At 44.5% G+C, this 144,179-nt stretch overlaps 7 protein-coding genes, 1 long non-coding RNA gene and 3 pseudogenes across 12 annotated transcripts; 2 read left to right on the top strand and 9 right to left on the bottom strand.

Moving 5' to 3' along the window:
* Window positions 1-2,730, bottom strand: part of LOC136455798 (transcription termination factor MTEF1, chloroplastic-like) — a 25,146-nt pseudogene extending 22,416 nt beyond the window's left edge.
* Window positions 2,731-6,192: 3,462 nt separating this feature from the next.
* Window positions 6,193-8,715, top strand: LOC136504343 (polyubiquitin-like). Its single transcript, XM_066499277.1, has 2 exons — window positions 6,193-6,246; window positions 7,350-8,715. The coding sequence occupies exon 2, from the start codon at window positions 7,350-7,352 to the stop codon at window positions 8,490-8,492; it is 1,143 nt and encodes a 380-aa protein (XP_066355374.1). The 5' UTR covers window positions 6,193-6,246; the 3' UTR covers window positions 8,493-8,715.
* A 2,853-nt stretch (window positions 8,716-11,568) lies between these two features.
* LOC136455782 (uncharacterized) lies at window positions 11,569-12,567 on the bottom strand. Its single transcript, XM_066455574.1, has one exon. It carries the CDS (start codon window positions 12,565-12,567, stop codon window positions 11,569-11,571), a length of 999 nt encoding a protein of 332 aa, XP_066311671.1.
* Window positions 12,568-12,838: 271 nt separating this feature from the next.
* On the bottom strand, window positions 12,839-20,184 carry LOC136504189 (nicotinate phosphoribosyltransferase 1-like). The gene is made up of 15 exons (XM_066499071.1): window positions 19,951-20,184; window positions 19,282-19,426; window positions 18,995-19,114; window positions 18,735-18,869; window positions 18,593-18,654; window positions 18,167-18,242; window positions 17,337-17,438; window positions 17,019-17,135; window positions 16,386-16,444; window positions 14,966-15,140; window positions 14,379-14,513; window positions 14,190-14,288; window positions 13,891-13,999; window positions 13,373-13,485; window positions 12,839-13,273 (listed from the first exon to the last, which is right to left on the bottom strand). Exons 1-15 carry the CDS (start codon window positions 20,097-20,099, stop codon window positions 13,196-13,198), a joined length of 1,674 nt encoding a protein of 557 aa, XP_066355168.1. The 5' UTR covers window positions 20,100-20,184; the 3' UTR covers window positions 12,839-13,195.
* A 1,191-nt stretch (window positions 20,185-21,375) lies between these two features.
* LOC136455766 (uncharacterized) lies at window positions 21,376-24,984 on the bottom strand (annotated as a pseudogene).
* Window positions 24,985-29,212: 4,228 nt separating this feature from the next.
* Window positions 29,213-30,733, bottom strand: LOC136481741 (uncharacterized). 2 transcript variants are annotated; one of them, XR_010764835.1, is made up of 3 exons: window positions 30,673-30,733; window positions 29,789-29,902; window positions 29,213-29,473 (listed from the first exon to the last, which is right to left on the bottom strand). It is a non-coding gene; the product is annotated as an uncharacterized lncRNA (long non-coding RNA). The 2 variants fall into 2 exon arrangements; XR_010764834.1 differs by having other exon boundaries at window positions 29,789-29,942; window positions 30,673-30,731.
* Window positions 30,734-41,570: 10,837 nt separating this feature from the next.
* On the bottom strand, window positions 41,571-46,011 carry LOC136504038 (elongation factor 2). Of its 2 annotated transcripts, none has more exons than XM_066498944.1 (3): window positions 45,876-46,011; window positions 44,933-45,071; window positions 41,571-44,251 (listed from the first exon to the last, which is right to left on the bottom strand). In XM_066498944.1, the coding sequence occupies exons 2-3, from the start codon at window positions 45,021-45,023 to the stop codon at window positions 41,811-41,813; spliced, it is 2,532 nt and encodes an 843-aa protein (XP_066355041.1). In that variant the 5' UTR covers window positions 45,024-45,071; window positions 45,876-46,011; the 3' UTR covers window positions 41,571-41,810. The 2 variants fall into 2 exon arrangements, with proteins under 2 accessions (XP_066355041.1, XP_066355091.1); XM_066498994.1 differs by having other exon boundaries at window positions 44,933-45,068.
* An 8,041-nt stretch (window positions 46,012-54,052) lies between these two features.
* Window positions 54,053-58,514, bottom strand: LOC136503903 (elongation factor 2). 2 transcript variants are annotated; one of them, XM_066498851.1, is made up of 3 exons: window positions 58,376-58,514; window positions 57,434-57,572; window positions 54,053-56,751 (listed from the first exon to the last, which is right to left on the bottom strand). In XM_066498851.1, exons 2-3 carry the CDS (start codon window positions 57,522-57,524, stop codon window positions 54,311-54,313), a joined length of 2,532 nt encoding a protein of 843 aa, XP_066354948.1. In that variant the 5' UTR covers window positions 57,525-57,572; window positions 58,376-58,514; the 3' UTR covers window positions 54,053-54,310. The 2 variants fall into 2 exon arrangements, with proteins under 2 accessions (XP_066354948.1, XP_066354986.1); XM_066498889.1 differs by having other exon boundaries at window positions 57,434-57,569.
* Window positions 58,515-72,986: 14,472 nt separating this feature from the next.
* On the bottom strand, window positions 72,987-77,234 carry LOC136503747 (elongation factor 2). Of its 2 annotated transcripts, none has more exons than XM_066498751.1 (3): window positions 77,085-77,234; window positions 76,220-76,358; window positions 72,987-75,639 (listed from the first exon to the last, which is right to left on the bottom strand). In XM_066498751.1, exons 2-3 carry the CDS (start codon window positions 76,308-76,310, stop codon window positions 73,199-73,201), a joined length of 2,532 nt encoding a protein of 843 aa, XP_066354848.1. In that variant the 5' UTR covers window positions 76,311-76,358; window positions 77,085-77,234; the 3' UTR covers window positions 72,987-73,198. The 2 variants fall into 2 exon arrangements, with proteins under 2 accessions (XP_066354848.1, XP_066354891.1); XM_066498794.1 differs by having other exon boundaries at window positions 76,220-76,355.
* A 3,277-nt stretch (window positions 77,235-80,511) lies between these two features.
* Window positions 80,512-101,570, top strand: LOC136455750 (NADPH-dependent diflavin oxidoreductase 1-like; annotated as a pseudogene).
* An 11,525-nt stretch (window positions 101,571-113,095) lies between these two features.
* Window positions 113,096-119,288, bottom strand: LOC136503651 (probable cellulose synthase A catalytic subunit 5 [UDP-forming]). Its single transcript, XM_066498679.1, has 14 exons — window positions 118,574-119,288; window positions 118,276-118,471; window positions 117,964-118,172; window positions 117,738-117,840; window positions 117,468-117,633; window positions 116,783-117,049; window positions 116,346-116,691; window positions 116,111-116,248; window positions 115,881-116,006; window positions 115,577-115,789; window positions 115,188-115,482; window positions 114,906-115,102; window positions 114,468-114,818; window positions 113,096-114,372 (listed from the first exon to the last, which is right to left on the bottom strand). Exons 1-14 carry the CDS (start codon window positions 119,237-119,239, stop codon window positions 113,788-113,790), a joined length of 3,858 nt encoding a protein of 1,285 aa, XP_066354776.1. The 5' UTR covers window positions 119,240-119,288; the 3' UTR covers window positions 113,096-113,787.
* Between the last annotated feature and the right edge of the window lie 24,891 nt (window positions 119,289-144,179).

Below are 144,179 nucleotides of genomic sequence, written 5' to 3'. Positions count from 1 at the left end.
AAGCAGTGTTTAGCAGTGCAGTCGATCAGACGCTGGCAGCATCCGGTCCGGTGTGACCAGACGCGTCCGGTCGTCCGTGGGTGCTTACTATACTCGATCGGACGCTGAGGCTCAGCGTCCGGTCAGTTTCTAACAGTCATGTCCGGTCGGCCCTAGATGCTTACTAGACTCGACCGGACGTAGCGGCTGAGCGTCCGGTCGTTTCGTGCTGAGCATCCGGTCGTCTTGTTAGAGAGCCGTTGAAGGCAACGGTAGGACACGTGGCGGTCAGGCAGCTACCGGACACGTCCGGTATAGCGACCGAACATGTCCGGTATTCACGATCGGTGCGTCCGGTGCAGCGTCCGGTGCTGCGTTCGGTCAACCCGAAAAACGCCCAGTGAAGGGGTAACGGCTCTATTTGTTCGTGGGGTTATAAATAGAAGCCATGGTCGGCCTTGGGCCGGTAAGGAGAGCACACTAGAGCCTTGGTGGCTTGTGTAGTAGTGCTTGGGAGCCCTCCATCTCACACATACTTGATAGTGATCATCCGATTGTGTGAGTGAGCGATTCTAGTGCGATTGCATCGTGAGGTTGCATCGAGTGGTACTAGGTGATCGAGTTGTAAGCCGGTGGTGCTTGTTACTCTTGGAGGTTGCCACCTCCTAGATGGCTTGGTGGTGGTCTCCGTCGAAGCCCACAAGAAGTTTGTGCGGCGCTCCAGAGAAGAGCTTGTGAGGGGCATTGTGCTCGCCCCGTGGGAGTCGCGAAGAGCAACTTTAGTAAAGCGTGTCATTGAGCTACCCTCACCTTCGGGGTAGGTTCTTGTGGCGCCCGACGTACGGGCTTGGCAGGTGATGCCAATTAGCCGCCGAACCACCAAGTGAGCGGCCGACACAATAGGGACTAGCATGTTGGCAAACACGTGAACCTCGGAAGAAAAATCATCGTGTCAACCTTGTTCTTCCCGTTGGTTTGCATCCCCGTTACATAAGCTTGCGATTACTTTCATATACATTGAGCTTGTGTTGTTGCTTTTGTAATTAGTTAGCTTGTGTAGCTTGCTAGTTACCTTCTTGCTTGTGTAGCATAGAAGTAGCTCCCTTGCGTGACTAATTTGGTTTGTGTAACCTTGTTAGTCACATTGCTTAGTTTGTGTAGCTAAGTAATTACGCTCTCTAATTTGGCATTGGTTGCCTTGTTATTGAGCATTGCTAGTGAGCTTAGTTGGCTTTGTGCTTTTGCTTACTAGCATGTGTAAAATCTCCCTTATTGCTTAAAGTACTAGTGGCATAGGTTTGTGTGACCTTACTCCTAGAATTGGTTAGGAGAGCTCTAGCTAGCCCGGCACCTTTGTTGCTTAATTAGTATATTTGGAAGGTGCTAGAGAATATAGATAGAGAGGTGTAGTCTTGGCTAGACCGATAGTTCTTAATTCCGCACTTGTTTCAGTTAGCCGACGTAATTAATTTTAAAAATGACTATTCACCCTCCTCTAGTCGGCATCTCGACCCTTTCACCAGCCCATCCAGCCCTACTTCAAATACCAGAAGCAAGAAGAAGCTCCAGCTACAGTGAAAGGTGCCTGCTCAATGTTCTTTTAGTGATGTGGTTATGGAAAAACACCTGCTATGTGATGGCACGACTGTTCTTTTGCTCTATGATGAATGTTCTATGATGGCATGACAGTACTTAGCCGTAGATGAAAACCAGTAACTTAGCTACTATGTGATGAATGTTGGTGACATGTTGGTGCCATGAAACCTTTGTGATGAAAAACAGTATGGTAGCTGCTGTTATGTGATGAATGTTTGTTTACTGTTGCGGTACTCTAATTGTTGTTATATTGTTCTCATATGTTGTTGCATTCTAGACAAATGAACAATCTTCATATTCATCATTCAACATTGATTCATTCATTCATTCATCCATCCATACATCCATTCATCCATGACTACTCACACACACAGATAGGGCTGAGGACCTATATATAGGAGGAGAAGCCGAGGAGCTCAGTTGGCGCCAACAACCCTGGCTTTGGCCTAGAAGCAAACCAACTAGTTCATAGAGCCTCTCAAGCCTAAGGGCATCTAAATCATTTGGTTGCACCGTTACCCACCGTTAGGAGCAAAACTGGACGGAATGGCATGTTGGACAAAAGAGTTTAGCGTCATGGCACCAGGGTCCATGTAAACTTTTTGGTGGCATGTAGGAATGGAGCATCTTTTATAATGGCACACGGGGAAAGGCCCTACAACAATCAGATATACTTGTTTTTTGTGCATGAACATTCAACTCTACTTCTAGGACAGAGCTATTGTTATTATGCCATCTGATTCATCACAGTTGGCACGAAGCATTGAATTAGTGTTAGGGCAGTCCCAATAGAACATTGATGGTAGTTTCTATCTCTCTTAATTAAAGTGATAACTTAGTAATTTGCTGATGTGACAAAGAAGTTATTGTAGAGAGGATATGGAAGAAACGACATCCTTACATGAATCAACGCAGGAAGAAACGATAGAAAATGCATTAGGGAGAAACTACTGGTTTCCATGGCGTTCCACCTGATCTGGTGCGCTCCCGTCACGCCAAGTTCACGCGTCGCAAATCCCTGACCTTCACGCGCGCAGCCGTGCAAGCTCAACACCGACTCATCGGTCTGCCTCGATGCACCTGCCTTACTGCTCCGGTCCTCCCCATGCACCGCTGCTCGATGCCCGTGTCGTAGATGCCACCTCCCCACGCCATTGGACGCTAGCATCGTAGATACCGACCGCTCAACGCCCATGTCGTAGATGAGGCCTCCCCGCGCTGCTCAACACTCGTGAAAGCTCTAGTTTAGTTTTGGTGAATTGATGAAACCCTAAGTGCTAACCTAGTTTATCAAAGTGATCATGAGATAGGTAGCATATTCCAAGTGGTGAAGCAAATGAAGATCATGACATAATGATGGTGATGCCATGGTGATGATCAAGTGCTTAGACTTGAAAAGAAGAAAGAGAAAATAAAAGACTCAAGGCAAAGGTATAAGTGGTAGGTGCCATTTTGTTTTGGTGATCAAAACACTTAGCGAGTGTGATCACATTTAGGTTCGATAGCCGTACTATTAAGAGGGGTAAAACTCGTATCGAAATATGGTTATCAAAGTGCCACTAGATACTCTAACTCATTGCATATACATTTAGGATATAGTGGAGTGCTAACATACTTGAAAATGTTTGTGAAAAATATGCTAACACACATGCACAAAGGTGACACACATTGTGTTTAGCACTTGGGAGCAAGGGTTCGAAACTTCACTGGTGGAGTGCCCGCCCGTAGAGTGCGGACAGTCTGACAGTGCCATCGGCGCCCTATACAGAAAAAGGCAGGGTTTCACAGAGTGCACCGGACGCTGTCCTCGTGGGATCGGACATGTCCGATGGCTAAACCTAGGCGTTGGTCTATCAGTAGAGACTGACCGGACTCTGAGAAGAAAAGTGACCGGACTCTGGCTAAACACTGTTCAGCGTCTAGTCCCGTTGATGTGGCAGCACAGAGAAGAGGAGAAAGAACCGGACGCTGATGCTGCGTCTGATCGTGACCGATCGAACGTGTCCGGTCGCGAATTTCCACCTCTGGAACCTTACTAGAAGTGACCAGATGTTGGGGTCCTGCGTCCGGTCGTGATCAAACCGACGTGTCCGGTCGTGAATGGAACCTCTCTAGAAATGACCGGACTCGGCAAAGGTGCATCCGGTCTTGGCACTGTGCTGCGTCCGGTCATCACTTGACCGTTGAGATCGGACGATCAGTATTTGAAGTCGGGGACATGTGGCAAAAATCTGAGGACCAGACGCTGGGGTCCTGCGTCCGGTCAAACCGACCAGTGGATCCGGTCGCCCTGATTTTTCAAAGGACAGAGGAGCCAATGGCTCTATTCGTGGGGGCTCTCTATTTAAGCCCCATGGTCGGCTCAAGCTCACACTCTTGGCCATTTGCATTGACATAGCAACCTTATGAGCTTAGCCAAAGCTCTCCCACTCATCTCCATCATTGATTCATCATCTTTGTGAGATTGGGAGTGAATCCAAGTACATTGCTTGAGTGTTTGCATCTAGAGACACTTGGTGTTCGTGTTTCGCTGTAGGATTCGCTTGTTACTCTTGGTGGTTGCCGTCACCTAGATGGCTTAGAGCAGTGAGGATCATTGAGCGGAGGTTGGTGATTGTCTCCGGCTCTGATCATGGTGATTGTGAGGGGTTCTTGACCTTTACCCGGTGGAGAGCTAAAAGGTACTCTAGTAAATTGCTCGTGGCTTATGTGATACTCATCTTGTGTTGGTTGTGCGGCACCATATTGAGGGTTTGGCGTGTGATACCAATTAGCGCGTGAACCTTCAAGTGAGTGAATCGCCACAACAAGGACTAGCTTGTTGGCAAGCAAGTAAACCTCGGTAAAATATCATTGTGTCATCATTTGATTCTGAGATGATTGGTATTCATTAGTATTTATCCTTATGATTGATTGGTTCATTCCTCGACTCGACGGTATATCCATCTTGCTCTATCTCTTTACATTATCGCAAACTAGTTGTCAAACTCCTTAGTGTAGCTAGTCGCGAGAGCTTGTTAGTTTAGTTAGTGTGGCTCTTTAGTTAGCTTTTGAGAGCACACTAACTTAGTGTAGTAACATAGCCATTGTGTGGATAGAGACTATACAAAATAGAATTGGGTAGGTGGCTTGCAACCCCAAGTATAGTGCTAGCGCAAAATTTGTTTCGCCATCTTATTGACTAATCATTTGTCTTAGTGTTGTTGTAGAAATTTTTAATAGGCTATTCACCCCCTCTAGCCATTAGGACCTTTCAACTCGTGAGGCAGATGCCGGCCGCTCGACGCCAGCCTCTATCTTCGTCTTCCCCGCGGTCGACCACCGAGCGGGCGTGCTGTGTCTTCGTCTAACTTCGTCGTGGTCACCGGTCACCGAGGCGCGGGGGTGGAGCCCTTCGTCGCGGCCACCGAGCGGGTGCGCGTGGAGCCCTTCATCGTGGCCACCGAGCGGGTGCGCGTGGAGCCCTTCGTCGCGGCCACCGACGGACGTGGGAGTCCCCTCCTGCTCGAGGATGGGGATGTGCCGAGTGCGAGAAGCCCTGCTGGCGGCCGATGCAGCCAACCGGCCAAGCTCCTTCTGGATCCGTGGCGAGGATGTAGGCATAGGCTCGTCCATAGGGCCACGGGTGCAGAGGATCCAGATACGGACCCAATGAATCATTGGTCAGATTTGTATTTGTACTCTAGATGGAAAAGCTGCGTTGTGGGAACTAGTTTCTTAGTACATAGTACTATACTATGGAAATTGCTTATGGTTTCTCCATTGGGATTACCCTTAGCACAAAGTTTGGTTCATACTCCCTCCAATAAGTACGGAGTAATAATTAATTCAATGCTAATTCAAATTAGTACTTCGTACTCAGTCCAATAATACAAATAAGTAATAATTAATAAATATTAAATGCAAGCCACTATCACAAAAGTTTGGTTGCAAACTACACTCTCTGCATTGTGCACCGACTTTGGATGTTTTAAAAGGGATCTACTTACTACATGAGAATCGAATTTCAATCCTAACTTCATGGTTGAATGACGAATGAAAAGGAAAAAAATATCTTCCAGGTGGCGGGCCCCACCTGTCAGTGAACATGGAGAGGAGGAGCGCGTGCCAGCAGTCCCTTTTTCTTAACCCCCAATGAAAAAAACTGTTATTTTAAAGATCTTGTAGCTCCAGCAGTCCCTTAAATTATAGCCTCCTACCCCTCAAATAAAGAGAAGAGCTCTCCTCCCCCAATTCACTATTTTTCTCATTGAAGATTAAATTTTCTCGTTTTACTAGAGAGAAGACCTTTAAAACTCTAAAACACGTTTTGTATGTCTCCAGTTTTAGGGTTGGAGTCTTCTCCTCGTACTGGAGATGCTAAGGCTGCAAATGGGGCGTCCAGCCGTCCAACCACCAGCAGCCAAGCGCAGCAGACGGTCGAGACGTAGCCACGTAGTAGGCGGATTCCAGAAATTGCGCAGCGGTTGCGGGGACGACTGGACGCACGCAACGGAACGGGATGGTGACCGTCACGGGTCCCCCAGGCCCCAGCCATAAATAGCTACCCCTCCTCATCCTCAGGCTCAATCCCCTCTTTTTTTTTATCCTGGCTCAATCCCCTCTCGGAGTCTCGTTTCGTGTTGCTCGGAGCACGCACAGCAAAAACCGATCCGCCCCAAGTTACGCACGGTGATCCTCTCTCTCCTTTGCTGATTTGTAGATCGATTCTCCTCCCTAGGCGCGATCTATGGTTAAGACCTAGGCGTACGCGGTGCCGTGGTGGGGATCCTCATCGCTTCTGTTCGTGGATGGCTCATGGCTAGGGTTAGAACTTTTGTGTCGATTTGATAGGTTCCACTGACTTTTATCACTTTTGTGCGAATTATATTGGGGTGGGGGGTTATTTGCTTGATGACTTGATGATCAAGGAACTACGGCCATCTTCTAGGCGACTACAGTACTAGATATGAACCGTATCTCGTGATAATTATTTATTTGGCTTATTGCTGCGTTAGAAGTTTTTTAATTCCCGGTGCAGATACGATCTAGTCAATCCTGTTTTTGTTCAGCCTTATGATCCTGTCCTTATGGTTATGGAATTAGATGGGTGCGCCTGATTTCGTTCACAAACCTCTGGTAGGTCGATAGGTTTGTGTGCCTGGCTGATTCGTCTAGTAAAAATAAGTTTTGTTGCTTTGCCCCTCTAGAATCTTTTCAGTTGAATAATCACCTAAACTGGGCTTATTGAATTTGGATCTGTATGTCTGGGGTCAGTTTTGTTGCTTTTGGTCTCTTTGCTTTGCCCCCTCTAGATCAGTCGAATAATCACCTGAACTGCTCATGGGCTTATTGAATTTGGATCTGCATGCATGTTCACATTTATTGATGGATGGATGGATATGTGCTTTGATAGTCGAAGATGTATGTTGTAGCTGTTACCTGAGAAAGTTTTCATTGTTGTCAATCTGCATGCTTAGGAGATACATGAAGGCTTATATGGAGTTGACGCTATAGCTTTTGCCTGTGAACACGCATCCACCTGCTAACATGCATCCACCTGTTTTGTTTGATATGCATGCTTAGATAAATGAAGGTATACATGGATACTTTTTGATAATTCTTTTTCATCAATCTGTTCAACATGCATGCCCGTAGTTATATCTTTATGTACTTGGACGGAGACATGATGTTACAGTGTTACTGTTTGTTGATTCCATGGCACCTTTGTGGTTTTCACTTCCTCCTTGCTCTACTGCTATGCACTTACCCTGTTGTTTGATTATACTTTGCAGATGCAGATCTTCGTGAAGACCCTCACCGGCAAGACCATTACCCTCGAGGTGGAGTCCTCGGACACCATCGACAATGTCAAGGCCAAGATCCAGGACAAGGAGGGCATCCCCCCGGACCAGCAGCGCCTCATCTTTGCCGGCAAGCAGCTGGAGGATGGCCGCACCCTTGCTGACTACAACATCCAGAAGGAGAGCACTCTGCACCTGGTGCTCCGCCTGAGGGGTGGGATGCAGATCTTCGTGAAGACCCTCACCGGCAAGACCATTACCCTCGAGGTGGAGTCCTCGGACACCATCGACAATGTCAAGGCCAAGATCCAGGACAAGGAGGGCATCCCCCCGGACCAGCAGCGCCTCATCTTTGCCGGCAAGCAGCTGGAGGATGGCCGCACCCTTGCTGACTACAACATCCAGAAGGAGAGCACTCTGCACCTGGTGCTCTGCCTGAGGGGTGGGATGCAGATCTTCGTGAAGACCCTCACTGGCAAGACCATCACACTGGAGGTTGAGAGCTCGGACACCATCGACAACGTCAAGGCCAAGATCCAGGACAAGGAGGGCATCCCCCCGGACCAGCAGCGCCTCATCTTCGCCGGCAAGCAGCTGGAGGATGGCCGCACCCTTGCGGACTACAACATCCAGAAGGAGAGCACTCTGCACCTGGTGCTCCGCCTGAGGGGTGGGATGCAGATCTTCGTGAAGACCCTCACTGGCAAGACCATCACACTGGAGGTTGAGAGCTCGGACACCATCGACAACGTCAATGCCAAGATCCAGGACAAGGAGGGCATCCCCCCGGACCAGCAGCGCCTCATCTTCGCCGGCAAGCAGCTGGAGGATGGCCGCACCCTTGCAGACTACAACATCCAGAAGGAGAGCACCCTCCATCTGGTGCTCCGCCTGAGGGGTGGTATGCAGATATTTGTCAAGACCCTCACTGGCAAGACCATCACCCTGGAGGTGGAGTCCTCAGACACCATCGACAACGTCAAGGCCAAGATCCAGGACAAGGAGGGCATTCCCCCAGACCAGCAGCGTCTGATCTTCGCCGGCAAGCAGCTGGAGGATGGCCGTACCCTTGCTGACTACAACATCCAGGAGTCCACCCTCCACCTGGTGCTGCGTCTCCGTGGTGGCCAGTAAGCCATCATTTGTCGAAGCTACTCATGTGCCCTTGTCCTCTGGTGCATCTTGTCTTGGCTGTGTACTTTGAAGTACATCTTTGTGGTTTGCGTCGTGGCTTTGCTTCGGTTTCATGGACCGGTTGTGTCCCTGTGTGTTCTACCTAAAACTGTCTTTGTGCACCGGTATGGTGTATTCATGAATAAGTTGTGATCTTTGAACTTAAATCTGTGTTCGATATGGTTGTTTTTGGTTATGAGAGTCTGATATTAAATTGGTTGGCAAGAGTTTCATTTTGGGCACCTCCTGATTCTGGTTGTCTCCTGTTTCTACTGAATGTTAACTTCAGGTTCTGGCAACCTCAGTTTTTGACACTGGGTCTTGTAGATTAACATGTTTGGTGCTCTGGTTTTTTGTTAATCAATATGTTGTTTATTTATTACTACATTCGGGTTGCTAGTTGTATATTACCAGATTCCGATTACTAGTTATTGTTTATTACTACAGTCGGGCTGCTGTATATTACTAGATTCAGATTACTAGTTATTGCGCTTCAAGGAGATGGATCAAGAAGCATGCAAAGCTATGTCTCCAGGAGCAGGCTTCCGAATCGTTAGACCAAGTTCACTCTGAAGTGAAGAAGCAGGATTCAGCAAGTTCACTTGGAAGAAGCAGATCATTCTGAATGCCCTTGGCAGCAATGGCTTCGTGTTGTGTAGGACCAACGAAACGTGGTCAAGTCTGTAAGATTGTTACAACAAGCAGAGCACGTAGGATCATTATCTAAACTGACTCATAGCAAACTACAGGTTCTAGAATTTAATAGGTAGTGCCGCCCACATTCTCTCACCGCTTACGGCCTTACGTTATCCTCTCTGGGCTCATTTACACCCTCTTTGGCTCATATTTCCCACATTTGTTTTTTTTTTGACGTACCCAGTGTAGAGAGCTCTCGCTCTGTGCGGGGTCTGAGGAAGGGTGTCAGTGGCAAGTTTTATCCTCGCCTATGCAATGCGAGGAGACCGCGATTCGAACCCAGGACCTTCCGATCACAGGCGGTAAGACTCTACCGCTTGCACCAGGCCCGCCCTTCATTTATAGTATAATAAATTTGTAGAACCAGTGAGATCTTTTTAGTTCATAATTTTTCTGTTTCTGACTATCTCGGTGTCAAAATAATCGATAAAATCTCCATATCTAATTCTTCGTAGTTTTAAGTATGATAGCTGAGTACATCGAATTAATGTCTGGATATTTTTATTTTTGTAAGAATTTTTAGTCCTTGCCGGCTTGCAGATCCGGTCGAGGAGCATACCAAGGAACGTAGTGAAAATTCTGGAATAGTAGCATTTAGCAACTCAAATATGGCGACAATTATTATTTTATATTCTCTAAGGCGCACTGAAAAATACCTACTTGTGCTGTCCTAGCTTGCAAGCTAGCTGTACTTGGACCTCATTCATGCGTCGTTAGATTGTTAATAGGAACTCATTGGCAACATCATATCCTCAATGAGCAGTTGAAATCTTTTTCATTTTACTGAATAATGTTCTATAGAAGCTGGGCCAAAACTGGTTCTAAAGAAAGCTGGATCGTTCCCTATAAGCTTTTAAGTGTCAAACGTCAAATTATTTCCACCTCCTTTCTGATTCCCCGTACAAACAAAACTATCACCAACGGCTCGATTATGCAAAGTCAAGGTTCCAGGCCTCAAATCTGTGTGTAATCTCGCATGTTCCTCATGGTCCTTGCACTTTCAACCAACATTGCAGACTACAGTTTCTTTGCTCGTAGCAGCAAAACACACAGCACAGCCTACACGTAAGCTTTGATGGAATTTCATCACGGCATAGCATGAACATTATTCTTTTGTTACTAATATAGATGTGCATAAAGCTTACATGTATCATGGCAGAGAACTTTACATCATGGTTCATGAATGAACACTTTCCATGCATGCTATCCCTTTGCTTAATTTATATGTCATGAAATTTTCCAAGCTGATAGCTGCAACATCAGCAGTCAATCCCTAGCGGTGGCTTCACAGATGATTCCATCAACCTCAGACGAAAATTTTGGGAGAGCCTCCAATTCCTTGTCTTTTGGGGACCAATTTTTTGGTAGGGCTGTTTTCAGATATATGGATGTTTATGGAACTTAGACCAAGTCTATAATCTAAAAAACTTGAATGGTCCTAACTCCTAAATAATGACAACATCACTATGCAAGCAAAATGAGCCTTTTTTATCTTGTAAAAAATGGTTAAGTTGATGAGATGTCCTAAATTTGTAGGGCCCTATAACATATAATCATCAACATCAGTTCCTGTTTTTTCTTCCTCCGAAAATATTATAAATTAATACTCCTAGTTTTTTTACATGTCTGGAACTACTTTTGCTCGATATCATAGCAATATATACTCTTGTTTCAGAACGTCCGCTCTAAACGTTTAGTTTTTTTTTTTTAACTTCTGGGTGCTAACCTTGCCTGTTCTGGTACTTGTTTCAGGGGAGTGTGCTTCCAGCAGCAGCTGGAGCATACAGAGTTTCAGAGCTTCTCGTTGTGGGGTTTGCAGCTTCTCCATTGACAGATGACCTGTTTCAGTACCAACGACATTCCATCATCTCTTTGGGAGATCGAGGAAACATGAATAGAAAAAATAACTCACAACTGTCATAGAAACCAAGTATCCTGCTCAAACAATTTCTCCAGGATCAACATTGACGAGTAATGTGAGTCATACATCGAGACTCGAGACTAGTAAGCAGCAGGTCACATTAACGACTTACAATCTCAACCATGGCACTTCACGATTTGCACATCCTTCCTTGAATTTTTAAGAACAAACGAATAAATCAGTGGCATGCATGAATTGTAGCTGGCTAGTCGCAAACAATATAAATGGATCGTTGCAAATTCGCAAACCCACAAAGTCTTCGTCCAAGAAAAGCTTTGTTTCATGCAGTTGCAAAAGGACGATGATGGAGTCGAGGTCGTTCGTCTAGCCGGCGGCGCCACACCTGCAAGAGACACACACATGCACAGTCCCGTATTCTTTGCAATGCAACAAGATGACGAAGGAGGAGGAGAAGAAGCTTCAGAAAGCGATGGCCCGGTGGCGGTCGTACACGTAGACGAAGGCGTCGTAGGAGCAGGCCTGGCACCTGAGCTTGCACATCCCACGGGACACCAGCGACGAGAAGGGCGTTTTGCACCGGGAGCACTCGGTGGGGCATGTGAACTTCTCCCGCTCGTCATCGTCACGTTGCCGCCGCGGCGGAGGATCACGTGGCGGTGGCTCGGCGGCGCTGCCTGCCGGGGGCGGGGCTGAGGCACCCTCCGCCTGGCTCTGCTGCGCCGGCGGCGGATTGAAGGGAGTGCCGCACGAGTGGCACCTGCCGCCGGGCGTGCCGCGGTGGCCGCCTCCCGCGGCGGACTCGGACTCCGAGCCGCAGTGCCCGCAGTAGGCGGTGCCCTTTTTGCGCGCGTACCTCGACGAGAAGGGCGGCGGCGGCGGCGTGTAGCCGTACGATGACCAGGTGCGCTCGGGCGGCGGCTTGTAGCGGAAGTACGACGACCACCAGTCGCGGACGGGCGCTCCGGCCGGCGGCGAGTTGCGGAAGAACGAGGACCACCAGTCGGGGTCGGGCGCTCCGGCCGGCGGCGGCCTGGGCTTGGCGCCGGTGCCGGGTCCGAGTCCGGAGCCGGGATCAGAGCCAGTTCCCGGAGGGTGGCGGGCGGAGAGCACCTCCCACGCCCGCTGGAGCAGCTTGAACGCACCGTCGGCGGCCGCCGAGCGGTTCTTGTCCGGGTGCAGCACGAGGCAGAGGCGCCTGTACCGCTTCTTGATGGCGTCGTGGTCGTGCGTGACCGGCTCCGGCTGGCCGACGCCGAGCACCGCGTACCAGCAGTTCCTCCCGCCGCGGGCGGCGGCGTGGACCTCGTACGCCGCGAGGGCGCTCTCCAGGGCAGGGAGCGACGCCAAGTGCCTCTTGGCGTTCCGGACCACCCGCAGCGCGCCGTCGAGGTCGTCGACGAGGAAGCGCTCCTCCGCCGATCTGAAGGCTTTCTCCGCCTCCTCCGTGTCGGTCGCCATGAGAGAGTCAGAGCCGGCGATCGAAGGGACTCGGCGTCGACGAGACGAGATATATATCCGGCAAAAGGCGCGGACAGTCCGACTCGAACTTTGCGTGATGGCAATCTACGCGGAGGCACTCGAGGCAGCCCAAGTCGGCAGATGAGTTACCGCCTCGGACTGGCGCAATCTCTCTCCGTATTCGTTACATAATACAATAAACTATTTTAATAAATATAAATAAAAACCACTCTCCCTGTTCTTTTAATAAACAATCTTTGACTTCAGTAAAAAGCATAAAATTCAACAATTGATAATCATGGCAAAGTAAATTTGTCTCAAATTCAGTGATTGCTCCTCATCGCATTTAAAGAGTCATACAACACAGTATGGGTATCCTCTTGATTCCCAGTACGTAACACTTCGGCTAAGGTCTGTTTTCACAGATGCACCACCAACACATCCTCACATTTTACTGAAGCACAGCGATGGTAAAACATCCGCAGAAATAGCTCCGACGGCAACTGTTTATTAGGATCAGAAATTTGTCCGACGGCAACAGTTTATTAGGATCTCCCATATGAGAGGTGCAGGTTATTAGAGTTAGGTTTGGGCTCTGAGCCTCTGAACCTATCGCCACCTCATTTCTTCATTGCAGTTCTCCAACAGGCGCTTCGTTGAGCCACAAGAAATGGATGAAGTCATACAGCTTAGTACTCACGCTTACCTGTTCAGGTACAACGATGCATGATAAAATATGAGCTCGATCAAATTGTCTTAGCTTGTGACATTAATAGCATCCAGATCAAGAGTAAGATTATAATACCTTGTAAGGTGTTGGGTTCAGCCGCCTCATATGGTCTGGCCTCATTCGGTCCAGATGGTGAATACACCGAGTCCTAATCTCATGGATGGATGGAAGCACCTCCCGTGGATTCGCTTCACCAATTGACGACACAACACATTTTGACATCAATGGCTCCCAGCTTAAATAACAATTTTATTATCTGTCTAACAATTTAAACTAAACGAGGACACATACTTAACTGATGTAAGTGATAATCCTACAGCTCTTGCGGTACGGTTGTTATGATAGCAGTGCACTATCCCTAGTGGCAGAAACCCTATTCTATATTTGGCTGTGATGATTAGCATCATACATGCAGTAACAATAAGTTATTTTTGGCCAATACTAGCAGCACATCATAGTCTACTAGTACACATCAGTTTATTGTAAATATGCTTCATGAAAGACAACTAGCACGGTCATTGGAGCATGCATGCACAAGGGGCAAATAAGGTAACAAAACACTATGCAGAAGTAACTCAGGTGGGAGTTCATACATGAAGTTCCAGGCCAGTAGCACCTCAATAATTCCTCAACATGCTGCGGAACAACATACGCTCTCTTTGATTCATTGAAAGGGTGACGACACAGGAGCCTTTCACCAATCTATAAACAAATGGTAAATCATAAAACCCACCAGCTGTTTCAGATTTCGTAAAATAGTAACTATGGCATACAAAATCACAACTGAAAGAAGAACATGTAGGTGCCATGTAGCCTAGAATTTTGAAGTGAAATATTTTTTTATGCAAGCTCACCGTTTGTATTTTTAAGCATTAACATGGATATTGTTTACCTTTGGACCTGGCTCATCTTCTCCAGTCATTATATCAACCAACGGATATCCTTCTTTGCCATACAATCTGTAGCATTTTTTCTTACATGGTATCGATACCTGGAGCAGACAACTAAGTTCTCGGTCTGTTTGGATGCATAGAAGACAGCTAAACTTGTTTCTGCTATGAAGTAATAACGGCATACATACCTTTGTGACATCTTCAGAAAGCTTAATGCGAGGCTGTTTGTTAATCTCGACTAATTTGAATACACAACCAAGTGCAGCTTGTGCATAGCATGTAACTAGGTTGGTGCCAATACCAAATGCATCTACCTCATGGCCCTACACAAAAAAAATGACAATAATCAAGTATAGATTGCAGTGACGCAATAAATGTAATTAATGCGAGCACACATGTATTTATCACGGCCTTGTACATTTTAACCTGCTTGCACAGCCATGTGTTGTGTTGAATTCATCATAACAAAGAATTAAGCAGAGGTTTCCACTAGCCGGTTAAGTGCTACCAGGTATTTAGCACAAATAATTCATTTGTTCCTGTTAGTACAGGGACCATGCTGTTCCAGTCTGTATTAGATATGTGCTAGTCAGTAGCCATAACTACTAAGCACATAGTTCAGTTAATGATATCTGACCATTGGATCACACATATCATTAGCACAAACTTACACATGCCAGAAATTACAAAATACATATTTTCTAAACCTGCTCTACAAGAGACAAATCTACATGCTACAACGTCAACCATTTTGAATGGATACTATGCGGATTACCTGCTTGTTCAGGGCATCTATAGTTTCTTCATTAAGATCATTGCTTGCTGTGATACTTGTTTTCCCAAAGCCAACAACTCCAAATTCTTTTTCAATTGCATGGAAGAACTTGCGGGTCTCAATGGATAGGTATGCTAAATCACCGGAGTCCAACCTAATTCCAACCGCCTTGTACCTGAAATGAAAACTTCTGTAAGTGCCAATGGCAAATGCTTATCACTGATGTTTTCTTTGGAACACTTAACAATCACTAATAGATCAATGAAGTATCTGTGACGTCACATGCTTCTGCTCAAATTGCATATTTGACACTACTAACTCGAATTTGCCGTTTATAAAAGCATGAATTGCAAATATGAAACTGACATGTCAGCTCCATCATGCTGTGGCATGACAAAGTTGCCCCTATCCGCATGTCTGTCCTCTGCTTGCTGTCTGCTCCATCTGACAAGATCAATAGTCAGCAGCCCAGCCCCCTAAGCTCCCAGAGGAGCTTGACCGCCCATGGCTTGTAGAGGACAGCGATGATGTGTTAGCAGCCATGCATGGTGGGATGAGAGGGGCAGAGGTTGGGGGTACTTGGGTCATTTGAACAGCGTCAAGTGAATTGGGCAATCCAGTGGCAGTTCACGCCTTGTCGATAGACCAGGACTTCCAATCATAAATTGGGTACTTGGGTCACTTGCCGATAGACCGGGACTTCCGATCGTAAATTTATAATTTGAGTTTTTATAGTGGCAGATCGAATTTTTAGTCAGACTTATCAAGTGCAATAAAGAATTTTTAGAATCATTTGTTGCTGAAATATATAAAAAAAAACTAGACCAACCTAGGAGGAACTAGGTGGCATTTTATTAAGAAGGAAATCGGCACCCAAAATAGCCTTGGCGAGGACTTGAACCTGGGTGGTCTGGGTATACATCCACACCCTCGACAACTGAGCTAGCTCAACTTCCTTGTTGCTGAAGCATCAAAGCAACTAATACTCACATGCAAACCTGGAGTCTCCTAAATCTCAGCAATACACATGAGATGCATTTGTAGAGTAACTAAAAAGTAATGCACTTAGGGCAGCCGATTCGTAAAGCAAAGAGCCAAGAGGGCAAGTGCTGGTGTTGGTTCTTATGCCCAAAATGCTTGTTAGGGAGAAAGTTTCTTGCTAATTAGTGTTACATATCACAACAAAAGTCCCTGATTATTCCTAAATATTCATGCCATCACTTCTAGGTAAGTTAGGCAACAATCAACAATGAACCTCAAAACTGGAGCTTGAGTACAATGGAAGGGCTAATAAAAAGACAAGTTTACTTATGTTGAAAGTGCAATTAAACTTTATAAAGGAGGCAACCGCAAAGTTTTACTTGTGCTCGTTGAGAAAAGGAAAACCAAGTATTAAGGAGACAAGCTCAGACAAAATTACCCCATATCATTGAGGGCCAAAGCAACAGCACAGAAGTTTGGCACTCCACTTCTCATGACCTAGCAGTGGCATGGATTAAAATATCAGCTATGCTCAGATAGAAGTTGATGTGCTAATCCTATCAAGGTCATCCCTAAACATTCACTATCTCATGAGTAATCCACTATCTCTAGTAATCCTATGCTGGATATAAATAATCATAACTAGCAGGTCAGAATATATGCACTATGCAGGTTAGATGCCCATAATATATCCATTGGAGACTAAGAAAGCAAATGAAAATGCCTTGATTTTGGTTGCAGGATATCGGGAACTGAGCCTAGCTTAGTTGTTGTATACCCCCAATAGCCAGGTTCAAGTTCTCTTCAACTTGAATTTGGGTGCCTATTTTTTTTTTATTAACAATTCCACAGTTCCTCCTAGGTTGGTCGAGCTTTCTTTTTTGGTTCTTTTCTCTCTTTAGATTTTTTTTTTTCTCGAACTAAGCAGGAGAGCTGCATGTCATTTCAAGAAATCATTATGGTGTCTGCAATGTTTATCCAGCCCAGGAAAAAAGCATTAAACAGAAGAATCATGATTTTGCACATGCCACAGAAAACATAAAAACACAATTGCTGACAAAGATCAACTTACATCATATGTGTCAACCAAGGCCAGGAAGGAATTTGGAAATGCCAGTGCATATGACGTGAATGCGGCCAACTCACTTTGGCTTGTTTCTCCAAAGGTACCATGCAATGAACTAGATTCCTGAGAATAACAAATTATAGATCTTGACTAGAAAAGTTGAAAACAAATTACTATGTACCAGGAGGTTTGTAACTTCAAAATTCAGGGGAAACTCTATTGTAACTTGCAAGAAGAAAAGGAATAAGTGCACATGAAATATCTAATTCAGCATCCATTTCCAAAGCTGAGTAGGTAATGATTAATCTGTAACATGAGCAGCACCTGAATCCTGATCAGCCAATTCTGCACGAGAGAGACAAAATCTTCACATTTCTTTGAACCATCAGAACTAGTAAGTGCTTTGTTGGTAATTTCATCAATACCCTGCAAAACGATACTAAGTTAGAGCAGAAGTCCACTGGGAATTATTAGAATAGCTTTGCTTTCTCATACAGAACAAAATAATGAATCATATAGTTGCAAAGTTCATAGAGTAATATCTCATTGCCCACTGCGAAGCATTTGATCCCTGACTGCACCTTCAGACCTTCTACATTTACATCATGGAGATATGGACAAATTTCAAAATAGCTAATCCTGAAACGTCTTGGTTGGGTGAATACTATGCATGCTAGACTTAACAGGGAAAACCACAAAATGTACAAGATAAGATCCCTATCTTCATTATATACTTCACCCATCACCGCACATTATTATATGTTTGAATATTAGGGGGTAGCAGTGGCACCTGACAAACCATCTGGGTTATCAAATGCAATCCAACTAGAAATTGTTTTGCTAAATATGCAAACTAACAGATTCATCATTTCTCAAGCTATGAAATAGTAGGTTAATCCTATAGTTGTGCAAACGAGAAACAGAGGAACTATGGAATAAAGCATGCTTGCACTATCTGAACCTGATAAATAAGTCTGTACATTACTAAAGAAGCATTGAATCTAACTACAAAGAAAAGAACAGTTGGAACACGGCTAATGTTCAATGTTTCTAGTATAGATAGTGGCATAACGACACACAAAGAACTCCCAAAAATGACAGTAAATTTAATCATTCACGAAGCAAGATTGGAATACCAAGAAGTCACCACTAACCATGAAGGAGCTCACAAATGCATGTGAATGAGTCCCACGTATTGGTATCCCAAACAATCTTCCTGCTGCAACATTGCTGTTCAGGTAGATATCATATATTATGATGGTGAAAACTGCCTTTCCTTCCAAGTAAATTTATAAAATAACCTTCTAGCATTGCAAGATCAAGTATATCTACTCATTTGGAAAAATATATCAACTCGATACTCTGCATGTTACTATTCTAGACGGTTCATTTAGATTGCATCAGTAGCATAAACAGTCAAAGCTAGGCAGACAAATACCCAGAAGAGCACAGAAAATAGCCAATTTAAGCTATGAACGAGTCCAAAAAAAGAAAAACACAAAAGGCTAGATAGAGTCAGAGGCAGAGCACATAGTATTCTATAACTACAGCACTGTGTTCCTTGAGTGAGCAAAGCAGACCTTGTTGCATCAAAGCCTCCCATATAACAATATCTTGATGCACTGATTCCTCCATCAGGCCCCTGATAGATGAGTATTTATAGGTCTAACATACAAAGGTTAATGGATGAGCAAGCAAAACAGAATGAAAAGTAAGACCCACTTGAGCCCGTCGAAGTCCAAATTCAAGTAAATTCTTTGACTTTCCAGCAACAAGTCGGTGCCGTGCCGCATTTGTGGTAACCAGAGAAGCATAGTTGACCAGACTTAGAAATGGAGTTTCAAGAAGCTGGACAACCTGGGACAAAAATCACAATCTCAATGTATGGAAAAACTGGAATATCAATGCAAGTTAAAAATGGGTCGACCTACAGCAGCTACTGTTGTGAAGCTTTTACATGCTAACTTACTCCTGGTACTTACAGCAACAGGTCCTTCAATTCTCATCAGTGGAACTTTAGGGAACACAACATAACCCTCGGGTATGGCATAAACCTCCACATCTGAGCAGTCAATCGAACGTAGGTAGTCAAAGAAGCCATCCTACAAAAGGAGCGGCGACTCAGTGTAGAAGACATGGAAAGAACCATTATAATATGAAATGGGCATAGTTGAGCTGCTAATGAAAACTAAAAATGTTTTTTCAACTGTACATCATGCAGAATTCCCATAACATGATCCAGTTTTTTCAACAAGACTAGCAAACCCACCTCACATGTAGGCATGACAGATCGCAGAAATTTGATTTCCTCCTCGGTGAACTTGAAGTTAGCAATGAACCTTATACATTCCTCAAGGCCACCGAAGATGGTGAACTCACCGCCAAATGGACTTTTCCGGAAGTAGAGATCAAAGCTGAAACAATTTAAGTTCGCAATAAGTACAGGTGCAAGAGAGTAAAACATAACTAGAAGACCGATACAAACAGAAGAACTGTGACGCTGATTTACACACTTGCTAAACTACACTGCACTGTACCAAGTACCACCTAGATAAAGCGATTGGCCTAGTTCAAACGGTTTTCCATTGCAAACCTAATAATCTTATAACATACTGAAACGAAACTACCGAGCAGAGCCCAAATCTGTTCAGAGTTTAGCAGACCACAATTATCACAGCTAGGCCAGCCTGACACACGATTTCACAAAAACCAGGTAGAAAAATAATTCCAAAACACTACCCAGTGACGCCATACCTATCACCCCCCTCCTCACCGGCGGCGGCATACCTATCGCCCCCTCCTCACCGGCCTAACAAATCGGCACTACTCCGCCGGAGGTAAGTGTAAACTGACACCACAAATCGAGGGACAGGACAGAGGAGACAAAGGGAGCGTGGGAGAGTTAGGGGTGGGGAGGAACAGGGGGCTCAGGGCTAACACTGCGCGGTCGAGGTGCTTGCCGGCCTTCCAGTAGGCGTAGGCCATGGTGAACTGGTAGAGGTCGGTGAGCAGCGGCGTCACCATGGGGTTCGTCGGGCGCGGAACCCCGCCGCCGCCGCGGCTGGTGTCCCCGTTCGCCGCCGCCATGTTTTTTCCCCCCCTTCCTGTGGCGCGCGTCCCGTGCTCCTGTGATGGAGGAACCGAGAGTAAAGCAGGGGAAGAGGAGTGGCGGTGGCGGCTCCTGGAAACCTTTTGAGCCCGAAACCGAAAGCGAAAAGGCCGAGATCGCGACGACGCGGACACGTGGCGCCCCACTTTGGGACGGACGGGCCTGGTTGGCGTATGGAGAACGCGAATCACGACCGGGGGCTGTTTGATTCCTGGAACGGATCCCCACCCGATTTCATTTCACCGCGGCTCCTTCGTACCCAAATGTTCGCCCGGTTCGCTGGCCAACCAACAATATTTTTCTCTCACCAAATTAGCGTCATGGCTTATCAGCCGAGCGAACAGGACGGATAGACTAGAACGCACAAAGCCACGTAGCTTGAAAACATAATTGGTAGAACTAAATCATTTCAGATATCGCCTATGACATTGAGTTGGTGAGCACCAGGCAACCATTTGCTCGCTATGTGTCTGTCATCAGGCTTTAGCTTAGCTGCCCAAAAGAAGGCTTCATTCTTGCACGCTGATAGCGCGACGTTCAGGTTCATTTGCTCGTTTCTGATGGAGATGGAGTTCCGCCACTTCCAAATGTGCCAAGAGCAAAGCGGCAGAAAAAGTTCCAAAGTGGCGCTGGGGATATGGTCCGTCCGGGCACTGAATTTCCATCAGCTTTTCAATTGCCCAATCTCCGTCATTGCTAATGCCAACGGCCTGCCAGAACTGACGCGCTGAGGTGCAGCCAAAGATGATGCGTGATGTTGTCTCAGCCGCCGAGTTGCAGACATCACATGATTCAGAGTCAACAATCCATGTCGCCGAGGCACTACCTGAAACTAGTAGTTCAGATTCTTCAGTGTGACAGAGACACCATGTCTTCTAAATCCAACATACATAACCTGATGCAACACCACCAGAGCAACCACAGCAGCCAGGCTAGCAGGTCAGTCTGATTTCACAATCCATCACACAATTATCAACGAAGTAGTCCTCCAGAGATCTGGAGTTTAAGACGCAGCTCGAAGCAAAAGGAGCTGTCGGTATCTCGTTCCCAGCTTACACGCCAGACAGACAACCATCTTTTGCACATGGGCAGAGGTCCATGGCACCCAAAACGCTTTTAAAAAATGTTTCATAGACAGTTTCTTCTCAGTAACACTTTAGGCCACTATTTGAAACTACTAGTTCAGCATCAGCAAAGTACAATTTAAGCATCAGTAGAAACCAAAAAAATCAGCTTGTGAGATCTATGCAAAACATCAGCTGGAATAGAACATGATGATAAAAATGGTTATAACCTAATACTGGCAATAATAAAGACTTATCCATGGAAGAAAAAGTAAGTTCAGGATAATCTTCAGCCATGTATACTAGGCAGATGAAGAAACTAACAAACACGCGCATTGAGCATCCAGAATAAGTGAAACACAGCTCCTTCGTAAATCAGGGATCCCTAGTGGTTGTATTGCAGAAATCAGAAACAGTCGCTAATGAGCATGACTGCATGAGTTGCAGTTCCACCATGCACCTTCGTGGAGCTCCTCCTGGAGGTTGGCGACCTGCTGCTCGAGTGTGTCTCCATGCAGTCCGGTAGTTCATGTGCCTGGTCACCGTCTCAGGGAACTTGCTGTCCAGCCATTGGGTGAATCCACAGTCTTTGCAGGGATCGGGACCTGAGAGGTAAAAAACAATAGGGAGGAACGAGATATCATTGCCAATGAGGAACAAGATGTCATTGCCGATGGACCAGACCGCATTTTGCAGCTCTCGCATTGCAGTTGTAACTCATGCAACTTTTCAAGTCAACATAACATTGAAATTTAGAACCAACATAATAAGCAGAGGCAACTAATTAGCAGTACAGATGACATGGTTAAGATTGTTCAGATGGGCAACACATCCAAATCAACTACAGCAGCCAGGCCAGCAGGTCTAATTTGGCAATCAATCACACAAGTTCTCCAGAGATCTGGAGTTTCAGCGGCAGCTCAAAACAGAGGGCATCCGTGGTTACATCAGAAATCAGATCATGATCTGGCTTAGTAAACTCCTCCAGATGGCGTAAACCTGTCATATGGGCTGCAAGACCTTATAAATACTATTATGCCTGCTACTATCAAGCACAGGCATAAAAGTAGAAAAATTCTGTGAGAAGCTCCTACTTAAAATAATAAAACTTAACAAAATGGCAGTAATAAAAAAGTTTGAGACTTAGATTCTGTTGGTATCTCATTCCCTTACAGATACTGTTCTACATCAAAGACTTATCCACAGAAGAAAGCGAAGTTAAGGATAATCTTTAGTCATGTGCTAGGCAGAAATGAAACCAGCAAAATGTGCATTAAGGCCAATCTCAGTGGGGATTTCATGGCCCAGTTTCCAACACACTCATATTTTGGAAACAAGAGTTTCAGCCCTATGAAACTCTTCTACTCCCATGAAACTTTCATCATCTCTCTCCTCATCAATACAGTGCCATGTCAACATATTTAATGCCCATGAAACTCCCATTGAGATTGGCCTAAGTATCCAGAATAAGCCAAACACAGCTCCTTCCTTAATAGTTGTAACTTAACCTTGGACTATGGTCAATCAGTGATCACTAGTGGTTATATTGCAGAAATCAGAATTGAGAAAACCTGCACAGCGGACAACCGCTAATTAGCATAAGTTGCAGTTCCATCATCCACCTAAACCACAGAATGAGATGTTTAAATTACACTCTAGAGGGCACAATACTAGCACTAGCTGCAGCATAGGCATCGACAAGGCCAGGAACAGAGTCCTTGGACAGTCGATGAACTTTGATTTGAAAGCCTCTTCTGTATAATGCACTAATTGGAAAATGTTTATATCGCTATTCAGCAATCCCTTTTCCTGCAACACTTTCATGACATGATGCCGGGGCACTAGCCGCTTCTCCAAGCTGAATGCGAGCAGGATAGGCCTTTGCACAATATACTGTGGCTCCATCGCAGCCTCATTGACCAGGAACTCAATCTTGCGAAGAAGAGTCACGTCAGATAATCCTAGTATTTGTGGCATCTTGGACACTGCAATGGAAACCTCAAACTCAGAACAACCAAGAGTCCTCTTCAAGAACTCAAGCTTGGCAGCAACCTTCTCTTTGGAAAGTTTGGTGATAACAGCCACTGCATGCCTAAACATCCGGGAAGTAGGAGGCACCCCAAGTTCTTCTGCCCGCAGCAAAAACTCCTTCACGCGTTCCAAGTTGAAGGTAAGCACCCACGGATTGCTTGAACATAGCTGAGCAATGTCTTATACTCCCCACTGACGAAACAAAGCTATGTTGGGTTTGATGATCCTCTTAAGGCTCACCGTGAAGAGGCTCCGGTTCCTCTTTGCGGCCATCAGGACCCGATCGAACTAGCCGAAGAAGGAGATGAAGAACTCGAGCCTGGGAGTGACGTCGCACGTGCGGAGAGCGCGTGAGGCGACCAGGAGGAAGCGAGTGATCTGGGGAGTAGACAGGCCGACGCGGTCGCGGAGAGCAAGAAGGCGGGGAGCGAGGTTGATCTGGGGAGTAGACAGGCCGACGCGGTCGCGGAGAGCAAGAAGGCGGGGAGCGAGGTTGTTCGCGGAAGCGCGGAGGAGGAGCGGTTCCGCGGAGACGACGGCGGCGATGTCGGCGTGGGAGAGGCCAGCGCTGTAGAGCAGGGCGAGGATGGCATCGGGGTTGGAGGCGGAGCTGAGGCGGAGGCTGGAGACCTCCTCCTTTCTGTTTCTGTATGCTACGGATAACTGGCGGAAAGCCTTCTTGGACACCTCGCGTGCTTGGGTTGGGGCGAAGCCGCAGGTGGCGACGAGGTAGTCCTCGAGGGAGAAGGGCGCGGGTAAGGTGGTGGAGGTGGAAGTGGAGAGGAGGAGGTGGCACGCGCGGGGGTGGATGGGGGAGGGTAGCGAGGAGGCGGCGTGGAGCAGAGGGAGGATGCGATTCCGGAGGCGCAATATGGCGGCGGCGAGGGGGAGGGGATTAGGCGGTCGGCCGCGGAAGAAAGCAGGAGGGCTCGCCGTGCGCCGTGGGCCTGCGGGATGAGCCGATAAGGTGGCCAGGGCCCAGAGGCGGGGAACCACGGGAAAGGCTCCTGCCGCCTTGACGCCGCAGCCCGGGGCCTGGCGTGTAGCGCATGCACGGCCGCTGCCGCGCTCCCGCCTGCACTGCGGCCGGCGCGGTTGCAGGGGTCGTCTGCGCTGCCGCTCGCCTCGATTCGTAGGAGAGGGAGGGGAGGAGGTCTAGAGCTGGTGCTGGGCTCCTGGGAGAAGAAGTCTGTGTCGTCGATCGTGGGTTTGGGCCGCCAAACGGGCACATGACTTGGGCCGTATGGACCGGGCCATCACAATCTGAGAGTTGAGGAGCGCACTGACCACGACTTGCGTGTGTAGTTGTGTACGTTGCGAATCCATCTTCAGTTCCCATGTCTTGAAGCACATGCAGTCTCAACAGTTTCCCATTGCTGTCTCCCTCTCGGTGGCTAGCTATAACAAATCGCCCTGCTGTGCTTTCTCGCGCGAGAATTTCGATCTGTTATTCTCTCGCGAGAATGATATTGGGGTGACCCAATTGCAGCTTAAGGTACAGCCGGATCTGAATACTCAAGCAGTCGATCAGTATACTTTTGAGTAGCAGGACATTGCCAAGCAAGTCCAATTGTCCAAGTAATTGGCCAAGTAGTGGCGAACCTCACACTGAAGCAGTTTGAGGATGAGGATAACAAGTCTATGTCTACTGATCACCACTCCACCTACACGGATGATGATAATCAGGAATTCACCAAGCCGTCCAAGCAATCTCAGAAATCCTGACCAGCATTGTAGATTGCCTCATGCTGCACTTCCCAAAATGCATTTTCCCCTATTCTGATGGCTCCAACCCAAAAATCTGGTTGGATAAGTGTTTTGACTACTTCAAAATTAAACCTTCAACATTCAACCAGGAATGTGGGTGACAGCAACTACAATGCACTTTGAAGGCAATGCTGCCAAATGGCTGTAGGTTTACAAACAATCTCATAAGCTGGACACTTGTCTCCTTTGCTTTAGCAGTGGAAGTGTGGAACACAAGTTTGGCAGATGGCAGTGATGACAATCGCCTTGCTCTCACTGAGTTAATAGCATTGAGGCAAATTGGCACAGTGGAAGATTATGCCACACTCCCTGCCCTTTTCGAAGGTTCTTAAAAAAAAGAGAGATTATGCCACAGCTTTTGAGGCCTTGCTGTTTCAAGTGAGCATGCATAACATATATATGATGACCTTTTCTTTATATCCCATCTCACTGAATGATGAATGGAATCAAGGATGATACTAGGGCTATAGTGAAAGCACAAGTACAACTAACAGTGGATAAAGCATTTATCATTGCCAAAATTCAGCAGATCCTGTTGGAGAGAACCAAAAGTACAGGTTCTCAGAAATCTGCACCTTTTAACAGAACAGCCCAATAAGCACCCAAGCACGACCAGAAGCCCAATCCACACCTACTGGCAATCTCTGGAAAGAAAGGCAACTCATGCTGTAATAGACTAATAGTTAATGATTTGGATCAGCCACTATCTGATGATATCTTGAACCAATTGGCTATCGAAGATGCACTTGCTGAAGATTTTTACCAGCTCTCATTACATGCCATGACTGCAGCTGACAACAGGGTGCATCAAATCAAATTACGATCATTCATCGGCAACAAAAGCCATGCTTGTGTTACTGGACAGTGGTACTATGGTAGTTCTCATTCATTTGTCGGTACTACTTTTGTTGCCAAAGCTAGGTTACCAACTGTGTAGGTTTTTGATGAAGCAACCAACTGTATAGGTGCCACCAAAGCGAGTTAAGTTACCTAATGGTTACCAAAGAGAGTTAAGTTACATAATGGTGCCCAAATTAGAATGGAGGTGCCGAGGCTATACTTTAGCAACTGACATGATAGTGTTGGATCTCGAGGTCTATGATCACATAGTCCCATGACATGACATGTAATTGGGAGGACACAACACTATGGGATTTCCTGCTCTAGGCCAACAGATCCATATAAAACGGCTGAATTCTGGTCCGAAATTCGTGACATTTTGCCAAAGGGCGCCTAGCTCAAACGGTTAGGTGACCCAGCGGCACTCTTCAGGTCCTGGGTTCGACTCCCCATGGGAGCGAATTTCAGACTGAGGTTAAAAAAATCCCCTCGTCCGTCCCCATAACCAAAGTACTGGGGGACACCGGCCCAATTCTCACTTGGGCGACGGAAAGCCACCGTGTAAAGGTGGGGGCGGGGGTTCGGGGGTTTTTTCGGCCGGGTGAGAAGGTCCTTCTTCTTATTTGTAATGCTGCGGGGGCAGTCTTAACACCCCACACACCCCCCCCCCCCCCCCCCCGGTCGAGTTTTTTTTTAAATTCGTGACATTTTCCTATTTCGGCTCGTTTTGAATCCCAGAAGACGCGCTTCCCTGCTCGGGACTGCATGTAGCAAGTGATCTTTGCGTGTTCATCATTGATCTTTAGATTAGCGCTTCCATCACCTACAACTAAAAAGAACAAAAGTAAGACTATTTTTCCGTGCGACTTTTTTTGGGATCGTCTTTGCTCCGCCTCCTCTGCGATACCCACCTCCCGTCCGCGCGCAGGTCGCTAAAACGCCGCAATCACCACCCCCACCCAACCCATCCCCATCTTCACGCTCGCGCACGCCGATGCCTCCTCTCTCTCTCCTTGCCCTCGCGCCGCCGCTCCATCACCGTGCTCGCCCACGCCGACGCCTCCTCTCCCTCCCTGCCCTACACCGGAGACCACTCCGCGCCTGCACTAGCACCTCGTCAAGTTGGAAGCCGCCTGGAGACCCCGACGCGCCACGACTGCCCCCGCCCTCGATCGCCGAACCGCTGCCGCAGGAGCTGTGGCAAACGTCGACGCTGCGAATGCAACCTAGCCGTCCCCTCTGTCGACATCTCCTCCCGCGACGCTCACCTAGCCTCCTCTCCGGCACCCGCCACGACCTTGGGCGCATCCCCGACACCAGTGCCCAGGGCACAACCTCCGGCGACTCCGCTGCCGCCTCCTCCTCCTCTTCCGGCCAGTGGCACCTCCCCCGACCTCCTCTTTGGCGCCCTCCCCGACACAGAAGGCCACCTCGGGGCCCAAGGCCACAGCATCCGCCCGACAGCGAGGATCTTCTCAACGTGAGGTGTGTTGCTTGTGCTCCTAACCTGATCACCAAAATGTTTCCTCCAGCAACACTTAGGATACATTTCAAATCTAGCAGGAGTCAAACTCTGAAAACTTCATGTGTTTCAGATAGGGCCTGACCTTTGTAAGGTAGGCAGCTATGATTACCAATACACTTCTAAAAAGAGACCTGTGAAAAAGTCATGAGACATTATTCTTGAAAACATAGAAGATTATGTACCAATCGTTAAATCGCTCTTGAACAAGATATTACTTTTACTGACATAGGCTCACATAGTAGTATTGAAAAATCTAACGAAGGTACCTTGTAACTTCAAAGCTTAACTGCAATGAAGCTTTTACCACGAGAAGACATGTCACAAAAATCAAAATGAAAGGCCTACAAAACAGTCTATAGTGTCGTCATTTATCAGGTCAGTATAAGTTGGATCAGCTATAAGTGAACACGTACAGATGTTTTGTGCCTGTGGGAATCCACAACTCATGAACAAACACTGCTTTTTCTTGAACGTCCTAGACTGATCAATGATGCCATTGGTGCAACTGAGCCTATTTTTAGATTCGATTTGTTGCTACTAAATAACGCAAAAAACAAAAAAAAAAAACAGTTTCAGGTAAATTTCCCCAATGTTAGCAATTGGCAATAGTACTATTTAGCAAGGGAAACTGACCGTGCATCTAACTTCAGTCTTTTTATGCACTATGTATCTTTTTATGCAACTTGCCTGGAATGCTCTTCAGCTCTTCGTGCAACCCCTTCGAACAGGAAGATCAGGTTGTTAAGCAAGCTTTTTTTATAGCCAAAGAAAGTTCTCCAAAGTTCTGACTCATAATCATAACAAAATAATCAATTTCAGTATATACCCTCTGCTTCTTTGCTGGTGGTCTCTTAGTACCTGAGGACTCTGCACCATTGTTGCCTGAATGTATTGCGTCAGCACCAATTTGTTCACTTGCCTAGATATGCAGCAGCACTGATGAGTACTTTTTTTCGTCTAAGCTGTCTGTCCTCCATCTACAATGTTCAAAAGAATACAAACCAAGAGAATTCATTGTTTCTATCATTAATATCTATATATATGACTACATCTACCTCAGCTTGATTTCCGGTCAGATAAATATTTTTGAACTCTATTTTATTGCTTGTTTTGTTGTTTATGCTAGGGAAGAAGGCCAGGGCTGAGGTGAGGATAGGGCATCCAGGTGGCCATTTAATTTTTTCTTTGTCTTGAGACTTTGTATTAAACCAAAAATGTCACATGCAGTCATATGCTTATTGATGCCAATTTTTTTATAGGCCAATTCAGGAGGTGAGCAGCCATTAGTATAAGCTACCTATTTCCCAGGTTTGTTCATATACTCCACATATCAATTTTCTTTCCCTATAGTTACTTTGGGTGTAAGACATCAGATATATATATATGCATAGCTATCTTGTTCCACCTGTGACGGTTGTGCTAACTTTTAGATGTACAGTATAGGGTATGAATCTTATGAGAATTTTTTTTTCTAATCCCCTGATGTGGAGTTGTACCATTGTTTTTAATATACTGAAAGTAGTAGTCTCGGTGTGAAGTTTGGACTTGGGATGACAGCTCTGATCTTTGAAACGGCTATTGCGAACAGGGTTGCGTTATCATGTTGATTTCATGTACAATACCCATTTTACTTTTACGTGTACCTGTTGACGTGCTACTTCGAACAAGGTTGTTAGCAAGGGCCTGTTTGGTTCCTTGCCCGGCCTAGCCTGGCTCGCACGAGCCAGCCAAGCCACCGTTGGCCAGGCCCTGTGCATGAAAGATGGTGTTGTTCGGTTACTTGGCTTAGTTCAGCCAGGACACAAGGAGCAGATGTTTGGTTATATGGACCTGCATCAGATTCAAAACGGCAATGTGCACGAAACTTGTTTCGTTGCCTGCATATAGGTTGGAGTTACCACTTGCTTGCACTGGTAAGATTACCACCAGCTAGTCCAAGAGGGTTACAACAGCAAGATTGCAGTCAATTACATCAAGTTTGAAAGCAAAACTACAATCACTAAAGCTTGGACTAATATTATTGCACCCTCCACTAAAATTACAATATCTTTCCATGTCGCACCACCCCTCATTAGATTAGCTACTGCAGGCTCCGCTAAAATCGGATCATGTGCTCCAGGCTCCACTAAAACACAAAAGTTAACACACTAGTATATTACAATCTAAAACATACAGCCAACAGAATGTATATATACCACAATACCTAGAGAAAACCAATACTAGTAGATGAAAAAACAATAAGCCTATTTCATAGGTGGGATAAATGTCTGCTAATACAGGCCCATAGTAAATAATGCAGCATGAATAGAAGCATTAGCAGTCAGGCACAGTACAAAGCTTAAATATTGAAACAAAATAAGTCTTTACATCAAAAAGGCTTGAAAACATTAAGGAATGCATGTATATATATGCTATCTAACAGAGCAGTGTTCTGACATACCATGGTCCACATGAGCAATAACAGGCATGTTGCAAATTTTGTTCCCTTTGTCCACGACGGCACGGAGCTCTTCAACCGTGAACTTCACCATCTTGACTTCTTATGAAGATCACACTACCAATACCATGTTGAAGGTTCGGGTATCAGTAAGAATCTAATAAAAAAACATGAGAAAATAACTAAACTGTAAACTTTGACACTGACAACAGTAGCAAAGAAGTAATAACCACTATAGTTGTCAGGAACCAAAGAGACATGGAAATAATTAACCATTTCAGAAAGTTAATAAAAATGTTTTAACATGCATTATTTGTCAGGATACATTATTCCTTCGTTTACACCACACTAACACTTCACAGGATTGTAAGCACAAAAATCTAAGAAAAAAGTAAACTGAAAACCATGTATGATGTATCTTAGTTGAACACAGGGTGCAACCTCGTCAATCTAAGATCGACAATCAGGACAGAGCACAACTTATTCTTTAGACCATCAAAGTAACAGACACGAAACAATCAAATAATAGCAACTCGGGCTCGAGGCGCTTCCATATGTATGCACGGATATGTACACAGTATCAGGAGGGTGCAGATACGGAGATACCATTTTTTTTTTCAGAAAACATGATACGGGCACATAGCATGAAATTAAAATGGTCCTATATCCTAAAAGCAGTTGCAACGTAGCAGTAACATAAAAATTGCCCTATATTCCGGTTGGCCTGTTGTAGCTGCTGAATCCCGTCCCCAATCTTACGAGTGACCAGACAGACAATTCAACTAATGAATAAGGACAGGATCCCGTCCACGATCTTACAATACAAAGGTACAGTAAGGGCGTAAGGGAGACGGGGCAGAGAAGAAGCTGGCTCATAGTCGATTTACCGTGGGCTGCGTGCGTCGGTGGCGGCTGCTGCTCGTCGCAGGTGCTAGAGCTCGCTGCCGGCGCCGGATCTCGTCGCTGGTGCGGAGGCGGGCGGGCTATATATAGGAGATATAATGGGCCAAACGATGACCAGCCTGCATACTTAAATGGGCCAAGACGTATTGCCGTATTGGCCCAAATATCGATTTTTTTTTAATTTTGTTTTATACTAGTAAACCTACCCATACGTTATTGCAGAAACACACATTGTTGCATGGTCATCTGAATAACTTGCGGGTTGAAGATTTATCACACACCATACGCACTACTTCGCCATAGATCAGACTCTGTATTATATTTTTATATTGCATCATGCCTTCTAATTTGCGTTGAAATCCGATTCTACACTCGATTTTTTTTCCGAAACAAATGAGCTACTGATTACATTAAAAAGCAAATAAAGCCCAGAAAATGATACAACGATTGGGCCATCTCACCGAACTCAAACTCAAGAGAGAAAAACAACTCTGGTTGGTCGGAATGGGACATCGATACAAGAAAACTCAGTAGAGAACGCAAGCTCGACCACCTCTGAACCACCACAAGCAGGTCGCCACACTGCACCGCCAACAAACGGACGACAAAGTAGTCACGACAAAACACCGTCATCACCTTTTGCGCCGTTGTTGCCGATGCTATCTCACACCGAGGTAGCCCGCTATCGAGCAGGGCTAACAGCAGTAGACACAGCTCGAATGTATACGAATATAGGAATAGGAGTAAATGGTCATGGAAACACTCCATACATTAATACTAAGTATATGGATAGAGTACATACGAACATTTTCAATTTTAGCAAAATAGTTCCTAGAGATTAGATAATAAGAATATACTGCCTACGTCCTCGAATATAAGGGCATGCACATATTTTAAAATTCAAACATTGTTATCTTGGACTAACAATTAGCCTAATTATATCAAAAGTTGGTATTAAAAAAATAATTACATTAGATTTATATGAATACTTTGTAATGATCAAACTTTTGCTCCTATAAATTATATATTATGAAAAAAAATAGATCAAAATATGTTTTTGAAGACCACACGAAGTCAAATCGTGCCTTATATTCAAGGACGGATGGAGTATATGATATCATAAGGCCAGTCTCAATGGAACGTTTCATGTCCCAATTTACAAGACGTGACACTGAGAATAAAATATGATCTATCAATGTGCAGTTTCATTTCCCTGTTTAGCATTTAATTATCCACTGTGTTATGATCAAATATGGCACGTGAACTACTATGTAGCCAAACTACCAAGGTGCAGTTGGATCCTAAGCACCAAATCAAATACAGGAATACAGAACCTACTCATTTTCTTCGGTAGAATTGGCAGAAGCTGTACTCTTTCCTATTAGAAAGATTGGTACCACACGTTCACATTCAGAGAGCCATTTTCACACTGCATGATTGACATTTACATAGTTGTTATCCAATGGCAAAATGCAGATAGCATTCACACTCAGATAGCGTTCAAGCAAAAATGATATGCCTTTATATAGCATGCTGGTAACATTCAGATAGCATCTAAGATAACATTCACGCTGCGTTGCGAGCAATACACTTGTCTAAAATCACAAACACGATGCTTTTGTCGGATGATGTCACTTATGCTAGCAATGTATTTGGAACATATATTAATGTAATCTTTTGAAAGTTATGTTGTTTTCACACTAATCGGTTTTGAAACCCAAACTTGTAATATTATTTCCGCTGCAACCCTGCGTATGTGATGTGTATTTGCTTAATCACGCGATCTTGGTTGTGATGTTGATTTACCGAGGTCTTTCGGGACACTCGGCGGACTACCGGGTTTATATGAGTGAAAGTATGTGTGTGTCACCATGTTAGCGGGGACAGCCGTACTTGATCTTGTATAAATTGGGCGGTTCTGTTACAAGCTGGGCGGCCAAGTCTGCTCGTAGCCGGGCCTCCTCGGAAAGGCGATCCCTCTCCGCCTTCTGTTCGCGGAGGAATTGGGATTTATCCCGGCTACGAGCAACAAGAATCTGAGGAGGAAGAAGATTGATATCAGGAATACGAAAACACAAAAACACATGAAAAAAGAAGAAAGTCCAGAAAATACCTGAGTGGTAGGGATAACGATCTCACGGAGGGCTCCTCTGGCCTGGTCCAGGGCGTTCAGCATGGTCGAGATCCCGATGTCAAGACCCTCCCGCTCCATGCTCTCGGAATGATCATCGAGCGAGAAAAGAGCCGACGTCGGGTCCTGAGCGGCCATCCACTGGAGCGGCGGCTCCCCCCGCGCAGGGGAGCGGCTTCCTCCCGACAAAGGGGTCGGTGGCGGCTCCCTCCTGACCCTGTGCGGCACCACCGCCGCACTCGAGGACCCTCCGGCTGGACCCTCCTCCGTCTGGACCGCTTCGAGCGCCACGGGCGGATCCACATGGGCGCCTGGCGACGCGGATTGCACCACGCCCTCGGGTGCCACCACGACCGCGTCCGGCTGATCCTGGCTTGGCGCAGTCACGACCACCTTCACCGGCGGTATGCGGTCCTCGGCCGGCTGTTCCACGTCCGCCACCGAAGAGACCGCTCGCTCAGTAACCTCCGCGGGCGTGGGAGCCACCATGGACGCCGTCGGCTCGGCCAACGCGGCCCCGACATCGGCACCACTCCTGCCTGAAATAGGGGTGACTCCAGGCGACGCCGTCTGTCCCGCTTGAAGGGCGAGACTCTTCTTGGGCGCCAGCCCCAGGGGGTGACCCGTTCGCAAGAACCTGCGCAAAGGTAATAACCATTAAGTCAAAATAAAAATGGAAAAAGGATAAAAACAGAGGAATCAACAGCTTACGTTGACGTCCTCGGCCGGCGGAAGCGTTTTGGGGATGGATCCCCAGACCCCTGCCCTGACTCATCTGGGCGGGACCGTTTCATGCCTGCCCCCTGCTCTGGGGCAGGGGGGTTCATCTCGTCGGGCGCGGCACCGGAGTCGCTCCTCTCCATCGTCTCGTCGGGCGCGGCACCGGAGCCGTCCCCCTCCATCGTCTCACGGGGTGCAGCACCGGAGCTGCTCCCCTCCATCGTCGCCTCGGGGATGGCGGCGACAGGCCCGCCCTCTCCCATCCACCGGTCCTCGGCCGGCACGCCATGCGAAGCAGCGGACTCGCCGGCCTCCACTGACCTCATCGATCCACTTCCCTCCGCGTGGAAAGGGAAGGGCCCCTGCACGGATGGGTGGCCACTCGTCAGCGTGTCCTCGTCCTCCAGGACGCCCCAATCCACGTCGACGGCTACCTCGTCGTCGTCATCATCATCATCGTCATCCTCACTACTCACGTCCTCTCCCCGATCCCGTGCCTCCTGCTTCAGTCGTTTCGCCTTCTTCATCTCCTCCTTTGCCTTCTTGTCCCGCTCGGCCGCGAGTCGATTCGCCGCCGCCACAACCTTGTCCTTCGGCAGCGGGGCTGGGCTATCCTTGAAGACTAGCCCCCTCGGCTAGCCCCAACATTACAGAAGCAAGTGTTAAAAGAGGGAGATTCAGGAGAAAGAAAAGAATGCGGGAGAAGAGGGCTTACGAATTCGAAGAACCCAGGCTCCGGCCGCATTGGAGGATGCCCGGGCACCGGATACACGATGTCGAGGACCCTGCCGGCGGAATCCTTCGTCGGCTCCGTCGCCTCCTTGATACGCTGCGCCACTTCCGAATAAGGGAGCGCCTCGTCAACGAGCACCGTCCCCTCGAACGATATCCCAGGCATCATCCGATGCAGGGGAAGCACACGCGCCATCAGTGGTGCCACCCTCCTCGCGTGGTAGGCGCCGATAATTCCCGACCCCTTTACACCCCGACCCTTCAGGGCATGGAGGGCGGAGAGAAGGTCGGAGATATGTTTCTTGTCTTTAGTCAGGACGCCCCAGCCCCACGACTCCGGAGCATCCACAATAAGACGTCCGGTGTACTTCGGTAGGGTGGCACTCACATCATCCTTAACATAAAACCACTGCGAATGCCATCCCTTGTTGGATGTGGCCAGACGCATGTACGGGTAACCCTGCGACCGGGTATGGCGCAGGTGAATGCTGGCACACCCCATCGGCGCATTCACTTCTTTCCCCCCAATCTTCCTCTTCGACAGACTAATGCTAAAGAAATACCGCCACAGATCAAAATGGGGATCGATCCCCAGGAAACCCTCGCACAGGGCAACGAACGCCGCCATATGCTGAATCCCATTGGGAGTGAGATGCTGCAGCTCTACCTCATAGTAATCTAATAGCCCCCGAAGAAATCTATGCGCGGGTACCCCGAATCCCCGCTCATGGAAGATGGCAAAGGAGACGACATACCCTTCAGGCGGCACCGGCTCACCCTCGTCGCCGGGGAGTAACCACTCCTGGACGGCGGATAGTGGGCGGAGAAGGCCACGGCGGACGAGGCCCTCCAGACGCCGGGAAGTGATGCTTGATCTGCCCCACAACTCCATTGAAGCAGGAGGGGGGAATGGCAGGCGCGAGCTTAACGGCGGCTGGAACACAAACGCAGGCCGGTCGACGGTGGCGATGCGGGCGCAAGAGGCTGGGAAGATTGGCGGCGGATGTTTCAGAACGCAAAGGAAGGGGAGTGAAACACGGGACCCTGGGGGCGAACCCCGCGGTTTTATAGGGGGCGACGGACGCGAGAAGGGCAACCGTCTGCCTCGATCTCCGGGTCTGCCACGCACGCCACCGCGTCACGTCGCGGGACACGCGCCCGCAGTCCCTATCCTCTCATCCCAAAAAATCTCGGCGGACGGTTCGCCTTCCCCAAGCGAATCCGGACTCTCCACCCACCGGGGAAGCACAAGCCACAAAGGCCCGTTTCTTTTCTCTTTGGCCCACCTAGGGCCCAGCAACTCGCCGGCCGGCCCAACTAAGAAGGAATCCACGAACAATCCGCCACCAAGGGCAGAAGCACCAGTGAGGACGGCCCCGAATCAGTCCCCAGTAAACGGGACGCCACGACCCACTCGGAAAAACACCCAGTTGATGAAAAACTAAGTCCTTCAGCCTTACCCGCGAAGGGGCCGGTACAACCCCCCGGGCGACTCTACTCGAGTCACCCGGGGGCTCGGGGGCTACACCCATCGGGTGCGCTCGCGCGCACCCTCCGGCAAATTAGCTTCAACGAAATCAAAAACACCCTCCAGGCGGATTCTACCCGAATCACCTGGAGTCTCGGGGGCTACTGTCGGGGACCTAATACCAGGGTACCCCAGAAGGTGGAACCGATGACCACCGAACGTGAAAAACTTCTAGATGCATAAGGGCTCCATGTCATCCCTTGTTCGAGTGACAGGAGTTCGGTTCCGCCTCGCCCGACACCTTCGGGACGGGCTCGGTCTCGCCCGAGGGCCGAGGGATAAACTCCGCCTCGCCCGACGCCTTGAGGGCGGGCTCGGTCTCGCCCGAGGGCTGAGGGATGAATTCCGTCTCGCCCGACCCCGGAGGGGCAGGGTCAGCCTCACCCGACGCCTTTGTAGGATAACCCTGCCTCGCCCCAAAAGCTCAAGGCTAATCTCCGTCTCGCCCGACGCCTATAGGGCGGGCTCGGTCTCGCCCGAGGGCCGAGGGATAAACTCCGCCTCGCCCGACGCCTTGAGGGCGGGCTCGATCTCGCCCGAGGGCTGAGGGACGAATTCCGTCTCGCCCGACCCCGGAGGGGCGGGGTCAGCCTCACCCGACGGCCCAGAACGAGCCTCGCCCTGATCGATATCTATCCCTCATAATGATGGGTACAGGACGAGACAAGACGTTCGGGTCAACCATGGCTCCAACGACCATACCCTGCGCCCTGGCAGGAAAAGGACTGCCAGGGAACGACAGGACTGATGCTTTAGACCCTTCCGGGCGCCGCAGAGCCCAAAAGGTATTACAGGTGCGTGCACCTCACCCTGTAGAGTTGTAGGCGCCGCCTTCAGCTCTGGGACACGGAACCCGACGAAGATATACGACAACCGCTACGCTCCAGGAAAGGATTTGCTATCTCCACGAACGATGGGTATTCCGTCACCACACGGTGGACCCGAGGGAGCGGCGCCCGCTTCCCGACCCCTCAGGTCCTCCCAGTCAGAAGGCCTTGACCACGGCGTTACACCGGACCCCGACCTCGCATTCTCCCGACGAGGACTCATGAGAACCAGAAGGCGTGCGGAGCAAGGCTGGGGGAGGCTCATAAGTCAAAACCACTGTACTGCAGCCCATACCCTGCGCAGGGCAGCATTCTGTGACTAACCTGACATCCTACAGAGACATCGACAACATTGTAAACACTTATCTTCCTTCGCACTCATCAGAGTGGAGGACCTGACCAGGTAGACGTGAGCCACAAGACTAAGTAGAGTACGCGTCCTGGAGTCCCTTACCCTTGTAAAGCCGGCCCCTTCATCTATAAAAGGGGATGCGCTTCTTCCATCAAGGGGGACCGAAGAAAAAAGAACACCGAACAAGAGAACGCACTCATACGCACAGTCAAGCGGCTACGAAGCTCTTGACCACCTTTCAACCCTTCCATCAGAGACTTGGGACCAGTCCCTCTCTCGATAGTTTGTACCCCTTACTACAGATCGTTCACGGTGCTAATAACACAAGCAGCAGCAAACTGGACGTAGGGACGTTCCGCCCGAACCAGTATAAATCTTGTGTCCTTTAGCGCACCATCCGAGCCTAACGCGCATTACTATAAATTTACTTGCCGGTGCTTGTACGAAACACCGACAGCTTGGGTCCGCGGCTCCTTAATTCGCGTCGACGGGATAGGCGACATCCGGCTATGGCTTGGGTCCGCGACTCCTTAATTCGCGTCGACGGGATAGGCGACATCCGGCTACGGCTTGGGACCGCGACTCCTTAACTCGCGTAACGGCTTCAGACGGCTTCACTAACTAAAACTAACTCTTTCGATCCACGGCGAGCACCGACGCCTGGGTCTACTCGCGACTCCACCTTACCCGATCCCACGGCGCGCACCGACGCCAAAGATCGAACTCTATTGCATCCGAAACTAAGTTATTTCCGTTTACGGCACGCACCGACGCCAGGGCTTGTTTCAAAAACTAAAAACTTCCTCGTCCGATCCCTTGCGCGCACCGACGCCGGGATCATTAAGTTATGTCTCAATCCAATCCCCGCACTTAAAAACACCTTGGCTGCACAACGACGCAATGGTTAAATAAAATTCCGTCTCGAACTAAAAACATGCATACACGCCTGCTGAGACAACACCCCCAACCGGTTCAGCTCGAACCACCTAGGGCTCAGGGGCTACACCCGCAGGTGCGCTCGCGCGCACCCGCCGGCAAGACAAAAATCTCCCGGACGATTATGCCCGAATCGCCCGAGGGCTCGGGGGCTCCTATCGGGTTCATGAACCCGGGGGTCCCTCGGGGACCGGCTTCCACGCCAGGGCTCGGCCCAGTAAAACGGCCTTTCTTTCTTTTGGACCGACCCGAAAGTCTAAAACCAACAGACCGGAGCACTCGCTTCAGGCCCAGGCCGCCTTCGGCCCATCTCTCTGACCGGAGCACTAGCTCAGGCTTAGGCCAGCTCCGAACGGCCTCTCCGATCGGAGCGCTAGCATCGGGCCCTGGCTGCCTCCGCACGGCCTCCACTCGGAAAACCTGACCCGAGGACCGCCTCCGACTCCGACCCCGTGTCTCCGACCGGGATTCATAGAAAAACACTGCCATCACTATTCTCCGACTGGCGCACCAGAATCGACTGGGGACCATCCGACCAGGGACACCCGCTCGGAAAGAACCAGAAGGCGTGCGGAGAAAAGTAAGGCATGGCTCACAAGTCAACACCACTGTACCAGGGACCATACCCTGCACGAAGCAGTGCTCTGTAGCCACCCTGACATAAAGTATTGTAGGGACCCGCTAGAAACTCCCATATGGTAAGCCCCCTCCGCGTGTCTCTAGACACCGATTGCGGTATGGGCTCCAGGATTTGCCATACCGGGTGAACATAGCGCAGCTCCTCACATGCCACTAGGCATCCAGAAGTATTTTGCAGGTACCGACGTCATCCTTTCTGAAGAAGATAGCTCGACCTTCCGTGCACGTCTGACATCCTACAGCGACACCGACAGTATTGGGGGGCGTCAACCATTATCCAGTTTACATCACCGTAGGCAGCAAGGCTTAGAAATATCTGTACTCTCTCTCCCTCACCTGTAGAGCCATCCCCATCATCTATAAAAAGGGATGCGCTCCCTCCAAGGGGGATCGAGTTTCTTCAAGCTCAGATTCACTAGATCGACATCAACACTCCCAACCGCAGGACCACCCAGTTCCGACCGCGACCCTTCCGGTCGGAGCCAACCGAACCTCTTGTATCCCACATTCTTCCTCCTTCTCGTTTGTACCCCCACTACAGACTTCGAGCACCTGGGCTCAGAAATAAAGTCGCCGACCGACCCCGACTGGACGTAGGGCACGTTGCCTGAACTAGTATAAATCCTGTGTCATTGAGTGCTAGGTCACCTCCGATCACAACGTACAGCAAAACTACAAATATTTACTAGTTGATCATTTTCTACACTGACAGTAACAGACACGAAACAATCAAATAATAGCAACTCGGGCTCGAGGCGCTTCCATATGTATGCACGGATATGTACACAGTATTAGGAGGGTGCAGCTATGGAGATACCATATTTTTTTTTCAGAAAACATGATACGGGCACATAGCAGGAAATTAAAATGGTCCTATATCCTAAAAGCAGTTGCAACGTAGCAGTAACATAAAAATTGCCCTATATTCCGGTTGACCTGTTGTAGCTGCTGAATCCCGTCCCCAATCTTACAAGTGACCAGACAGACAATTCAACTATAATGAATAAGGACAGGATCCCGTCCACGATCTTACAATACAAAGGTACAGTAAGGGCGTAAGGGAGACGGGGCAGAGAAGAAGCTGGCTCATAGTCGATTTACCGTGGGCTGCGTGCGTCGGTGGCAGCTGCTGCTCGTCGCAGGTGCTAGAGCTCGCTGCCGGCGCCGGATCTCGTCGCTGGTGCGGAGGCGGGCGGGCTATATATAGGAGATATAATGGGCCAAACGATGACCAGCCTGCATACTTAAATGGGCCAAGACGTATTGCCGTATTGGCCCAAATATCGATTTTTTTAATTTTGTTTTATACTAGTAAACCTACCCATACGTTATTGCAGAAACACACATTGTTGCATGGTCATCTGAATAACTTGCGGGTTGAAGATTTATCACACACCATACACACTACTTCGCCATAGATCAGACTCTGTATTATATTTTTATATTGCATCATGCCTTCTAATTTGCGTTGAAATCCGATTCTACACTGGATTTTTTTTCCGAAACAAATGAGCTACTGATTACATTAAAAAGCAAATAAAGCCCAGAAAATGATACAACGATTGGGCCATCTCACCGAACTCAAACTCAAGAGAGAAAAACAACTCTGGTGGGTCGGAATGGGATATCGACACAAGAAAACTCAGTAGAGAACGCAAGCTCGACCACCTCTGAACCACCACAAGCAGGTCGCCACACTGCACCGCCAACAAACGGACGACAAAGTAGTCATGACAAAACACCGTCATCACCGTTTACGCCGTTGTTGCCGATGCTATCTCACACCGAGGTAGCCCGCTATCGAGCAGGGCTAACAGCAGTAGACACATCTCGAATGTATACGAATATAGGAATAGGAGTAAATGGTCATGGAAACACTCCATACATTAATACTAAGTATATGGATAGAGTACATACGAACATTTTCAATTTTAGCAAAATAGTTCCTAGAGATTAGATAATAAGAATATACTGCCTACGTCCTCCAATATAAGGGCATGCACATATTTCAAAATTCAAACATTGTTATCTTGGACTAACAATTAGCCTAATTATATCAAAAGTTGGTATTAAAAAAATAATTACATTAGATTTATATGAATACTTTGTAATGATCAAACTTTTGCTCCTATAAATTATATATTATGAAAAAAAAATAGATCAAAATATGTTTTTGAAGACCACACGAAGTCAAATCGTGCCTTATATTCAAGGACGGATGGAGTATATGATATCATAAGGCCAGTCTCAAGTGGACGTTTCATGTCCCAATTTACAAGACGTGACACTGAGAATAAAATATGATCTATCAATGTGCAGTTTCATTTCCCTGTTTAGCATTTAATTATCCACTGTGTTATGATCAAATATGGCACGTGAACTACTATGTAGCCAAACTACCAAGGTGCAGTTGGATCCTAAGCACCAAATCAAATACAGGCATACAGAACCTACTCATTTTCTTCGGTAGAATTGGCAGAAGCTGTACTCTTTCCTATTAGAAAGATTGGTACCACACGTTCACATTCAGAGAGCCATTTTCACACTGCATGATTGACATTTACATAGTTGTTATCCAATGGCAAAATGCAGATAGCATTCACACTCAGATAGCGTTCAAGCAAAAATGATATGCCTTTATATAGCATGCTGGTAACATTCAGATAGCATCTAAGATAACATTCACGCTGCGTTGCGAGCAATACACTTGTCTAAAATCACAAACACGCTACTGATGATACAATAAACATTTCATTTCATTAACCTACTTGCTGGCTTATTGCAACGGTATACCGTATACAAGAGTGAAGAGTCGCTTGAAGCAATACCACGATACAAATACCTGATGGTTCCATTAGGCAAGGAAGCAAAAGACCCGGCTTATCGTTACAAAAATCAAAAGAGCTGCAAAAACGACTATACACTTCGCAAGGAAAAAGACAAGAAAGCAACCAACAAAAGGGTGAAATGCTCTGCCAGATCAGGCAGAGCGTTAGAAATGAGCAACACACTGGAAATAGTATACAATCACTTACTAAACCACAGATACCAACTTTGTTTCATCTGCTACATAACGGATATATAAAAATAGAGTGTCAGGCTCTCAGCACACTACATGATGACCAATATAGTTCAGATTTCAGAGACAGGTGCATTTGACAACTAAAACGAAACAAAATGTTGAAGTAGTTCCCATTACAGTAGACCAATTGACGATTAAACCAGCAGGTGTAACAGTAGCACAAGCAACCAAGAATTTAGAGCTTGTCCTCAAACTCAGAAAGAGGGGTCATCTGTTCCTTGAGACCCTTCCTCTTGCGGATATCCAGCACCAGCTGAGCAGCCTGGGAGCCAGCCTCCAAAGGATCAGAGCCCATCATGTCCCAGTGGTCAAAGACACACTGGGGGAACGCCTGACCAGAGGTTGCAGCCCTCAGTTGGCTGGAGAACCCAAAGGACTCGATGACAGGGAGGTAAGCCTTGATGTTGTAGAGCGGGGTACCCGGCCTCTGCATCTCCTCGAAGACATGGCCTCTCTTCTGGTTCAGAACACCGTAGATACCACCAAGTGCATTTTCTGGGGCCTGAATCTCCACCAGGTACACTGGCTCCAGCAGCCTTGGCTTGGCCGTGAGCTGAGAAGCATAGATGACCCTCCTGGCAGTTGGAATGACCTGGCCACCACCCCTGTGGATAGCATCAGCATGAAGAACGACATCACAGACCTCAAAGCAAATTCCGCGCATGTTCTCCTCAGCCAGTGCACCCTCCTTTGATGCCCACTGGAAACCAGCCACGACAGAATCCTTGATTTCATTGAGATACTGCACTCCCTTACACATATCAACAACCATGTTTGGGCCGGTGGTCTCAGGTCCAAAGCACCAAATCTTCTTGGCGAGATCCTTGTCCCACCCAAACTCCTGAGAGAGGATCTGGGAGCGCACCTTAGGATCATCACGTGGGCCAATGCGGCCCTCATCGATGGCCTCAGCAAGACCCTCCTCCAAGGGGCGCGCCTCCATGTACAGACGGTTGTGCTTGTTGGGAGACTTGCTCATGACAGTACGGCAGGACTTCTCAAGAACGGTTTCACGGAAGGACACAACAGGAGGGGAAACAATAATTTCAGCACCACCCATGAAGTCCTCCTGCAGATCCTTCAGGCAAATCTCAAGATGAAGCTCACCAGCTCCAGCAATGATATGCTCACCAGACTCTTCCATTGTACAGAGAACCATAGGATCGGACTTCGCCAGACGCTTCAAACCTTCGACTAGCTTGGGAAGGTCAGAGGCAACCTTGCACTGAACAGCAACACGCACAACAGGAGAGACAGAGAACTTCATTGCTCTGATTGGGCATGCATCAACCTCCTTCTCATTAGTGAGTGTAGCATTCTTCGTGATGAACTGATCCAGACCAACCATAGCAACAGTGTTACCACAAGGAACATCCTCAACCGACTCTTGTTTCTTTCCCATCCAGATAACGGTACGCTGGACACTCTTGACATACAGATCCTTCTTCTGGCCAGGGACATAGTTGGGACCCATGATCCGAACCTTCATACCAGTAGCAACCTTCCCTGAGAAGACACGACCGAAGGCAAAGAACCTGCCCTTGTCAGATGCTGGGATCATCTTCGAAACGTACAGCATAAGAGGACCCTCCGGATCACAGTTTCTGATAGCAGTTGCATAGACATCATCAAGGGGTCCCTCATACAAGTTCTCCACACGATACCTCTGAGCCTTTGATGGGGAAGGAAGGTGGAATATCATCATCTCGAGCAGTGCAGTGCTAGCTGGTAGCCACGTTTGCATAACACGCTTCATCAAAGCTTTGCCAATCAATTCCTTCTCATCAGCCTTCATGGTAACATTGAGCTTTTGCAGCATGGGCCACAATTTCTCCTTCTGGTCGTTCATGCAGGTTTTGATGATTTGCTTGATTGGCTCATAGCAGAACTGAACAAATCCTCTCTTGCAGGTAGGAGAGCCTGTGTTCTTGGTGGTCCACTTCTTGGTGGCAGGGTCAAAGAAGTTCTCACCCCAAAGCCTCTCCATCATCTTAGCTTCATCAACTCCAAACTTAGATGCATACATCTTGGCAAAGTTAGTGAGGGTAAAGGCCCATCCGTGCAGGCCAGCAGAAAAAGCAACAGTCCCCTTCTCTGGGTAGACTTGGACATCACCAAGGAGCGTATCTTCATATGTTGCCATGATGACATTGGCATTCTCAATGACACGGGAAAAAGTCTGATAAGCTTCCTCGCCCTCAACCTGAAGCTCAAGGAAGCACCTGTCCATCTTGTTCACGGTAAGAACTGGCCTAATCCTCTCACCAAGGGCTTGGCGAAGCACAGTTTCAGTTTGCACACAGACACCTTCAATACAGTCAACCACCACCAGAGCACCATCGGTGATGCGAAGAGCAGCTGTCACTTCCGAAGAAAAATCAACGTGCCCAGGCGAGTCAATAAGGTTGATCAGGTATTGGTTACCATCTCTCTCACCCTTGTAGCTCTTCAGTGACTCATCAGTCATCTCATAGTAAAGAGAGATACCAGTAGATTTGATTGTAATACCACGCTCTGCTTCGTCTGCACGCGTATCAGTCATGCGAACATCGCCAGCAACTTCCTGGGCAATAATCCCAGCAGCTGCCACAAGGGAATCTGTAAGCGTAGACTTGCCTGCAAAGAATTAATAATAGCATATAAGAACGGCATGGAACTTCAACATGTGCATCGTAGAGTAGTACAATATTAGGGACAGACAACCAAATCAAAAGTTAACAAACACACTAGTACATTACAATCTAGAGTACATAATTATCAACAGATACTATACAAACCACAATATCTAAAACATACAGCCCATTTCCTACATGTGATAAATATCTGAACATAAGTAGTTAACTATGCCTAAAATTAGTGCAGCGAGAAAATAAACATTAGCTGTAAAGCACAATAATATCTGAACATAAGTAGTTAACTATGCCTAAAATTAGTGCAGCGAGAAAATAAACATTAGCTGTAAAGCACAATACAGAGCTTAAATATTGAAAACACAAAAGTTAACAACTCAGTAGTAGTATATTACAATCTAATACATACAGCCAACAGATAGTATACATACCACAATATCTAGAGAAAGCAAAACATTAACTACAAGATGAAAAAAACAATTAGCCTATTTCATAGGTGGGATAAATGTCCATGAATATAGGCCTACAGTAGATAATGCAGCATGAATAGAAACATTAGCAGTCAGGCACAGTATAGAGCTTAAATATTGAAATAAAATAGTCTTGACATCAAAAAGCCTTGAAAACATTAAGGAATGCATGTATATATATGCTATCTAGAACATACCATGGTCCACATGAGCAATAACAGACATGTTACGAATGTTGTTCTTTTTGTCCATAATGGCACGGAGCTCTTCAGCCGTGAACTTCACCATCTTGACTTCTTATGAGGATCACGCTACCAATACCAATATTTATTCCTGCTGTTGAAAGTTCAGGTATTAGTAAGAATACAATAAAAAACATGAGAAAAGAACTAAACTGAAAACTTTGACACTGACATCAGTAAAAACCACTATAGTTGTCAGGAACCAAAGAGAGAGGGGAATTATTAACCATTTCAGAAAGTTAATAAAAATGTTTTAACATGCAGTATTTGTCAGGATACATTATTCCATTGTTTACACCACACACACTTCACAGGATTGTATAAGCACAAAAGCTAAGAAAAAAGTAAGCTGAAAACCATGTATGATGTATCTTAGTTGAACACAGGGTGCAACCTCGTTAATCTAAGATCTACAATCAGGACACCACAGCTTATTCTTCAAAAAAAAGACATCAAAGTAACAGACACGAAACAATGAAATAATAGCAAATCGGCCTCGAAGCGCTTGCATAGCATGCCATATGCATGCGATCATATGGACACAGTATCAGGAGGAAGCGGATATGGAGATTCGGTTTTTTTTCTTCCAGAAAACATCATACGGGCTCATAGCAGGAAATTAAAACTGAATCGGATATGGAGATACGATTTTTTCCCCAGAAAACATGATACGGGCTCATAGCAGGCAATTAAAATGGTCCTATATCCTAAAAGCAGTTGCAACGTAGCAGGAGTAACATAAAAATTGCTCTATATTCTGGTTGACCTATCGTAGCTGCTGATCCCGTCCACGATCTTACAAGTGACCAGACAGACAGACAATTAGACTAAGGGATAAGGGACAGTAAGGGCGTAAGGGAGAGGGGAAAGAGAAGAAACTGGCTTGTAGTCGATTTACCGTGGGCTGCGTGCGTCGGTGGCAAATGCTGCTCGTCGCGGGAGGCTCGCTACCGGCGCCGGATCTCGAAGCAGGCGCGCAGGCGGGCGGCCGGCGGCTGCGGTGTGGGAGAGATGGGTGACTGGGGGAGGTGCGCAGAGCTAGGGTTTTCTGTGCTCTTTGTACAGCATATATATAGGCGATAATGGGCCAAACGGTGAATGGCCCACGAATTTAAATGGGCCAAGACGTATTGGCCCAAATATGCGATTTTTTAAAATTTGTTAAAAAACGGATTTCCCCGTATACAGCGGGTATGGATCATGTATATTCTGTACTATACGAATACAAGAGATATGCAGTGAGCAATTAGAAGTTAACCTAATCTAACTTCAATACAAAACTGCAAAATACATCAAATAAGGATAGAAAATGGTAGAGTTGATTAAAATAAGTATAAACAAACACTCCTATATTAGCTATTTCACCGCTTGATTACATGGGCAATTGGGTTCCTCAATCTTCAATGTATTAAATGGATTGGATTAATATAGATCTGGTTGGTTACATGTATTAGTCTATATTCATACATGTTCAGTAAAATTTATCTATGTTCAATTGTCTGTATAAGCTTTTATGCTCAAACCCAATGCAACGATAGTCAGTACGCTAGGTTTAGTCATATAGGACAATGCAGATTTGCACAAGCCAATAAAAAACACTAAAATGAAAATATTCTCACATCTATCTAATAGAAATAAGAGACCTCTATTATAACATGAAAATGACTATATGTAACAAAATATAAATAATCAAACACAATTGTACCAAATGACTAAGATATGATTTATTAAGAGAAAAATCCTTATTTGACACACAAAAAAAGTTTTTGTTACTAATTTAGCCAAACTTCAAATTTTCCTTATCTAGCCTCGCTTGAAGTTTCTGTTCCCAAAATGACACTACCGTGAGATTGGGTATCGCCGGCCCCGGACGCAACGTCTATGCACTGGGGAATTTTTTATTTTTAACATATTTTTTAAACTAATTTTAAAACTAACATTGTTTAATTTTTTTTCAAATCTAACACTTTTGGCCGCGCCTATTCGTGCGGCGCGGCGAATTAACGTTGTCGCGCCATACATGGGGGCGTGGCAAGGCTGCGTACGTGGCAGCGACCAGGGCCCCTGACCGGTGACGTGGCCAGCTCTGCCGCTCCACCGATCAGGGCCCCTGACCGGTGACGCGCCACGCATCATGGCGCGGCACTGACGCGCCACTCGCTAGGTCACGGCAGAGCCTAATATAGGCCCGCGGACCAGTCCCGCCCCTCCCTCTCTGTTTCAGTGAGCGCCATGCAGCAGCCGCCTCCTGTGCCGCCCTGCCCCTACCGCCGCGCCTCCCAGCCCGCACCGCCGCGCCATTGCCTACCGGCTCCCCCACGGCCGGCCGCCGAATTTCTCTCCCTTGTCGTTCCCTTCCCTACCTTCCTCCGAAGCTCCTTCTCGGCCTTGTCAAGGTAATGAAGCTCCTCCTCGGCCTCCACGGCGGATCGAATGATTTGAATGAGTAATTAGGTATGGAGGAAAATATGAGTTCGTTAGAACGTTGGATTGTAGGATTATGATTAGGATTAGGATTGCCAATGTTAAAGTTAATTGATTAGTTAGAATTATGATTACCATGTATGTTGCTTGTTTGAGTTTGCATCTCAACTTTTATATGTGAATAAATATATAGACACACTGATGATGTACCTAATTTTATTTTTTACTGATCAAAGTATAGTTTTTATATAGTTTTCATATTTGCATCTAAGATAGAGTTTGCACCAAAGTGTAGGTTATATTTTATTTGTTGTAATGCAAATGGTTCTCATTGACATTAATTTGTGATGTTTTGATTTTTGTTTGTTAAATTACAACTGTTTTGTTAGATGCAAGAAATGTATCGGGAGGAGTTTTGGCAAAAACAGGGTCGTCCTCGAGAATTATACCCCAACTGCATCTAGCAAAGATGCTCCCGTCCCTCCTTACCTCTCTGTCCCTAACTGTGACTGTGGTTTCTCGGGCGACGTGCTTCAATCGAGACATCCAGACACAGCGGTGCGTTGCTTCTACACATGAAGTCGTTTTAATGTAAGTAGTTGTTTCCACTATCTTTTTTCTTTATTTGTATAAGTATGCTTAATATTTTGTTGGAATCTTGTTGTGTAGGATCATGAGAGGTGCCTTTTCTTTCAGTGGATCGACGGTGCAGACAAGTTGGACCCTAGGTACCTCCTTTTCGACGATTGGTGTAGAGGAAGACATCCACGTGAGCATTTCAAGCGGTGGGTTCCACCCCTCCTAACCCCCCACCAATGACGGCTAAGGAGAAGCACCTAGCCGCAGTTAGACGACTCGAGGAACCTCCTCTGTGCGAATGCGGAGATCGAGCTATGATAAACCCTGAAAATACGTTGGAGTTTGTGTGTCCGAATAAACACGAAGTAAATGGAAAGTGTATCTATTTAAATGTTTAGCTCTATATGTGTGCGTGTACTAATGTATTATCTTGTAATGTTATGGATTTGCAAAGTGTCGTTTCAATGAGTGGATCTACGGTCCTAAGCATCAATGGTCGGAGCCACCAAAGGCAAAGGAAAAGAAGAAAGAAAGGTTAATTTACAAAGCACCTCCTGTCAAGTGCGAATGTGGTGTTAAATCCAACTACGGTCTAGTCCTTTCGGAGCTTGGAATATGCCATTATTGCAGCCATATAGTTGACTATGATGAGGTTGGTTATTTTTGTGGTAAACATGAAATCGTATTTTGTTTCTTTTGCTAAGACATATATGATATAATTTTTCATTTGAACAGAGCACTAGGAAATGCAGGTGGGAATGTTATGATGGTCAAGCTAAGTTCTTGGATGAACTGAAGGGGAGGCAAGTAATTGCACGGAAGATGGGATATGGACTTGATTACATCAACCTATTCGTTAAACATCACAAAAACAAGATGCGTGAGTTTGCTAGACAGCGCGGTATTCATAACCCGATCGATGTTGGGCTTGACAAATGGGGATTGGAGAGACGGAGGGTGTTGGAGGAGTAGAGGGCAAGGAAGGAGTCAAGGGAGGAGGAAAGAGTACATATGTAGGTCTTGAACGACCAGTTGTTGCATTGTGTGCCAGTGAGTCATTGAAAGCCTTGTTATTTTCATTGCCTGCTTTTAAATATAATATAATCACGTTGCTAACTTGTTGCATTTCATACATGAAGGGATTGGATGTAGCATGACCATGCCGTAGAGGTGGCCCATGCAAGATTTGAGGAAAAGAAGTTACATGAGCATAGAACGCGAGCTGGTCGCACCATTCAATCTTCGATTGTGTTGTCTGATGAGGAGGCGAGGATGAGGACGACACTGCCAGGTTGAGCGATCTCATCGCTCTTGCTGAGGCAGACTTACAGAGGACGCTGAGGATGACACTAGCAGACTGAGCGAGCTCATCGCTCTAGAAGAGGCGAGCTTGTAGGCGGAGAAGGCTGAGGACGACACTGGCAGACTGAGCGAGCTCATCGCTCTAGCAGAGGCAGGCTTGCAGGTGAAGGAGGATGATGACGCGTTCTTCACTCAGGCCGTAGAGGCTTCAGATGAAGCGAAGGCCGCTTACTACAGGCGACAGACAGATCAAGACAATGCAGGTGAGCCTAGCCACATAAGCCAGAGGGAGGAGGATGCGTTCTTGACTCAGGCCACAGAGGCCACAGGTGAAGCGGAGGCAGCTTACTACAGGCGACAGGCAGATCAAGGCAATACCGGTGAGCCTAGCCACAGCAACGAGGTTGTGTTAGAGAACTGGTACTCGGATGACGAGTTGCTTACTCAGTATGTTTCAGACTGATGATTGGTACAGGTGTGCTAGTTCAATATTTTAGATTTGGTATTTATCGTAGTAGAACTTTCTTGGTGCTGCATTGTGTTTTATTTGAACTATTTATGTATTGTACCCATGTAACAAACATTGTTTCATTTTTGTAATAGGACATTGTGTTATCTCATTAAACTTTCGCCACGAAAAATGGTATTACAATGCTGCTGCTGAGCAATGGCGCGGTTGTCAAAGCGGCAGCAAAAGGAACAAGGTTCTTCTATTTGTCGTGTCGATTTAACAAATAGGTCAATAAGAAGGATAAGTGCACGAGACAATCAATACACAAGTTAGCAATACTAACTTGTATGCGTCCTAAGTTCATCACAAGTTCGATAATACCACTGTTCGACATAAGTTCAGTAAGTCATAACTACGACACAAGTTCGACATTACTCAACATACTACATATTCCATCAGTATATGGGTGTCCGAGTACAAGTACATCTAAAGAACTCTACTGACCCTAGGAGTATATGGTGACCGCGGACGTCGCTGCCTCTTTAGACGTGAAGGCAGCACGTTAGGGGTGAACCCAATGTCGGTACGGTCTCGCTGCAGGTACACCCAAGCGGTATTGCTGAGTGTAACTAGGACCCTACAATTATAGTATAGGCATCGTTACTTATAATATTTAAGTAATTATGATGTATATGGTGAAGGGTTGTTTCAAGTACCTATGCGTCGAACTATGTAGGAAATGGTGCATCACCAAGCTAAGACATCCCAATCTTATTGTAGTCCTCCTCCTCGTCCTTGTCCTCATCATCCTCTTCCTCCTCAATGTCGTTCTCCATAGGACCCTTGCCGTGATTGCCGGGAGTACGAACATAAGAGGTCCCACCAGCCGTCGTGTCGGAGGAACCTGCTCATGTTGGCATAGTGCTCGAGTGTAAGGAACTAGATAGGTCTAGGTCATAGGGCATCTCCCATGGAGTATCCATGCAGCTAAGCTTCTATGCTAGCTTCTTGCAGCTCCTCCTTACTTTCTACAAAATAAAGAAAACACGAATGAATGAATCATGGGAACCATTTAACCACTGTCATGTCTCTAAGAATAGAATGTACATCGACGAAGACATGTAGAATGCCGTGCGGCTCTCCTATGGTCTCGTGAAGCTACATGGCTACTTTGTTGGACAAACTTGTCAACTGTGATGCCTGCATACACAAGCGAGCTAAGTTCATATCACTACAATTCATAGGAACGCCAATGTGCAGTTGTATTGAAATTCAAATTTTTACCACTATCTCTGTAGCGGGGCTCTCTGAAGCTGTGTCTCCATCCTTGTCGCCTCATCGTATGCATCAGCTATGTCATCCTTGTCTCCATCCTCATCAATTGGCTTGTTAGTGTACGGGGCCTGCATATGTGTGCGGGTACTCCTATGCAACCATTGGAGATAGCGGTCGAAGTTACATTGGTCGTGCGGTGGTATCTCAGCGATCAGGACCCTTTGCCGACTGTCCCATTCGTGGATGAACAAGGCGTGCATCACGACCCAATTCTTCTCCTTGTACCTGTTCCTTCGATCGTACGTACCTACAAGTTTAACATAAGTTAGTGGTTATATGTATGAACATGACTGCTAAATTATTATGTTTTAGTTGTCGCACCCGTGCAACTTTCTATTGGTCATGTACAGCGGCAATGGGCATGGCTTGCAATCTTTTGAACTGCTTATACACCCTTATAGGGTAGTGCATCTCGACCACGTGGAAGAAAATTAGTGGCCCGTTAAAAAGCCACTCGTTCGACTTTCCTCAAGTGCGAGGACTCAAGTACCCCCTCTAGCTCGAATCTAGACCACGGACACCAATTCACCTACAAGTAGGTAACTATAGTTAGATTTTGGAATAACAAAAAAAACACTGACTAGCAGTATCAAAGTGATCCGTTACCTGGTGCTGTGTCAGGACATCTAGCGTGTTTGAGTACTGCCTGTACCGACGCTTCGGGGTTCCCTCTTACTACCATTCACTTCTTGCCAGATGTACAGAGCAGTCGGTCCTATGTCCACGTGATTCCATGCCTGCATTGAATAGATAGTCAGTCACAAGTGCGGCATCAAGATTGAGGAAAAATAAAAATCGATGCACTTACAGGTAAACCATGAACACGGGCCTCTCGACTGGCCATCGCTCCCAACACCAAACCTGTAGTAGGTGGGAACAACCTCCTAGGTTGGCACCTCTTGTACTACTCGGCAAGCAACGCAGAGCTGACGATAGATCCATGCTTGGACCGCACTGCCCTAGTTGTATGCTCCTATATTCTCCCATGGCTGGCTCAGTATGTTGAGGAAGGCTCAGCTGATGGTGTTACCCCAACGCGTCGAGGAACAGGAAGGCGCCTAAGAAGTGCCATAGCCACACCCTAGCATACCTCTCGATCATCCTGTCTCTAGAGCATCTGGGTGGCAGCGGCACCCTAAAGTTTTTTGTTATCCAGAACCGAACTAACACCGGATGTTTTCCTGCAATTTTGAAGAACAATTACATGAGAGCTGAGGGAACAAAACAAACATTAAATTAGGCAAAGACAATATGCGTCATAAAAGTTATGTACTAAACCCTCCATTTAAATAGCAAAATAATTTGTAGATATGTAAATCAACGATAGACTTAGACCATAACATATATTTGTGATATAAGAGACCAACCAAAGACTTGCATGTGCTGGTGTCAAAATGGTAAATGTTTGGAACATAGAAAGTCTTACTTTGCTCTCTTAGCGTCCTCGTCCTCGGGTGGTTTCCACAAAACTGCTCCACCAAGTCATCCAGTGATACTTATCAAGGATCCCAATCACTGGAAGACCCTCCAACCGCAAACACAGAATCATTCATGTCCTGCATCGTGATAGATCCGCCAGTCATCGCCACAAGGAAGGTGGAAGGTGGGGTCTCTGCCTCCACCTGTGGGTTTTTTAATTCAATACAAGGAGTTTTTTTAATTCAAACAATGAGACAAATCAATGATTTGTACTGTCACAAACGTGTATCAAATCATACCTATCGACAACAGCAGTGAGAGTGCAGGTCAAGGATCAGTGCCCTTGAAGACGTGAACGATCTCAAGGAAGGGCACTTTGTATGTACGGTCGGTATCGCTCGTCCCAGCGGTGCGGCTGGTGCGTGCGTAGTCTAAGAGGTACCAAGTCTCCTAAAGCTCCGACAGGCACTTGGCTCGGTGGGCCTTGTCGTAGTGCAACCTCAATAATAGGGTACTATGGATGAGATCCCCCATCCTGGTTAAAAATTCAAATGTATATGTTAGAACAAAACATTAAGAGTACTATAATTTGATGGACATTAGTGCATAAAAACAAAGTAAATGTAAAAGGAATAAACTATTATGCAAAATTATGAATAAACATATATCATAATAGACATAGCTCCAAAGTTCCAATGTACTAACATAGTAGTTTTAAATAGCATAGCAAACAATTAACATTAATATAATAAAATGTATGCTATATGCACCTGCTGCCCTGTCTTCTATGCCTGCTAGCCTGTGACCAGGTTCTTTGCAAACGGAGCAAAGATTCCTGCCACGGGTCTCGTTGAAGTCTCCCCCTCCGTACATGTCTTCGCCGTACCCTCTCAAAGTGTCCATGCCCCCCTTGAGTCGCTTCTTCTTCCTCCTACCCTTGCCTACCTTCATTAGATCTGGATGCGGCAAGTAGTCATAACCATGATAAGGTGGCCACTGTGTCGGGTCAAGGTATGGCTCGAAGCTCCTCTCCAAAATACTAACGGTGTTCGAACGGAGATACAATGGTGACATATATGGCAGATCCTCATAGTTATACCCACGAACCCTATAGGCCATGATCATATGAGAGCAAGGGGCATGCATGATCTGAGGGACATTGCAACTGCACTCTACTTTTTTCAAGATCAACTTGGTAGTTTCATTCACCATACGTTCGCCGCCCAAGCTTGTGCACACCCTTGCCCCGTACACTAAAGATATGCGGCGGGGTCCATATGGCTCGACGGTGTGCTGCTGGCCAAATCCTCGACCTTCTTCAAATGTTCTGCTACTTGCTGGCTTATTGCAACGGTATACCGTATACAAGAGTGAAGAGTCGCTTGAAGCAATACCACGATACAAATACCTGATGGTTCCATTAGGCAAGGAAGCAAAAGACCCGGCTTATCGTTACAAAAATCAAAAGAGCTGCAAAAACGACTATACACTTCGCAAGGAAAAAGACAAGAAAGCAACCAACAAAAGGGTGAAATGCTCTGCCAGATCAGGCAGAGCGTTAGAAATGAGCAACACACTGGAAATAGTATACAATCACTTACTAAACCACAGATACCAACTTTGTTTCATCTGCTACATAACGGATATATCAAAATAGAGTGTCAGGCTCTCAGCACACTACATGATGACCAATATAGTTCAGATTTCAGAGACAGGTGCATTTGACAACTAAAACGAAACAAAATGTTGAAGTAGTTCCCATTACAGTAGACCAATTGACGATTAAACCAGCAGGTGTAACAGTAGCACAAGCAACCAAGAATTTAGAGCTTGTCCTCAAACTCAGAAAGAGGGGTCATCTGTTCCTTGAGACCCTTCCTCTTGCGGATATCCAGCACCAGCTGAGCAGCCTGGGAGCCAGCCTCCAAAGGATCAGAGCCCATCATGTCCCAGTGGTCAAAGACACACTGGGGGAACGCCTGACCAGAGGTTGCAGCCCTCAGTTGGCTGGAGAACCCAAAGGACTCGATGACAGGGAGGTAAGCCTTGATGTTGTAGAGCGGGGTACCCGGCCTCTGCATCTCCTCGAAGACATGGCCTCTCTTCTGGTTCAGAACACCGTAGATACCACCAAGTGCATTTTCTGGGGCCTGAATCTCCACCAGGTACACTGGCTCCAGCAGCCTTGGCTTGGCCGTGAGCTGAGAAGCATAGATGACCCTCCTGGCAGTTGGAATGACCTGGCCACCACCCCTGTGGATAGCATCAGCATGAAGAACGACATCACAGACCTCAAAGCAAATTCCGCGCATGTTCTCCTCAGCCAGTGCACCCTCCTTTGATGCCCACTGGAAACCAGCCACGACAGAATCCTTGATTTCATTGAGATACTGCACTCCCTTACACATATCAACAACCATGTTTGGGCCGGTGGTCTCAGGTCCAAAGCACCAAATCTTCTTGGCGAGATCCTTGTCCCACCCAAACTCCTGAGAGAGGATCTGGGAGCGCACCTTAGGATCATCACGTGGGCCAATGCGGCCCTCATCGATGGCCTCAGCAAGACCCTCCTCCAAGGGGCGCGCCTCCATGTACAGACGGTTGTGCTTGTTGGGAGACTTGCTCATGACAGTACGGCAGGACTTCTCAAGAACGGTTTCACGGAAGGACACAACAGGAGGGGAAACAATAATTTCAGCACCACCCATGAAGTCCTCCTGCAGATCCTTCAGGCAAATCTCAAGATGAAGCTCACCAGCTCCAGCAATGATATGCTCACCAGACTCTTCCATTGTACAGAGAACCATAGGATCGGACTTCGCCAGACGCTTCAAACCTTCGACTAGCTTGGGAAGGTCAGAGGCAACCTTGCACTGAACAGCAACACGCACAACAGGAGAGACAGAGAACTTCATTGCTCTGATTGGGCATGCATCAACCTCCTTCTCATTAGTGAGTGTAGCATTCTTCGTGATGAACTGATCCAGACCAACCATAGCAACAGTGTTACCACAAGGAACATCCTCAACCGACTCTTGTTTCTTTCCCATCCAGATAACGGTACGCTGGACACTCTTGACATACAGATCCTTCTTCTGGCCAGGGACATAGTTGGGACCCATGATCCGAACCTTCATACCAGTAGCAACCTTCCCTGAGAAGACACGACCGAAGGCAAAGAACCTGCCCTTGTCAGATGCTGGGATCATCTTCGAAACGTACAGCATAAGAGGACCCTCCGGATCACAGTTTCTGATAGCAGTTGCATAGACATCATCAAGGGGTCCCTCATACAAGTTCTCCACACGATACCTCTGAGCCTTTGATGGGGAAGGAAGGTGGAATATCATCATCTCGAGCAGTGCAGTGCTAGCTGGTAGCCACGTTTGCATAACACGCTTCATCAAAGCTTTGCCAATCAATTCCTTCTCATCAGCCTTCATGGTAACATTGAGCTTTTGCAGCATGGGCCACAATTTCTCCTTCTGGTCGTTCATGCAGGTTTTGATGATTTGCTTGATTGGCTCATAGCAGAACTGAACAAATCCTCTCTTGCAGGTAGGAGAGCCTGTGTTCTTGGTGGTCCACTTCTTGGTGGCAGGGTCAAAGAAGTTCTCACCCCAAAGCCTCTCCATCATCTTAGCTTCATCAACTCCAAACTTAGATGCATACATCTTGGCAAAGTTAGTGAGGGTAAAGGCCCATCCGTGCAGGCCAGCAGAAAAAGCAACAGTCCCCTTCTCTGGGTAGACTTGGACATCACCAAGGAGCGTATCTTCATATGTTGCCATGATGACATTGGCATTCTCAATGACACGGGAAAAAGTCTGATAAGCTTCCTCGCCCTCAACCTGAAGCTCAAGGAAGCACCTGTCCATCTTGTTCACGGTAAGAACTGGCCTAATCCTCTCACCAAGGGCTTGGCGAAGCACAGTTTCAGTTTGCACACAGACACCTTCAATACAGTCAACCACCACCAGAGCACCATCGGTGATGCGAAGAGCAGCTGTCACTTCCGAAGAAAAATCAACGTGCCCAGGCGAGTCAATAAGGTTGATCAGGTATTGGTTACCATCTCTCTCACCCTTGTAGCTCTTCAGTGACTCATCAGTCATCTCATAGTAAAGAGAGATACCAGTAGATTTGATTGTAATACCACGCTCTGCTTCGTCTGCACGCGTATCAGTCATGCGAACATCGCCAGCAACTTCCTGGGCAATAATCCCAGCAGCTGCCACAAGGGAATCTGTAAGCGTAGACTTGCCTGCAAAGAATTAATAATAGCATATAAGAACGGCATGGAACTTCAACATGTGCATCGTAGAGTAGTACAATATTAGGGACAGACAACCAAATCAAAAGTTAACAAACACACTAGTACATTACAATCTAGAGTACATAATTATCAACAGATACTATACAAACCACAATATCTAAAACATACAGCCCATTTCCTACATGTGATAAATATCTGAACATAAGTAGTTAACTATGCCTAAAATTAGTGCAGCGAGAAAATAAACATTAGCTGTAAAGCACAATAATATCTGAACATAAGTAGTTAACTATGCCTAAAATTAGTGCAGCGAGAAAATAAACATTAGCTGTAAAGCACAATACAGAGCTTAAATATTGAAAACACAAAAGTTAACAACTCAGTAGTAGTATATTACAATCTAATACATACAGCCAACAGATAGTATACATACCACAATATCTAGAGAAAGCAAAACATTAACTACAAGATGAAAAAAACAATTAGCCTATTTCATAGGTGGGATAAATGTCCATGAATATAGGCCTACAGTAGATAATGCAGCATGAATAGAAACATTAGCAGTCAGGCACAGTATAGAGCTTAAATATTGAAATAAAATATGTCTTGACATCAAAAAGCCTTGAAAACATTAAGGAATGCATGTATATATATGCTATCTAGAACATACCATGGTCCACATGAGCAATAACAGACATGTTACGAATGTTGTTCTTTTTGTCCATAATGGCACGGAGCTCTTCAGCCGTGAACTTCACCATCTTGACTTCTTATGAGGATCACGCTACCAATACCAATATTTATTCCTGCTGTTGAAAGTTCAGGTATTAGTAAGAATACAATAAAAAACATGAGAAAAGAACTAAACTGAAAACTTTGACACTGACATCAGTAAAAACCACTATAGTTGTCAGGAACCAAAGAGAGGGGAATTATTAACCATTTCAGAAAGTTAATAAAAATGTTTTAACATGCAGTATTTGTCAGGATACATTATTCCATTGTTTACACCACACACACTTCACAGGATTGTATAAGCACAAAAGCTAAGAAAAAAGTAAGCTGAAAACCATGTATGATGTATCTTAGTTGAACACAGGGTGCAACCTCGTTAATCTAAGATCTACAATCAGGACACCACAGCTTATTCTTCAAAAAAAAAGACATCAAAGTAACAGACACGAAACAATGAAATAATAGCAAATCGGCCTCGAAGCGCTTGCATAGCATGCCATATGCATGCAATCATATGGACACAGTATCAGGAGGAAGCGGATATGGAGATTCGGTTTTTTTTCTTCCAGAAAACATCATACGGGCTCATAGCAGGAAATTAAAACTGAATCGGATATGGAGATACGATTTTTTCCCCAGAAAACATGATACGGGCTCATAGCAGGCAATTAAAATGGTCCTATATCCTAAAAGCAGTTGCAACGTAGCAGGAGTAACATAAAAATTGCTCTATATTCTGGTTGACCTATCGTAGCTGCTGATCCCGTCCACGATCTTACAAGTGACCAGACAGACAGACAATTAGACTAAGGGATAAGGGACAGTAAGGGCGTAAGGGAGAGGGGAAAGAGAAGAAACTGGCTTGTAGTCGATTTACCGTGGGCTGCGTGCGTCGGTGGCAAATGCTGCTCGTCGCGGGAGGCTCGCTACCGGCGCTGGATCTCGACGCAGGCGCGCAGGCGGGCGGCCGGCGGCTGCGGTGTGGGAGAGATGGGTGACTGGGGGAGGTGCGCAGAGCTAGGGTTTTCTGTGCTCTTTGTACAGCATATATATAGGCGATAATGGGCCAAACGGTGAATGGCCCACGAATTTAAATGGGCCAAGACGTATTGGCCCAAATATGCGATTTTTTAAAATTTGTTAAAAAACGGATTTCCCCGTATACAAGAGATATGCAGTGAGCAATTAGAAGTTAACCTAATCTAACTTCAATACAAAACTGCAAAATACATCAAATAAGGATAGAAAATGGTAGAGTTGATTAAAATAAGTATAAACAAACACTCCTATATTAGCTATTTCACCGCTTGATTACATGGGCAATTGGGTTCCTCAATCTTCAATGTATTAAATGGATTGGATTAATATAGATCTGGTTGGTTACATGTATTAGTCTATATTCATACATGTTCAGTAAAATTTATCTATGTTCAATTGTCTGTATAAGCTTTTATGCTCAAACCCAATGCAACGATAGTCAGTACGCTAGGTTTAGTCATATAGGACAATGCAGATTTGCACAAGCCAATAAAAAACACTAAAATGAAAATATTCTCACATCTATCTAATAGAAATAAGAGACCTCTATTATAACATGAAAATGACTATATGTAACAAAATATAAATAATCAAACACAATTGTACCAAATGACTAAGATATGATTTATTAAGAGAAAAATCCTTATTTGACACACAAAAAAAAGTTTTTGTTACTAATTTAGCCAAACTTCAAATTTTCCTTATCTAGCCTCGCTTGAAGTTTCTGTTCCCAAAATGACACTACCGTGAGATTGGGTATCGCCGGCCCCGGACGCAACGTCTATGCACTGGGGAATTTTTTATTTTTAACACATTTTTTAAACTAATTTTAAAACTAACATTGTTTAATTTTTTTTCAAATCTAACACTTTTGGCCGCGCCTATTCGTGCGGCGCGGCGAATTAACGTTGTCGCGCCATACATGGGGGCGTGGCAAGGCTGCGTACGTGGCAGCGACCAGGGCCCCTGACCGGTGACGTGGCCAGCTCTGCCGCTCCACCGATCAGGGCCCCTGACCGGTGACGCGCCACGCATCATGGCGCGGCACTGACGCGCCACTCGCTAGGTCACGGCAGAGCCTAATATAGGCCCGCGGACCAGTCCCGCCCCTCCCTCTCTGTTTCAGTGAGCGCCATGCAGCAGCCGCCTCCGTGCCGCCCTGCCCCTACCGCCGCGCCTCCCAGCCCGCACCGCCGCGCCATTGCCTACCGGCTCCCCCACGGCCGGCCGCCGAATTTCTCTCCCTTGTCGTTCCCTTCCCTACCTTCCTCCGAAGCTCCTTCTCGGCCTTGTCAAGGTAATGAAGCTCCTCCTCGGCCTCCACGGCGAATCGAATGATTTGAATGAGTAATTAAGGTATGGAGGAAAATATGAGTTCGTTAGAACATTGGATTGTAGGATTATGATTAGGATTAGGATTGCCAATGTTAAAGTTAATTGATTAGTTAGAATTATGATTAACATGTATGTTGCTTGTTTGAGTGTGCATCTCAACTTTTATATGTGAATAAATATATAGACACACTGATGATGTACCTAATTTTATTTTTTACTGATCAAAGTATAGTTTTTATATAGTTTTCATATTTGCATCTAAGATAGAGTTTGCACCAAAGTGTAGGTTATATTTTATTTGTTGTAATGCAAATGGTTCTCATTGACATTAATTTGTGATGTTTTGATTTTTGTTTGTTAAATTACAACTGTTTTGTTAGATGCAAGAAATGTATCGGGAGGAGTTTTGGTCAAAAACAGGGTCGTCCTCGAGAATTATACCCCAACGCATCTAGCAAAGATGCTCCCGTCCCTCCTTACCTCTCTGTCCCTAACTGTGACTGTGGTTTCTCGGGCGACGTGCTTCAATCGAGACATCCAGACACAGCGGTGCGTTGCTTCTACACATGAAGTCGTTTTAATGTAAGTAGTTGTTTCCACTATCTTTTTTCTTTATTTGTATAAGTATGTTAATATTTTGTTGGAATCTTGTTGTGTAGGATCATGAGAGGTGCCTTTTCTTTCAGTGGATCGACGGTGCAGACAAGTTGGACCCTAGGTACCTCCTTTTCGACGATTGGTGTAGAGGGAAGACATCCACGTGAGCATTTCAAGCGGTGGGTTCCACCCCTCCTAACCCCCCACCAATGACGGCTAAGGAGAAGCACCTAGCCGCAGTTAGACGACTCGAGGAACCTCCTCTGTGCGAATGCGGAGATCGAGCTATGATAAACCCTGAGAATACGTTGGAAGTTTGTGTGTCCGAATAAACACGAAGTAAATGGAAAGTGTATCTATTTAAATGTTTAGCTCTATATGTGTGCGTGTACTAATGTATTATCTTGTAATGTTATGGATTTGCAAAGTGTCGTTTCAATGAGTGGATCTACGGTCCTAAGCATCAATGGTCGGAGCCACCAAAGGCAAAGGAAAAGAAGAAAGAAAGGTTAATTTACAAAGCACCTCCTGTCAAGTGCGAATGTGGTGTTAAATCCAACTACGGTCTAGTCCTTTCGGAGCTTGGAATATGCCATTATTGCAGCCATATAGATTGACTATGATGAGGTTGGTTATTTTTGTGGTAAACATGAAATCGTATTTTGTTTCTTTTGCTAAGACATATATGATATAATTTTTCATTTGAACAGAGCACTAGGAATGTAGGTGGGAATGTTATGATGGTCAAGCTAAGTTCTTGGATGAACTGAAGGGGAGGCAAGTAATTGCACGGAAGATGGGATATGGACTTGATTACATTAACCTATTCGTTAAACATCACAAAAACAAGATGCGTGAGTTTGCTAGACAGCGCGGTATTCATAACCCGATCGATGTTGGGCTTGATAAATGGGGATTGGAGAGACGGAGGGTGTTGGAGGAGTAGAGGGCAAGGAAGGAGTCAAGGGAGGAGGAAAGAGTACATATGTAGGTCTTGAACGACCAGTTGTTGCATTGTGTGCCAGTGAGTCATTGAAAGCCTTGTTATTTTCATTGCCTGCTTTTAAATATAATATAATCACGTTGCTAACTTGTTGCATTTCATACATGAAGGGATTGGATGTAGCATGACCATGCCGTAGAGGTGGCCCATGCAAGATTTGAGGAAAAGAAGTTACATGAGCATAGAACGCGAGCTGGTCGCACCATTCAATCTTCGATTGTGTTGTCTGATGAGGAGGACGAGGATGAGGACGACACTGCCAGGTTGAGCGATCTCATCGCTCTTGCTGAGGCAGACTTACAGAGGACGCTGAGGATGACACTAGCAGACTGAGCGAGCTCATCGCTCTAGAAGAGGCGAGCTTGTAGGCGGAGAAGGCTGAGGACGACACTAGCAGACTGAGCGAGCTCATCGCTCTAGCAGAGGCAGGGCTTGCAGGTGAAGGAGGATGACGACGCGTTCTTCACTCAGGCTGTAGAGGCTGCAGATGAAGTGGAAGGCCGCTTACTACAGGCGACAGACAGATCAAGACAATGCAGGTGAGCCTAGCCACATAAGCCAGAGGGAGGAGGATGCGTTCTTGACTCAGGCTACAGAGGCCGCAGTTGAAGCGGAGGCAGCTTACTACAGGCGACAGGCAGATCAAGGCAATACCGGTGAGCCTAGCCACAGCAACGATGTTGTGTTAGAGAACTGGTACTCAGATGACGAGTTGCTTACTCAGTATGTTTCAGACTGATGATTGGTACAGGTGTGCTAGTTCAATATTTTAGATTTGGTATTGTATCGTAGTAGAACTTTCTTGGTGCTGCATTGTGTTTTATTTGAACTATTTATGTATTGTACCCATATAACAAACATTGTTTCATTTTTGTAACGGACATTGTGTTATCTCATTAAACTTTCGCCACGAAAAATGGTATTACAATGCTGCTGCTGAGCATGGCGCGGTTGTCAAAGCGGTAGCAAAAGGAACAAGGTTCTTCTAGTTCGTCGTGTCGATTTAACAAATAGGTCAATAAGAAGGATAAGTGCACGAGACAATCAATACACAAGTTCAGCAATACTAACTTGTATGCGTCCTAAGTTCATCACAAGTTCGATAATACCACTGTTCGACATAAGTTCAGTAAGTCATAACTACGACACAAGTTCGACATTACTCAACATACTACATGTTCCATCAGTATATGGGTGTCCGAGTACAAGTACATCCTAAAGAACTCCTACGACCCAGGAGTATATGGTGACCGCGGACGTCGCTGCCTCTTTAGACGTGAAGGCAGCACGTTAGGGGTGAACCCAATGTCGGTACGGTCTCGCTGACGGTACACCCAACGGTATTGCTGAGTGTAACTAGGACCCTACAATTATAGTATAGGCATCGTTACTTATAATATTTAAGTAATTATGATGTATATGGTGAAGGGTTGTTTCAAGTACCTATGCGTCGAACTATGTAGGAAATGGTGCATCACCAAGCTAAGACATCCCAATCTTATTGTAGTCCCTCCTCCTCGTCCTTGTCCTCATCATCCTCTTCCTCCTCAATGTCGTGCTCCATAGGACCCTTGCCGTGATTGCCGGGAGTACGAACATAAGAGGTCCCACCAGCCGTCGTGTCGGAGGAACCTAGCTCATGTTGGCATAGTGCTCGAGTGTAAGGAACTAGATAGGTCTAGGTCATAGGGCATCTCCCATGGAGTATCCATGCAGCTAAGCTTCTATGCTAGCTTCTTGCAGCTCCTTCCTTACTTTCTACAAAATAAAGAAAACACGAATGAATGAGTCATGGGAACCATTTAACCACTGTCATGTCTCTAAGAATAGAATGTACATCGACGAAGACATGTAGAATGCCGTGCGGCTCTCCTATGGTCTCGTGAAGCCTACATGGCTACTTTGTTGGACAAACTTGTCAACTATGATGCCTGCATACACAAGCGAGCTAAGTTCATATCACTACAATTCATAGGAACGCCGAATGTGCAGTTGTATTGAAATTCAAAATTCTTACCACGTATCTCTGTAGCGGGGCTCTCTGAAGCTGTGTCTCCATCCTTGTCGCCTCATCGTATGCATCAGCTATGTCATCCTTGTCTCCATCCTCATCAATTGGCTTGTTAGTGTACGGGGCCTGCATATGTGTGCGGGTACTCCTATGCAACCATTGGAGATAGCGGTCGAAGTTACATTGGTCGTGCGGTGGTATCTCAGCGATCAGGACCCTTTGCCGACTGTCCCATTCGTGGATGAACAAGGCGTGCATCACGACCCAATTCTTCTCCTTGTACCTGTTCCTTCGATCGTACGTACCTACAAGTTTAACATAAGTTAGTGGTTATATGTATGAACATGACTGCTAAATTATTATGTTTTAGTTGTCGCACCCGTGCAACTTTCTATTGGTCATGTACAGCGGCAATGGGCATGGCTGCAATCTTTTGAACTGCTTATACACCCTTATAGGGTAGTGCATCTCGACCACGTGGAAGAAAATTAGTGGCCCGTTAAAAAGCCACTCGTTCGACTTTTCCTCAGTGCGAGGACTCAAGTACCCCTCTAGCTCGAATCTAGACCACGGACACCAATTCACCTGAAAGTTAGGTAACTATAGTTAGATTTTTGGAATAACAAAAAAAACACTGACTAGCAGTATCAAAGTGATCGTTACCTGGTGCTGTGTTAGGACATCTAGCGTGTTTGAGTACTGCCTGTACCGACGCTTCGGGTTCCCTCTTACTACCTCCACTTCTTGCCAGATGTACAGAGCAGTCGGTCCTATGTCCACGTGATTCCATGCCTGCATTGAATAGGATAGTCAGTCACAAGTGCGGCATCAAGATTGAGGAAAATAAAAAATCGATGCACTTACAGGTAAACCATGAACAACGGGCCTCTCGACTGGCCATCGCTCCCAACACCAAACCTGTAGTAGGTGGGAACAACCTCCTAGGTTGGCACCTCTTGTACTACATCGGCAAGCAACGCAGAGCTGACGATAGATCCATGCTTGGACCGCACTGCCCTAGTTGTATGCTCCTATATTCTCCCATGGCTGGCTCAGTATGTTGAGGAAGGCTCAGCTGATGGTGTTACCCAACGCGTCGAGGAACAGGAAGGCGCCTAAGAAGTGCCATAGCCACACCCTAGCATACCTCTCGATCTCCTAGCTCTAGAGCATCTGGGTGCAGCGGCACCCTAAAGTTTTCTGTTATCCAGACCGAACTAACACCGGATGTTTTCCTGCAATTTTTGAAGAACAATTACATGAGAGCTGAGGGAACAAAAACAAACATTAAATTAGGTAAAGACAATATGCGTCATAAAAGTTATGTACTAAACCCTCCATTTAAATAGCAAAATAATTTGTAGAATATGTAAATCAACGATAGACTTAGACCATAACATATATTTGTGATATAAGAGACCAACCAAAGACTTGCATGTGCTGGTGTCAAAATGGTAAATGTTTGGAACATAGAAAGTCTTACTTTGCTCCCTTAGCGTCCTCGTCCTCGGGTGGTCTTCTGCCACAAAACTACTCCACCAAGTCTATCCAGTGATACTTATCAAGGATCCCAATCACTGGGAGACCCTCCAACCGCAAACACAGAATCATCTTCATGTCCTGCATCGTGATAGTCATCTCGCCACAAGGAAGGTGGAAGGTGTGGGTCTCTGGCCTCCACCTGTGGGTTTTTAATTCAATACAAGGAGTTTTTTTAATTCAAACAATGAGACAAATCAATGATTTGTACTGTCACAAACGTGTATCAAATCATACCTATCGACAACAGCAGTGAGAAGTGCAGGGTCAAGGATCAATAGCCCAGTGTTGAAGACGTGAACGATCTCAAGGAAGCTGGCACGTTGTATGTATGGTCGGTATCGCTCGTCCCAGCGGTGCGGCTGGTGCGTGCGTAGTCTAAGAGGTACCAAGTCCTCCTAAAGCTCCGACAGGCACTTGGCTCGGTGGTCCTTGTCGTAGTGCACCTCAAGAATAGGGTACTACTGGATGATGATCCCCCATCCTGGTTAAAATTTCAAATGTATATGTTAGAACAAACATTAAGAGTACTATAATTTGATGGAACATTAGTGCATAAAAACAAAGTAAATGTAAAATGAATAAACTATTATGCAAAATTACAGAATAAACATATATCATAATAGACATAGCTCCAAAGTTCCAATGTACTAACATAGTAGTTTTAAATAGCATAGCAAACAATTAACATTAATATAATAAAATGTATGCTATATGCACCTGCTGCCCTTGTCTTCTATGCCTGCTAGCCTTGTGACCAGGTTCTTTGCAAATGGAGCAAAGATTCCTGCCACGGGTCTCGTTGAAGTCTCCCCCTCGTACATGTCTTCGCCGTACCCTCTCAAAGTGTCCATGCCCCCCTTGAGTCGCTTCTTCTTCCTCCTACCCTTGTCTACCTTCATTAGATCTAGGATGCGGCAAGTAGTCATAACCATGATAAGGTGGCCACTGTGTCGGGTCAAGGTATGGCTCGAAGCTCCTCTCCAAAATACTAACGGTGTTCGAACGGAGATACAATGGTGACATATATGGCAGATCCTCATAGTTATACCCACGAACCCTATAGGCCATGATCATATGAGAGCAAGGGGCATGCATGATCTGAGGGACATTGCAACTGCACTCTACTTTTTCAAGATCAACTTGGTAGTTTCATTCACCATAACGTTCGCCGCCCAAGCTTGTGCCACCCTTGCCCCGTACACTAAAGATATGGCGGCGGGGTCCATATGGCTCGACGGTGTGCTGCTTGGCCAAATCCTCGACCTTCTTCAAATGTTCTGCTCTGGCCTTTCCAAAACGCCCCTGCTCAGCTATATTCCTCTGTGCAAGTTCCCACCTCTTGACAAAATATTCGTTGCACTTATGAAAGGAGAACTCAATAATTCCAGACACAGGCAACGATCGAACTTCCAGTGAATACACGGTTGAAAGACTCTGAGGAGTTAGTGGTCATGATGCCATACCTAAAACCCCCCTCGTCATATGCTAACGCCCACTGAGCCTTCTATTCCATCTGCGCCTCTAACCAGGTCTTTTCGCTTCATTTAGCATCTTATCTAGTTCTCTCTTTGTCTCTTTGAACTGGTGCTATATATGTACACAACATAGAGTCTTTACCTTGTCATATACCTCCTTCTTCCTCTAACATCGCCAGAAATTAGCGGCAAAGTGTCTCATGCACCATCTATGCACTAGAGACAGGAACCCATCTATATGCTCAGTTGAAGCATTAAGAAGTCTTGGGTGACGGTCCAAGATCAAACATATAGTACGAGATGGGCCAAGCATTTATACACATAGAAGCCGCATGAACCATGATCATGATTCATTGTTCTCTCCCTCTGCCAAAGCAAAAGCCATGGGTACTATCTGGTCCTCAGGATCAACAGCAACAACCATCATCAAGGTGCCCCTATACTTTCCTATTAGAAAAGTGCCATCAACAAGTACGACTGACCGACAAAACTAGAATGCATGTTCTATTTGCTGCGAACGACCAGAACACACGATAGAGGACATGCCTCAACTGGATCCCAAAAATACATTCCTCCGGTGTCCACAAACCATTTCAAGCCAGGGTTGTAGTAATGCATTGCACATAAGATGCGGGGCACCCTGTTGTACGCTTCCTCCCAACTACCCTAATGAATTGCCAGGGCAATTTTCTTAGCACGCCAAGCCTTTCCGTACTTCACATCATACTTAACAAATCCAGATATGGACTGTTGTAAAGAAGACACTAAAATATCGTTATTGTCATCAACGAGCCCCAATATACGACTGGGCAAGGTAACATGCAGTGAGCTGATGATGATTTCCTTCTCCCTATTTGTTAGGCAAGTGTGGGGTTCGACAACTTTACTTATCCTCCACTTGCCATCACTCTGTCTCTTTTGTGCATTTAACCTCCACATACAACTTGTTTTTGCATATCATGTGATACCTCAACTCCTGGTCTGAATGAGTGACGTTGTACAGCCTATGGTGATACACAGCATAGTCCTGAAGGAAGAGCTATATCTCTAACATTGTATTGAATATCATCCCCTTCCTCAGGATTTCTTTCTCATGGTCATATAATGATTTCCTACACGTATAGAGACCGGTGTCACAAACTGCCATATCCGTTATGCTGACATCCCTATAGTTCAGGAATGCCCCTGAAAGGTACGTTCATCGACCTTAGTTGCTCAAGCTCAGTCGTTGTGTAAGGTGGTGGTGGAACATACTACTGCGCTACGCTAATTCTGCCCCATGAATCATAGGGGGTATCATCTACTGGCAAATCTGTGACTAGTCTACCCTGAGCCTGGATAGCATACAAAACCTCAGTTGGTACTGGTAATGGCATATCATGAACAGGTACTTCGATGGCATCAACCGGTGTGGGCATAGCATGTCTATCTCCCTGATCATCATCTGAATCGTCCAAATCACTGCTAACTACATCACCGATCATGTCCTCCTCCTCCTGGTCCTCCTCTTCTAGTTTGAACTCGTTCACATCAAAGTCATTACTTATACAGCCTAATTGTCTTGAATGAAACTGCTCCTGCATCAACTGACTGTCCAAATCCATGTTACCCTGAGTTGCTTCTCCTTTGGCCCCCAATTCTTGCTCATTGCCTCCAACACCGTCAATGGACGGCCCGTTCAAGACACCCTGCATCATGTACCTATTCTCCCCCACCACCTCAGCCATGGGCACATTGGAACCTTGGAGCACCCTAGTGTAGCGGGACCAGTGAGCAGGGTCACGCAAGGGCATCAGGACATAGTGTGCCCTAGTCTTCCCAGTATCAAACCTCCCCTTCAGTGTGAAATCACCGCCAAACTTTGCATTCAAACGGACACAAAGGTCATTGAAATTAGGAGGTTCATCAAACCATTCCAATTCTTCTTCCATATCCTCAAACATACCATCTTCTCTTCTAACACTTCCTCCATAAAAAAACTCTAACACAACAATCCATCTACAAAAGCATTTCAAGAAACTTCATCAAGTTGTCGAAATCGTCATACGTACTGTCTATAGTAATATTAATATATATTCTAACTATAACTATACTAACTAATCTAATATTAACATCTATACAAGACTAACTACAACAACTAATTATACAAAATACAATGTATAACTAGACTCACTAACTGTACTAACTAAACTAACTAACTTTACTAACTATAATAACTTACTATATTGCCTATACTAACTAAACTAACTAACTTTACTAACTATATTAACTATACTTTACTAACTATACTAACTTTACTTATTGTACTAACTTACTATACTAACAATGTCGATTCAATCAACAAATACACTAGGGGAGTACCTCGCGGCAGCGGCGATCGTCCTCGCGGTAGCAGCGTGCGCTCGACCTCATGGCGGCGGCGTGCTAGACTGGGCCGGGAGGCGCGGGCGCTGGCCTCGGTGGCTGCGGCGGGTGGACACGAGATAGAGAGAGGAGTGTGCGACAGTTGGGAGGGGTGTACAGTGCGGCAGCGAGGGCGACGACGACAGTCATGGGCACGGCGGGCGTCCGTGGCGCGGCGGGCCAGCGGTCGTGGCGCGCCGGCGTGCGTGGGCGGGGGCGCAGTGGGCGGCCGGCGGCTGTGGCGGGCGTGACGAGCAGGTGCAGCAGGCGGCAGGCGTGGGCGGCCGCGGCGGCCGCGGGCAGGCAGGCGGGTGGGCGCGTGTGCGGGCGTGACGGGCAGGGCGGTGGCGTGGCGCGGCGGGACTGGGCCGCGGACCTATATTAGGCTCTGCCGTGCCCTGATCGATGGCTTGGCAGAGCTGGCCACATCACCGGTCAGGGGCCCTGGTCGCTGCCACGTACGCAGCATCGCCGCGCCCCCATGCATGGCGCGGCAGCAGTTAATTCGCCACGCCGTGCGAATATGCGCGGCCAAAAGTGTTATATTTAAAAAAAACAGTGTTAGTTTTAAAATTAGTTTAAAAATGTGTTAGAAAATCGCACGGGGAGTCGGTCCCGGGTTCGCCACGGTGCCCGCCCTGGGCGCGCATGCCTCGTGCTGGGCCACCCCATCCTCCAAGCTATCGTTGGCGAACATCTAGGGTTAGGCGCGTGCCACCGCTTCTCCATGAGTTGGAATGGAAACACCTGATCCCCTCCTCTCCTTGCCCCTATAATGAGCCAGGGGCATATTAGTCTTTTTACCAGTGGCCCCCACGTGACAGTTCAAGGTACTCAGTACAGTATGCTCAATGTCACGATAGTGTCATTTTGGGAACGGAAATTTTAAGCAAGGCCAAATAAGAAAGATTTGAAGTTTCGGTGCTAAATGGGGAAGTGCCAATTTTTCATGTCAAATAAGGAATTTTTCTCATTTTTAAAACTGAGTTATGATTTTTAAACAAATTCATGCATGCATTACACCTGAGATGAACCAAAGGAGCACATAGAAAACTAGACAGAAAAAAAAAACTTTTAGAATAGCTAGACAAAAACATGACCCGATAAAAAATAGGAATAATTCCTAACTCAAGTTCTTAAGAAGTAATTACCCTACATCCAAAACTAGACAAGGAAAAAATACGACCACCAAGAAGTTGCTTAACTGAAGCCCTAGTTGATAGCTACACCCTCCAACCAAAAAATGAATGTAATTTTTTGTTGCTCATTGTTAAGCCAACGTCCGTGCCTAAACTTTACACTCCAACGGGCCTAGTGTAATAGAAACCTATCATGAATCACACATGTGCAATATATTTAGCATACATTTGAGTGTTTTTAAATTTATTTGAAAATAAATCCTAGTTTTGAACATGCTTCATTAAGGAACTTTGAATTTCACTTAAACATGTATGCTAAGAAATTACATGACAAACTACTATTTTTCGAACCATAACTAGGTAATCCTTCTAGATTTTTGGAAACAGTTTTAGGGCTAAATAGCTTAACCAAACTTAAGTATATAACATTCTGCAAAACTACAAAAACTATGATGCTAGATAAAAGTAAAATGGGCCATGCATGATTTTTAGCATCTATCTAAAAAGTTATAAGAATTTTTGAGATTTCTATATCCTTCTTTTGATCGGCAGAAGAATCCGTCTAGTCTTTTTAATACAAAGATTACCTCCAACTGTAAACTAGAAATCATCCCGGAACAAAAAGTTGTTTACAAGGTAGACGACTACCCAATTTCGTCCACCCAAAAAGCAAAAAGTTCATAAGAAAAATGACTTAATTCAATGTCGTTCTACAAAAGAACAACTTCTAAAAAATCATACAGAAAACGATTTGACTCGATTTTGTTCTAACAAAAACGACTTCTCCTATTTTTGTCCACGGTAGAATGACTTCTGGAAGTCGTCATACAGGCGAACAGCAATGTATTATTTACTCATATATAAATCAAGGAGGATGGCCACAGCCTTGCGGATTACATACAAAATTGGGTTATGTCAGCTTTGGGCCCATTCGCTGGTCTGAAACTTGGCTGAAACTGGCTGAAAAATACTGTTCCGGCTGAATTGTTGTGAGAGAAAAACACTGTTCTGGCTGAAAAAAGAAGTCGAACAAGCCATTTTTAAGACAAGCGAACGGGGCCAATATTGCCTGAAATTAATTTGGTTGGCAAGAGTAGTTTTGTTGCACCTCCAGGTTGCGGCTGTATCCCATTTCTCACATAATGTTTACTTCAGGTTCTGGCTTACTGTAGCGTCAACATGGATTTCATTGTCTGGTCATTTGCTACTCGGTATGTTGTACATTACTAGATTGAGATTGCTAGCCGGGAGCTGGTGTCCCCAGCACTCTCCTGTACCAACCTTTGCTTTCTAAAAAGCAGAGGCAATCTCTTTCAAGAAAAAGTCTTCATATGCTTTCCATAGATGTTATAGCATATTTGGAAGTCATTTGCATAAAAAAACACTTATATATATTTTCACTCTCAAACCAGTTTTTCTGTCTTATGCGCACTCTAGAGAGCTATTCTCGCTTTTTTTTAAGCTAGCGAGAAATTCAGAATAGAAGATGTTTATATTTAGATAACCATTTAATGAAGCTATTGGAGGGTAGCTTTTCACCAAAATCTCTATTCCTAGCAATTAGGAAGGATATAGAGTCTCGGAGTTGCTATACATTACATTTCATTCATCTAATTGTTGCAACGGTATACCAGAGTGAAGAGTCGCTTAAAGCATATCAGAGTAGAGAGTCGCTTGATGCAATACCGCGATATAAAGACCTGGTTGTTCCTTAAAAAAAGAACAACGCATAGTAAAACTTAATCCTTAAACAATACATTGCAAATACTCCTACAAACAAAGATGAACAGAGAAATTTTCAAACCAAATCAAAGTAGCAGTAATAATAAACAAGTGGAGTGAATAGAAAGCAGCCTATTCTATTGGATGATCTCATGCATCAAAGTATATATCCATTGGTAATTTTGGGGAGATAACTCAAACATAGTATTAGCTATTTAAATGTACCTCAATTCTATTCAACACTATCAACTGTGTCATACATATACGGAACTCATCATCGATAAATCGATAAAAAAAAATCAAAAGTGCTGCAAAAATGACTACACACTTCACATGGAAAAGGCAAGGAGACAACCAACAAAAGGGTGAAATTCCCTGACAGATCATCAGGCAGAGCATTAATAAGACAACAGAATATAAGTATATAACCACTTACTACCACAGATACCAAATATATGTCATCTGCTACATCACAACAGATATCAAAATAGAGTCTCAGGCTCTTCTTATGGACTCACTCAGAATGATTATTCTCTATCTATAGTTCATGGCCTATTAGAAGTAGAAGGTGCTCTGGTGCAATCCTCACCGACAGAAAAAGATTGCAGTCGGGTTGATAATAATCGAGTGCCATTACTTCGTCGGTCCGAACCAAGGAATCCGTTAGAAATGTTTTGAAATGGATATTGTTCTCTCTTTGATTAGGGATGCTATATGAAAAGAAGTGGAGTTTGAAAAAGGGAACGGAATGGTCAAACCGGAATTGCTAGAGGAACGAACCAAATGAATGGATATTAAATGATAGGAAGTGCTAGGAAGTGAAATAGAATGAAATAGAGCCACTTTGGACTTCCCTATGAAATGAGGCATAGAACGGAGCCACTACGAAGAAATTCCGGGAGTTACGATAGAAGCTTCGGACTCATATTGTTCACGGGTTGAAAGCAGGAGTTGAACTCTACGAGGTATTATATAAGGAAGAAACCAGGGTTCTAGCCCATTCCCATTCATAAATCACTAATTCGTAGTGCTGCTTTTGCCTTTCTTGCGTACTCCTGGTGAACCGGTTGCTAGCCATATGTTTATGTTTAGGAGGTTTTTCTCCAGATACTAGTACTAAGCCGCTTTGCCATCTCTTCATCTTCATCTGCAAAGAATTCTCGACGTGAAAACACATAGACAAAGGCCTGGTCTTTGAATAGGAAAAAGAATGGATCCGAAGGTCCCAAATCAATTGGCTTATTCAAAAAAACCCTTCTTTGAAAGATATATCTCGTGTCAGCACAGCAGCACACACTACATGATGACCAATACAGTTTAGAGACAAGTGCATTTGACAACTAAACAAAACCAAAATATTGTAGTAGTTCCCATTACAGTAGACCAATTGACGATTAAACCAGCAGGTGTAACAGTAGCACAAGCAACCAAGAATTTAGAGCTTGTCCTCAAACTCAGAAAGAGGGGTCATCTGTTCCTTGAGACCCTTCCTCTTGCGGATATCCAGCACCAGCTGAGCAGCCTGGGAGCCAGCCTCCAAAGGATCAGAGCCCATCATGTCCCAGTGGTCAAAGACACACTGGGGGAACGCCTGACCAGAGGTTGCAGCCCTCAGTTGGCTGGAGAACCCAAAGGACTCGATGACAGGGAGGTAAGCCTTGATGTTGTAGAGCGGGGTACCCGGCCTCTGCATCTCCTCGAAGACATGGCCTCTCTTCTGGTTCAGAACACCGTAGATGCCACCAAGTGCATTTTCTGGGGCCTGAATCTCCACCAGGTACACTGGCTCCAGCAGCCTTGGCTTGGCCGTGAGCTGAGAAGCATAGATGACCCTCCTGGCAGTTGGAATGACCTGGCCACCACCCCTGTGGATAGCATCAGCATGAAGAACGACATCACAGACCTCAAAGCAAATTCCGCGCATGTTCTCCTCAGCCAGTGCACCCTCCTTTGATGCCCACTGGAAACCAGCCACGACAGAATCCTTGATTTCATTGAGATACTGCACTCCCTTACACATATCAACAACCATGTTTGGGCCGGTGGTCTCAGGTCCAAAGCACCAAATCTTCTTGGCGAGATCCTTGTCCCACCCAAACTCCTGAGAGAGGATCTGGGAGCGCACCTTAGGATCATCACGTGGGCCAATGCGGCCCTCATCGATGGCCTCAGCAAGACCCTCCTCCAAGGGGCGCGCCTCCATGTACAGACGGTTGTGCTTGTTGGGAGACTTGCTCATGACAGTACGGCAGGACTTCTCAAGAACGGTTTCACGGAAGGACACAACAGGAGGGGAAACAATAATTTCAGCACCACCCATGAAGTCCTCCTGCAGATCCTTCAGGCAAATCTCAAGATGAAGCTCACCAGCTCCAGCAATGATATGCTCACCAGACTCTTCCATTGTACAGAGAACCATAGGATCGGACTTCGCCAGACGCTTCAAACCTTCGACTAGCTTGGGAAGGTCAGAGGCAACCTTGCACTGAACAGCAACACGCACAACAGGAGAGACAGAGAACTTCATTGCTCTGATTGGGCATGCATCAACCTCCTTCTCATTAGTGAGTGTAGCATTCTTCGTGATGAACTGATCCAGACCAACCATAGCAACAGTGTTACCACAAGGAACATCCTCAACCGACTCTTGTTTCTTTCCCATCCAGATAACGGTACGCTGGACACTCTTGACATACAGATCCTTCTTCTGGCCAGGGACATAGTTGGGACCCATGATCCGAACCTTCATGCCAGTAGCAACCTTCCCTGAGAAGACACGACCGAAGGCAAAGAACCTGCCCTTGTCAGATGCTGGGATCATCTTCGAAACGTACAGCATAAGAGGACCCTCCGGATCACAGTTTCTGATAGCAGTTGCATAGACATCATCAAGGGGTCCCTCATACAAGTTCTCCACACGATACCTCTGAGCCTTTGATGGGGAAGGAAGGTGGAATATCATCATCTCGAGCAGTGCAGTGCTAGCTGGTAGCCACGTTTGCATAACACGCTTCATCAAAGCTTTGCCAATCAATTCCTTCTCATCAGCCTTCATGGTAACATTGAGCTTTTGCAGCATGGGCCACAATTTCTCCTTCTGGTCGTTCATGCAGGTTTTGATGATTTGCTTGATTGGCTCATAGCAGAACTGAACAAATCCTCTCTTGCAGGTAGGAGAGCCTGTGTTCTTGGTGGTCCACTTCTTGGTGGCAGGGTCAAAGAAGTTCTCACCCCAAAGCCTCTCCATCATCTTAGCTTCATCAACTCCAAACTTAGATGCATACATCTTGGCAAAGTTAGTGAGGGTAAAGGCCCATCCGTGCAGGCCAGCAGAAAAAGCAACAGTCCCCTTCTCTGGGTAGACTTGGACATCACCAAGGAGCGTATCTTCATATGTTGCCATGATGACATTGGCATTCTCAATGACACGGGAAAAAGTCTGATAAGCTTCCTCGCCCTCAACCTGAAGCTCAAGGAAGCACCTGTCCATCTTGTTCACGGTAAGAACTGGCCTAATCCTCTCACCAAGGGCTTGGCGAAGCACAGTTTCAGTTTGCACACAGACACCTTCAATACAGTCAACCACCACCAGAGCACCATCGGTGATGCGAAGAGCAGCTGTCACTTCCGAAGAAAAATCAACGTGCCCAGGCGAGTCAATAAGGTTGATCAGGTATTGGTTACCATCTCTCTCACCCTTGTAGCTCTTCAGTGACTCATCAGTCATCTCATAGTAAAGAGAGATACCAGTAGATTTGATTGTAATACCACGCTCTGCTTCGTCTGCACGCGTATCAGTCATGCGAACATCGCCAGCAACTTCCTGGGCAATAATCCCAGCAGCTGCCACAAGGGAATCTGTAAGCGTAGACTTGCCTGCAAAGAATTAATAATAGCATATAAGAACGGCATGGAACTTCAACATGTGCATCGTAGAGTAGTACAATATTAGGGACAGACAACCAAATCAAAAGTTAACAAACACACTAGTACATTACAATCTAGAGTATATAGGTAATAGATATAGTATATAAAGCACAATACCTAGAGAACCAGTAGATTAATTACAAGATGACAAAATGATAAGCCCATTTCCTACATTGGGTAAATATCTGAATATAGGTAGTTAACTTGGCTAGGCCTAAATAGATAGTGCAGCAAGAAAAGAAACATCAGCTGTAAAGCACAACACAGAGCTTATATAAATATTGAAAACACAAAAGTTCATAACACACTGGTATATTACAATCTAAAACATACAGCCAGTAGTAGATAATTATCTGTGAATATAGGCCTATTTCATACATGGGATAAATATCGGTTAATATAGGCCTATAGTATAGTAGATAATGCAGCACGAATAGAAGCAACAGCAGTCAAGCACAGTACAGAGCTTAAATATTGAAACAGAACAAATCTTGACATCAAAAAGGCTTGAGCAGTGTACTGAACATACCATGGTCGACATGAGCAATAACAGACATGTTACGAATGTTGTTCTTTTTGTCCATGATGGCACGGAGCTCTTCGGCCGTGAACTTCACCATCTTGACTTCTTATGAAGATCACACTACCAATGCCAATATTTATTCCTGCTGTGAAGGTATGGGAGTACTAGTAAGAATTTACTCAAAAACATGAGTACAAAACTAAACTGAAAGCTTTGACACTGACGTCAGTAGCAAAGTAATTAACCACTATGGTTGTCAGGAACCAAAGATACACGGAAATTATTAACCACACTTTACAGGATTGTAAGCACAAAAGCTAATAAAAAGTAAACTGAAACCATGCATCTTAGTAATTGTACACAGGGTACAAACCCGGTAAACTAAGATCTACAATCAGGACACCACAACTTATTATATTCTGTAAAAAAAAACATCAAAGTAACAGACACGAAATAATCAAATAAATAGCAATTCGGGTTCAAGGCCATTACATAGCATACTATTATATATACTATATGTATGCACGGATATGGACACAATATCAGGAGGATGCGGATATGGAGATAAGATATTTTTTTTCAGAAAACATGATACGGGGACATAGCAGGAAGATCAAAATTGTCCTATAATCTAAAAGCAGTTGCAACGTAGCAGGAACATAAAAATCGCCCTATATTGCAGCAATCGTGCCGTTTTGCACTTCTTCCAGATCTGCAAACCAGACAAAGGTTGACCTGTTGTAGCTGTTGGATCCCCGTCCATAATCTTACCAAGTGACCAGACAAACAATTCGAGTACGGTATAAGCGACAGTAAAGGCGTACGGGAGGGGATAGAGAAGAAACTAGCCGCCGACATGCAGTTGATTTACCTGGGCTGCGCGCGTCGCTGGCAGCTGCTGCTCGTCGTGGGTGCTAGAGCTCGCTGCCGGCGCCGGATCTCGTCGCAGGCGCGGTGGCCGGGCAGGCGGCGGCTGCGGTGCGGGAGAGATGGGTGACTGGGGGAGGTGGCCAGAGATAGGGTTTGCTGTGCTCTTTTGAATAATATATATATCTAGGAGCTAATGGGCCAAACGGTGACTGGCCCATATACTTAAGTGGGCCAAGACGTATTGTCCCAGATATCCGATTTTTTTAAAATCATTTTATAAAATCATTTTATAAAATCATTTTATAAAATCGGATTTCCCCGAATACAGCGGGTATGGATCATGTATATGTATATTCTGTAAATTGTATATGTATACTACGAATACAAGAGATATTCAGTGAGCAACTAGAATTTGTTTTCTCCGTTCCAAATTATATGATATTTTGATTTTTTCAGATACATTATTTTACTATATATTTAGACATGTGCATATCTAAGTGTATAATAAAAAATTATACATCTAGAAAAGTCAAAATGTATTACAATTTAGAATAGAGGAAGTATAAAGTAATTCAACTCCAATACAATTAAAATGCATCAAATAAGGAGAGACAATAGTAGACTTGATTTAAATGAGTATATATAAACAAACACTACTAGATTAATTATTTCACCACGCTTGATTATAAGAGCAATTGTGTTCCATTCGTTTAGCACAATTTGTCTATGTTCATAATTGTTCAATGTAGTTTTGTCTTTTGACTGCCTGCAGAAGTTTTTATGCTCAGATCCAATGCAGCATTAGCTAGTACGCTTAGTTATATAAGGCAATGCGTATTTGCATAAACCAATAGGCACACTAGATATGACATACTATCATGTCCTTTAGCTCTAATAGAAATAAGAGACCTCTATTATAGCATGGAAATGACAGTATGTAACAAAATGTAAACAATCAAACATAATCCTACCAAATGTCGTTCACTCTTCATACGTTTATGCTGATTTGAGTGGTGATGTGTAAGATTCAATACATGCTAAGGCTAATACAAAGTTACAACACAGCCAATTAAACCAAGTGAATCATGTGTTGCAGTGAACCGGTGGCAGGAGCATAATGGGTTCTAAGTGTGGCGCCTAGTTGCGGATGGAGGAGAGAAGCACATACTATGTATACCTATTTATATAAGTTGTAGAAAAGATAAATACGTATAATAATAAAAAAGGAAAAAGGAAATTGAAAAATAAACGTGTGAAAAAGGAATGGCCCATCAGAAGTCCGCGCTTCACCTAGGCCGAACAAACTCGGGTTGGTTTACCGTCGTCTGCCGCATTGCCCGCATCCATCTCCGTCCACGCCTTCCTGTTCCCGATCGCCCCGCGTGCGCGCGCTCTCTCTGTCTCTTCGTGTGTCAGCTAGGTGTGGGTGGGCTACTGGCCTACCACCGCCGCCACCCTACACTAGGTGCCCAGGCCTGCATCGGTCTCTTCGCCGGCGATGAGCACCCACCAAGTATTCCCACCCCTTCTCCCATTCCCGCTGTGCGAAACCAAGCACCCAAACCCTATCTTAAAGCTATTTTGCTATTTGATTGATACCTACTGGCTTTGTACCCTCTGCAAAAATCATCAGCCGTATACCACCTATCGCCTATAATCCCTCACTGATAGAGAGAAAAAAAGAATGGCAAACATTAGGTTATTTTCCACAACAATGATCGTCACTTTGTATAAACAAACTTCGCAATAGATTGTGAGAAGAGCCTCGTTTCCTCTTATGCACATTGCTTAGGATAAGGCGCTTGTTCACAAACACAAATATTGGTTTAGTTGAGGAACAAGTTGACATGTTCCTCAGAGTGGTTGGCTGTTAGGTTGATGGAGGTTAATTTTAGAAGGTGTTTGGAAACAATTAGTCGTTACTTCCACGAAGTCTTGCATGCGGGAACGGCCTTGCTGACCAAGTGGTCAGTGTAGGAGTTCGAGTCCCATGGGACTCATTATTTATTTGTGGCTTCGGCCGCAGTGACCAAGAGGGGAAAACTTCCTCGTCTGCCCCACATCCAAAGCACAGGTTTGTGATCAGCTCATCTCATGGAGCTATGGTGCTGCTATGTATGGGTGGGGCAGGGGTTCGGGGATTTTCTCGAATGATTCAATCCACATCCCATGAGGTCCACCCAAAAATTGCAAACAACCACAGCTTCAACACATTGCATTGTACGCAATCCCAAGGCCTAAGTACTTTATCACCACATGGTCTCACTCTGGAGAAAACGACGGTGTTTCACTCTCTCAGTCAGATAGCATTGTAGCACGTTGGCAGACTAACATCAACCGATAGCAAAAACAAACAATCAGTTTGGTAGGAATCGTACTTGTGAAAGCCTTATTAATCTGCAGTGCGAAGGGGGAGAAGATGCTCATATCCAGATGCGGGATGTCGATGGGTAGGGGCCACCACGTTAATATTGGGCAAATGAATTCAGCAATGGTGTTGGAGCATCGATTTGGCTGGAGGTAGGTAGAAGAATGTGGGGAGGGACAAACCCTAGAACTGTGGTTGGTGGATTTTTCTGTTGCCGGCACACCTAATGATGTAGTTAGGCAAGAGATAGCTGGAAATATTGGAATTGGCTATTGAGGCTATGTAGTTTAGGTACTTCACTGATCCCAAGTTATATACCCAACTAATCTTCATGACAAACATAAAGCAGGTAGAAAGAAAAAAAAACTAGGACACAATGACCCAATACATTGCATAATAAAATAGCTAGTGATCTGTAGCATGCTCTGTTTTCCTGATGAGGTACCTAAACGATATAACATGGGATCTTGCTGCCTCTGCTCTTTAAGTTTGTAGTTTTAGCTCTTCAAAAGGATTCTTCTTTCTTCTTTATGCTTGTCTCATTTAATGCATGATTCAGTTTTCTATATTTAACTCATTTGTCCATTGGTCACCATGGGTGGCTGGGAAGATGAACTAATTTAAATGATGTCGGAAAGAACAAAACTTCAACAGAGTGATAGGCTTTTTCTTAATTCTTATGCCTAAAAGCTGAAATGACAAACATAAAAGAACTGGGAGTATACATCTTTATGTCTATAGATGTTTCTTTTGCTTTAATTTGTTATTATCACATTAATCATGTTAGTACAAGATTCTACTAGATGCATTTGTATTATATTGGAGTGGCTGCGCAACACATCCTTTTTGAGATCATGCTTTTGAATGCATTCCTAATGCTGATAGATTTGGAGTGTGTATCCTTGATTCCTTGTCAAGCGATCGCTGCAGAAATATACTGAAAGACGGCTTAATAAGCTCACATCTATGTCAAAGAGGATTATATATTCTATGCTACATTAACTTAACATGGAACATGCATACTAAACTCCATTTGTCCCTCTCAAGGTCCCATCTCTTCATGGCACCACCCCCATTATCTCCACCGGTGGCAAATGACCACCTCGTCATATTATATGCATCACAAACTGGTAATGCCATGGACGTCGCCCAACATGTAGGCCGACAAGCTAAGTGTGGTGGCTGTCTGGATGTTGACTCTCCATGGATAGTTTCAATCCTGTAAGATCAGAACCCTCAAAACCCACCCTCATGATCCCTTCTGTTGGACTTCATGTCACATCACTTGCTGCTTCTACTTGATTGTGTAGAGTTGCTTGCCAGATAAAAGGTTTGTGGTCTTCATCGTGTCCACCATGGGATAGGGTGATCCCCCAGATTCGATGAAGGTAGGGACATTGGAATGCCTTTTTTATATATCATCAGTTTTTAGATTACCCATTTGCTACTTACGATTTTGGTTTGGGTTTTACACATGGCAGGGTTGTTCGAAATACCTTCTCCAAAAGCATCTGGGTGCTCAGTGGCTGCAAGGATTACATTATGCGGTGTTTGGGCTTGGTGATTCAGGCTACCGGAAGTACAATGTGAGCCTTCTAACAAGGATTTGATAAGTTGTGTGCTATGTGTTGCTTTTAATACAATGATGCACAGTGATTTGTTGAAATGATTTGTGGTTCACTAATTTTGTGAATTAATTGTGCATATGACATTCTAAAGTTAGCGACACATAATGTGTGTGCATGTTTTTTTTGAAAACATGGCAGGAGCTTTGCCTCTCAATTAAGATAGAAATACTCAATTAAGATAGAAATAGAAGTTTATGTATAGAATGGCCAATGGCCTGAGGGCCTCAAAGGGCGCACACTGAACACACTGTCTTCGCTAGGGAAGCATCGGCTTAGGTGGGGACTAATTGAAATTGTTATTGAACACCCTCCCATGTAGTTCGATGTCTTCTTTGGCTCTGGAGGCCACCTGTCTTGCATCCATGAAGCTGTTCTAGAAGATCCTCCTATTCCTTTCTTTCCAAATGTTCCAGAACGTGTAGATTACCACCCCGTTGAAGTGTCATCGCCTTTACCTTGGGATTTTAGCAGCTGCTTGTTCCCACCAAGCACCGATATCAACTGGTTGGGTCTGAGGGCGTATGAGGTCGACATCATAATGCTCCCAGGTTAAGATGAGGCCCCAGATTTCTTGAGCGAGGGGACACAGAAAGCACAAGTGGAGGCCAGACTCTAAAGGACCATCACACATGACACAATGCTCCTGGTGTGGCCAATTCCTTAGCTGCAAGTTGTCTGCTATCAGGATTTTATTCTGTATGAGAATCCAAGTAAATAGCTTGCATTTGTTCTCTGAGTGTGCTTTCCAAATTAGCTCTGGCTGGAATTGTCTGAAACTCCCTTGGAATTGGATGCGTTATGCCGACCGGGTGGAGTATACACCATTGGGGGTCCACTTCCAAGCGATTGAATCCTGCATGTCTGGCTGTAAATGGATATTTTGAATTCTGAGCTAGAGGGATACAAACTCCTCTAGAAGGGTAGGACTGGTGCAGTGGTGAGAGCTATCTCACTGAGTCACCAGGTCATGGGTTCGAAGCAGCCTCTCCGTAGATTTTGCGGAGGGAGGGCTTGCCTCGGGTTTTCCCTTCTTAGACCCCACTTATGTGGGAGCCTCTAGAACTAGGTCTGTGTTAGGTTGAGATGGCAGACTAGAGGGGGGTGAATAGTCCTTTCTAAAATTAATCACGTCGGCTAACCGAAACAAGTGTGAAATTAAAACTATTGGTCTAGCTAAGACTACACCCCTCTATTTATGTTCTCTAGCACCTTCCAAAGATACTAATTAAGCAACAAAGGTGCCGGGCTAACTAGAGCTCACCTAACTAATTCTAGGAGCAAGGTCACACAAACTTATGTCACTAGTATTTTAAGCAATGAGGGAGCTCCTACACATGCTAGTAAGCAAAAGCATAAAGGCAACTAAGCTCACTAGCAATGCTCAATAACAAGGCAACCAATGCCAAATTAGAGAGCATAAATACTTAGCTACACAAACTAAGCAAAGTGACCAACAAGGTTACACAAACTAAATTAGCCACGTAAGGGAGCTACTTCTATGCTACACAAGTAAGAAGGTAACTAGTGAGCTACACAAGCTAACTAATTACAAGAGCAACTACACAAGCACAATGTATATAAAAGTAATCACAAGCTTGTGTAAGGGGATTGCAAACCAACAGAAAGAACAAGGTTGACACGGTGATTTTCTCCTGAGGTTCACGTGCTTGCCAACACGCTACGTCCCCGTTGTGTCGACCGCTCACTTGGTGGTTTGGCGGCTAATTGGCATCACCCGCCAAGCCTGCACATCGGGCACCGCAAGAACCTACCCCGAAAGTGAGGGTAGCTCAATGACACGCTCAACTAGAGTTGCTCTTCGCGGCTCCCGCGGGGCGAGCACAATGCCCCTCACAAAGCTCTTCTCCGGAGCACCGCACAAGCTTCTTGCGGGCTTCGACGGAGACCACCACCAAGCCGTCTAGGAGGTGGCAACCTCCAAGAGTAACAAGCACCACCGGTTTGTAACTCGATCACCTAGTGCCACTCGATGCAATCTCACAATGCAACGCACTAGAATCACACTCACTCGCAATCGATTCGCACTCTTGCAAGCACAAGTGAGTTAGAGGGCATCCAAGCACTCCTACACAAGCCACATAGGCGTGAGGGTGCTCAGCAAATAGCCCAAGGCCAGCCACCACTTCTATTTATAGCCCCATGCGCTAAACTAGCCGTTACCCCTTCACTGGGCAAGATTCGAGACGACCGAACGCGCAGGTCATAATGACCGAACGCTGAAACCTGACGTCCGGTCACTAACAGAGAGGTTCCAGCGACGTTTTTCAGCGACCGAACGCGTCCGGTCATCACTGACCGGACTCTCCCAGCGTCCGGTCGCTTCTGGACACGCTAAAAGCACTAACCAGACGCTAGGACCGGACGCTGGAATCTAGCGTCCGGTCATTTTTCGCGCAGCGTCCGGTCACAGACCTTTCGGCGCTAAAACGGCTATAACTCTTAGCTCCGAACTCCGATTTCGATGATCTTAGACATTTTGGAAAGCTTACTCAGAGGGCTACACATTCCACATGCATACTTGATCCAAATCACAATGGATCAAAGCAGTATTCCAATCTAAGGACCATCCTATAGTTCGGAGTACACCAAAAAACCTTTTTCTCTTCTCTAAGTTGATTCACAACAACTCTAACTTCTTTTCCTTTACAAATGTGCCAACACCACCAAGTGTACACCACCATGTGTATGTGTGTTAGCTTTTCATAAACATTTTCCAAAGGATTAGCCACTCAACTTGCCACGCCACTTGATCCTAGCAATGATGCAAAGTTAGATCACTCAAGTGGCACTAGATGACCAATATGCAAACAAGTTTGCCCCTCTTGATAGTACGGTCATCTATCCTAAACCCGGTCATCAACTTCTCTACACACCTATGACCGGTGAAATGAAATGCCCTAGGTTATACCTTTGCCTTACGCATTTCATTCCATCTTCTCTAATATCGATGCAACACATGCACCAACATGATCAACAATGATATGATCCACTTTATATCATTACGTGATTATATTGGTTCATCGATCTTGACTTCACTTGCTTTTCACTGTTGCCTTCGTCCATCGGCGCCAAGTCTTGCTCAAGCTTCACCGCCACACGGTCCATCGCTCCAAAGCCTCCGACTTGCCCTTCACGCTTGCAACCGGTCCATCAAGCTAAGTCTTATCTTGATCTTCTCCACCTTGATCACATGACTCAATGTCATGTCTCATGTGCAATAAGCTCCTTCATCATCACATGTGTGAGCTTTGCAACATCTCCAAACTATTTTCACCTTCACGACATATGTTGCTTACACACATGTACTTGTAGACTAATCACCTGTGTATCTCACATAAACATAATTAGTCCACCTAGGTTGTCACTCAATTACTAAAACCAAACAAGGACCTTTCAGTTTGCCCTTTTTTTAGGGATACAAACTGCTCTACATGAGTGGCCGTTGTGATCTTCCCTTGCAGGGAGTGAATCCATTTGTTATTTTGAAGCTCTTGCTGGACTGGTCTATTTTTCCTTCTGACTAGCTCAAAGAGATGCGGCGCTAGATTCCTATGTGCTTCCCCATCTAGCCAATTGTGGTGCCAAAATTATGTTTTCACTCCATTTCTAATAGTGATGATGGTTGAGACATTGAAAAGCAATCTATCAGCCAGCTTGCAAGGCAAATCACCACCAGCCCATGGCTTGGAGCCATCCACCCAATCTTGCCAAAGCCAACACAGACGCAGCGCTCTCCCAAATTTGTCCAAATTAGGTACCCCCAATCCCCCAAGGTCCCTTGGTTTGGAGACCATTGGCCAATTGATAAGGCAGTACCCCCCATTTGCGTTCTCCTCCCCTTCCAAAGAAAGGACCTATGAATTTTGTCGATCTTTTTCTTGGTCCAGGCTGCTAGGGGGAAAATAGTAAGGTGGTATGTAGGCATGGACGAGAGCACCGAGGTGACCAACGTTAGGTGCCTAGCTTTGTTAAGGAGCTTGCCCTTCCAACCTGGGAGTCTATGGCCAATGCGTTCGATGAGTGGCTGCACATGGATTTTTTGGAGTGGCCTAATGTGCAATTGAAGTCCTAGGCAGCGGCAGGGGAAGGTTCCCCTAGTCCCCAAGAAGGCCGAGAGGACATGATCAAGGTCGATGTTCTCGCATCTGATCGGGTGGATAGAGCTTTTGTCCATGTTTATGTGCAGTCCCGATGCGTTCCCAAAGGCTTCCAATGTGTGCATGTTTAGAAAAGAAGTGTGACAGTGGCCCTTGTTTTGAATGTAGTTGCAATGGATGATTTGAGGGGACATAACTTGTTTGTGCTATGCTATTGTTGATTAGGCTTGGTGAATGCTTGTATCCTGCATGTGCATCATTAAATGAAGCTCTTTTGAGCTATTATATGGCCGATCGAGGCATTAAGCAAACATTGCAAAGCTTGCTAGAGTTATGACCTATCCAGAAATTAACAATTTTCACATATGTTCTAAACATGCATTTAGCTGCACGCTTAACCATGCCGATTTGTCATTACTATTCAGCTGTTGTGCCACAAATCATGAATGTTCTGGTTACCAAATAGTACAGTCTTCTTGTCATTACTATATATATATTGGTGCTCATTAATTTTTCAATAAAATCTTGTCTAGTGGGTTGTCCTCTGCTACTCACAAATCATGAATGTTCTGGTTACCAAATAGTACAGTCTTCTTGTACCTTGTTTCTAATTACGTCTTCACTGTTGTGTTTGCACTGTAGTTCCCTGCAAAGAAGCTGGATCACAGGCTTTTCAATCTTGGTGCAAAACCAATCATAGAGAAAGGCTTAGGGGATGATCAACATGGGTATGATTTTATTATCTATCATTCTATGTTCATAAGTAAGCTTTAGAGAAGTCAAATACCATATGTTTCTACTTAAATTAAAGTGTTATCTTTTTTCTTTTATTTGGGTTGGAAAGCATTTCGCCAAAGATACCAGGAGATAATTTTGTTGTTCTGTACTAGGTATGAAGCAGCTCTAGATCTATGGTTGCAGTCTTTGTGGAAATCACTGAACGAAACAAATCTGTCATTGTTACCAAGACCAGCAGATACCATTCATCCTAATTTGGATATTTTGGAGGATGCAGAGGTCGAAATCATGTACTTGCCTCCACAAGATGCCAACATTTCAGGTGTGAGGTCTCAATCTTGATAATATTTACTGGCAATCTGTAAACTGCTGAGTAATATTTCTTCTTAAAGATTCTATCTATTCACCAGATACCAAGAGACTAATTGAGAGAGCATGCTCTATGTCCCCTGCTCTAAAGTTCCACAATGATGGAGAGCTACACTACATGTTACAGATGGTATGTTCTGTATCCTCCGATCCTCTTCATGAGCTTACATTTTAGACATTTCTATTTTATTCTTATCACTCATTAATACATTGAACTGGTCTAAAAATTCTAGAATGAGATGGTTATGTATACATTGATATAAAATATTCTGCATCTACATATAAATATTGCTCTATGTATTAGGCTGCTAAATTGTTTGCTTAGAACCTTTCATCTCCTGTACACACCATATGTATCAGTGGTTGAGAGGGTTTAAACTGATTGTATAGTACTAGGTTTCCAAAACCTATAGTTTGGTAGGCTATTTGTACTGAATGTGTGGTAGGATTGTATCATGCATAAGCCCATGCAGAGCATATTTTCTTTTGACTGGTCCAGCACATTATGCTTGATTTAGCTTATTTTGCATTTTTTTCTTTCCTCTGCGCAGTGGTGTTACATGACAAATTACGTTGATTGATTGAGGTATTGCTGGCTGCTTGCCAAGTGGGAAATGATTCTATTCCAGTACTATTTATGGAATGGGCACTGCCTAGTTGAGTGATACCTCCAATAATCTCCATGCCAAGACTGACTTTCAACCCCTCTTTCATGAGTCTTTTGTCAATGCTGGCTAGAACACCTAAAAACATAGGGCTTGGTCAAAATTCCAAGGTTGGCAGAGCGAAAACAGTGCTTCAAGAATGTTGTCATGCTACAGAGTTTTAGGATGATTGGCCCTGCACAAGATGAGTTAAAGTTGTGGATTGATTCTTAACTAATTTGGATTTACTATACTCCCTAGAATCATGTGTTTTCCTTCCTTTTTTGCTATGTATGTATCGTGAGCTGCCTTTTGATCTATATAAATGAAAAATTGCTCTCCCTGTGGGGACTTCACCGCCCTATAGTTTTGAGCCAAAAAAAGCTAAATAATAGCTGGGACTGAGTAAAAATACTGAAGAATAGCTGGGGCTGTACCCCTATAACAAACAACAGGTCAGGGTCTCAGGGATAGTAATGTTTCATTGTGGGAATTCTTCACTAAAGATTGATGGTGTAATAGTTGTGCTGACGTGCTGTAATTTAGTATATCCATCTTTATTTGCTTAGTTTCTATTGTCTTGTTGATGATACTGCTAACCTTTAGGTAACAAATCAATGTTTGACTATGGAGATCTCTGAAAGAGATGTTCGCCACTTTGAGTTTGAAGATCCATGTTCTGTATGTTCTTTGTTCTCTTTTGGCTAGATAACATTCACTTACAATCATCTTGCAAGCAAGATTGAAAATCCGTGTTATCATGTTAGGCCATCAGCTATCAAGTTGGTGATGCTCTAGAAATTCTACTGAGTCAGGATCCATCAGCTATTGATGCTTTCATTAAACAATGTAACCTGGATCTAGATTCTTACATAACGGTATGCTGATCTGTTTTGTTGTCTTGCAGATTTAGCTTATTTTTTATGCGTACGTTTCTTTTCCTCTTTGTCAACTTTTAAGGAAAAATGTCTGTGCAAACTACCTCTTCGTTGAAACCACCTTTAGGAAACAATAATTATAAGTTTTCAGTTTTTTTGAAATGATGCACATCCATAGTGCATCCACATATGTACTTTGTCGTACAAGTTGAGATGCAAACTTGTTTTGTAAAAATTCATACAAAATGACAAATTTCATTTGCACGTGTACTAGAAGACAAATTCCTAGGAATTTTGTTTGGTAATGCACAAGCACATGAAATTTCACATTTTCTTATGATTTTTTCAAGAATGAGTTTCGTCTCTGCTTTTGCAATAAAGTACATCTATATATACACTATGAATGCGCGTCATTTCAAAATTTTAGTAACTTATTATAAGTATGTTTTTCTATGGAGTTTTCATGTTTCCAAGAGGTGGTTTGCACCAAATATTTTTTCCTTTAGTTTCTCCACATTTTGCATCCACAATAGTATATGTATGCACATTATTTGTTTGAAAAAAACAAATAATAGATTTTTTGCTTTACTAGCAAGCAATTAATCATGGTTTAGTCAATACACCCATAATGTTTTTCCCAAGTGATCTTTGGTTTGTCCATTAAAAAGGGATATATCTAGAGGTAATCGTGCTTCTTATCCGGTGAGCTTATTGTAGTTATCTAGTAGCTAACCAAAGAGATGCAATCTTTTTTAACCCAGATTTGAGCAAAGGGTGGGGTCAAAGTTCCCAAATGTTCACTTGTGAACGGTTCAATGGATTGCATCAAGCTAAAGACCTTTGTTTCTTTGACAATGGATGTCACATCATCTTCACCTCGTCAATATTTCTTTGAGAAAAATTCGATTGCCCTGAATGCTTCATCTCATACATATATTCTCTAGTTGTTTGATACATTATCAGTAGCTCTGATATCCTGATGTCTATGACTAATATACCGCCTCGTCGCTGACACAACAAAGGTTGTTTTGTAGGTCATGAGCCATTTTGCAACAGATCAAGAAGAAAAGGGGAGACTTAAGGATTTGGCTTCTCCCGAAGGAAGAAAGGATCTCTACCAGTATAATCAAAGGGAGAACCAAACTGTTCTAGAAGTAATGCCTTTACCATACATTTTCAAAACAATCTTCCTGCCGTACATACACATATGTTAGCATGCCATTAGTGACATGGATTTGTGTTGTTTATAGGTATTGGAGGATTTTCCCTCGGTGCAAATGCCTTTCGAATGGTTGGTGCAACTAACACCTCCGTTAAAGAAAAGAGCCTTTTCCATATCATCGTCCCCATTGGCCCATCCAAATCAGATACACTTGGCTGTTAGCATTGTATCGTGGTTTTCTCCTTGTCAGAGGAGACGACATGGTGAAGGAGGATGAGATCCGACATCAATGGCAAGAGTATTTTGACAAATTGTTCAACGGTGAGAATACGGACATAATCTTTCAGTTGGATGACTCTTTTGATGACACCAATAGGCGCTTTGCGCGGAGAATACAAGAATCTGAGGTCAGAGAGGAGTTGAAAAGGATGAAAGGAGGTAAGGCGATGGAACCAGATGGTATCCCAATCGAGGTGTGGAGATGCCTCGGGGACATAGCTATAGTATGGCTAACCAAGCTGTTCAACCATATTTTTCGATCAAACAAGATGCCTGACGAGTGGAGGAGAAGTATATTGGTACCTATCTACAAGAATAAAGGGGATATTCAAAGTTGTACTAATTACCGGGGAATTAAGTTGATGAGCCATACTATGAAGCTATGGGAGGGAGTTATTGTAGCACCCGGTTTTAAAGACAAAACCAGATACACACTATATGTGAGCTCAGGAAGTCAAATCTCACATATAGCCACAAATAAGGGTAATATTAAAAGACAATACTTATTACATAACGTATTAGTAAAAGAAAAGTACCCTTAGAGTAAAGACAACGGAAAATTGACTCTGATCTTCTGGCGAAGACTCCAAATCCACAGGGACGACTGACTGGTTGACCACAAGCCTAACTCCTCCAAAACCAGCAATCTGGTACCCATCTAGGATTTTTATCCAATGTATAGAAAAATAAAGCAAGTGTAAGTACATGTCGTACTTAACAATTATATCATGGGGTTCATGAGGCTCAAAAGGGCTGACACTGGTTTAACCGCGATTAGCTTTAATAGATCATCTTTTTAGCAATTGGCTGGCAACAAGTTTATCCATAAGCCCATAAACTCATGATTAGGTAAACATGAATAATGTATAGCATAAACAATCAATTATTAGCATCATCATTATCCATTGGTGATCATCTCTATTCCATAAGGGTCCAAGGCCGCTCGTGTCCGTGAGTACGGCTGTTATAACAGTTTTATACTCTGCAGAGTTTGTACATGTTCACTGTGAGTTGTGATTTACCCTTTCACCCGAGGTAGCTATTCTCTTGACCCACTTCCAAGGAAGGTCGGCAGGGTTCACTATGAAGCCTTTCAAAGAATTCATCTAACAAGTTAGGGCCGCCAGGCGTATGTGGCCCATCTCTAGGAGTGGCATGCGTGGGCATCGCAGCACGGTACACACTTCCTAGCAGCAAAGGAAACATACCCCGCGCCTCAAAGGTAACCACTAACAAGCTAGAAAAGATCCTCATACTGAGCTAAAGCCAGAGCCATATGGCCCTCACAGCTGTACTGTAAGTCCCGGATGATCGCTTACAGATAAGTCCTTAGGGAGAGGAATCTGAAGCATATAAACACTCCAGCCCCCTGTTTCCATGTTACTAAAAAGTCATGTTTTAATGTTTATTGCATATATCATTAGTCAAGTTACAAGATCATGGTTTTGATTAAGCACTAGCAAAAACTATCCCAATGCATTATCCCAAAGGTTTTCAAGGTACAAGATATCAAATATCTAGGATATCCTTAATGGTAACAAGGGAGACACATGCAATATGAATTTAGTGATTAAATGTTAATAGGTAACAAGGATAATCCCATGCTATACTTGCCTTACACACCGATCCTTCGGTAAGCTTTAATCCTTAATGTCCTTCTTCTTCTTCTGGATCACCACGTGTATCTCACCGACTGGACAATCGTAGAACACCACACAAACATCCATACATATACATGCATAGCATATAGTTGTATCTATATCAGAACAGTACACCAATCATAGAAAAATAGGTAAAAGAGATTGATATACGATTCTACGCATCACTACGAACACATAGTCGCGAGAGGCACGCTAATCGAAGCTATGGTTGAAAAGTTACAACTACCGAGAGATTTGCCTTATATGTGGAAAAATAAACTACAGGCTTCGTTTATGTTAACTATATGAATTCATATACAAAAGATATTTTATAAACAATATGGTTTGATTTAAGTCAATCTTAGATTTAAATTATAAAACAAAAGTAAAACAAATTATATTTTATGTGTAAAACCCAGTTGCAAAACCTTTAATCAAGATATGATTTAAACTATGATTTTTATGAAATAGTAATATAGTAAACATCATTACTAATACATAGATCTCGTCGTTACGAAACAAACGCAACTTGAACGGACTATTTCGGAGTTAGAATGAATAAGTTATGATTTAAACAAGTTTTGCTTTAATTAAATAATAGATTAAATCTACTCATGAATTTCAAGTGTTGAAAACATGCCTAACAGTAATATAAATATGTAGAAAACGTAAATACGATCCTAACGCAATTTGAATGGGTCAAATCGGACTTAAAACGCAAAAGTTACGCATAAAATAAGATCCAGTGGCATTCCTGTAAATATTTGAGCTCAAATTTGAATTAAAACATTTAAAAATCTGAATTTAAATGTGTTTTGGATTGGGCATACTATTTCTGGAAATTACAGGGTCCTAAACAATTAAAATCAGGGCGGATTTGTAATTCTTTTGGACTGCAACGGACTGCGGGTTGATTCACTGAAATCTGAGGGGCTTTACTGAAAAACGTGCGCGGCTGACCGGATGTTTGACTGCGGTTGCTGACCGGGCAGACGCGTGGTGGCTGTTGGTTGGCGCGGTGTGCCACGCGTGCGGTGGACTGGCTGACGCAGCGGGGTGGACCGGGTCCACGAGTCCCGGTGGACCGAACCGGTATGTTGTAATCCTGGCCGTTCATCGTGAAATCGACGGCGCAGGTGATCGGGAGGATCTCCACAGGCTACGTAGTCCCGCCGGTGAGTCCTCCATGGACGGTGGCGAGCCGAGCTCGGCGGTGGATGCCAGGATGGTGTTCCAGACCTCGCCGGGGCAACTAAACCTACTGCGATGATCTAAACGAGAGCGCGACCAATAATTTCATTTCAAAGTCATTTTTAATTTCATTTCAAGAGCATTTTAACCATTTTTTTACTTTTCAATTAAAACCACTCAACCAATAAAATCAAATGCAATGGCATGTATGCTCAAACATGTTGCTACCTTATGATGTATTTTAATTTAATGAATTCTTTTATTCTTCCAATATTTCATGTGCACAAAATTCATAAATAACTTATTTTAACTCTATTTCAAAAGAGGCAATTTTTAGGGTGTTACAATTCTACCCCCCTTAAGATGAATCTCATCCTCGAGATTCGTAAGACGTCGACTAAGAGATGGGAATACTCTGTCCTTGGATTCTTTTTACTTCCTCATGTAGTTTCATCGTCCTGCGTTGCTAAGGATCCACATTACTTTGCACACCTGTCGCTCTTACTCCAAGTAATTTGCCTAACTAATTCCAAAACTTTGATAGGTGCCTTGAACAACTCTCAAGTAACCCTAATCACTAGGCCATAATTTTCTTTCCTCATATGTTCACCATCCAACAAAGCTTCCTTATGTTCTTGATCCAAAAGAGAATCTACCACCAATCTTCAAAACATTAATGATCCTGGTGAAGTTGGTTGAACTAGGAATACAACTCTTAATTCTTGGTGTTACTTGAACCTTCTTAGCATAATTCTCTGTTGCTAAGGGCATTGGCCATGACTTCGCTTCTCGAAGTGATAGCACTTTTCCAAGTCACAATTAATCTCATTCCAACGAGGTTATCACAAGCTCAAAGACTAACTTGGTGAAGATGTCCTATATTCTCTTGTGATCCTCCTAGATATTACTTTTACCTTCAAGAAGATGGTACTTCCATGTTCTACAATGGATAGCTCCAGATAACATGTTAGTTCAACTCACGCATATAAGAACACATCCTACACCTTCACAAGATGCATTATTGTAGATACAAAGCTCTCGTCCTGATCTAACAAGCTAATACTTAGGTTTTACTTTGACCTCTTGGACTCCTTCAAACACTTGACTGAAGTCTCTTGATCCAAACTAACTTAAAAGCTTCTCCAGTAACTTTATCAACATCTTGCTGGTCTTGGATAAACCCTTTTTTTTGGACTTCTAACCAAAACTCATTGAAACTCTGAGTTCTCTTTTACATCCTTGAGTACCACCACGCTTCCGCTGCGCACTCTGATTTCCGCTGTGCAAACTCGAACGTATGACACTTCATCTTACCAATTCTTCAACTTGGCTACCCCTCTTAAGATGAGACAAACTAGGGGACACCAAGGTATAGCTTGCATCCTCTTGTGATTGTAGTCTACTGTTGTTCAGGATTTCCTCAGGGTTTTTGATCGTCCTAAATCAAAGATATGAACTGATAAAGATAGGCAGCTTCGAAGATGGGATAGGAAAAATAGAAAAAAAATCATAACCCAACTATTTATTTCAGTAATCCTTATACCTTAGGCCTATAAACTAAATGAAATTGCAGGAACACCCAACAAGATCATTGCAATCATTACAAAGATGCAAAACAAGCATAAACATAATGACAATTCGACAAAGTACTTAAAATGCACAACTCATTCATCGACTCAACTTGCGATACTATCGTTTTTATTACATAAGGGCACAAATTCCTAATTCTTAAAAATGGCATGATTATAGGGACATCTCTCGCATGGGAGTGACACGTCATCCACTACATCAATTTCATCAAGGGCTTCCTTTGTATTGTGTGTCACCATCACTTGCTGGTGGTAGTCCTGTATTGACCTAACTCTGGCTACCTCCATGGCATAATTGTAGATCCTTCTGTGGGCAAGATTTGACATAATGTCCTTCCTGCTGGCAATAATAACACTTCCTCTTAGCTGGATCTTTAGTGATGTCACACTCCATAGAATTGTTGCTTAGAGTATTGTCAGCTTGCTGACTCTGTAAGTTCATCTTTGTTTGATTGGACCGCTTTTTAGCTCGCTTGATCTTTTGGGGTTGAAACTCCGTGTAGGTGATTGTCCACCCATCTATGCATACCTCATGTGGAAAGACTAGAGTAACCTTAGCTTGAGAAATTTCTAATTCTTTAGAGTCTGAGTTTAACTGACTAGGGATTGGAGTTGGATGTGATAATGTAATAGAACCCAAATGTTGATTGCTTTCTGATTCTGTCTCTGGTGAGATCTCCTTTCTTTTCTTAACCACATTGTCCTCAGGTACAGGCTGAATACCTTCATACTCAATTCTTTCTTCTGACGGTGTGGTTAGAAGCACTGAACACTGGGCATACTTGATCACTCCTTTACATGCAGATAGCCATCCCATTCCAAGAATGACATCAATGTCCACTAACTCTAATACAATAAGATTTGCTTCAAATTTTACCCCTTTAATGTTAAGACTAACCCTTGGGCATATGCGGTTTGCCTTCATTTCTCCTTCTGGGGTCTTAACTATCACTGGTCTCCTCATTGGAAGCATAGTTATCTTATGTTCCCTTACGTATGCACTAGAGATAAATGAATGTGAAGCTCTAGGGTCAAACAGCACTGTGGCGGGAGTTGAGTTTACTGGAATGAAACCATACACAACCTCCTTAGCTCCATGAATAGTAGTCATATCCACATTATTCAATCTTCCTTGGATGTAGTTTTTCTTTGCTTTACTTTCTTGCTCCTGTTTCTTCTGGACCTTCTGTTCCGCTTCTGCTGTGGTTGATCCTGGCATTCATGTGCCATTCTTCCAATATCTTCATTGGACTCCATATTCTTCCAAGCTTCTACTACTTGTCTCTTCACTGGTCCCTTTGGTACGTTGGTTTGACCTTGTGGCAAGCACTGTTGAAAACTCCTAGGTTGAGTCATACCTTCTAGTGCTTGTTGTTGCACAGCTACAAACTTCTCCTTATTGAATGAAGTCAAGGACAACGTAGCTTCGTCCTCCTGACCTTTGATACCGGTGGTCTTCTCATTACGATCCATCTATATAGACAAGGATAGAGGATTGAGAATAGAGACAAAGTTTTCATAACAGACAGAGGCTGAAGTGAGCATAAATTTTAGCAAATAACAAGGTTGGAGAGAAAACAAGAACTAAGCAAGATAAAAGCATGCTAAAATATCCAGTTCTATCTAGGTTTGCGTCCTACAGTCAGCATTGCTCTGATACCACTTTGTAGCACCCGGTTTTAAAGACAAAACCAGATACACACTATATGTGAGCCCAGGAAGTCAAATCTTACATATAGCCACAAATAAGGGTAATATCAAAAGACAATACTTATTACATAACATATTAGTAAAAGAAAAGTACCCTTAGAGTAAAGACAATGGAAAATTGACTCTGATCTTCTGGCGAAGACTCCAAATCTACAGGGACGACTGACTGGTTGACCACAAGCCTAACTCCTCCAAAACCAGCAATCTGGTACCCATCCGGGATTTTTATCCAATGTATAGAAAAATAAAGCAAGTGTAAGTACATGTCGTACTTAACAATTATATCATGGGGTTCATGAGGCTCAAAAGGGCTAACACTGGTTTAACCGCGATTAGCTTTAATAGATCATCTTTTTAGCAATTGGCTGGCAACAAGTTTATCCATAAGCCCATAAACTCATGATCAGGTAAACATGAATAATGTATAGCATAAACAATCAATTATTAGCATCATCATTATCCATTGGTGATCATCTCTATTCCATAAGGGTCCAAGGCCGCTCGTGTCCGTGAGCACGGCTGTTATAACAGTTTTATACTCTGCAGAGTTTGTACACGTTCACTGTGAGTTGTGATTTACCCTTTCGCCCGAGGTAGCTATTCTCTTGACCCACTTCCAAGGAAGGTCGGCAGGGTTCACTATGAAGCCTTTCAAAGAATTCATCTAACAAGTTAGGGCCACCAGGCGTATGTGGCCCATCTCTAGGAGTGGCATGCGTGGGCATCGCAGCACGGTACACACTTCCTAGCAGCAAAGGAAACATACCTCGCGCCTCAAAGGTAACCACTAACAAGCTAGAAAAGATCCTCATACTGAGCTAAAGCCAGAGCCATATGGCCCTCACAGCTGTACTGTAAGTCCCGGATGATCGCTTACAGATAAGTCCTTAGGGAGAGGAATCTGAAGCATATAAACACTCCAGCCCCCTGTTTCCATGTTACTAAAAAGTCATGTTTTAATGTTTATTGCATATATCATTAGTCAAGTTACAAGATCATGGTTTTGATTAAGCACTAGCAAAAACTATCCCAATGCATTATCCCAAAGGTTTTCAAGGTACAAGATATCAAATATCTAGGATATCCTTAATGGTAACAAGGGAGACACATGCAATATGAATTTAGTGATTAAATGTTAATAGGTAACAAGGATAATCCCATGCTATACTTGCCTTACACACCGATCCTTCGGTAAGCTTTAATCCTTAATGTCCTTCTTCTTCTTCTGGATCACCACGTGTATCTCACCGACTGGACAATCGTAGAACACCACACAAACATCCATACATATACATGCATAGCATACAGTTGTATCTATATCAGAATAGTACACCAATCATAGAAAAATAGGTAAAAAAGATTGATATACGATTCTACGCATTACTACGAACACATAGTCGCGAGAGGCACGCTAATCGAAGCTATGGTTGAAAAGTTACAACTACCGAGAGATTTGCCTTATATGTGGAAAAATAAACTACAGGCTTTGTTTATGTTAACTATATGAATTCATATACAAAAGATATTTTATAAACAATATGGTTTGATTTAAGTCAATCTTAGATTTAAATTATAAAACAAAAGTAAAACAAATCATATTTTATGTGTAAAACCCAGTTGCAAAACCTTTAATCAAGATATGATTTAAACTATGATTTTTATGAAATAGTAATATATTAAACATCATTACTAATACGTAGATCTCGTCGTTACGAAACAAACGCAACTTGAACGGACTATTTCGGAGTTAGAATGAATAAGTTATGATTTAAACAAGTTTTGCTTTAATTAAATAATAGATTAAATCTACTCATGAATTTCAAGTGTTGAAAACATGCCTAACAGTAATATAAATATGTAGAAAACGTAAATACGATCCTAACGCAATTTGAACGGGTCAAATCGGACTTAAAACGCAAAAGTTACGCATAAAATAAGATCCAGTGGCATTCCTGTAAATATTTGAGCTCAAATTTGAATTAAAACATTTAAAAATCTGAATTTAAATGTGTTTTGGATTGGGCATACTATTTCTGGAAATTACAGGGTCCTAAACGATTAAAATCAGGGCGGATTTGTAATTCTTTTGGACTGCAACGGACTGCGGGTTGATTCACTGAAATCCGAGGGGCTTTACTGAAAAACATGCGCGGCTGACCGGATGTTTGACTGCGGCTGCTGACCGGGCAGACGCGTGGCGGCTGTTGGTTGGTGCGGTGTGCCACGCGTGCGGTGGACTGGCTGACGCAGCGGGGTGGACCGGGTCCACGAGTCCCGGTGGACCGAACCGGTATGTTGTAATCCTGGCCGTTCATCGTGAAATCGACGGCGCAGGTGATCGGGAGGATCTCCACCGGCTGCGTAGTCCCACCGGTGAGTCCTCCATGGACGGTGGCGAGCCGAGCTCGGCGGTGGACGCCGGGATGGTGTTCCAGACCTCGCCGGGGCAACTAAACCTACTGCGATGATCTAAACGAGAGCGCGAACACAAAGGACGCAACGCGGAGACGAGGTACTTGCCGGAGCGTCGGGTCCGCGGCGGCGCCACGGCCGGCGGAACGGGAGCTCACGGATACTGAGTTCTAGCGCGCTTTTTGACGAACAGAGCTCATGGGGAGGACGAGTAGCTCACCGTGATGCGTATGGAAGGGAGCACGGCGTCCGGGGAGTCTCCGAGGTGGGTCATCGACGGCGGCGGCGATCTGAGGAGAGAGGGAGGGCGCGGGTGAGATGGAAATCTGGGCAATCGAGGCCAAAACGATGAATTGGAGTCACCTTCGGTCGCGGGGGAGTACGGCGAAGCTTATGGGCACTTCAGCGTCGTTGGTTCGGCACCGGAGCAGTGGATTGCCGAGCAGCGGTGGCGAGCTTCGAGCGGCGGTCGGAGAAAAGAGAGGAGGATGGGGGAGGAAGTAGGGGTCGCAGGGCTTTATAGGCCAGATGGTGAGGGGAAAAAGGAAGGGGAGCAAGCGGGATGGGTCACCTTCCATATGCGGGCGACGGCTTTCCGTGCATGGCCGGCGACAGGAGAAGGAAAGCGCCGAGTTAGAAAGGAAACACGGGGAAGAAGAAAGGAAAGGGAAACAAGGGCGCTGACAGGTGGGCCACCCGCGTAGTGAGTGAAGGGAGAACGGACGGCGCGTGCGGGCGTCGTAGGCGCGCGGTGAAGGGCCGAAGCGGACGGGCGCCAGCGGGGCCGCGCGGTGGAGCTGGGCCGCGGAGCAGGCCAGGAAGGAGGAAAGAAAAAGAGAGGAAGGGGAGGGCTTGGCTGGGCCGCCAGCGGGCCAGGCCGGATTCTAGGCTGAAAATGAAGAATAGAAGATTTTTTTTTTCAAATTCCGTTTCTATTTCCAATTTTTTTCTTTTCTTAATTCAAAACAATTTCAAATACGATCCGAATCAAGTATAAATATGATTCAAAATACACTTTTTAGTTCAAACATAAATGAACCAATTTTGGGTAAGTTTTCTAAAAATACCTTTTTAAGTTCTTTCATTTTCTAATTCCTTTTCTTTTATTTCAAAGTCATTTTTAATTTCATTTCAAGAGCATTTTAACCATTTTTTTACTTTTCAATTAAAACCACTCAACCAATAAAATCAAATGCAATGGCATGTATGTTCAAACATGTTGCTACCTTATGATGTATTTTAATTTAATGAATTCTTTTATTCTTCCAATATTTCATGTGCACAAAATTCATAAATAACTTATTTTAACTCTATTTCAAAAGAGGCAATTTTTAGGGTGTTACAGTTATCGAGCATCGCTTGAGAGCAATAACGCGGGTCTCTATGAACCAATTTGGTTTCATGCCTGGAAGGTCAACCATGGAAGCCATTTTCTTAATAAGACAAGTTATGGAGCGGTATAGGGAGAAGAAGAAGGACCTACACATGGTTTTTATTGAGTTGGAGAAGGCTTATGATAAAATACCAAGGAATGTTATGTGGTGGGCTTTAGACAAACATAAAGTCCCAACGAAGTACATCGAGCTCATTAAGGACATGTACAATAATGTTGTGACTAATGTTCGAACAAGTGATGGAGACATAGATGACTTTCCGATTAGGATAGGACTACATCAAGGGTCAGCTTTGAGCCCTTATCTGTTTGCCTTAGTGATGGATGAGGTCACAAGGGACATACAAGGGGACATCCCTTGGTGTATGCTTTTCTCGAACGATGTAGTGCTAGTTGATGAAAGCTAGACAGGAGCGAATCAGAAACTGGAGTTATGGCGGGAGACTTTGGAGTCCAAAGGTTTTTGACTCAGTAGAACTAAAACTAAGTATATGAGATGTGACTTCGACACTACTACTCGGGAGGAGGAAGATATTAGTTTAAAAGGTCAAGTAGTGCCTAGGAATGATACCTTTCGATATTTAGGATCAATGTTACAGAGAGACGGGGATATTGATGAAGATGTTAGCCATAGAATCAAAGCAGGGTGGATGAAGTGGCGCCAAGCATCTGGTGTCCTATGTGACAAAAGGGTACCACATAAGCTAAAAGGCAAGTTTTATAGGACGGTGATTAGACCTGCTATGTTGTATGGTGCAGAATGTTGGCCTACAAAAAGACGACATGTTCAATAGATAAGTGTTATGGAAATGCGTATGTTACATTGGATTTGCGATCATACAAGAAGGGATCGAGTTCGGAACGATGGTATACGTGATAGATTAGGAGTATCACCAATTGAAGAAAAGCTTATCCAACACCGGTTGAGATGGTTTGGACATATCCAACGAAGACCTCTAGAGGCACCAGTGCATAGTAGAATCCTAAGCCAGGATAGTAACGTGAAGGGAGGCAGAGGAAGACCGAAGTTGACTTAGATAGAGGCAATAAAAGGAGACTTGAAAGGATGGAATATACCCAAAGACTTAGCCTTAGATAGGAGTGCCTGGAAAACAATTATTCATATGCCTGAACCATGATTGCTTCTACTGGGTTTAAGGATGGCAACGGATCGGGTTTGGGGCGGATATCCACGGGTTTCGGGTTCTGCGGGTTCGGGTTTGGGGATGGTTTTTCACCCACGGTTTTCGGGTTTGGGGCCCCGAAACCAATCGGGTTCGGTTTCGGGTTTGGTTTTCCACCCGTGGATATCCAATGGATATCCGAAATAAATCATTTGAAATTAAAACTCATGTTTTATAATATACTAATAATAATTTGTTTACTTAGATTATTAAATTTATTTAAAGTTGACTCATGAAAATATTTATTATTTGTTGCCTCTTGTTTATACATGTGAATATGTGTATATATATCCGTGGGTTTCGGGTATCTATTCGGGTTTCGGGTATCCATTCGGGTTTCGGGTATCCGTGGGTTTGGTTTTGGTGATGGATTTCCACCCGAATCGGTTTTCGAGGCGGATTCGAGTTTCGATTTCGGGTTTCGGGTTTCGGTTTTGGGTGCACGGAGACTCCACCCGATCCGAACCTGACCCATTGCCATCCTTAGCTAGGTTTCAACTCTAGCCTACCCCAACTTGTTTGGGACTTAAAGGCTTTGTTGTTGTAGAGGAGACGGCATGGTTTCTACTCTACATGGCTGGCAGAGCTCGGTCCAAATAAAGGTGTGCATTGCTTCTTTTAGTTTGGAAACCTTTGTCTATTGTGCTGCATTGTCTTCCTCATGTTCAACCATCCACACGAGCAACACAACCATTAACCCAAACTCATGGTGTACTTTACATGCATATACTCTTATACCATGTTGGATACGCCAAGGATCCCTTCCTCGCCCACTTCCATCAACTCCTCTCCTGCTGATTGGACCAGGAATAGGATTCATGCCATTTCACACATTTGTAGAGGAAAGGGCTGTGCAAGGACTTTTGGTTAGATCATTCCCAGGACCACAAGGTGCTATCCTCGAAAAAGGGTGGTGGTTTCTTTGTTGTTTTCTCTAGGGATCAACCTAAAAAATCTATGTACAAGATAAAATAAAAGAGGAGAGTGAAAGAGTGGTGAACCTATTATATTCTGGCAAGGCTGCAATATACATTGCCGGGTGTTCTACCAAAATGCCTGATGATGTTGTGGCTGCACTAGAAGAAGTTATCTGCAAAGAGACTGGCGATTCTAAAGAGAATGTTTCGAAATGGCTCAAGGACAAGAAAAGGGTTGTCAAATTTATAGTTGAAGCCTGGTCATGACTATGAGTGAAACAACTCGTATGTACATATACTCCCTCTGTCCCATAAATTTAGTCGTTTGGGAGAGAAGCGCTTGTACCAAGGAGATGGGTTATGGACCTGCATACCCCTGCTATCCCATGATTACATCAGGTAAAAAGTACTAGTACAGTACTACTAGTACAAGCAGTAGCAGAAGAGTGGCACTTTTTTCAATTCTTGGCCATGCTCTATTGGACGGTAGGAGCCAAGGGATAAGGCTGGGGCGTTGCCTAAGTGAATAGTGGACATGGACAACTGCTGCGTGTGGTACGATACCTATGTGTAGGATGTCCAGCGACATTTTTATGGGACAAAATTTGAATCTAGAATGACTTTTTTCTAGGACGGAGGGAGTACATATTTCAATTGAAACAAGATCCTCTAATGTAGAGCCTTTTCCCTGTGTGCCATTATGAAAGATGCTACATTCCTACGTGCCACTAAAAAGTTCACACGAACCCTGGTGCCATGACGCTAAACTCTTTTGTCCAACACGCCATTACGTCTCCGTTCTGTTTGGTTTTGACCATTTGGTAGCTCTTACATGTGGGATCGGGTAGGAAAAATGTCCATGTTGCCTTTTCAGTCACGAGCATATGTGAAGGTTGTGTTGACCGATATTGACCAGCATCTCCCTCAGTCTCTCACTCTCTCTTCTCGCTCGACCCCCTTAGTTCCCTAACCCTAGTGGCAGAGAAACCCTAGTGGTGGCAGATCTGGCGGCCGAGGGTGTAGCGGCGGCTAGGAGAGAATACGACGAATCCCCCGTGCTTGTGGCGGCGCATGGGGTAGTGGAACGTGGATTCGACCGTGGATTCAGAGGATAGGCATGGCATGGTGAGGAACAAGGGCATGGGCGACCGACCAGATTAGCTTCCGGACGGGTGAGTTCACTGCTTCCCCCCTTGGTTTCATGGTGCTCCGTGTTTGTAGTGTTGATTGCGTGCTCCTTGTTCATCTGTAGGATGGATGTAGAAAGTAGCTACAACTTAGAAATCTGGATTGTGTCTCCCAATTCTCGTGCGCGTTGGTTTTTGTTGAACAGAGTCGTGGATGCTGACCGCACTAACTTCACAGACCTTGTTGCTAAAGTTGTCGACAAGTATCCTCATAACTACAGTGAAATAGTGAGATTGTTTTATTTCTGCATGGATAGTAAAGTGAACATCCAAGTCTGCACTGACCAAGATTTGGTTGAAATGTTTGCAAAACATAAGGCTTCTAAATGCTGCTTGTTAACTATTGCATATCATAGCCCAAGTAGTGAGCCCCCTGTGATTCCTGATTGGGATTCTGGTAGCACTGTGAACTATGTTGAACCCTCATTCACCCCTTCAATTGCTTGTCCAAGCTTAGTAGAACCAAGTCATGCCACACACACTCAATCTGCTGAACCTAAATACTTGGCTAACCCAAACCCAATGAATGAGCATGTGGGTGTTGATGAGGACGGGTTGTATATTGACCTTGGTCCCCAATACCCCCACCTCCTCCCAATCCTCAGAGCCAAGGTGGGAGTAAAGAATGGGAAGGTGAGAGTTCTGGTGCTGATGAATCCTCTGAGGCAGACTCTGATGATGAATCCTCTGATGATGAAGTAGAAGACATAGATGATATGGTTAAAGATAGGGAGCCTGAACATATGCCTGATGTTGATTATGACAAGAAGGACCGTCCTATGTTAGTAGGAACATTGTATTCAGACATGGATGATTTTAAGATTGCTTTAGCTACTCATGCTGTTAAACATGAGTTCAACTATGACATTGAGAAGAGTGATATAGGGAGGTATAGGGTGAACTGCTCACAACAGAGTGAGGGCTACAGGTGGAGACTTCATGCCTCAACTCTAAGGGATGGGCACACTATTAAGGTAATGTGTTAGTACATTGTTTTCATTGACTGTTCCCTATTTTTCTTCCATTGTGTGGCTTGTAACAAGTGCATTACTTGACTGTTTTGCAGGTGAAAAGAAACCCCTACCCTCATGAGTGTCAGAGCACTAGGAGGCAAGGAATCTATGTAGGGGTAACATAGTTCTGGGTGTGTAGTCAGGTGATTGATTGGCTGAAGGAAGATGGAACTCTAGGTGCAACAGAACTACAAAGGAGGTTGAAGGATGCACACAAAATTGTGGTGCCATACAAGAGACTATATAAAGGTAAAAATCTTGCCATGGATAAGATTTATAGGCCTTAGGGCAAAAGTTTTGATAACCTATATAGGCTTAAGGCCTAGTTAGAAGAATCAAGTCCTGGATCATTTCTTATCATTGATAATCACACCATCAACAATAAGACCAGGTTCAATAGGCTATTCTTTGCACTGAAACCATATGTTGATGGATTTCTTAGAAGCCATAGTCCATATCTTATAGTAGATAGCACATTTTTAACAGGAAGGTTTAGGGGATAGTTGTGCATTGCTTGTGCAGTAGATGGGCACAACTGGATGTATCCAGTAGCTGTTGGTGTAATTGACTCAGAAACCAATGAGAATTGGGTGTGGTTCATGGAGAGGTTGAAGGAAGCAATAGACACCCTAGAGGGCTTGACATTCTGCACAGATTGTGTCTAGGCAGTCATGAATGGGGTTAGTGAAGTTTTTTCAAATGCTGAACATAGAGAGTGTATGTATCACTTAGTACAGAATTTCAAGAAGAGGTATAGTGGGAAGGTATTTGATGATCACTTGTGGGCTTCTTCATATTCATGGAGCCCTTACATGTTTGAGAAGCACTATCAAGCAATGGCTGCAGCCAAACTTGAGGCAATGAAGTATCTGCAAGAAACTTTAGACCAGGAGCCAGTATAGGACATTGCCAAAGGTTGATTATGTGTGTCGACGAAATATGGTCGGCAGTCCACCGAGGGGGGTGCCCGTGGTGGTAGATTATCGGTAGGATGCGTGTAATCAGGAACCAGATGGTGACACAAGGCGCAGAGACAGCGATTTAGATAGGTTCAGGCCGTCTGATCGACGTAATACCCTACGTCCTGTGTCTTTGGTGTATTGTATTGAGATGTATATTGTATGATCTCTTTGAATCTGTCCCTAAGGGACCCTTGCCCCTCCTTATATACTCCGAAGGGACAAGGTTACAAGTAAAGTATCCTATTTGGTACTATTACAATGTCTTGCGGTGCACGCCAAGCAGCGCCGTGCACGCCTTGATCTCACGGGCCGGGCCACCTCGGATGGTGCGGCCCATGTACCATCTTGTGGTACTCGGGGGTCTATCCCCCACAGCTAGTCCCTGAGCGCCATGTATTCTGATGCGACACGCCATTTTAACCTTCTCCGAACAGTGAGGCTTGAGTTCTTGACATCTCCGACCACCGTTGTCGCCAGAGAAGTAGGTTGTCCGAAGAATGTATGGTGCTCTTAAGAAGAAAGAAAAAGATTTCCGTCTTGGGAAGTGTGCCCACTTGTATTTCTGAAAAGGAATGTAAGTGCGTCTTGAAGCGTAGCGTCCTTGATCATCAGAGGCGTAGTGGTCGAAAAACAAGCACATTCACCGCAAGGTGAAGTGTGCCCACTTAGTCCCCGAGCCTGGTAGTAGGTGACGTAGGCACGTGGTGCCAGGGTCTAAAAAGAATTCCCAGTTAAGTTGAGAATCCAATCGTCGTACAGGCGATACGAGATGCACCGGCAGGTGCATCGTACCGATGTAGTCCCCGAGCTTGCTGGAAGGCGAGGTATGAGCCTTGTAGCAAGGTCTAAACGAGAAAGAATATCCCAACTGTATGCGAGTTGCCAGTCACATGTAGTCAAGACGGAAAGTCCCCGAGCCGTGGTCGGAGAGTGGTCGAGGCAGTCCCCGAGCACAGGTCGAGGAGCGAGCGACGAAGTCCCCGAGCCGTGGTCGGAGAGCGGTCGAGGAGCGAGCGACGAAGTCCCCGAGTCGTGGTCGGAGAGTGATCGAGGCAGTCCCCGAGCACGGCTTGAGGAGCGAGCGACGAAGTCCCCGAGCCGTGGTCAGAGAGTGATCGAGGCAGTCCCCGAGCATTGGTCGAGGAGCGAGCGACGAAGTCCCCGAGCCGTGGTCGGAGAGTGATCGAGGCAGTCCCCGAGCGTAGGTCGAGAAGCGAGCGACGAGGTCCCCGAGTCGTAGTGAGAAGTCCCAGAGCACGGAGTGGTCTGGCGAGTCCCCGAGCGCGGAGTGGTCTGGCAAGAAGTCCCAGAGCACGGAGTGGTCTGGCGAGTCCCCGAGCACGAGCGTGGTCTGGCCAGAGTCCCCGAGCACGAGCATGGTCTGGCCAGAGTCCTCGAGCACCGTAGTGGTCTTGGCGAACCCTGAAGCATGAGCTCGCTGACCGAACTGTGTTCCTGAAAAATAAACACGGAGAGCGGTAGTACATGATGATGTACAAAATATATTGACCTCTCTATAGGAGGTGAAGTAAACACTTGGTGTTCGGTTGACGATGAATTATACTTGGTGTAATATTCAAAAAATAACATTAGTTGTTTTTAGCCCTTTTGTTATGTAGAGGTGTAGCGCGATGTATTAACCTGTCCTGAAGAATGCGCCGGCCCTGGGCTGACCAACATCTCGTAGTGCGAGGTACGGAACGCTGCCGCGCGTAGAGTGCCAGTGTTACCAGGGAGCGACTGCCGACTACCCGTAGCGCAGAGGGCGGACTCTCATGCACGCGTGGGGTGGAGCCGGAGACAGTGTCGGCTCTGGGATTCTCAAGCAGGAAGGAAAACGTATCGGCGAACCGTTGTAAAAACTTATACATGTTTTGGATTGTATGTATGGAGAAAATTCGACGCGGAGCGCACCCTAAGGGTGGTCGGCGGAGGTGTATGATGATCGAAGAAATTTTCAATTAAAAATAATACTTAGCTTTATTGACGACCGGTGGGTGTAGTCGGCGTGTTGCGATGTTCGAGAGATGGCTTGACGTATCGTTGGCGATGAAGTCATCCGGTCCTCGAGCTTTTCGACCTGTCGTCATGACTGTGGTCGCGATTGTCGTAGCGCCGTTCTTCGCGGCGATCATCATTGCGACGTAGTCTTGTGGTCGAGGTGGTCGGAGCTCGGCGGAGCTGCTCGGGACGTGGTCGACGTGGTCGGAGTTCGACGGAGCTGCTCGGGACGTGGTCGACGTGGTCTGGTGGTCGACGTGGTCCGTGGTCGGCTCGTCATGGCTCGCTGGATGGCTCGACGCGGTTCGCTTAGTGGCTCGGTCGGTGGCTTGACGTGGCTCGGCGATGGCTTGACGTAAGCAGACAACTTGCTCCTGGTTTAGACCGTTTGACGTAGGCGGACGAGTGCGCGAAGTCATAGTCAGGAGAGTACGTAGAGTCCTTGTCGGACAAGTGCGTGGAGTATCAATCAGGCTCGGTCGAGGCGGAGTCGGCGACAGCTGGGGCCTGGGAATCGGAGTCGTACTTGATAGGACGGAGTCGGCCGGGGCTAGACAACGCTGATGTGCACATCGATCTGCCGAGGCGCTGTCGCGTGTCGATGTACTTGCAAAACGCTGCACACCGGCCCCTGAGTGATTTGTGCCATCTTGTTGCATGCCCACATGCAGCCACGTGTAGATGCAAGTTTCATCTTGATTAGTTTGCATGTCTTTTCATATGTACGTGAGCATGTACAGATTAATTGGCTTGGATCTAGCTTGCTGGCTTGTTGTCGTTCGGTTGACGCAAAGGCACGTAACCATGTACGTACTTGTCCATACCAAATCTATCAGGCCTCACGGACTCGGCGATAGGCTCCTCGGCGACGCAAAATCAACGGGCTCCACGGAAAACAGAACGGCAACGACCAAAAAAGAGACTCTAGGCAGTACGAGATGTAGCAGATGCGGTGCACGGACTCGCCTGGATCTGGCGCCTCGTACTTGTCCGATGCCTTCACCAAGTTGATGGGAACCTGCTGGCCCCACCTTAACCGGAGTAGATGTCGAGTTCGATTGTTGCACGACCACGCGAATCTTTGATCTGGGTTGTTGGTCTTGGCACGGCTACTTGAGTTCGGAGCAAATCTCCGTGTTGATGTCGCAGGCAAGATGAAAGTCGATCTCGCCAGGACGTAAGTCTTGAGATCCCATCTGGTTCACCATGGATCAGCGCGCACACCCCTAAAGGGGGCCCCTACCTGGCGCGCCACTGTCGACGAAATATGGTCGGCAGTCCACCGAGGGGGGTGCCCGTGGTGGTAGATTATCGGTAGGATGCGTGTAATCAGGAACCAGATGGTGACACAAGGCGCAGAGACAGCGATTTAGACAGGTTCGGGCCGTCTGATCGACGTAATACCCTACGTCCTGTGTCTTTGGTGTATTGTATTGAGATGTATATTGTATGATCTCTTTGAATCTGTCCCTAAGGGACCCTTGCCCCTCCTTATATACTCCGAAGGGACAAGGTTACAAGTAAAGTATCCTATTTGATACTATTACAATGTCTTGCGGTGCACGCCAAGCAGCGCCGTGCACGCCTTGATCTTACGGGCCGGGCCACCTCAGATGGTGCGGCCCATGTACCATCTTGTGGTACCCGGGGGTCTATCCCCCACAATGTGACTAATAATTTGGCTGAGTCATTCAATAATTGGATCAAGCCTGAGAAGGTAAAGCACCTGGATGACTTGCTAGATATTATAAGACAGAAGATTTTGATCAAATGGAACAATAGGAAGAAGGTAGCCAAGAAGTTGGAAGGAAAGATTCTGCCTCACATCCTGCAGAAGCTAAGGGAAGACAGTTACAACCTAGACATTAAAGTGATCACAGCCTCCCCTGATGGTGTGGCTAAACTGTGTGTTAAGGGAGGTAGTGGCTTCAGGTTTATGGTCAGCCTACCTGACAGAATTTGTTCCTGTAGGGTTTGGCAGGGGTCAGGAATCCCATGCAAGCATGCAATAGCCTACATTACTTTAATTCCTGGTGAAAAACTGGAAGACCATGTGGATGATTACTTCTCTGTCAACAAATTTAGAGCTGCATATGAGGGTTCCATCCCTTGTATTCCTGAAAAGAGCATGTGGCCTAAAGCTACTCATGACTTTTTCATGCACCCTCCCTGTCTTAGGTCCATAGGAGATAGAAGGAAGAATAGGATGAAATCATCACTTGAGGGAGGTAGCAGCAAGAAGAGGGCAAAGAAACATGAGTGCCCCATCTGCCATGAGTTAGGGCATCACTGGTACACTTGCAAGAATGAGAATCCAGAAGATATAGCTGCAATGGAGGCTGAAAGGTAAACTATGTAACTAAATTACTTTGCAGATATATGTATAGCTTCAATAACTTAGTTAACTAATGTAACTTTTCCTATGTAGGGGTCTTCTAAAGAAAAGGCTGAAAAAAGAAGCAAGCTGTAACATAGAGACTAGCATTGTGGTTGCTACTCCATCCAAGATGGTGTTCGCACACAATGAGGCAGTGGTCAATGCTACACACAAGAAAAGGAAGAGAAAATCTTCTTCTTCTGGTGCCAAGAAGAGCAAGGGGGCAGCTACCACTACTACTTCAAGCTCAGGTCCAAACAATATGTCTAACAGGTATGTTTACCAGCTCTTCAATTGATCACATCACTTCTATTATGACTGCTAATGCTAAAGCACACTCTGCCTTTTTGCCACAAGGTTTGGAACTGGTTCCAATGACCCAGTTCCAATCCAAATTGTGCACCTTACCCCTTTCCATGAAGACTCCATTATAATAGAGACAGAACCACTGGAGACTGTGCTGCCCTAGGCTTCACCAAGAAGGAAGATAGGGATCAAGAAGAAGCTTACACCAAAGAAGCTCCAAGTTGCAGCATCCAGCCCAGCCAGCCCTGCTTCAAATACCAGAAGCAAGAAGAAGCTCCAACTGCAGTGAAAGGTGCCTGCTCAATGTTCTTTTGGTGATGTGGTTTTGGAAAAAACATCTACTATGTGATGGCACGACTGTTCTTTTGCTCTGTGATGAATGTTCTGTGATGGCATGATAGTACTTAGCTGTAGATGAAAACCAATAACTTAGCTGCTATGTGATGAATGTTGGTGACATATTGGTGCCATAAAACCTTTGTGATGAAAAACAGTAAGGTAGCTGCTGTTATATGATGAATGTTCATTTACTGTTGCAGTACTCTAATTGTTGTTATATTGTTCTCATATGTTGTTGCATTCTGAACAAATGAACAATCTTCATATTCATCATTCAACATTGATTCATCCATCCATCCATTCATCCATGACTACTCACACACACATAGGCACCTACTTCTTTAAAATAGCATACAAAGCAAGAAATATGCAAACATAGATCATCTTCTCAATCCACCTAAGCTGCTGTAGAACCCTATTATCAATCCTATTCTCCACCTGTGCAACTCCAACAGCCTGGGAACCTTCTTGGATGATGGCCAGAGGAGCTGCAGTAGGAAAACCACCAGGTGGTGCCACTGCCTGCAGGGGAACTGCCTGTAGTGGAGCAGGGGCTGTAAGTGTTTGCACTTCAGTGTCCTCCATTTCATCCTCCCACTGATAATACTGACAGCCTCCAATCTGAAACCCAAAACATCAACACATTGTCACCAAACAACAAAAAAAAAATAGGCAAAGGAAAAAATGAGCAGAGAAGGAAACACAAATTGCAAAATAGGGGCACTTGTGAAATGCACGGTTGTTGTTCTTCCTGGTCATCGAGATGAACCGATTGGCAAGCACATGACAGTTGGGGCAAATCACCCGCTTGACCCTACCACCATAGCTGCTAAAAGCTTGAGACATGGCTGTGGCAGGAGAGAGGTGAAGGAGATAGAGCTCAAGCTGGATGAGTGGCAACAGATAGGGTTGAGGATCTATATATAGGAGGAGAATCCCAGGGGCTCAGTTGGCGCCAACAACCCTGGCTTTGGCGCCAAAACGCTCGGTCTGGGACTGGCCTGGGAATGGCACAGAAGCAAACCAACTAGTTCACAGAGCCTCTCAAGCCTAAGGGCATCTGAGTCATTTGGCTGCGCCGTTACCCACCGTTAGGAGCAAAAGTGGACGGAATGATATATTGGACAAAAGAGTTTAGCGTCATGGCACTAGAGTCCGTGTGAATTTTTTGATGGCATGTAGAAATGGAGCATCTTTCGTAATAGCACACAGAGAAAAGACTCTGATGTGCTCTGTTTTACGTCAGAGGGACATCAACATTTGTGTGCCGTGGATCGGACGTCCGACGGCAAGAAGCAAGCGATGCCAAAACAGAGCGCACCCGTCGGCCCTAGTGGCTAGTGCAGCGACGCCGCCCAGAGCCGGCGCGTTCGACGGTGAAAAATTCCATCGCCGGAGCAGACGAGAGCACGCTAGCTGCTCAGCTCATCGGTCCTGTGCGTAAGTACTTCATCTTTCTCCTCCTGTCATCCGCATGAATGGCTCGCTATAATTGATCGAACTTCCATCAGATAACATCGAACCTGATCGAGCTTCTCTTTTTTCTCATGGAAAAAGCAGACGATTGATGTTGTTTGTACTACCGAGATGGAAGAAGAGGCTGAAACACAAGAGGCCAACACAACGCATCATGAGTCCATCACGTGAGGTACTTTTGTTTTTGGGCAATCCTAGGCACGGAGGACTGTATGCAATTCTGTGTTCAAGGTTGAACACGGAGAATTCTGGTTTTGGTTAATCACAGGCATGGAGAGATGAAAACCAACTCTAGTTCAATTAAAGTTTCTTTTGTTATTTTACATGTGACCATTCTGTTAGCATGTCACTTATGCTGCAAGTCTGTACATATGCTTATATGCAGTAGCTGAAGTGAAAAAAGGATAGCACTTCTGAATTTCCACGTGGAATTGGAATTGATTTTGTTTTGCCACATTCAAGTCTGAATCTCTTTCGCCATATTAAATTGACATCAACAAATCGAGGCAGTTACAATCTAGACATGTTCAAATTGACACAACAAATTAACAATACATTTGTCTACATCCGCGATCTTAATTCAGTAACAACCTTCAGTTACTCTGAAATGTACATTCAGGCCTCGTTTAGATGCTGAAAAAATTTCAACCCGATGAATAGTACCACTTTCGTCTTATTTGACAAATATTATCCAATCGTGGACCAACTAGGCTTAAAAGATTCATCTCGTGATTTCCAACTAAACTGTGTAATTAGTTATTTTTTTACCTATATTTAATACTCCATGCAAGCGGCTAAAAATTGATGTGATGGAGAGAGAGTGAAAAAACTTGGAATTTTGGTGGCATCTAAACAAGGCCTCAGTCCACTAAGACATTAGCTTCAGTTCGGTATCCTCCACGCTCCAGACGAATCGACTAATCAGTGTACAATGATGTCCAACACGTCAAGCAGCTGGCTGCCCTGGATCACTCACTCATGTCGGCCTGATGAAATGCACCGATCCAGACATCTTTTTTGTCGGTTAGCAGAGCACGTTCCATCCTGCTGCCGTATACTGTACTAGTATTGCAAGAGTGCGCGACCGCGCACGTTCCTTCCGGGGCCGGGACCTACAGTGCTCCTAGCTACTCGTCTCGTCCTCACATCACATGCACGACACCAAGGGCGTAGTGCTGGCATGCATGCGTTGTCCTCACATGTACCTGGACCTGTGGAGTAAGCCACCTAAGGCCTCGTTTAGTTACCCGCGGATGGGCTCCCAAAAATACTGTAGATACAGTACTATCGTTTCGTTTATATTTGGTGATAATTATCTAATCGTTGACTAATTAGGCTCAAAACGTTCGTCTCGCAAAGTACCACCAAACTGTGCAATTAGTTTTTGATTTCATTAACCTTTAGTACTTACCGCAAGTTTGATGTGATGAGGAATCTTCTTTTTGCATAGTGCCAAAGTTTGAATTTTGGTGAAAACTAAACATAGGCCCAGTTTAGTTCTAAAATTTTTGGCAAAATGGACACTGTAGCATTTTTCGTTGTTATTTGGTAAATAGTGTCCAATCATAGTCTAATTAGGCTTAAAAGATTCGTCTAGTGGATTTCGTCTAAACTGTGTAATTAGTTTTATTTTTTATTTATATTTAATGCTTCATGCATGCGTCCAAAGATTCAATGTGACGGGAAATATGAAAAATTTTGCAAAATTTCTTGCAAACTAAACTGGGCCATAGCCTAAGCTTACGGCGACAGACATGATGTTCCCAAAGCGTGCAGGATCTTTCAATGTTCTTTCCAGTACAAGTGCTGCCCCTGACCCACCACCATTACGTCGCGAAAACAACAATGGCCTACCGCCATTACAGAATTAAACAGCACCACCAGTCCACCACCACATCAGGACATCACATGTTAATTGGCCAGTGAGCTGCAACACTCTGCTGGAGGAGCAGGAACACCAAGAGAATGGACATGTGCTACAGACTACAGAGCAAGGACAGCGTCCTGTTCCACAAACAGGAATGGCCTTGCCTTGCCGACATACATGTACTATACGGCGTCTTCTGAAACCGCAGGGACCGACAAAATTAGCATACAATCTAGTCTCAGTGACAAGAGAGAAACCAAGCCAACAGCAACGATTAGAATCGATTCTTTACGCATGCAGTTGATCAACAAAATGGCACATTTACAAATTACATCACTGGACAACGCCGCTACATCACTAGACACTCACTAATGGAGTCCTGTGTCCTAGTAAGGAGAAATGCACCAGAACGAGGAGCAAGGGAAGGAATGCACAGGCCCTTTCCTTCAACAGGCAGGGGCGGGCAAAGGTACACTCACTCATCACTACATAAATAAACAAACAAACAATGTGCATGCATCTCTTCCTCTGTTCCAGATGGCACATGGGTTCCGTCCTGCCTTGTTGAGATAGATGATAAACAACAACTTTGCAGATGTAGAGCAGTTCATACTAACAACTTTCTGCTCGGCTCACCGATTAAGTATCCATCCACCAAAACTAATAAAGAATGCTGAACAGTTGAACTCAGTCATCGATTGATTGGTCTCGATCTTCTCTAGTATATTCTTGGCCGAACTGCACAAGGTTGTCACAGCCTCCGCTTTGCCCAATATTGCAGTCATGAGGCTGAGCTACCACCACCATGGAACAAAAAAAAATGCAAAGACTCTTTTTTTGTTCTCTCCCCGTGTTTCTATCTACAGAGGGGGGAAATTGAAAAAATATGGGCACAAAACATCTGAAAAAATACTTCTTCGAGCACACACTGACGGGGAAGTCCACATGCTGACCTCCTAGTTGCAATCCAAACCGCACTCCTCCAACAGGGGACCATCGTCCTTGGCAAGGAAAGGATCGATCCTGACCCAGAGCAGCGAGAAGATTGAAGCCAAGAGGATGGACCAGACAATGACAATTGTTGGCGTTCTGTTCTGCCTCCCAACCAAACCCTTCAGGAACGGGTAAAGATGGACAATCACCCAAAATGCAAAGAAGAGCTTCCCGAACAGGGGCCCCCATGATTCATATCCGTTGTTGATTGCATTGGAAACGCCAGCTACTACTCCAATGAAATTCAGTAGGAGCAGGGTGGTCGGAGCTATCAGAAGGGTTGTCCATTTGAATGTGTACAGCTCTGAGAACTCCTCGTCGTCTCCACCCTTTGATGTCACAGTGAAGCTCGTGTCTACACCAGCTATGACCTTGAGGAGTCCTTGGAACACGGCAAAGAGATGTGAAGACACACCTCCAATGACCCAAAACTGCTCATTTCTCCACCAATCATCGATGCCTACACCACTCCATCTCATTTCCAGGATGCTCGTAGCAAAAATGCAGATAAAAAGTGACATGAACCAGAGGCTGGCAACATTGTTAAGCTGCACGATAGGAGAATGATAGTAATCGTAAGGTGTCAATCTTCCACCAGTTCAACACCATAATACAATAGAATTAGAGGCTGAAAAAATGGTACCTCTGGCGTGATAAATTTCCCTGTCAGCAAGCAGATGGCAGGCAATGTGCAATAGGCCAAGAGCGGGATAGATGTCCAAGGGTATACGATGGAGTTAATGTATGAAAACCTTTCCAGGCACTTTAGTCCACCACCATACCCATACCAAAGAGGGCAGTGGTTGCTGAAGAAAATTTCAATTGAACCAAGAGCCCACCGAAGAACCTGGTGAAGACGATCAGAAAGATTGAGAGGTGCAGAACCTTTGAAGGCGGCCCGTTTAGGTATGCAGTAAATTGAACGCCAACCATGGCAGTGCATCTTAAACCCAGTAAGAATATCTTCTGTAACTGATCCATATATCCAACCAATCTGTAACGAAACGTATGATTTAGTATGTGATAATTATTTTGACCATACAACCAACATACAAATACCAGAAACATGTTGCACACTTACATCTTTTCCCCAGTCTGTCTTGTCTTCATAGCCGCAACTGATGACATGTATAGCTTCCTTCAGAAGAGAAGCTGGACTGGCACTCTTCAGGGTTCCACCGTTCTCAAGAAGTGTGGACGCAACAAAAACTGAAGACTGGCCAAATTTCTTTTCCAACTTCTGTTGATTTACAATACTAGCCTTTTCATTTTCAGCTCCTACAAGAAACATTGCAAGGTTAGGCATTAAGGATGCTTGTAGGGGAAAAACACACAAGGTTTCCTTTTGAAGGTTACGTGATACCTGGAGCAGCTTCATCAATTTCACCAAGAGCATATGCAGGGGCTTGATTTTCCTTTTTCTTAAAAAGTTTCTTTATCTTCTCAAATTTAGGTTTAGAGGTCTTGGTCTTCTTCTTGGTCTTCCTGTTACCAAAACAGCAACAGCAAATGCACCACTTTGGCCAGCAGTTGCAAGTCCTTGATGGTGGCTTCTTTGTTTTGGGGGCATCATAGCCATATAATGCCTGCCTTCTGAAGACACATCCAGTACCGACGTAAATGGGGCCTTGGATACCATCCAGACCTTTCATGTTGATCTGCATGAATGAAACGTTAGGGGAATTGCATTGTAAGTTCAATGTCTCATGTTAGACGAGATAGCTTATTTGAAATTTTGATGACGGATCTCACATCGAAAAAGACAATATTTCTGTTAGCATATCGATCATGACGATCAATCCCATCGAATCTTTGAGGAAACTGCACATAGCAAACTTTCTTTCCAAGCAAAGGATCCATCATAAAACACATTGCTTCCTTTATAGCCTTGCTATTATTGATATAGTGATCACAATCCAAGTTCAGCAAATAAGGTGCATTTGTTAGTACAGCAGAGACTCGGACCTGTGGAAGAGCCAAAACCATGAATAAGAAACTTATGTTATGCATCTACATGCCATAGTGACAGAAAATGCATCAACCAAAGCATATTTACCAATGCGTTCATAGCACCAGCCTTCTTATGATGGTTGTAGCCTGGCCGTTTTTCTCTTGAAACGTAAACCAATCGAGGCAGCTCATTTCCTTCCACGTCATGGCCACCACTTTGACCAAGGAAAACCTATTGGTCGAGAAAATTGAAATATTTTTATGTGGCACAGTGAAGGGAAAAAACATAAAACATCCCACCACATGCACTGTTAATCCATAACTGTCAAAGCATACCTGAATCATTCCAGGATGATCACGAACATTGTTTCCAGGCCATGGTGTTCCATCCTGCATTGTCCATCCTTCCTCAGGTACCTTTTGGGCTTTAGCAACCAAGGCATTGATTCTGACCTTGAATTCCTCATACTCTCTCTGGAAAAATAATAAGATGCCGGCCCTAAATTAGCATAAGACTTGCCACATAAAGGACTGTAGCAAGGGATAACAAAAAAAAATACAAATAATGCACCTTCATTGCTCTCCGTTCTCTAACAAAGTTTGGCGCCACCTTGTCTTTCAGGTAGTCTATCTTCTGTTGGAAGTACCACTCTGGAGCACGAGGCTCAAGGCTATACCTCTTGCAGAAAGGAACCCATTTCTTTGCAAATTCAGATGTTTCAGACAATGCTTCAAATGTCAGCATGGCAGCACCATCATCAGAAACATAGCATGAAACCTTATCGACTGGATAATCCACCGAAAGGATAGATAGAACAGTATTTGCTGTGACCAATGGAGGTTCCTTCATGGGATCAACCGTACTGACAAAGAAATCAACAGGGGCGAGTTGAGAAGGCTGCCCTTCCTTGTCAAACCTATAAAGACAAGAAATTCGCAACAAAAAAAATCAGCAAAGATGAGAGGAGGCAAGTAATATTTGGTGACAGCGGGAAGCCAGTAACCAACCTCAAAGTCAGCCGGTCAAGATAGGTTTCCCTCTCGATAGGAAACCACTTTGGAAACTGATCAAGAATCCAAGACATGGCAAACCAAATTTCACAGATCACAGATATGAGCCATAAAGCAAATGCATCAGGCACCGGATGCATCACTCGGTAGTGGAAGAAGAAACCCAAAACCACAAGCCGAATTATGATAATCATCCTATAGGGGTTGATCTGGCTTGAAGGAAGTGGAATCTTTCTGGACAATGGCTGTCTAGCTTCATCCATTCTGGTAAGAAAAGAAAAAACAAGAAACATTTGGTGTTTAGAGTCCAGTAGGAAGTTTTGCAAAGAGAAGAACAAAATATCTACTTAAGAAAATAGCATATGGACAGTTTTTCCATCCAGTTAGAGATAAAAGTACACAGAAAGCAAAATAAATTCAATGGTTTTCTTCAAATTCTTCCAAAGTCCTTTTTTTAAGCCTCCACTGGGTACAGTTATAGCACCTGTTCAAAGAATTCTTACTAACAAGTTGATAGGTTACCTGTTCAAAGAATTCTTACTAACAAGTTGACAGGTTACTTATATTTTTCGTCGTTAAATGGGCCAGGTTATAAAATTTCAAAGTTGACCAATCCACTGTACAAAATAGCATGACAGCTAGGAGCCAGCTAATAGAAGTCAGCCAAGGTTCAGGGCCATACAGTGGTAGATCTGCATCATCGCCATCATCGTTACCACCACCGTCATTCCTCGCCTGGTGCATCCTCTCCTGCTTCTGCTTCCAGCTCTCCATCCTCTCCTTCCACGCTACGCTCCCGTAGCCATATGCGGCGAGATCCTTGGAAGGGTCCATAGACCTTGGTTGCACTGCAGGTCGCGCAAGCCGTTAATTGACTGATAGTACTGTATTGTAGTATTCAGGAGGTAACCATGGCAGCTGAATGGTAGCTGATGGCAATCAGAACACGCACCAGGAAGGTTGGTATCCGCGTACGGAAGAGGGTGAATCCTCTTCCCCCCACCGCCCATGAACGAGGGCACAAGAGCGTGCTGCTCCGGAGGGATGTCATCGACCTGGATGCAGAAGAAGCAAACAATTCAATTCAGCACTTGGCAAAGCAAAAGCCCGTGGAGGAGGAAGAGGGGGAGAGGGAGCAATGCAATTGCAAGCGGCGTGGGAGGTTCAATTTGCGGTACCATCTGTCCGTTGGTGAGGAGGGGAACATTGGGGATGGGCTGGAAAGGCTGCGGCACGCCGTCGAGGTCGGCGCCGCGGCCGTAGCTCATGTGGGCGTGGAGCATGGACTCGGCGACGTACTGGGAGTCGTGCTTGTCGCTCCAGTTGAACTCGTTCTCCAGGTCGTCGACGCCGTCCTCCTCCTCGTCCCCGGGCACGCGCGCGCACCCTGCAAACAGCACAAGTCAGGACTGAGGACGCGAGCGGCGGCGGGGGAGACGGGACGGGACGGGAGGCCGAGAATTGCGAATGCAGGGGGAAGGGGGACTTGCCCTTGAGGCGCTTGAAGCGGGTCTTGCACTGGGGGCAGTTCTGCGTGCCCTCGCGTCGCTCGTACTCGTAGCAGTCCCGGCAGATGGGGAAGGCGCACTCGTTGCAGGCCACGAAGGGCTCCCCGTCGGGGTTGCGCCCCACGTCGTCGCCGCAAATCTGGCACACGTGACCGTTCCGCTGGTCCATCGTCTTCGGCTGCAACGAAGCAAGCAAGCAGAGGAATCAGCGGCGGGGAACGAAGGGAGGAGGAACCAAGCAGGGCGACGCGAGGCAGACGAGGGAGGCGGGCGGACGTACCCCCGGCTCGCCATCGCGGCGGATGACGACGAGCTCGTTCCGGTTGTGCGAGCCGGCGACCAGCCCGGCGCTGGCCTCCATCCCCCTCGCCCTACCAGATCTCCAGATCTCGGGGGCGGGCGCGGGCGCGTGCGGCGGCGGCGGCGGCTGGTGCTTGGGGAAGGGAATGGAACGGGAGTGAAGCGAGGAGGGGAGGGGGAGGGACACGCTTGCTAGCTTTGCTCCGGCTTGGGCTTTGCTTTGTTGCGTTGCGCGGCGCGCTTCGCTGCCCGTGTCCCCTCCCGTTCCCGTGTGGGGCTTTGGCTCTTGGTGGACTGGTGGGTGGGTGTGGGGGCTGCTAGCGCCTGGCGGTGGCGTCTGGGCCTCTGGGCTGGGAGGACGGAGGACGGAGGACGGAGGAGGAGGCCGAGGGGCAAAATGCGACGCGCTAGGCGCTACTGCTACTGCTACTGCTTGCCCTCCCACGCACAGCTCATCGCCACCACCACCCCTCCCCTCACATGCGCACGCCCGCCGCTGTCCCTCTCCGGCTCCCTCTGGTTTTGTTTTGGTGCTACTCGCCTCGTCTCGTCTGGACTCTAGTGCCTGCTGCTGGAGCTGGACTACCACACCACCCCCCACACACTCTCTCTTCACTCGCCTCGAGCTCGATCCACCATGGGCCATGGCGTGGTGCCGTGCCCGTTAATACCTTGCTTGCGAGCTGTGAGCTGTGACCACGGCTCAACCACCACCACTTCTGTTGCCTTCTAGGAGGTGCCAAATCAGATCATTGGTGGTATAAGTTTGGGCGTTCGACTAAGCTCAAACAAGCTGAAACAAGTGAGAATAAGCCGGAATATGACCAGCTGGACGCCTATGTTTTATATTATAAGAAAAGTTAGTGTAAAATAATTAGAGGAGGAGAGAGAAGGTGTGTCGGTGACACGACCGGACGACTGTTGACTCTGCTGTCTCTACAGATACGGTGACCGGGTCTGCCTGCCTGAAAACGGCCTGCTTGTTCACGGATACAAAATCGCTCCCTCCTCATCCACGCACACGGCACGCATCACAAGACTTTCAACGATTTTATTTCATTTATTTACGTATTAAAATAACCGTCAAAAAATGGAGTGCGGGTGAAAGTAGATATCTCGTGTGTACGGGTATGACTGTGACCTGTTCGTTTCGGCTGGATTGCTCGTATCTGGTTTATAATATATGGTTTGAATAGTTTTTTTTTTCCACACTAAATCAATCAGTAGTACTTTCAGTCATGACTTATAAACCATTCCAGCCGAAACGAACAAGTCCAGTAGTATATTTTTTTTTTCTTAGTCTGCAAACACAAAACAAAAGGGAGTGTGCCAACGAGACGAAAGGTACGCGCTAACTAACAGGCAGGGGCAGCAGCAGGCCAAGGAAAATAAAGTCGGTAGGTGAGGTGTTATTAGCAGCCCAGCAGGCGTGTTTACTACTGATTGTTTCTTGGACCCCCTTTCTCCCCAAAACCTTTTCCCCCCTTTATCCATCCCTCTTCTTCTTTCCTTTTTGTGTTGTGTGTGGCACAAGAGAGGAGGAGCGTGATCATGCCATCTTTTCCCTAATCTTTTTCGCTCCCTAATCTTTTCCCCTAATTTAGCGGCAGCCGATGAAATAATGATGATGGGGTTTTGTTAGTTTATTATTAATTAGGATTAGGATAGGACATGGGGCGCGGCAGGTGTCGCTGTCCTTGGGCCCGTACCACGGAGATAGTGGATTATTATTGCACGACGACGACGTCCGACCAACCCGGTTAGTTTTAGCTCCATGCCTCCCCATGTGTGCTGCTCTCGATTGGTGCAGTCCTTTGAGAGGCCCACCTGCCAGTGATGAATTTGGGGGGAAAATCGGATGCATATTGTATCCACCGTGCCTCCATGCATACATGCCATGGATAGTTGCCATGTGTGCAGTCAACACGATCTAACCGTGTGTTTAGGAGATTCTCTCGTAGGCTCCGCGTGTGGATCGGTGGTTCCCACGCCCGCTGCTTTTTTATCCTCCATCACGCGCGGTTGGATCGTGTTGATCGGACAGATGACAAATATTCATGGCATATATGCATGAGGCACGGTGGATACCGTTTCCATCTAATATTTTTTCCGAATTTCGTGTGGTCTTAAGAGACGAGACGTTACGTTATGGAGGGTTGGAGAAAGAGGAGGGTAGAGGTGACGTGTCGTGTCATTAGCAAATGCAGGTAGCTAGCGAGCCAACATTAGCGGCGGCTGCCTGCAGAACAAAGAACACTTACAATCCGTAGCTACCCCTTTGGATTTTGGCTGCAACTGCAAGATCTTCTCGTAGCTAAGCTAGCTCTCCCTGATAATGCTACATACACTAGTCGTAGTATTATATCAGTCATATTAAAAGAAGTCGCGGCCCGGTGGGCTGGACGAAGAAGACATGGCCCATTGGAACGCATTTACTCGTCCCCGTTCGTCGTTACACCCATGTGACGCCATTAGCCCCGCATTGAAAGCCATTAGCGACCCCAAGTCCGTAAAATACTTGGTTTCGTTTCTGCCACTCCGTTGACCGAGTCAGTTGAGGCGGCAGGAGCCGACGCCGGACGCCAGGGCTGGAGACCTGGAGTCCACGTCCACTATGAGTATGCTACGGCCGGTCCGGTGACGAACGGACATGGGGTGTCGCGTCGACAGGTGGTGCTGCCACGACATAGCGGTGCAGTGCAGGGTAACAATCCCAGCGCACAAGGGCGCAATGAATCGTTCGTCGTGCCGTGCATTCTCTCCATTTCACCATCACACGCTCGCTTTCTCATCCACCATTTTTTTTTTTGTCCATCTCTCTGGCTGAGTGAGTGGCCTGCTGGACTCACAGGCGGCACTACCCACGGTGGCCGTGCCGCCCGCCGACACTGGCGCTGGCGCTGGCGCTCGCCCGGGGGCCTCCTGACTCCTGAGGGCCATCATCTGCAGCGAGAGGTTGCCAAAGCTAACAGTTATACTAACACACACAGTGTCACAGGGAGTGCTGTGGGGGCCAATCTACCAGTCCCGGCCCGATGGACCCCGAGGACAAAGTGAGGAGACACATCGCGATCGATCCCGTGGCCAGCGAGGAGGTTAACGAGCAAGTGGGTGGTGGCCATTGGCCTCTTTGCCTCTCTCTGTCTCCGGCTCGATCTCCGCACTGGATGCTGTACCGCTGTTTACGCCGGCCCGGACGGCCGAGTGCAACGGGCAGGGCACGCATCAAGAGCACACAGACCGACCGACAGGCAGGACCCACCAGGATCCATGCACGTTTTTTGTCGTGGCGCGGGAGCCGGACGGGATCGGGCGACGGAGGTGACGACATCCATCGCCTCGCGCGAAATTTTTGTATTTTGGTCTATTTTGAAAATATTTTTTACAAAAAGACCTACGCCAAAACGTTTGCTGAAAATAGACCATTTTTAGGCGTCTTAGGACATGACGCCGAGGTATGAGGGTCGGCGTCGACTGATACGACGCCGAGGTCTTGCCACGTCACGGACGACCCCGGTCGACGGCGACACGGTGGCGCATGGGGCCCACTACGTCGGCGTCGTGTCAGCCAACGCCACAGGCCTAAATTCGACGCTGTGGGGAGTCACGCCGAGCTATTGCCATCATCCGGCGCGCGGCCCAGCGGCCCAACAACGTTTCGTGGCCCAATAGCTCGGCGTGCGATCAGATGACGCCGAGACGCTAACCTCGGCGCGGCCCGACTCAACGCCGAGGTTCGGAGAAGCATGCATGCAGCTCGATCGGTTTCATTCCACTAGTGATGGAGACATAGGTCATGACGCCGACCACTAAATTTAACCTAACACCCTAGTTTTACCATGAGATGGATATATAAAATTCTAAGTTGCCCATCTTATGGTAAATTTTATATATCCATCTTATGGTAAAACTAGGGTGTTAGATTAAATTTAGAGGTCGGCGCCATGACCTATGACGCCGAGATGTTACCTCGGCTTGCCGCAATCCCGCAACAGGCTAGGCAGCGGGCATGCACTACCTCCGGTCTCTGCCGCTCTGAATTGTCTCCCGGCACCCGCAGACGAACATGCCATGTCTCCATCACTAGTGGAATGAAACCGATCGAGCTGCATGCATGCTTCTCTGATCTCATGAATCGTGATGCGTGGGGTGGGGTTCTGATCGAACCTCGGCGTTGAGTCGGGCCGCGCCGAGGTTAGCGTCTCGGCGTCATCTGATCGCACGCCGAGCTATTGGGCCACGAAGCGTTGTTGGGCCGCCTGGACCGCGCGCCAATAGCTCGGCGTGTAGTCCCACCGCGCCGAGGTTGGGCCTGTGGCATTGGCTGACACGACGCCGACGTAGTGGGTCCCATGCGACACTGTGTCGCCGTCGACCGGGGTCATCCGTGACGTGGCAAGACCTCGGCATCGTGTCAGTCGACGCCGACCCTCATACCTCGGCGTCATGTCCTAAGACGTCTAAAAATGGTCTATTTTCAGCAAACGTTTTAGCGTAGGTCTTTTTTTAATAAAAATTTCGCTCGCCTCGCCGGATCCCTCTCCTTCCTCCGTCCTCACCCCCACGCGTTCCCTGGACTGGAGGAGCGACGATCCGAGTCCACGGAATTCGAATGGAAGCAACTCAAGCAAGCAACAGACGCTTTGCTTGTTGTACGTCGATCGCATCCCTGCTTCGTTCATCAACGCCTACTGTGTACTGCTGCAGCTGGTGCTAGTTCGGGTGAGCGCCGTGCGTGATGATGAATGAAGATTTATAAAAACCATCATCGTCCCCAGTCCCAGCTAAATGATCTCGTCTGATCCGTTCGTGTAGAGACTGGGCCCTACGCTGAGGTTTTTATATATAGAAAAACTAAATGACTCCATTATCTCTACTAGCTTGCTTCTCTCTCTCAAGCATCAGGATATATATATATATATATATATATATATATATATATATATATATATATATATATATATATATATATATATATATATATATATATATATATATATATATATATATATATATATATATATATATAGCGCATGCTTGATGCTTCTCAGCTTAACATTAGTGTTATCTTATCTATATATAGGATTAGCTAGAGTAAATAAATAAATAAAAACAAAGACGCATGAGTGGCATGAGCATTCTGCTACCGTATTACTTTTATATATGTGGTATGTATACCTGAGTGCATGATCTCACTTATACAAGTCTTGTTCTTGATCCGATGGCCGATCTCTCGCTCAATGTGGCTGTCGAAAGGCAGCTTCATCCAGCTCTGCCACTGGAACTCTGGAAGACTCTACAGCTAGACAGCTAGCTAGCCTTCTTGACCTTGCACTGGCCGGCACAGCAACAGCTGCTCGGTTCAGCTTCAAACAGCTCTTCGATCCAATGGGACCTGTCAGACCTCAGAATGCCTGGAAATAACAAGGAGGCCGGCAGAAGGCCAGCCAAGCGAAAAGATGCGTCACGCCAAGTTCGTTTCAGTTTCATTTCATTCCCTTCCAATTCCAGTCAGTGGACTGAAACGGGGGAAAGAACAGTAACGGCGCTCCTTCTCAGTGCCTTTCCGCAGTACGTAGTTAGGCGAGCTGACCGAATCAAGGCACGCAAAAAAAGGACTGTCCAGACATACTCCGTAAGCAACAATTTGTGTAGGACTAGTTTTATCATCTTTATTTGGACGAGCGAAATCTGTGTAGTTTTGTATCCTCTCCTCCTTTTTTTTTAATTATATACAGTACCAAGTAATCCTGCTGCAAGCTGTCCTCGGCAACTAAACACAGACAGCTTTTTGCAGCTGCTGTTCTTCGTAGACGAAAACAAGCTGCGGCTGCTGCACAAGCACAACCGAGCAGGCCTATAATACAATTCTGTGCATACGTGAACTTAAACAGAATCAACAATCTACAGGACACCTAACAGCTATAGCTAGTAACAGGTTTAATGAAGCTTCGTCTTCTGCTTGGGATTTTCTTGCGCTTTTTCTGTGATATTCCTCTTTGTATTCCCCGTCACCTTCTCGTCTTCAACCTTTGCAGGGAAATAAAAATAGGAACAAGAAAACATAAACGAATTCAAATTGGCAAACGCTGAGAAGTCAGAGAATCTTTAGTTTCACCATCAGCACCGGATGTTTTTGTCATATATATATACATGATAAATATTTTGTAAAGTGTCCAGAAATAGTTCATACAATAGATCAAGATAAAGCAGAAATATCTACTGATATGTCTGGGATAAAAAAGGTTCATAATCAACTAGCTTATGATGTGGAAGTACAAATAAATAACACAAAATATATAATGGATGAAATTACAATAAGAGATCTATCTATGATACATGATGATATGATATTAGGATTAAGATTTTTACAGTTCTCTTTACAAACAACTATCATACATGAGCAAGGAATAACATTTATTCCTTACCAAGATAATATCCCATATATAACAGAAGTACGAAAGACTATAAATTCTAATCCTAGAAAGACCAATTTAGAACTCCAAGGATCTGATAAAAATGTCACTGATAATTATATAGATGAAGAGCTAGGTGAATTTATAGAAGAATTTCATATAGCAAATTCATGCATAGAATGTATCAGTTTGCAATCATTAGCACCAAATTGGTATAGAGACATAAAATCTAAAAAAGATATAGATAAAATTGTGACAAGATTGGAAGATATTCAGATAATAGGAGAAATACCAATGAAGCATTGGGACAAGAATGGTATATTATGTAAAATTAACATAATAAATCCCGACCATATAATTAAGACAAGTCCTATAGAAGCAACACCTAAAGATATAGAAGAATTTAAGATGCATATTGAAGAATTATTAAAATTAGGAGCTATAAGAGATAGCCGAAGTCCTCATAGATCAGCTTCATTTATAGTTAGAAATCATGCTGAAATAGCCAGAGGAAAGTCAAGAATGGTTATCAATTATAAAAGACTAAATGATAATACTATAGATGATGCTTATAATATTCCAAATAAGCAAGAATGGATAAATAGAATACAAGGAAGCAAATATTTCTCAAAATTTGACTTAAAAGCTGGGTTTTGGCAAGTAAAAATGGCAGAAGAATCAATAGAATGGACTGCTTTCACCTGTCCTCAAGGTCATTTCGAATGGCTAGTAATGCCTTTAGGATTAAAAAATGCCCCTGCTTTATTTCAAAGAAAAATGTAAAATATTTTTAATGAAAATCAAGAATTCATATTGGTTTATATTGATGACTTATTAGTATTCTCAAAATCTTATAAAGAACATATAGCTCATCTGGAAACCTTCTTTAGAAAGGTAGAACATCATGGGTTAATATTGTCTAAAAGAAAAATGGAGATATGTAAGGAAAAGATAAACTTTTTAGGTCATGAAACAGGAGAGGGAAAAATCTATTTACAAGATCATATTGCAAAGAAAATCTTAGAATTTTCAGATGTCATGAATAATAAGAAAACCCTGCAGCAAGTCTTAGGAATAGTCAATTATGCTAGAAATTATATTGAAAATTTAGCTAAGTTAGCTGGTCCATTGTATGCAAAATTAAGAAAAAATGGGCAAAACATTTTAATTCTGAAGATATAAAGTTAGTAAGAACTATTAAAGAAAAAGTCAAAGATTTAAAACCCCTAGAGTTACCTTTAGATGATAATTATTTCATTATAGAGACAGATGCATCTAAGTTAGGATGGGGTGCAATATTAAAGCAAAAACCACACAAATATTCTTCAAAGTTAGAAGAACAAATATGTAGGTATGCTTCAGGAAAATATAAGTTAAAAGCAATAAACAATACGGATAGAGAAATTTTGGTTGTTATAAATGCAATAAATGCTTTTAGACTATATCTAGGATTTAAAGAGTTCACAGTTAGGACAGACTGTGAAGCTATATGTAGATACTATAATAAAGTAAATAGTAAGAAAAGTTCAACTAGGAGATGGGTTTTATTTGAAGATATTATTACTGGAAATGGATATAAAGTAATATTTAAGCATATAAAAGGCAAAGATAATATATTGCCTGATATATTTTCACGATCTTCTATTTTGCAGGAATGAAGAGAGGAACAAGCCCTATTGGGGGTGAATGTTTCAATTTCGGAACTGAAAATAAGTTAAGAATATTTCCGTCTAATACTTATAAATTCAAACCTAGAGACCATATTGTTCTAGATGATATACAAGAATGCATTCTAGAGAATTTTTTGTTCCAATATAATAATAAAAGAGAAGATAAAGGATATATGCTAGCAATATTAAATAGTTTGGCTGAATATTTTCATATGATCAATGAAAAGATACAACCGAAAGAATCATCTGTCAATATAGAGAAAAGACCCATATATGTTATATATAGGGGAAAGACACCCGGAATATATGTAACATTCGAATCAATTATAGCTCAACAGGTAGAAAGAGAAAATGATGAAGGTGTATCATAGAAAAAATATTCAGATATTGATCAAGCTCTCTCATATGCAAGAAGCATTTTGGCAATAAATTATTTCATAGAACCAGCAGCAAAAGATTATATTCAAAAATATAAAAGAGCAAAAGATGTGAAGATAAATTTGCCAGGTGTTAATATAAGAGAAGAAGGATCTTCAAGGGTATCCACATATAAAGATATTGTGAAAAGAGACACAGAATCATTGAATGAAGAAGTTCTTGAGAAAAAGTTAAAAGAAAGGCTTGAATCAAGAATTTCTTTGTTGAAGAAAGATATAAAAGAAGAAGTCTTACAAGAAGTAAGACATGAAATAGATGAAAAATTTAAAAATATAAGAAAAGACTATGAAGATAATATTAAGAAAGATTATGACTCAAAAATGAATATACAGATATCTGATGACGATGATAATGATGATGAGATGTTGGATATCCGTGGTCATGGACAAAGACTAGAATATTAGATTTCAATATGATGAAAAGAATATCATGAGTTATTGTCCTGGTATGAAATATGGCAACCTGAAGAAGTGGACAACGAAGAAAATATTAAAGAATCAATATAGACTCAGTTCAATATCAATATATTCATACAAGAAATATACTTCTTATGTTGATAAGGTTTATCAACAATTTGTCCGGGGGAAGAGATACATGCCATGGAGATAGATAAGAATAATATTACATAGAATAATATTACAAGCCATGGAGATAATACTGCATGCCTATCCTTGATTTGATGTTTGCAACATCAATCATTCGGGTGTGGAAGACCATACCAAAGAATATCCAGAAGGATACTATTTGTGCGCGATGGAGGACAGCGCAAAAGGAATACCCAGTCACTCTACTATAGCCAGGACAATTATTCTCTGTCCAGCTGTCCAGGCAACAGTAAAGGATGATAATTGAAGACGTCGGCCGCTTCCTTAAGCACGAAGGCTCCTCAATTAAATAATTGAAGACTTCGCCTCGAAGGAACTCCAGAAGATAAGCGCAAAGGACGCTCCCTCCATGCTATAAAGCGGGACGCCGGGCGCATTCATTCAGCATCGAAGAAAGCTCCATCAAATGCTCAAGTAGAAGACAACCACCGAAGCCTCAGACACCCACTCTCATCCACCACCCACTTCATCAACTCTCCACCCACACACATACACATGAAGACATGATCTCAGAAGCTCTCTGAGAATCATCCACCACGAATAGTAATACTCCACTATCGTTGTATTACTCCATCATTAGCTGTAAATTAGAATAAAGGAGGTCCCCGTGATCATCCTAAGCTTGTAAGGTAATCCCTAAGGTTTGTGCTAAGTGCTTGGGGTTTCTCGAAAGAGAAAGCCGTATGTAAGCTTGCTCTGTGGAAATGAATTAAGCTTTCCTGTTTGAATCCCTGCCTTCCTTTAAGCTCGTTCATATGGGGCGATGTCTCTATGCTAGGGACCCTAGAGGAGAAACCTCTGCGTGTGTTGTTCTCGTGTTAGCCCTGGTAGTAGCGTTTGTAGAGAACCCTGTGTGCGCAGAGAAGTGTTCCCCTTGGGTGGAACTGCCTGGGGAGACGATAGAGCCTGAGTCCTGTGTGTTCGTGGCTAGGGATAGCGAGGGAGTAGACCGGGTTAGTCTAGTTCTGAAGCAAGTTAGTGATGCATACGGTGAGTACCGAGTAGGACTGTCATAAGCATAGTACGCACGACCGGCTGAACTTTTGGTCTCGCCAACCTGCAGAAGATCCTTAGAAATAATCCGCATAAGCATATTCACTAAGCACAAGATTAGCTAATCGCGAAAGCGACATATCAATATTTATATTCACTAATTGAGCTCCCGCTCATCCAGCGTGCATAAAATATTTAAGATTAAAAGCGACACTTGCCTTGAATAGTGAAGTGATTGAGCCACTCCCGGTGAGTGCTCGGGCACTGTTCATAATCCGAATTTGAATAGTAACCGCGAATTTAAATAGTGAATTTGAATTTAAATAGTGCTGTGAATAGTAACTCGAGATCTCAGAATTCGAATTTCGAATCCGTCCGAGTTCTCGTCAGAAGGTACCCCCGATCGCTTTGGTATCAGAGCCAGGTTATTATATTTTGAATTTAAGGGATTTAATATAATCTGTTGAAGATTGAAAAGTTACATTATTTAAATTTGGAAGTGAATACAGAAAAGACAGTCACTACTAAAGAGAATATAAATATAAGGTGTAGATTAAATAGTTCTGAAGAACATACTTGGCATACCTCTCACGGACAGATAAATTTAATAGTTGCATACTTGGCATATCTCTCACGGACAGATAAATTTAATAGTTGATTTGATACATAACTTTTACATATCTTGGGGAAAGAGGCAAGACGAGCTAGAACTAAAATTTGATAGACTGCAAAAAGAACATAAGCACCTTAAAGAGCAATATTCAGCTACTAATAATAAATTAGATTTAGCTTTACAAATTTTAGAAGAAAGTAAAGTTTCTCTAGGTAAAATTAGCCAGAATAGTGATTATATTAAAAAAGATATAACTTTCCTATATAAGAAAACTGATAATAATATTGTTGAGTATAACAAAAAAATTGTGTTATCATCAGCAGAAATAGTTGAGTCCACTAGATCTTTAAATTCAGAAAAATGGAAGTATCTGAAAGCCTCTCTAGAAGAGACAAGTCACTCCAGCTAGTAAATAAAGATATAAGACCTCTAAGTTTTAAAGATAAACTAAAAGGAGGATGTGAGGATATTGAAACTTTAGAAGAAGTGATAGACTTAGAAAGAGATCTTGAAAGATATCAGAAAGATACTTTGAGGAAAATTAGGCCTCAACAAATATATCAAATGGGATGGTTTGAAAATAAAAATGGATTATACAGAATATCTAAAGAAGTAGAATTAAGTGTATTGACAGAACCAGTTCTGCTAAGAATTGTTAGTAAACAATTTGAGAATGCTTTAAAATATTCAGGGTATAAATATATACATCAGGGAATATATATTATTGGAATTAAAGGAATGACAAGGAAAAAATTAGAAACCAAGGTTCTAATAACTTTATTAGATAAAAGATGGGACTCAATAAATAAAGCAGCATTAGGATTTTTAGAGGTGATATGAATGAAAATATGTTAATAACATATATAGCTCCAGATTTAATAATGCCAGTTAAAGAATTTATAGATAAGATGGCATTCGGATTTCAAACTAAAGGATATGAAGAATTTAAAGAAACGAATTTATTAGTAAGCATAGAATTTATAGGAAGATTAACCAATAGAAGTGGAATCAGATATAAGGTAAATGTGAATAATGTTGTAGAAAGTATGCAATCTAAAGGAATAAAATTTATGAGTCCTCTGAAAATAAGTTCTGAAGAAAGAGCAGGAGAAGAATAGAATATAAGTTCATTAATAGAACCAAAAATTTTAAAACAACCTAAAGATTACATAAGCTATGAAAATAATAGAGGGTTGACTAGTATTAGGTTTGTAGATTATAAAGAACAAAGTTTAGATGATTTAGAAGCATCTAGTTTAGAGGCAAAGTTGGAAGAAAACAGAAGACATAGCATATGTGAATTTATGGAAAAATTAGATATAGATAATGAAATAAATCATTATAAGCAAAAGCTAAGCAAAATTCATGATGAATATAAAACCTCCATGATATGCAAATGAGCTGCTATAAGAGAAAGGGAACTCTACTTTAGACGAGAAATATGTAGACTTGAAAATATCAAGAAAGATAGAGAATTAAATGCTAAAAAATTTAGCATTCCAATAAAGAAAAATGACTTTGTGTCAAAACAAATAGATAACAGGGTAAGGGAAGTCCATAAAGAATTAGAACATAGCAAAGATAAGATAAATGACATAGAGGATAATGATATAAGTGAAGATGAGCAATGGGAAATTAATAATAAGTTATTATTAGAAAGCTATGAAGAAGAGGATGAAGATACAATTGAGATATGCAGTAATAACTCAATAACTCTCATAAACCCCTTAGAAAATAAAGAGTTGCCTAAAAATAATGCCATAGAAGCAATGGAAATAGATCCAAGTACATCAAAAAGAAGATGAGGTCCTGAAATAAAGATAGAAGGAGAAAGTGAGAGACCAACTAGACAACCAGGAACTTGGCCTCCAGAAAAAGAGGAACCTGCATATAGATATATACCTGGACAATATAAGCATATGGGTTCAAAAAGAAGAGAATTTAAAAAGAAGGTGCAATTTCAGAATTATAAAAGTGATGGTGCTATACTAAATTTAGCAGCACATGATCCTATAGATTGGTCAAATATAATTAGCATATGGAAAGGATTGATAGTCCAAAAGTATATACAAAATCAGCATAATATTGGAAATAGAGTAGAAGATATGATTACATATTTAGAAACATTTTTAGGTGAATCAGTCAAAGTTTTATGGGAACAATGGGTAGAAGCTTTTCCTAACCATTATGCCCAATTAAAATAGTCCAAATACCATTGACATATGGAGAAGAGAGATCTAGAAATAAGAAATATCCTAAGAATTATAAGAAAGGAAATGTAAAGACAAAGAGACGTTATTTTCTTAGAAGATCAGACAATAGAGCTCCATTCCTCCACAAAAGGAATGTAAGAAGATATAATCCTAGAAAAAATTATGATAGTTCATGTAGATGCTTTATTTGCAACTCTCCTGATCACTTAAGCAAAACATGTCCTAACAAAGACAAGAAAAGGTATTCCAATAAGCAAGAAGAACAAAAAAAGGTTCAAATAATAGATAGTGTCAATGAAAACATCTTAGTCTGTGACGATGATATAATGGACGATGAATCAATATATTCAATTATAGAGACAGATGAAATAGAATATGATGAAGAAAAAGAATCAAGTAATGAAGAGTTAGATTTAATTGATGAGTTAGCAGGATTAAAAATAGAAATGATGGATCAAATAAACTGTGAACACAAGTGGGATCATAAAAAAGGTGATCCTAATATAAAATGTGTATTTTGCATATATTATCAAGATCCAGTAAAAAGAGCAACATGTAGGCTATGCTTAAGACAAGCATGCATGTCATGTTTAAAACAGCAAAGCGATATGAAAAAGGACTCAGAAGCTAAAATAATATATGAAGAAAATAAAGTGCAATCAGAAAAGGAAGTAATTCTAGAGGAAAAAAGAAACAAATATTTAAACAATATTCCACAAGAGTTTCTCATTCCTAGATTAAGTTTTAAGACTGAACAAACTTTGTCATACTTTACTCGTGATGTTAAAGATATAATTTGGAAGAAATATGCTGAAAGGCATTACAAAACCTTTCATGATATACAAAAATACTTTATAAAATTATACCAAGATAAAAAAAGACATCTAGGAATAATTGTGAATGCAAATACTTTTCCTTTACTTCATCTTGATGATAAATTAATTGTTAAGCCTCATCAAAGATTCTTAATATTGAAGGCTAATATAAATTTAAAATATTTCAGAAGTATACAAAGAAATATTGGAGATGATATATCTTTGCAGACTATTATTGATCATGGATTAGTTCATGATATATATGGTACACTTGAAGAGATACTCCAATCAGACCTTGGAATAGCTATCAAAGAAGCTTGTAAGAAATTAGCATGCATTCAAGGTAGACATAAAATTAAGTTTTGTTCTAATCCCCCAAAATTTACACAACCAATAAGACCAGCATGCCATGATATATATATTACAAAGGGATCATACAAATTTCCTACTACATGGAATTCAGACTCATGGCAAAATTATGAAGAGTTGTTCGTAAAAGACACGAACCATGATAATTGGAGAATTTTCAATGAAGCAAAAGAATTAGAAGGGAATACCAAATTTGCTTCTGAATATTATATGATGTACCAAAATAAAATAATAAAAGTATTCTTGAGAGAATACTATGGAAGATATAGTACAATACAAAGAGAAGTTGGCAGACTAATAAAGCCAAGTTATGGCAAAAAATGTCAATTACGAAAAGAATATCGTGAATTGTTGTTTTGGTATGAAATATGGCAACCTGAAGAAGTGGACAACGAAGAAAATATTGAAGAGTCAATATAGACTTAGTTCAATATCAATATATATTCATACAAGAAATATACTCCTTATGTTGATAAGGTGTTATCAACAATTTATCTGGGGGAAGAGATAATAATACATGCCATGAAGATAATACCGCATGTCTATCCTTGATTTGATGTTTGCAACATCAATCATTCGAGCGTGGAAGACCATACCAAAGAATATCCAGAAGGATACTATCTATGTGCGATGGAGGACAGCGCAAAAGGAATATACAGTCATTCTACTATACTACTGTAGCCAGGACAATTATTCTCTGTCCAGCTATCCAGGCAACAGTAAAGGATGATAATTGAAGACGTCGGCCGCTTCCTTAAGCACGAAGGCTCCTCAATTAAATAATTGAAGACTTCGCCTCGAAGGAACTCCAGAAGATAAGCGCGAAGGACGCTCCCTCCATGCTATAAAGCGGGACGCATATATATATATATATTATATCTATGTACATAGCTTCTAGTATCGGAAGGGCCAGCGTCTGGACGTCTAAATGGACGTCCGGACATAGCTCTCGCGCGTTATCCCGTACCGTATCCCACGTCTTGAGTCCACATCTTATCCAGCGTCCGGATGTCGCACCCGCGCCCAGTAGCCCACCCCGCACCCCGCGCCCATCCCCAGGCCCCACGTGGATCCTAGTCACCGGCCCTGCTTGCGGATGCGTGTCGCGGAGGAGTCTGCTAGCCTTAGGGGCCCACACGGTGACCCATGTAGGCGCCCCCTAGCAGTAGTAGGTGGCTCTGGCGGGCCATTGTCCGCCAGCTACTAGCGCCATTGCAACATGTGCTCTCTCAGATCTACTTTTGAAACATCCAGATAAAACACTTACAACATGCGTCTGAATTATAGCCATAGCAACATACGCAATATCAAGATCTACTTTTACAACATCCAGATGAAACACTTGCAACATGAGTCCGAAACACTTGAAACATGCGTATAGAGCCATAGCAACATATGCAACATCCAGATTAAGCACTTCAAACATACGTATGAAACACCTGAAACATAGGCTTGCCACATCTATTTGCAACATTCAGACAAAACACTTGAAACATAAATCTAAAACGCCTGAAACACTTGAAACACAGCGTCACCGGCAGTCACAGCCTACCCAATGGAAAACTTCAGTAGCCAACAAGCTCGGGTTAGAGGGACGTCGAGAGAAACTGTGGCAGAACCACCTAATCTAATGCCTCCCACGAGTACTTGTCCTCCATTAGACACTAAGTACTCAAGGGAAGACGCTAAATTACGCAGTTTCATCGAGCACACCCCAAGGGATAACCCAAAAATTCATATTTTTCATCAGGATCATAAATGAGAGAATAAAGCTTACATCATTCTTAACCATTTCTTACATCATGTTTAATACAATATCAGAGTTATGAACAATTTAATTTAACAGCAGAATATAAATATATGATCAGAGTTACAGCGGAAATAAATATCTATTCATGACATGATTAAGCATTGATATATAAGCTGTGACAACAGATTATAAAACTTCTATTTATAAAAATATTTAGTGAGAGTTATAAATAAAAACTGATCGCAGCGTAAAGGAATCCTCTCTAAGCCCACCAGGAGGAATCCACACACAAGAGTCCGCTCTAGCATCCGCCTGTCACCTGCAACAGGAGGAAATAAAACCCTAAGTACTCAATTGTACTCAGCAAGACTTACCCGACAGGAGGAAATAAAAGACTCTAAGAATATGCAAGGCTATCTGGCTTATGGATTTATTGCATCTGCACGAGCTTTACTAAACGTGCGTCCTTACATTCAATTTTATTAGCAGTCAGCATTAGTTCATTAACTAACTATCGATGTTTTACCACCGGCAACCCGTCATGGGGTACTCGGGATGGTGATTTGTTCGGAGGGGTATCGGCGTTTGCAGGAACTCGATGGTAAACGCAGGGAGACAACGATTTATACTGGTTCGGCATGCCGGAAAGTCACAGCACCCTACGTCTAGTCTGGTGTGGATAGTATATTGCACCCTGCGCTATTTGTTGTGTTGCGAGGTATGTTGTGGTTGTGTCTGTCGCTCCTGATCTAGGGACCCCTGCCCTCCTTTATATAGTCTAGGAGAGGCGGGAGTCCTAATCGGTTACAAAGTAGAGATCCTAGTAGGATTATGTGTAACTAGTTCTAGTAGGATTATATGTAGGGAATCATAGTTGGACTAGGTCTTCTTCTCTCTTCTCCGTGGGGAACCTTATGGGTCTCGCATCGATAAGCCCCCGAGCATTTCATGATCGAGCTTCAAGGGTCGGGTTGTTGTAGACTTGTTCCGGGTTCTTTCTTGAAGCGAGATCTTGAGATGGTCTTCTTTGTCTTTTCTTCGGCTGATGTGCACTTTTGGATAAAAGTACACTCAGTGAGTGTAGCCCCCGAGCCTCTTGCTTGTTGGGACAAGAAGCCAAAGGGTCCCTTTAGTCTTCTTTGTTGCTCCGAGTTCTTTTTTCAGTGGGTGCAATTTTTCATAAAAATTGCACTCACTGAGTGTAGCCCCTGAGCCTCTTGCTTTTGCTTTGCGAAAGTTGGAGGGTCCGGATTTTTGTCTTCAAAAATTTCTAGGGTTATGTATCCCGCAGCCCCCGAGCCTTCTCCGAGTACTTTTCTTTAGAATAGGTCTTGATGTGTTGTCGTTGTTGTAGTCTTGAGTACTTGTATTCTTGGTCTTTCATCCTTGAATTCGAGCCCCCGGGCGTAGTTGAAGCGAATGTCGAGCCCTCGAGCTTAGTTTTTTATTTATCCAGGTCATTTCTAGACTTCTCTGGTTCTTGATGTACCTCTTCCAGGTTGTTTGCACTTCGTCCAGGTTCTTTCTGAACTTGTATGTACCTCATTCGAGTTGTTTTATGATCAATCCAAGTTCTTTTTTGTCTTGATTTCTGTTCCCAACTTATCTGGGTTGTTTTTCTTCAATCCGGGTTCTTTCTGATCTTGTCTTGGTTCTTGCCGCACCTTGGCGGGGTTCTTTTTTTATCAATCCGGGTTCTTTCTGATCTTGTCTTGGTTCTTGCCACATCTTGTCGGGGTTCTTTTTTGATCAATCCGGGTTCTTTCTGATCTTGTCTTGGTTCTTGCCGCACCTTGTCGGGGTTCTTTTTTGATTAATCCGGGTTCTTTCTGATCTTGTCTTGGTTCTTGCCGCACCTTGTCGGGGTTCTTTTTTTTTATCAATCCGGGTTCTTTCTGATTTTGTCTCGGTTCTTGCCGCACCTTGTCGGGGTTCTTTTTTGATCAATCCGGGTTCTTTCTGATCTTGACTTGATCTTTGCAGCACCTCTTCGGGGTTGTTTGCGCTTCGTCCAGGTTCTTTCTGAACGCTTGTCTTGGTTCTTGCCGCACCTTGTTGGGGTTCTTTTTTGATCAATCCGGGTTGTTTCTGGACTAGCTCTTAGGAGCGTGTTTTCCTGATCTCATGGTACCGATGTAGCTCCCCTGCATGTTAAACATAAAAATATGTTGTAAATGACATTCCGGATATAAAGTGGGGAGCATGTCCCATATTTGAATAATCAATCAGGGGCGGGCCCCGGTATTATGAAATGCATATAAACTTTTTGTGTCTTGCTCTTGCTAGGCCATGCAAATTCCTCAGGTAGTGTCCTGTTATGTTTAAGCACTTGAATCTCTGGCATATGGTTCAGAGGTTCATGACGTGACCATGTGAGCCTAGCACTCGGTTCGTGACCGTCCATGTGAGTAGACAAGCTTCACGGATTAAGGCGTGTTCTACCTGAGGAATTCGGCGACCGTTAAGAGAAGACCTAGAGCACTATGTTTGCTCGCATGATGATTTTTTGTATCTTGAGCACCCTGTTTGCTCGCATGATGATTTGACTTTAGAGCACTATGTTTGCTCGCATGATGATTTTTGTGTCTTCTCAAAGACATATATGAATAATATCTGAAATATATAAAAAATGAGACATGACTTAGCTTGGTTGGTGGCCGTGTTGTCGATCGCCGCAGCCGAGTAGTCAGTATCGTATCTCTGTCGAGTAGTTCACGAACCAGTCTTCCAGGTTGTTGCTGTGCATTTTGCATGTATATATGTATATACGGGTCTCATCAATATTTAATTGGCTTGCATGTACGTCTCTTCTGATTAACTGTGTGGACTTCTTTCTAGCTTACTTGCGTCATCAGCGTGTCATGGAGCTATAGAGCATGAATAATTTGCTTGCTTCCTGCTGATTGGATCCCTATTGTAATCGGCTTGCTTGCTTGTTGGCTCGGTGCAGTCGGACATGGTGCTTCTGGATCAAACTTGGATGTCGATGTGGCTGGGTGTCGCCTTCTGACATGGGGCTAATAGTTCTGGTCCGGGTAGTCCGAGATATATTGTGGCTGCTTGGTCTTGTCTCTCGCCTCTCATATTAGCCTGATGCAGTATGACAATTCTTTTTGATTTGATGACTTGATGGTTTGATGAACGTAGTTGAAAAGCCTTGGGAGCCGGATTCCTTGTCTGAGTAGTTGGAAATTTGTGGCAAGTGCTCGGATACGTCCCGGTCCAGTAGTTGGTCGTTGGTCGGTGTAGCACTCGGAACCTGTTCAAATTCTGTAGCTTGTACGTCTTCCAAAAAATCAAGTCGTATAGCCGCGCAGACTCCTTGCTTGCTTGTTGGTTTCTAGTTTGCACGGTTTCGAGTTCTATACGGCATCCTTGTCTGATTTGGTGACGAAGCAGGCCGGTGATCCGACTTGGGTCCGACTCGAGCCTTCCCATCAGACGGTAAGTGATTGTAGGAAATTAATTCGGTCAAGGAGCAGAGTGCAGATCGAGCTGCTCGAAATCCAATCGTGTCACGGTTCACCGAAGAACGTCGTCTTATGAGTCCGAGAGTTGCCGCGGACGTTGTTGATCGTAAGGGTCGACGAGAGCCGCCGCGACTTGTCGACGAGGGCCGACGAGAGCCGCAGCAAGTATTAAGTCTTGATCGCGAGGTCCACTGAGCTCTCAAACGCAAAGCGCCGAGAACCCCTACCTGGCGCGCCAGCTGTCGATGTTTTACCACCGGCAACCCGTCACAGGGTACCCGGGACGGTGATTTGTTCGGAGGGGTATCGGTGTTTGTAGGAACTCGATGGTAAACGCAGGGAGACAACGATTTATACTGGTTTGGCACGCCGGAAAGTCATGGCACCCTACGTCCAGTCTGGTGTGGATAGTATATTGCGCCCTGCGCTATTTGTTGTGTTGCGAGGTATGTTGTGGTTGTGTCTATCGCTCCTGATCTAGGGACCCCTGCCCTCCTTTATATAGTCTAGGAGAGGTGGGAGTCCTAATCGGTTACAAAGTAGAGATCCTAGTAGGATTATATGTAACTAGTTTTAGTAGGATTACATGTAGGGAATCCTAGTTGGACTAGGTCTTCTTCTCTCTTCTCCGTGGGGAACCTTATGGGTCCCGCATCGACACTAACCATTCTTTGTAAGTACCTGTGCTACTTTCAAGCAGGTGGTAAGCAATCAGAATCATTTTACCATCTTTCATCTTCCAGTTCTTACTACGATGCTAGACTATAGACAAGTCATCCCAGATTATCCGGCGATTCACGAATCAATATGCCTAGCTGGGTACCCCAAAACACATGCCCTACTTGTACCTCAGGCATAAGCAGGACCAACTCACCACTCTCCTGTCAAGGGGTCTAGGTCTCCATTCAAACTAGGACTCCAAGCCCCTACACCCGAGTCTCAGACTCAGTGTGGTGCTTACACCTCCACCATCCCTGCTTCCAATCAATCGGTCTAGAAAGAGCCGAAACCCATGACAAGAGAGCAACGAGCCTTCTCTGCTCCCATAAATAAATATGTGCTCAGGATAATAAGTTTGTGACCTGCCTAGAACCCAACACAACGCCCGGTCTTTAACCGACATAGGCGGAATAAATGCAATCCGTGCCTCGCTCGAATGCCAAACGAGTACCATTTCGCCCGGTCTCCAATTATCATTCATATATATTTTTCAGGTGATAATAATATAATAGCAATAATAATGTCTTTCCTATCTTTTGTGAGTGACAGGCAATCACTCAACTTCTACCGGAGTCCTATACCATAGCAATCTACACGATCATATCATACTAGTAAGACTTATAGGATAAAGTTATATATATATAGGATAAAGTTATATATATATATATATATATATATATATATATATATATATATATATATATATATGTGTGTGTGTGCAAGTGGGTTTTATTCAACTCCTTAAACTTAATGCACAAGCATAAAATAAAGTACAGAATAATAGAGGTTATACACCAGAGCTTGCCTGGGTAAGATATAACCAAAGTTAGCATCCCATCATGGCGACACAATCACCAAGGCACCATCTTTTCTGCTACTTCGGTCGTCTCCACGGTCCATCGTTGTTCCTATTATGATATACGTGGATGCAACGCATAGATGTAAATAATCAACGACAGCCGAAACTCTTAGAAATTCGATTACGCTTCACGAGCTAATGAGATAGCTCTAACGTGCTAGTCTACGTATCCACGTCGTCAAGTAAGGCTCATTCCCGAAAAATGTTTTTGTTCTACAAACCCCCAATTAATTTTCACATTTGATTGATTAAATATATATTTTTGTACAAGTGCTTATTTAGTTACCTTAACAAACTAATTCCTATGGAGCTACAAAAATTACAGTGAGCACCTAATATTGTTAGGAATCTACTGTAAAAATTTCAGAGCCAACACTATCACCAATTTATCACAATAATTCCTATAAGTTTATATTTTGATAATATCAAATATCTCAAATTAATTATATAGCTTCTAAGAATATTATAAAACTATGTGAACAAAATATACTGGCAGATAGATCATGATTTTAGGATCCTAACAAAATTAGTTTTACTATTTTTGGACGTCTATGTAATTTTATAATATTTAATAGAGATTCGCTCAGAAATAAAATTAACAATCTATTTCTAATTCCTTCTAAAAAGGAAAAGGCGAAACCGGCCCAGCACGGCCCAACCTAGGCACGGCCCATGCGCGCGACGCTTGGACGCGGCTCACGTGATGTGGCACACGACAGAGACCGGCGGCCCCTCGGGCGCGCCTGTGCTACTTTCAAGTTTGTAAGTACCTGTGCTACTTTCAAGCAGGTGGTAAGCAATCAGAATCATTTTACCATCTTTCATCTTCCAGTTCTTACTACGATGCTAGACTATAGACAAGTCGTCCCAGATTATCCGGTGATTCACGAATCAATGTGCCTAGCTGGGTACCCCAAAACACATGCCCTGCTTGTACCTCAGGCATAAGCAGGACCAACTCACCACTCTCCTATCAAGGGGTCTAGGTCTCCATTCAAACTAGGACTCCAAGCCCCTACACCCGAGTCTCGGACTCAGTGTGGTGCTTACACCTCCACCATCCCTGCTTCCAATCAATCAGTCTGGAAAGAGCCGAAACCCATGACAAGAGAGCAACGAGCCTTCTCTGCTCCCATAAATAAATATGTGCTCAGGATAATAAGTTTGTGACCTGCCTAGAACCCAACACAACGCCCGGTCTTTAACCGACATAGGCGGAATAAATGCAATCCGTGCCTCGCTCGAATGCCAAACGAGTACCATTCCGCCCGGTCTCCAATTATCATTCATATATATTTTTCAGGTGATAATAATATAATAGCAATAATAATGTCTTTCCTATCTTTTGTGAGTGACAGGCAATCACTCAACTTCTACCGGAGTCCTATACCATAGCAATCTACACGATCATGTCATACTAGTAAGACTTGTAGGATAAAGTTATATATATATAGGATAAAGTTATATATATATATATATATATATGCAAGTGGGTTTTATTCAACTCCTTAAACTTAATGCACAAGCATAAAATAAAGTACAGAATAATAGAGGTTATACACCAGAGCTTGCCTGGGTAAGATATAACCAAAGTTAGCATCCCATCATGGCGACACAATCACCAAGGCACCATCTTTTCTGCTACTTCGGTCGTCTCCACGGTCCATCGTTGTTCCTATTATGATATACGTGGATGCAACGCATAGATGTAAATAATCAACGACAGCCGAAACTCTTAGAAATTCGATTACGCTTCACGAGCTAATGAGATAGCTCTAACGTGCTAGTCTACGTATCCACGTCGTCAAGTAAGGCTCATTCCCGAAAAATGTTTTTGTTCTACAAACCCCCAATTAATTTTCACATTTGATTGATTAAATATATATTTTTGTACAAGTGCTTATTTAGTTACCTTAACAAACTAATTCCTATGGAGCTACAAAAATTACAGTGAGCACCTAATATTGTTAGGAATCTACTGTAAAAATTTCAGAGCCAACACTATCACCAATTTATCACAATAATTCCTATAAGTTTATATTTTGATAATATCAAATATCTCAAATTAATTATATAGCTTCTAAGAATATTATAAAACTATGTGAACAAAATATACTGGCAGATAGATCATGATTTTAGGATCCTAACAAAATTAGTTTTACTATTTTTGGACGTCTATGTAATTTTATAATATTTAATAGAGATTCGCTCAGAAATAAAATTAACAATCTATTTCTAATTCCTTCTAAAAAGGAAAAGGCGAAACCGGCCTAGCACGGCCCAACCTAGGCACGGCCCATGCGCGCGATGCTTGGACGCGGCTCACGTGATGCGGCACACGACAGAGACCGGCGGCCCCTCGGGCGCGCCTGTGCTACTTTCAAGTTTGTAAGTACCTGTGCTACTTTCAAGCAGGTGGTAAGCAATCAGAATCATTTTACCATCTTTCATCTTCCAGTTCTTACTATGATGCTAGACTATAGACAAGTCGTCCCAGATTATCCGGCGATGCACGAATCAATGTGCCTAGCTGGGTACCCCAAAACACATGCCCTGCTTGTACCTCAGGCATAAGCAGGACCAACTCACCACTCTCCTGTCAAGGGGTCTAGGTCTCCATTCAAACTAGAACTCCAAGCCTCTACACCCGAGTCTCGGACTCAGTGTGGTGCTTACACCTCCACCATCCCTGCTTCCAATCAATCGGTCTGGAAAGAGCCGAAACCCATGACAAGAGAGCAACGAGCCTTCTCTGCTCCCATAAATAAATATGTGCTCAGGATAATAAGTTTGTGACCTGCCTAGAACCCAACACAACGCCCGGTCTTTAACCGACATAGGCAGAATAAATGCAATCCGTGCCTCGCTCGAATGCCAAACGAGTACCATTCCGCCCGGTCTCCAATTATCATTCATATATATTTTTCAGGTGATAATAATATAATAGCAATAATAATGTCTTTCCTATCTTTTGTGAGTGACAGGCAATCACTCAACTTCTACCGGAGTCCTATACCATAGCAATCTACACGATCATGTCATACTAGTAAGACTTATAGGATAAAGTTATATATATATAGGATAAAGTTATATATATATATATATATATATGCAAGTGGGTTTTATTCAACTCCTTAAACTTAATGCACAAGCATAAAATAAAGTACAGAATAATAGAGGTTATACACCAGAGCTTGCCTGGGTAAGATATAACCAAAGTTAGCATCCCATCATGGCGACACAATCACCAAGGCACCATCTTTTCTGCTACTTCGGTCGTCTCCACGGTCCATCGTTGTTCCTATTATGATATACGTGGATGCAACGCATAGATGTAAATAATCAACGACAGCCGAAACTCTTAGAAATTCGATTACGCTTCACGAGCTAATGAGATAGCTCTAACGTGCTAGTCTACGTATCCACGTCGTCAAGTAAGGCTCATTCCCGAAAAATGTTTTTGTTCTACAAACCCCCAATTAATTTTCACATTTGATTGATTAAATATATATTTTTGTACAAGTGCTTATTTAGTTACCTTAACAAACTAATTCCTATGGAGCTACAAAAATTACAGTGAGCACCTAATATTGTTAGGAATCTACTGTAAAAATTTCAGAGCCAACACTATCACCAATTTATCACAATAATTCCTATAAGTTTATATTTTGATAATATCAAATATCTCAAATTAATTATATAGCTTCTAAGAATATTATAAAACTATGTGAACAAAATATACTGGCAGATAGATCATGATTTTAGGATCCTAACAAAATTAGTTTTACTATTTTTGGACGTCTATGTAATTTTATAATATTTAATAGAGATTTGCTCAGAAATAAAATTAACAATCTATTTCTAATTCCTTCTAAAAAGGAAAAGGCGAAACCGGCCTAGTACGGCCCAACCTAGGCACGGCCCATGCGCGCGACGCTTGGACGCGGCTCACGTGATGCGGCACACGACAGAGACCGGCGGCCCCTCGGGCGCGCCTGTGCTACTTTCAAGTTTGTAAGTACCTGTGCTACTTTCAAGCAGGTGGTAAGCAATCAGAATCATTTTACCATCTTTCATCTTCCAGTTCTTACTACGATGCTAGACTATAGACAAGTCGTCCCAGATTATCCGGCGATTCACGAATCAATGTGCCTAGCTGGGTACCCCAAAACACATGCCCTGCTTGTACCTCAGGCATAAGCAGGACCAACTCACCACTCTCCTGTCAAGGGGTCTAGGTCTCCATTCAAACTAGAACTCCAAGCCCCTACACCCGAGTCTCGGACTCAGTGTGGTGCTTACACCTCCACCATCCCTGCTTCCAATCAATCGGTCTGGAAAGAGCCGAAACCCATGACAAGAGAGCAACGAGCCTTCTCTGCTCCCATAAATAAATATGTGCTCAGGATAATAAGTTTGTGACCTGCCTAGAACCCAACACAACGCCCGGTCTTTAACCGACATAGGCAGAATAAATGCAATCCGTGCCTCGCTCGAATGCCAAACGAGTACCATTCCGCCCGGTCTCCAATTATCATTCATATGTATTTTTCAGGTGATAATAATATAATAGCAATAATAATGTCTTTCCTATCTTTTGTGAGTGACAGGCAATCACTCAACTTCTACCGGAGTCCTATACCATAGCAATCTAC

The sequence above is a fragment of the Miscanthus floridulus genome, chromosome 1 (genome assembly GCF_019320115.1).
Source record: "Miscanthus floridulus cultivar M001 chromosome 1, ASM1932011v1, whole genome shotgun sequence".
NCBI classification, from domain to species: Eukaryota; Viridiplantae; Streptophyta; class Magnoliopsida; order Poales; family Poaceae; genus Miscanthus; species Miscanthus floridulus.
The sequence above is the reverse complement of the archived record's forward strand: the minus strand, read 5'-3'. Positions and strand labels throughout refer to the sequence as shown.

Bases quoted from the DNA above. Each gene is read 5' to 3' on its own strand.
- LOC136504343 (XM_066499277.1), top strand. From the start codon at position 7,350: ATGCAGATCTTCGTGAAGACCCTCACCGGCAAGACCATTACCCTCGAG.
- LOC136455782 (XM_066455574.1), bottom strand. From the start codon at position 12,567: ATGGCGACCGACACGGAGGAGGCGGAGAAAGCCTTCAGATCGGCGGAG.
- LOC136504189 (XM_066499071.1), bottom strand. From the start codon at position 20,099: ATGGCGGCGGCGAACGGGGACACCAGCCGCGGCGGCGGCGGGGTTCCG. The intron at 14,514-14,965 runs GTAATCCGCATA...TTTTTTGTGTAG, and splicing joins TAGATGCCCTGAACAAGCAG to GGCCATGAGGTAGATGCATT. The intron at 14,000-14,189 runs GTAAACAATATC...ATTTGTTTATAG, and splicing joins AAGATGAGCCAGGTCCAAAG to ATTGGTGAAAGGCTCCTGTG.
- LOC136504038 (XM_066498944.1), bottom strand. From the start codon at position 45,023: ATGGTGAAGTTCACGGCTGAAGAGCTCCGTGCCATTATGGACAAAAAG. The intron at 44,252-44,932 runs GTATGTTCTAGA...AATTCTTTGCAG, and splicing joins TATTGCTCATGTGGACCATG to GCAAGTCTACGCTTACAGAT.
- LOC136503903 (XM_066498851.1), bottom strand. From the start codon at position 57,524: ATGGTGAAGTTCACGGCTGAAGAGCTCCGTGCCATTATGGACAAAAAG. The intron at 56,752-57,433 runs GTATGTTCTAGA...AATTCTTTGCAG, and splicing joins TATTGCTCATGTGGACCATG to GCAAGTCTACGCTTACAGAT.
- LOC136503747 (XM_066498751.1), bottom strand. From the start codon at position 76,310: ATGGTGAAGTTCACGGCCGAAGAGCTCCGTGCCATCATGGACAAAAAG. The intron at 75,640-76,219 runs GTATGTTCAGTA...AATTCTTTGCAG, and splicing joins TATTGCTCATGTCGACCATG to GCAAGTCTACGCTTACAGAT.
- LOC136503651 (XM_066498679.1), bottom strand. From the start codon at position 119,239: ATGGCCCATGGTGGATCGAGCTCGAGGCGAGTGAAGAGAGAGTGTGTG. The intron at 115,790-115,880 runs GTAAATATGCTT...GCTCTTCCACAG, and splicing joins CTGGTGCTATGAACGCATTG to GTCCGAGTCTCTGCTGTACT. The intron at 115,483-115,576 runs GTGAGATCCGTC...TCATTCATGCAG, and splicing joins GAAATATTGTCTTTTTCGAT to ATCAACATGAAAGGTCTGGA.